Raw genomic sequence first — 136606 nt, 5'->3', positions numbered from 1 at the left:
CTTCTGCATTAGTGCTAGGAATACCCACCATACCTATTTAAAAGAAAACACTCAAAAGATAGTTTTTATATGACAGCATAATTAAATGATGCATCCTCTAATTCTGATTAATGCTGTAAGAGGTACTTCATGATGAGAGTCCAGGCCAGGCAAAATGGATTGTTTAAAACCCATTTGAGCATAAGCTTTAGTTTAGGATTCTGAAGGCTGTAGCCAACCTTAGTTGGGACAAGAGGTGTTCCTGCTTGGACACCTTGCATTGTTCCCTGAAAAGGCAGCTTTTATGTGTAATGCCATAGATGATGAAAGGTGAAAACAATGCTATACATCATATTCACAAGGAAAAGTATAATCTTTCTTTTGCTGCAACACTAGCTATCACCTATTCACTTCCACAGCATCAAAATATGCAAAAAGATCAATTTGCTGTGTTGAACATCTTTGTCTCGTGCTTTGGAGGCTGTTTTTGTACCTGAAAACTGATGAACAAAGTACAAAGCATTTCCTTTATGCAGCAGTTATTTCTGAAGCTCTCTGCCAGACTTGTGAAGCCTACTGAGAAAAGACATCTGATGAGAGTGCCAGCATCTCAGGTTCACTCCATGGATCTGGGTGCAGTCAGTTCTCAATCCTTCCAGGTTATTACTTAGCATCCAACAGTCATTTTAAAATGTTATTTTAAACTTGACACCAGATAGGTTTTAGCAAAACCAAATGCTGCTCTGTAATTAGGCTGCAGGCCCAGTCTGTAGCAGACAGGAGAGGTGATGGTTTCTTAGTTGAAAGATCTGGCAGTGTAGCAAACCTCACTTTACAGGAACAGTGTTTGCTTGGCACTATAGGTAACTCTGTTTTGCTGAAAAATAGATTCCTTGATGTACATTCAGAAAGCACATTTGGTAGACTGGTTCAGCATTTCCTTCAATTTGCCACAAAGAGATTTACAACAAAGCTGTTCCCTGTTGCAAGACTGTAAGCAGAGGCAAAAAGTTTTTATTTTCATTCCTTCTCTCATCCATGGATACCCCACATATTTTACGTTCCTCTGTGTAGCAGCCTTTTCCTACTCTGGATGAACCTAGCATGCTCTTATTTCCTTCTGTCATCAGCACTGTGGCCCAGAATAAGCTTTTCCTTTGGCAAAGCAGTCTCTTTCTTTTAGGACAAACAGTCTGCAATCAGTTTCTGACTGGTTTCTTAGTAGGAAGCTGAAGAACTGCAAAAATGGAAGATTAGATAAGCACAAGCTTAGCAACCTTCATAGCCTGCAGATAGTCCAGAGGAGCAGGGACTGAAATATAAAAATTGTCTTTAAAAATGGCATTGCTAACCATTATGTGTGAGGTTGGCTTTTCTGTTTTCTTTATTTTAAGAGGAAATATTTAATGAAAAATTGAATGGTTTAGTGACTTTCTGGAAGAGTTGGTCACATGAACTAATTTTATTAAGTAATTTATTTCTTCTAGGTGTTAAAAAATCCAATTGTAAAGAAGTCTTTTGTGTTTATGTATGGATCCTGTTAGACCTTGGTCGATTTGGAGATGTGGATAAGCAAGTACTGTATCCTGTACAATGGAACTGAAGCTTTCTTTTTCAAGTTTACCATTTTAAGTGAATTTGATCAAATAAACAAAAAGTAGCTTTGAACATCTACCAGATTTTTAGCTCTCTCCTTGATTACTGCTTCCCCTACTTGAGCCATATTTCCTGTCTCGAATCTCGAAGACATGTATTGGATGTGTTAGCTGTGGAAACCCAAAGAAAGTCTTTTGAGATTGCAAATTTGGTTTTTTACAACCCTTTTTTTTTTTTTTTTTTTTACCTTTTCAGCATACAGAGTAGAATTTGGTCCATATGCTTTACAGTGTACTTGAGCAACATTCATGTAGAAGTAGACATTCAGATTGGAGTAGGATTGTTTTGAGACTGAGTAGTCAAACGTTTAGTAACTTCTTGACAGTCTTGTTAGACTTTATCACCATAGTCCTGCTTTTTACAGCAAGTGCTTCCTGAAACAGTGTAAGAGCAGTGACACAAATCAAAGTGTCCCCCAGTGCATTGCATTTACTGTGACATTGCATTGCAGTGAAACATCTCTCCAGATAAAGCCTAGTTTGAACCTTCCCTAGTGCAGCAAAGAGAAAAAGAAATCCCTTATTATCTCAACATTTGTGCCAATTTTCCTCACTTAGCTTTGAATTTTAGGAACACTTCTAAAAACAAATCTCAGTAAACAGTTCAAACTGGAAGTGTCAGCTCTTGGGGAAACCAGGAAACACTACATGGCTGATACCGACCCAGAACAGAAATCTAATGAAACATTTGCTACTGCACTTTAGGACTAACTGCTGCTGCTAGGAGAGAAGTTAGGGGTAGTTTAGAGAAAAAAAATGGGGGTTTGAGTGATGTAAAAAGGGAAGATGGAAGTAATCTGAAAACCTTAGCCCAAACTGACAAATCAATTCAGACAGCTTCATCTAGTCTCTTGCAAACTCGGGTCATCGTTTTTTTTTCTGCAAGTTTCCTGGTAAATTTGAACTGGATGTTGTTGTTTACTCCTCCTGTTTTCCTGGAAGTAAACATAACCTATGAAACCCAGGACAGGAATATTGCACCAGAGCAATCAGAACATTTAACACAGAAAATATTTAATACATGAAAGAGCTGTTTTATCTACTAGTAAAGAAGATTATTACAGCAGTCTGATTATGAGTAATTGTTTGAGTTGCAATTAAGATCTTCAGATTAATTTCCTGAATACCAGCAATTACTCACTATACAAGCTGAGCCATAAGCTGTTTGATGGTGTTTGTTCAAAGGCCTTCACTCTCCTTCAGATTCCTGCAATTAATCTATCTGTAACTTTCCCTTCTTCCATTTACTTCCATTGTTTCAAGCGTCAAGTAAAGATTTTCTTTATCAGGATTAGGTGTACTCTTCCTCCGAATATTTGCAGCTGGACATAATTTGGGCTGAGTCTGCTACTGTGGTTGCATTATGCTGTGTCAAATCCTAAATGTCAGAGTATGTGCTTTTTGCTGTATTTTAATTGTTGGTAGCATTCTGTGACCAGTTTAGACAGGGGGAGCAGAGATGAAGAGGGTATGGAATGGAAGTTTGCAGTGGTAGAGGATGCACTGGTCACTGTGTGAGGATCACATCTCCTGGAGAAGGCCACAAAGCTGCAAGGATCACAGAGTTCAGGGTGTGAATCTGGGGAGAGTACTGCAGCTACCAACATGTGCAAATCCTTCGGGAAGGGGGAGTTGAAGGCCGAGGAATTCAAGGTGTTAACTCTGCGTGGTGAGCAGTGCACAAGAAGTCAGCACTGGTCCTTGACTATTTTGCAAGTAAAAATTTATATCCTTGTTTCATCAGCTACGATGCTTGTTTGAGCAGTGCCAAGTCCCTCCAGGGAGGGCGGAGCTGTGAGTGCCTGTAAATTGTGGAAGGATCAGAACAGCCTTTTCTGTAGTGACCTAGCTGTTTTGTTGACTCAGCTTTTAGAAGATTCAAGTTTTATAAATTTTTATCCTGAGGAATGTGGATTAAGTTGTAGATGTCAAAAGTTCAATATAAATGTGATTTTTGTGGTGCTTTTGTTTGGAATAGCTCTAGTTTAGAAAAGTCCTTTATTGCAGAATTTCTGCAGTGGTAAAGCTGTTCCTACAAAACAGTTTACAGTAGCTGTCAGCATCAGATGTTTTCTAGGCACTACATTTGCCACCTAGCAACCACAGTAGGGTAATTGTGCTGCAAGTCATCCATGTGTGCAGCCCTGTCAGATAAAGAGACTCTGCTGCAGGATTACCCACCAGTCATTAGTCATTAATGACAAGATATCTTTCTTACAGTACAGAGTGCTCTGGAGATTCCCCAGGGTGAATGCACAGGGCTTCAAAACAGCTCTGCATTTTTCTATAAAAGAAAACCTATATAGTATTCTTTATGGTGACGTCTCCAGTCAGCAGTTATTCCCTGCAAGGCAACGTTTGTAGGAAATATTTCAATTTTTTTCTTCCACCGCATTTCAGAATTCCAAAACTGGAAGTGCATATTCTTTGAAGCTTATATTAATTGCTGTAAGAAATCAGAATCACTGTGCTATGTGGAAAAACATATAATCCTTTAAATAGAATGACATAGTCTTTTTTTCCCTGTCTGTTCTCTAGATGCTCTTATACCCTCTCCGAATACCTGCTCTCCATTTTAGAGACCTCTTTGTTTTTTGTCATATCTATTGGACTTTCCTGTGAAGCTTCTCTGCAATTACTCATTACTGCAGCTACACTAATGATGGATATTCTGGACAGCCCAGACTGTCCAGAGTTAGACACTGTGGCTGTTCTCATTTTGGCAGCTGGCCGTGGCGCTGGCTGAGTGCTGGCAAGGACAACGTGCTGTACTGGGGCTTGTGGGATGTTGCAAATTGAGTAACAGGACTTAGAGAGAATGCTGCTGCTGGGAGAGCAGTTACTTATGAACACAGGGCAATTCCCTTAATTCTCTAGTCTTCTGAAGAGTCAAGGACCATGATAAGAATATTAGCAAGAAAAACAGAGCAGGCAACCTGAAAGACAAGAAGAATGCTTTAAAAGCTGAAGGAGAATACAGAGCACTGGGAGGCAGTGTCAGTATCACCCCACAAACTTGTGGGCCTTATCCCAAACCTTGCTCCATTCCATTTTACTTGTTGAAGCACTGTATGGAAAGACTGTAGCTTCTGGTGGGATATAGCATATCGGACATGGAGGCGTTCTGGGAATAGCCTTCCAGATTTACGTATACACTTTTTTTAACAGAAAAAATCAAGAAAACACGTAGGTATTCAAACATGAAAGGTATTAATAGGGTGAAATTTAGATCAGCTCACAGTTATAACTGGAGAAGTGTGTGGCTTCTCTTGGAGCTTATTATCAGATATCTGGATAGGGATGTGACTAGTGTGATTATTTGTATCTCATATTTCTATTTTATAAAGTAATAGTTACTTCTGTTTGCTGGAGTGTCAGTGCCAGTACCAGAGTTCCTTTTCTTTACTTTAGTTCCCCTCTCTGCAGACCTGTCTGTTCCTGGCAGAAACACTTCTGTTCCAGTGTAGGCTGGTTGTGTTCCCTCAAATAAGCTGACTTCTTTCCTTGCGTACAATTTTGTGTGTGGCAGAAGGGTGATAAAAGTAGAATCTTTTTGCCTGCCCTGTTTTAAAATAAAACAGGGATTTTTAGAAGATTAACTGCAAGACTGTGAAAGCTTTCCACGTGTTCTGGTAGAATCCCCTTTCCTATTGTATTAGATTACTATTGGCCATGTAAGCAGTTTTAGAGGTATGAATTTTTTCTTCTACTTTCCTCCAGACCTGTCCTTCCACTGAAGCAAAACCAAAACTACATTTGTATTCTGATTACATAATACATAGCCTAATAAAAATAAACACCACCACCTGTCACTGCACAGCAGCAGCCAGTGACAGAAACGGTGGCCCGCACTCATATGTTAGCTAATTTACTGTACAGAAAAGGAAAATCCATGAGTGGAAGTCATGAGAGGGTATTCCAGTGAAAACCACATTTAAAACTAGCTAGTATAAACCTCTTTTTTCTTTCTGTCTTTTCTTCCCTCCTCCTTTTTCCCTTTCCTTAACCAAAACCTTTGCTCTGACTTTGTCAGGCTAAGGTAATGGTGGTCATGCAAACAGGAGAAGAATTCAAAGCTTGTTTGACTGAGTAGCAGTGGGGTTTTTTTAATCAGTTTTGCACTGTCTAGGTCATGGCTTGTGGCCCAGTAACTTTATACTCGTTTATCAAATATTTCAGTTTGCTTTTTTTTTGATGAAAATTAAACGTTTTTGGAGGAGGAAGCTTGCTCCTACTCTGTTGCACTCTTTTCAGGGCAGATTAAACAGACTTGTGTTCTAAATGGGTTTGTTTCCCCTCTTTAATTTCCAAGTAAGTTCTAAACAGACTTTGTCATGCCAATGCACCTAAGGCATTTTCACTCTTTGTAGATACATTTGCCCTTCCTCTCAGTTTTTGCTTCACCTCTCCCTTCCAATATGCAGAGAAGTGCCTATTAAAAAAAGGGAAAGGGCTGTAATTAGGACACCAAATTACTAGATACACTTAACAGCAGAATTAGAGATCAAGAACTTGGCACCTTAAATCCAACTTGGCTCAGGTTTCTTGGTTGTTGCTGAATCAGCTTAGGGCACAGCTTTAAAATTCAATCAGCAACCTTATTATTATAAATGGGAAAATTTGTTAGGCTTTTCAATTGGTGTTCCCTCACAAAGACCCATCTCTTCTGGAAAATACCTTAAACAACACCCACATTTTCTGCTGTTGATGTTCTGTTCTTTATGAACAGTTCTTTTGTGAGCTAAAGGAGTCACATGAACTGTACCAATGGTGAGAGAGAAGATAAATTAATGGAAAGCAATTGGCTCCATTGGAAATGAATGCCTTGATTCCTATGGCATGATGGGTCTGAATGCTTGCACAGTCAGGAAAGCAAACATCAACCTAGGCAGGAAAAAAGTTAAAAACCAAGATTAGTATTTTGTGGAGGGGTGGGAAGCGCAACTTACTATTTTCTTTTCACCACAGTTGTTTAAATAAAATGGAAACACAAAGAAACTGTAAAATTTGTATGTTTCTAAAATGTGCAATAGGATTCAAAGTGAGTGGTGTCGGGTTACTGTTATGGGGAATGAACTTGTGTGCTGCTGTGCCTCACAGATATGGTAGACTGCTGACATCAAATGAAGAAACTGTAAAAATATAGCACTTATGTGCTGGATGAAAAATGATTAATTTATGACTCTGCAGCTTTGAACGTCCTGACTCTCTTTGAACTGTCAGTTTTCAAAATGCTTTCCAGAGTGCTTCTTTTATTTATCCTCTCTGCACTGAGCACAGTGTGGAAGTGCTTTCCTTTTTCCCTGAAACTTGCATCTGATTGGAGGTGTGAAGAGCAAAGAGAAGTAAAACTGTTCTAAAGTGTCTGTACCAGCCCAGGAAATGCCACAAGGCCACTTCAGACACTTCAGCAACCTCTTCATCCTGATAAGCCAAAGAAGAAAAGCCAACTCAGGGGCTTTAAATTCAAACTTTTCAATCTGTCTTTCTCTTCATGTAAATAATTGTTTCTTGTCACTTCAACCTAGTAGTCTGGATTTGCCTGCATTGCCAGTTCAAATTAAGTGCATAGTTCTTAAGCTCCTTATTTCAAAATAAGGTGATGCTTCTTCTTTTCCCCCCTTCGCTCTTGGAACCAGTCTTAAAGGTGTAGAACTTAATATCCAGCATAAACAGAACAGACAAGTGGGGATAGAAGCATCACAAAGTCACCCAGGACATCTAGATAGTGGAACATTGCAGAGACACTATCTTCCATATGGTGACAAGCAAAATTATTTCTTCTCATCATTTGATATCTACATAACAAAAGGATAGATTTCAGAAAATTTGTAGTGTTTGGACTTGGTTTAGATTGAATGCCTTTTCAGATGGAAGCAGCAGAACAGGCATTCTAGGGTATCCTCTGTGACATGATGTAGCAGACTGTTGGGTTTAAACCTTTGCCAGATCGAAGTTTGAAGCCTCGTTGCCCTCCAGGCAGTGGGATGCAGTGTTGGCTCTCCCTGGAGAACCTTCTCCTCTTGCACTTTGTCCTGAGCTCTGTGCACTCTGCACTGCATGCATGGCAAGGGCTGGGAACCAAGCACGTCACCAGTGCAGTGCTGGATGTCTCACACTGCTCCTAACCCACTGAAAGTCCTTTCTCTTCTACCTTGGGGAATAAGGATCTCGGGGATCCTTATTGCTTGGGGATGTTGGGCAGACTGCTTAATGGTTGGGAAAGAAAACACTATTGAAAATGTAAAGAACAGCATTTAATTTGCTAGATTATCCCTTTCCACTTATTTTTTGTCTTTTCCATCCTATTTGGTATTATTATCTTCTTTATTCCCCTTTTCCATGTCTTGTTTTTCCTCTATACAACCAGTACTGTTTCAATGCCATCTTAAAGGCTTCTGCTTTTCTTACTCACCTGTGAACTAATGTAGAATTGAGTTAAAACAAAATTTGTGCTATATTCATAAGTAATGCTAAGAAAAGGAGACTGTACTTTGTGAGTCTGAAGTATATTTTTATAGGTAGTTGAGTTATAAAACCTCTAAAATAGGAGGCTATTGGAATAGAAATGCTGAGATAAATGTTACTGGGATGATCTGAACTTACAGTTTGCTGAAAATAATGAGGTGTTTAAGTATTGCCACAGTAACACAATACTGGTATTTTTATTTTAAATGGTAGAAGTTGAGTAACTGGATTTACTTGATTTTCTCTCGCTTGTTCTGCACTCAGTTCTGTTCAGTCCCTAACCCTGCACTGCCTGCAATGACCCATGGCTGCCCTGCTTACCTAAATAGGCACTAGGAAAAGACTACATAGCATTGAATTCCGCACACAAACTGCAGCTTGTTAAATCAAAAGAAGCAGTTCAATTATCTATGAAATTAAGAAAATCATGCAAGAAAAAAATGCATTCTCTAAAAGTGTCCATTAACTTACTCGTGCATATTTCTGCAGCTAGTGCTGTTTGAGGTTGACATTGCAGCCCTAACCATTGATTTCTGCATTTTGGCACTAATCACACTGATACCACTTTTTAACCCAAAGTTGTACACAGGCTGATTGTGGAGCTTCATAATTCCAAATTATAATTCTATTTCAATAGGCTGCTTATTTTGAGGAAATACTAAGATCCTCATCTTTTACTCTTCCTAGCTGCACTGGTAACTACATAGAGTAGTGGATGTAAAATAACCAGGTTAAAAATAATGGCTGTCTCATGATGTTTCCAGAAACCTTGAGGGTGTCTCTTCTGTGTTGGATCAACAGTGAGCAGTGAGGCAGACAGTCTGATGTGCCTGTGATTGGAGTGCAGTGTCTGATTCTGTGCGTGCAAGGAACTGCTCCAACAGGCATTCAGTTCATGTCAAAGACATTCAGAACAGCAGGAGGATTTTCATACTCAGGGCACCCTTTTTGAAAAAGGGCCTGAAATATTGCTGCTGGCAGAATGGGAGATGCACTGACAATTCCTAAGCAAGGATTAGCATTCCCTTTCCTGTGTCTGTGAGTCAGCTTTAGCTGACTTGACCTTTTATTCTTTAGTATTTGCTTTTGCATTTTCATTGATGTTGTGCCCTCAGTGGGAAGAGACAGTGATTAAATTCTTCCCAAGGCTCTGAAGTGGGATTTGGCAATTGAAGGATGCTAATTCAGGGAATGGCTGTGAAATTCAACCAGCCAAGGGGCAATGCAGATACATTGTGGCAGCACTGTATGGTACCCTAGAATATCTCCACAATAAACAGAGCTGGTTTTTTCAGTCCTTTACTGGTGATGCAGACATCCTGGTGGTTTTGGTGGCTGTCAGATCTCACAGAAAAATTAAGTATACCAAAACTCACTATGGTAATCTAAACTGCTAAACTGCAAGATTTTCAAATGTCTAGGCTGACAATCAGTGGAAGGATTGTTCAACGAGAGGCATTTCCATCCTTTATATGTTTTAATAAATTGTCAAGACTGAAACCCTTTTTCCTTTTCTTAAAAAAATGTGCTAGATGCTAAGGGAAATATCTACTTGCTAGCACAGGATGTAAAGCTAACCATTTTTAAAAGAGAAAACCAAAGCTCTTTTTTGTTAAATTCAGTAGAAGTGACTCTGCTTATTAGCCAGGACAATGACATATGTTCTTCCTCTTTTTGCCAGTGTGAGCTTTGGAACCTCACCACTGTTTCTAGTGTGGGTTAAAGATCCTATCACTCATAGAAATGATTTCTAGTGCAGTCCACTCTGGGAGCTTTCCACCAGCAGCAGTGTGCCAGGGTTCCAGCCTAAGGAGAGCTTTGGGAGGTAAAATCTTTGTGGGTTTGTGTTTTGTGATGGAAATCTGAATAATGTGACAGGACTTTATACAGATGGGCAAGAATGGGGAATTTCAACTCCTACTTCTTCAATGCAAGGTAGCAGTTGAAAAATGGAATGTGTGTCCAAAAGAAAATAGTTGGGATAAAGCTTTAAATAAAATAAATAATAAAAGTGTAGTGTTAATTATTTTTTGCTTTTCTCGTTATTTCTACTAATTCCTGCTCTCTCTTTGCCCAAACCTTTCTGATAGGCCAGCCTTCCACATCTTCCTGGTTTAATCTCTAATATCCCTCTAGTAACCTATTCATGAGAAGAATTCTTAAAACTCTCATTTCCCTGCCACATAAAACATCTGCAGTTGCCACCTTCTAAACATTTTGTTGTATTCAGGCATAAAGACAAGAAAGATTTTCTTGGAAATCACTGGCTGATCTATATGATAGAGACATTTATATACTTAGTGTGGTATGACCTGACTTTAGCTACCATCTTGCACTGCCCAGGTGTAAATGGTCACCCAGATCCTAGCAATGTCAACTGTTTAGTCTTGAAGAATAATAAAATAAAAAATACTGTCATAAACCACTTGAGAAGGGAGATATATTTATAAAAAATAATTGCCATCTCCCTAAATCTACAAGGGGAATCATTTCCTTGTGACACTGCACGTAATGACATTTTCAGAGTGATTGTTCAGAGCACAAAGTGGGAGGAGTTTTCATGCAGCTACAGTCAGTGTCATACAGACAGTTTATTTTGAACTCGTGTAAAGAAAAATGCTGCAGGATTGGCTTCAAATTAAGATCAAATGAACACAGTGAATTAGTGCCTTCTAGCCAGGGGCCTCAGCATCTGCACAACTGGCTGCCCACACAGCATCCTGTTACTGTGAAGGATGAGATTCCCGCATTTAGGAGGATATTGAAGGGAAGTAAATTATAATTAGAGAAGAAGTACTGCATCACAGTGGGCAGTAATTCCCATACTTGTCAATTAATGTCAGCAAAGAACATATAGACCAATTAGACAAAGAGACTAAATTATATCCCTGAGGCTGGTCTCACCAGACACAGCTGAGACAATCCTTGTGCAATGCAGGGTTTGTAATACTTGTGCACTTGTTTAGTGTATGGATAGCCCCTGGGACTGTCAATATTCAGTCACCTTCCTTGGGATACCTTACCTCTGGTATTCCAGTACAATTAATTCAGCTTCTCTTCACTTGTGTAAATGGTAGAAATCAAGGTATCTGGCACAGTAGGTTATAAATGTGCAAATGGGAAGCTTCTAACAGGCAACAGAACTGCAGAGAAGGAAGATGGGGCTGTAGTCTATAGTTTGGCATGAGCTGAGGAAATAGACAATAAGCGATTAGAAAGACAAATTTCAGTCTAGAGAATATAAAAGAGTGTAATAAATCAAACAGAGGAGGTGGTTCCTTCACTCAGTAACAGACATACAGTGGCAGTCATTCAGTGCTGTGCTGTAGCTTGCGAGGTCTCTGGTCCAACCCAGCTCTGAGAGCAGGGCAAATGTCAAGATTAGAGCAGATTGCTCAAGGCCTTGTCCAGTCAAGTTTTGAGTATCTTCCAGGCTGGAGATTGCACAGCCTCACTTTCAATATGTTCCAGTGTTTCCCCCTCACTGTGAAGAATTCTTTTTAACGACTTAACAGAAATTTTCCTTGCTGCAACTTGTGCCTGTTAATTCTTGTACATCTGGTTTTATCAGCCACTCTCGCAGTTGCATGAAATGTTTTACTTTGGTAGCATGTCAGAATTCCGTAAGTAGCTCTGTGCAAGCAAGCAGCCTATCACCAGTTAATATATCCACTGCAAACCCTTAATTTTTATTAATCTTACTTACCATGATCTTTTAAAAGAATGCAAAACAGCAGGGAATAATGGACTCGATAGGTTTCCAGAAGTCTGCTAATTAATTTCAAAGAGTGAGTATTGCAGTTATTATTTTGACAGCTGTTTCCTTGTTTTGTCCTAGACTAACCATTTGATTGCTGATTTTTAGAGATTCTGAAGTTGAAAGTGTGCTGACAACCTTAAGGGAGGAAGTGAGAGTTGTGCTTTCTTTTTCTGTGAGAGGAAATTAGTCAAGGTTGACACACTGGCAGTTCAATGTGACACGTGTTCTGGCTAAATATTGCTGCTTATTACTGCTTCTCCTTTGCATGCCTCTGTAAAAGACCCCAGCAAGTATACAAACACTAATGCTCTCAATGTCAATGACCCTGCAGTTATGAGTAAGCATTTAACTGATCTGACTCCCTCTTTGGAAGTGAAATACATATTTATGTTCAAAATTTGCAGGTTTGAACCAGAGTTCAAACTATCAGCTGTCTCTCAACTCAGGTGGCAAGGCAGAAGGAGAAGGTGGCAAGGCAGAAGGAGAAGCTGGTTTGAGATTCTCAAAAGCAGGTCTTGTTTAATATTAATTTCTTCTTTAAGAAGAAGAAAATAATATTAGTATTTCTTTAATGAATAATAATTTATCAGTAATTAATAGCAGGGTTATTCTGTCCTGCTAAATAGTGTTATTTGCCATGTTTCTGGTGGCTTCAGAAGGTCACACATGAATCTTAAATGCTGCAAAAACTCACAGCTGCTCCCAGCTTCTTGAAAGCAGGAGGCAAGAGGATGATGAGAAAAGAGAGATCAGCTCAGTAGGCAGTGATACGGGTGCAACAGCAGCAACTATATAGACTGGCTGCTTTTTAAAACCACAGGGTAGAATTTATGGTAAATGTTTGACAATATTCCATTGGAGAATTTTTTAAGAATCCTTTCTGTTCATGGTAAACATAAGGAAGGAAACAGCAGGCTGCACAGGTGAACACTGGAGCTTGCTGAACAGCTCAGCATGAACAAACAGCAGATCAGCTCTAGGAGTACATAAATTGAGAGCACGACCTGAAAATAAGGTGGGGGTAGATCAGGAAAGGTTCTGGAGAATGAAGGTAGGAGAATCAAAAAGGGATCTTTCAAGCAGTTCTTGACAGAATCATTTAAAAATTATTGTTGAAGGAAGTCAGTAGCATAAAGAGACTGAAATGGCAGTTTTAGTTATACCCCTAATATATTAGGGGAAAAACAAAAGTAGAGGAAAATTCAGTAAATAAAGTAAATCCCAAATATATTAAGACCACTGTGCATTGGAAATTTTTATAGTGCTGTTATAAGGGACCAGGAAAAGAAAGTGGGAGAAATGAAAACATTTGGAGCAAGGTGATTCCAGTGTCATGGGTTTATCAAGAGGAGCTGAACAGTGAGATAACTGCACATCAGTATAGCTTAGAGAAACTCTGGAAGCTCCTGTAGCAATAAAATAACTGCTAGAAGCAATTTAAAATTAAATTGATTGCACAGAAAAAACAAATCAATGCACAGAAGTCAGTCCAGAAGAAGGACTGAGTTGTGAGGCTAAAAAAATCTACACATTCCTCTAGACCTCATTAATCAATTTCCTTCTTTATGAGTTATACACATAAAACATTATGCAGTTTCCTCTGTGGTTGTTGCAGTGCTTGCTGAAGGGAATAAAGGCAGCATCTGGACTTGAATATCCAAGCACTCGTGGTGTAGAAGGGAGTATTGAGGAAAACTTGTTTACCAGCATTTCATCTCCCTTTCCATTACCTTTTTTTCCTCCAGGAGGAAAGTCAGTGTAAGTTTGACCTTTCTCCTCAGTGGCTGGTTACAGCCAGTCCACCACAGGAGTTGCAGTGCCTTCATCATTTCCTGCTGAACAATACCTGGGGATCAGATTACCATGTATCCAAAGCAATCTGATTAACATGTATGAAAACTAACAATTTTGGATGATAAAGAAATAGAGGCCAATACAACAGCATTCACTGCCAACAACTATAATATTATCTTTGAAGCCAGAAGAATTTCCTCTGGAATTTAAATTAATTAATGACATTTCTTTCTGCTGAGCCAACTGGATTCACTTTGTCATGATCAAAGCTCTCTGGGTAAAAAGAGAATGAAAAATGAAGAGAAGCAAACAAACACTTTTTCTTTCCAGAAATCTGATCTATGTATCTAATTTGTTTAATGTAGTCTTCAAAAATGTTTATAGGCTTTTCTCATTCCCATCTGTAGACTTTTTACAGTGAAGGGTTTTTCTGTCCTTGTTAAAACAACAGCAAATTTATTTTAAAAAAATAGGAAAGTCTTCAGGAGGGGCACATTTATCCTAGGGAAAGCAGCTGCTTTGCCATCTGTACATCATCATCAGAAAGGCAGAAATTTATTGTACGAGCATATGAGCATCAAAGTCTTGTCTAGAAAAATATACTATGTCAGAATATCTGAGTGTTATTTCTGGTCTGAGTCTTCTAAGAGTGTAGGATTTCTCTGGATACTTCTTCTACCCTGAGGGAGGGTAATGAGAGGCTCTTCTCTTAAATAATGCTGTTCACTGGCTTGATTAGGGTTTTGCTTTCTTTAATTTGGATTATAGCGGATGCTGTGGAAACTGCATGCTAGGATCAGACAGGGTGAAGTTATGAAGACTTCATGTCCAAGTGGATGGTTATGCAGGATTCTGGCTGCTGGTGCCAGTGAACTTGGGAAGGTGTTTGTGCAAAGACACTGCCAGGATCCCCCAAACACACAGCGAGAACACAAAAACATATGGCATTAGCTCTACATTCCATGTGCTCCACTAAGAAATTCCCAGCTTAAACTGCTTAAGTCAGTCCCTATGTGCAGCAGGAGTCAGGTTTTGAGAAGTCCAGGGGCAATGATTTTTCAAAGTGACCGATGATTTGGGTACTTCTGTTTCCAGAACTGAATGTGATGTACCTCAAAGGAACTCATCTTTCAGCATGGCATCCCGAGTCCCTGGTCACAAGCATTTGGGGATTATGGTATTGTTTCATCACCAATTCCTTGCTGAAAAGCTGCCAATGAGCAGGGAGCATCTTGGATACATCCACGAACTCTGCTTGTGGCAAGAGAGAGGGAGCCGCAGGCAGGGGCACAGTGGAAGCATGTGTGGCCCTCAAAGGTGTTGCTGTTACACCTGTATTCACAGGTGTAATTATTACACCTTAGGATGCTTTCCCAAGGACGTGTGTTGTGAGTTCCCTTGGGTCCATTGGGATCAGCCATCCCAGCTGAGTCCCCTCCCAAGTTCTTGTGCACCTGCAGCTTCCTCGCCGGTGAGGAGGTACAAGAATAGAAAAGATTGTTGCTCCTGGTGTAATGTTGGAGAACAGTGTGATCCTTCCTTGGGGCCTGAAATAAAAGTGAAAGTAGGTCACTTCTCTTCATTTGGATAGGTACTCGTTGGCACATTATCCAATTAAATTATTCTCTTTTTAAATATTTCCAGAAATTGTGACCTAAATGGGTTTCTTTCATAGACAGATGGTTAAAAAAAAGACCCTTCCTTTTGATGTATCCAAGAAATGTTTTAACTTGACTCTCCTACAAGTGTGGCAAATGGCAAAGGAAACCCCCTTCCCTTCTGCTGGAGGCATTGCTCTTGGCTCTTGTCTAACACTGAGGAAGAACTGGTGTTCTCATTTTGCTCCTAACACAATCTCTGTGTGACCATCCATGAATTCAGCTGAAATCAGGTGATCCATCAGTGTTGCCCTCTCCTGGAGTTATCATGAGGTATTAGTAAACCAGCCTGTTTATTTGCATTGAAATTAGAAATGTGCAAAACGCTCTGTTAAAATAGATGTAATATTTCTTTTTAAAGTTTCAGATTAAAAGTACAAAGTATAGGCTTGCTGCTTTTGTCTTGTCAATCTACCAACACTGAGAGAGGCATGAATTGTGAAAGGTGTATTCCTACTGCTTTACAGTAATTTCAGTGAACATATATCTGATGTTTCTTGTGTGTATTAAGAATATCTTGAAACTCAAATACTGATTTCATAGATATCATGAGGAAACATGCTTTTATGACCCCGTAATTACCACTATGACCACATAAAATGTGAATAATCTAAATTGTAAGCTTCAGAATACTCTTACTCCTTAATGACCAGCAGATCTGAATAAATGTATTATATTGATCAGCTCTTTATTTTAATCCTACCTACAGGAATTAAAAGCCAGGGTGAATACAGGAAAAATGTCATTCAAATAGATGTGAAGATAATAGTTCAATCCTGAGTGCAGTAGATTAATATTTGTAAAATATTCTGCCTTATAATGCATAATTTCATTTGTTTTTAAGCCAATTTAATTTCAGTTTTTCAGACTATTTGGTGCAAGAAGGGAACTGGATTGGACTTGAATCCAATAAATATCGAGCTGTGTTGTTCTAATGTGCTTTCTGGTTGTATTCCATGTACCGTACACACAGATGGTAGGTCAAGCTATATTGGCTCTACCAATGTAGATACTGTGTTCAATAGACCTTCATGCACTCAGGCAATGGAGATGTTTTTAATTAAAGCATATAATGATTCAAATCAAAGCTAAATGAAAATAAAATGCAAATTTCAAACACAGTTCTATAGTTCTGTTAGTTCTCTTTTCAAGAATGTATTTTAATTCCATCTTTTACAGGGTCATGACTTTGCCTTTTTGCACAATATATTTCAAATATTTACTCTTTTTCCCTTTCCTCTCTTGTCTATATAATGTTTAATTCCAAATGTACTGAGAAGTCCAGATCAAAAAGAACTCGTATGAGATCCAAAATTCTGTAATTCACAGAAAAAGAACTACTTGGTTCCTAATGCTTAGATCTACCTCTGCTGTCATATTATACTTCACTTGTAAAGATTTATTTTGCCTGGACCAGTTCCAAACTAAACCTTAATGCTGCAGTCTCAACAGATGCTGATATTTTCAAATAAAAATGATTCATCTGTGTTTTTAGAGCGCATCTATCTCTAGGTTTAAGATCTAAGTATATGAATTTGAAAGGAAGACTGTCTTGTGATGACAGGTTTTACAAATACTGCACTGGATCTGACAATTTATTGGCAGAGTACAGCTCTTGGTCCTTCAGGTCAGGTCAGAACTGTAAATACAATCTGCGTTAATATGATGAAAGAGCAGGTTTGAAGTGTTATTAATAAGTTTGTGACTGAAGACAGTCATCACTGCCCTTAAACTTGATAGAGGGGAGGGAAGGGCAGCAGAAAGGAGGGGAAGGAACAACATGGAGTCTTCTGCTGATATTGTCAGGAAAAAGCCTGATTTTCCATAAGATTCCTGGAAAATTTGGATTTGTCCAGTGTAAAAGAATTAGCTTTCCTGTGAAGGGCATTACTTTCCAGATTAATCTTAAAATGTGTAGTCCCAAAAGAAATTGCAAAAAAATACAGCTGTGGAAGAAAAAGAGATTTAATTTTTTAAATTTATCTACAGAACATTTTTAAGCTGCTGTATGTCACTTTCGCCTTTCAAGGACTAGGATAATAAAGCTACTTTTATTCTCTTCCCTCTCCTCATCCACTGCCTAGAATATCCCAGCCAGCAGAATGGATTAGCATTTTCTGCTCCATGGAACTTGGTAAGAAAGCGTTCGGTCTGCAGAAGGTGCCGAGAACTTCCCTGGCCCTGCTTTACAAGAATCAGAAGTTTAGGACCAGAGGATTAGGCAGTAGAATCAATAGATCTGTTCTATTTTTGCCGTGCTACAAAGGAGTCTAGAGTCTTTTAAACCAAGGTGAAAGTTTGCCGTATATTTTTGGTACTATCACTGTGTAGTTTGCTTTCTGTGGAAAGTAACATCAGTCCTGCTCTTTGCTTTCAGTCAGTGCCTAAAGGGACAATATCTTCATCTGCTCCCTTCTATTTATGGCATGGCTGAGGGTAGCCCTTTAAACCACTTGCCAAATTGTTTCTAAAGGTCACAAAAGACCTGCTCAGCTTGTTGAAGTTTCATTTATGAGTTTCTAATTTTTTGAGACATGGAAAGAAAATTAAAAATTGAGTCCACTGTATTATATCTTCAGCAAAAAATAGCTTTTTTTAGGTAGATTTTCAACCTTTTTTTCCCAGTAAAAAGATTTTTAAACTATCTTTTCATTTAAATGAGGCCTTCATTTTTAAATTGTGTGCACAGATCCATCATCATACTTATTGCTTTTAAAAAGTTAACTTCTCAGGATGTGCCACCTGTAATGGTGCTTCTGGTGCAAACACTGCCCCAGTGGACTTTGGAATTTGCCAAGGTATATCCAGGATGGACTTCTGCTTGAGTGCCTGTGGCATTCAAACTGTGAAGTGTTTGGAAGCTGTTTTGGGACATGGTATAATCCATGTCTGGAGTACAGATAAATGCATATTGAGTTTGGAGAGCCTCATCTCCAATCTGACTGTCCAAGATCAGGGTGAAGCCATCTTGAAATTCAGATTTCACACAAAACTTTTATAAATGATGACTAGATATCAGAAGTGCTGGTGCATTATTATGCAACTTGTTTGACATTTTAAATATTCTTGCATCCAAACCATCATAGCCAGGTTATTGTGCATAAAGTACAAATATGAACCATTGTGAAATAGATGTGTTGATATAAATTTACTCCTCATGTAATATGAAGAACCACAGCTCATTTTATGCAAGAGAGAAAAGTAATTGGTATTTCTTTATGGCTCCCAAGTGGCAGCTAAGTTCAGCTGATGTAAGCAGATAGTGGCTGTCTCACAGATGGGCAAAGGATATGAAAGTATGCTTCCCCTTTTGAGGAGGATAACCCTCACACTCACAGCTGGAAATAACTTAATAGCACAATTTAAGACTCTAACATAAATAAACCAGGCTTGTTCAGAAATTTGTATGCAAGACAGCAGTAAATAAGCTGAGCTAGCAGTCCTGTAGAAATATTTGCATTCTCACTGGTTTCTAAGCATCGGTCATCTACAGTAATGTGTTTGTAATAAACCACTGTTGAAGGCTGAATTGGAAAAATAAAGATTATTTCACTGCTGACACAGGACTAGTTGTATATCCAAACCTGAACATCTACTTTCTGTAAGGGCATCAGTATCACTGCTTTAGTAAGAAAGTATTTTGAGCAAACCCTTGGCAGCATTCCATGGCTGATTTCTGCTTTTGTCATACATTTTCAAGCACAAGATGTAAGAAATACTTCAGAATTCAAAAGTACCCTTATCAGAAGAGAGCTGTGTTTGTTCTATTCATTACACAGTTCTTGTGTACAGGGAAAAGTCTGCTGCAGTTTTGCAATGATTTGAGAAAACTATTCCCAGCATAGTGACTTTCTTGCACAGAACTAATGTTTGTTTATTTACTTTTATGGTTTTGTATATATTCAAAATTTCTGCAATTTTGAAATAGCTCCAAGCTATTTCTCCAATTTTTCAATCACAATCTCTACATTTAGGCACTAATGCTTAATTGAGCATCTTGTGGTGGTGTTTCAGCGATTTAAATGATTGCACACAGATTGTCAGCATACTGCAATTGCTTTGAAATTCACTTCCCATAAATGCTTTTGCAGCTAAATAGAGTTCTTGGTCTTGCATCTGTATTCAAAGGGCATCAAGTCTCCCTATATATATAGCCTGTGAGATTGAACTTCAGCTGAATAGTCACAGAATTATTTAAAAATAATTATTTGAGCAATCCATTGTATGATGGAGCACAAAATAGGATCAGATCAAGAACTGAATGTGCAGTTCCCCAGTGTCCTGAAAGCCCTTACTAACAGCAGTTAGAAACTCCGGCAGCAGCAAATTGCAAATGTGATTAACCTTAAATGGAAACAATTTTATTAAACTAAAGATCTGATTAGCAACTGAACTGCACAATGCAGTTGTCCAGCAGGGGTTACAATACTACCACAGCCTACAACTGAATGCTGATATGAGTTAATTTGTGTCTTTGCATAAATGCTGTGGTAAAGAATTTTTTTTAAACCAGAAATGTCCATCCTTAAAATAATTGTTAGCGGATCTATTGTTGCTAGTCAATGGGCTGTGTTGGAAATTACTTACAGAACATTAGGAAAAAAGGAAGATGTCAACTCATTCCCACTGATGGGTATGTCTTGTTTTCTAGGGTATGTATAGTAATAGGTATTGCTGCCTCCCTTCCACTCTCTGTAGTGATATTTCAAAATCTGCACAGTTTATTTCCAGTATCTTTTCTTCCACATTGCCCAGCAGAATTAGGAAACAGTCCCTGTTTGAAAGCTGTAAGAAATTCTGAGGTCAAGTGCAATACTGTTCCATAAATTCCTTACCTGTTTGTTTTTTAGCTGTTATTACATTCAGAACTACCCAGCCAAGGTGTGACGAATGGAGACAGAATATCTTAGCCAATGTCTAATGCAGTCATTGCTTTTATTTGTTCACTTTACATATTGGCCTTTTCCAGAGAGCTCACGACACACCTGGAATCAAGCCCTTACGTAAGAATCCCCACTGATCTAAACCCACCATGCTCAGTTTTATGGAAGCAGGGAACAAAGGCACAGCTCATGGACAGGGGAAGACCACAGTCCATGGATATAAATCAGTAAATGAGAACTCCTTCATTTGTAATTTCTAGGGATGTTATTCCTCAAGTCTTCTTCCTATAGCCATATTCTATACAGTTGAAGAAGAGCTCTGCAAAGAAAAGATTTTACCATAAATTGACACATCCTCACTTTTCCTATAGCATTTGGCCAGTTTTCTGTGGAGTTCAGGTAGCACAACATAGCAGTCTTTATGAATGTATGTGTGTGGGTGGAAGCAAAGTCCTGTTTAGCATTTCATGTAGGAAGTGAAATGTTTCTGCAGTCCATCAGCAAAATAAAATCTATGTGTCTTTTGATACTTCCAGGCTTGTTATCACAGTGCAGTGATATAGACTTTGACATACACTGAGCTTTTCTTGTAGGGAATCCAGTTTTTGTTTTGTGTTTGGGTGAGAGTAGTTCATTCCTTCCAGAGGAATGAATGGACCATTGTGTGTGTGGTGAGAGGATGTCCAGTCCTCACTTGTGAGGCTTCTGGCATTGTAACAGCCTCTTTTGTGGGGGGAACAATGTTCCTCTTCCACTGCTTTCCCAATTCCCTGGCCAGTGCTGCAGCCCATGCAGTCCTGCCACTGCTGCCCTGTGTCTGTTGCCTCTCCACTCCCCAGCATTTTCTATGGGAAAGGAATCTTGTTCCTCATTCAGAAAGCTGGGAATGCAGCTCATTAGAATCTTGGCAGCATGAATGATGCTTGTCATTTAACATCAGATCTCATTATGGCTCAACAGAAGATAAAATTTGTCAGATAGGGAGCAAAACCAGTACATTATGGATTTAGTAGTCTCTTCCCCCCCCCGCCCCCCTCCATTTTAATATGCTTTTTGGATATGAGGTAGAAGAGTTTAAATCTCTCACTGAAGTGTTTTTGAAAGTGATCTCATTTCTTCAAGATCTCCAACATTACTGTGCTGCCCTCTTTCTGCCAGAGAATCCAAAGGTGCTTAAGGAAATTAAGCGCTACACATATGATGCAAGAGTTGCTGAATGGCAACTCCCTTAACAGCGAAAATGAATTACATTTATACATTTTCCTTCAATTCCCAGTGTCTCCAGAACATCACATAAAGGATGCCACACTTCCTGCCAATTCTGGGGTGAAATTCTTTGAGCCTTAAGGAATGTGAACAATCCTGTCAATATCCTGTGCACATTCTGGAAAAAGGCACATTTTGCTCACTTCCCAATTTATAATCCTGTCTAGTATGTTACTGTTGAATTCCTTTAATTTTGAATTATTCCATGTTACAGTTTTAGGCCTGTTTTACACCTCTCTGTGATGTCATCCCTACCCACGTACTCCCACTCCTTTAGTCAGACCTGCTGCTGTACTTATTTTATGCCATCTTTTCTAAAAGCATAAATTCTCTGTACATATAACTATATATATACTGCAGTTAGAGTTGAGGAAAATGCATTGTTGGCTTCTGTGTTGTGCTTTTTCTTCTAATGAAAGCTAAGAAGACTGCAGTTGTGTAAGGTATTGTTAGTGGCAGAAGACTCTTCTGGTACAAACATTCATTCCCTCCCTCAATCACACAGATCTCTGGGACAGTCTGGCCCTCATTCCCCACCAATTCCTGCCTCTGGTGGGGGGCAGGCAGCTGCTGCCTTGCATGAGTCCTGCCAGGGTAAGGACTCGAGGGAGGGAAACAGAGACAGGTCTTTTTGGCACTCCTTTAGTCTTGAAAGCCTTGCATGGAAATCTGCAGTAATACCATCAGCACTAGGAGAGTCATTTACATTGATGCAATCAGGCACATTCTTTCTCTTCATTCCCAAAATGAAGGAATGAGGAGAGAAAAGAATGCTGACACGATCTGCTATGAGCATTGCAAAGGCACTGGGACAAGGAAGAAGGTACTCACTACCCCTTTTAGCCTCTGTTGTAGCCAGTTCTCTGAGTTTGAAACTAATACAAAGAAATAAAATCAGAATCAAGTAAAAACAAAAACCACAGTGAAAACTAGCAAGTTGAGGTTGTATTATTGAGAGGGGAAGAGAGAGAGAGTGGAGCTTTATCCCCACTGTTCAAGTTGTAGATATGGCTATGTCATCCATATATAGATTTTAATTTCCTGTTAATTGTGTCCATTTCTGTGATACCTTCTATTTTAACAGGTATTCTTCTGCAGTTATGCTGTAAAGTCTCTGTACTCATGTCATCCATACTTAAAAGGGCAAAGTTCCACTTTCACAGTAAACTGAAATACTGAATGTCGGTGAGGCAAGTGACACAGCTTCACTAGATGTGTTTAAGCTAGTGCTGTCAGAAAAATTGGAAGATCTGTTAATGAAAAACATCCAGTTATGATTTTAGTTACTACAAGGAATAAGCTGTTTACATTTGTTCAGCTTGTAATGTTTGAGCATTTAGAGTATCAGGTAAAGTGTATTGACATCTGTAGCTTAGAATAAATAGAATTTTGAAATTACTCAAATCATAATGAAATTATTTTAAGTCTGAAGCAGCTTTTAATGTTTAACCATGAGTAGTTGCAGTAGCTGAGCTGCAGTGAGACAATCTGTAGAAATTAAATTAGTATCCTTGAAGTGATTTCCACTAATTTAACTAGATTGGATATGATTAATTCTGTTTTAATTTAGACTGCAGTGTAGACTCTGTAGCTCTCCTTTGTGTGAGAGGCCTCACTGAACTGAAAGTACACCAGAATGCAATCTCACCTGGCCCAGCACAATGAACACAACTTGTTTTTAAATTCTTGTCATAGGATGAGGAGGTGCTAAAGAAGTGCCGAGTCACAACACAAGACCCGTGGTTAAGTCATCTCTCAGTCTGGCAGGAATGGAACTGGCAGTGGCATCAGCCTTCCTTTGTTTCTTTGCAGACACGCTCCGGGTTTTCCCCGAAGCACACCGTGCTCTCAGCTTTGGGCTGGGTGTGCTCTCTTCAGTGCACTTTGCACCTGTGTTTTGTTGGAGCACAGACTTCAAGTGCTTTCCAAACCTGCCAGTCTTTGATGCAGTAAGTTGCGATTGCGAACAATGGAACTGCTGTAGAAAATGTGGCTTCCCTCCTTTATTAAACAAAACACAGAAGCAGAGAGTTCAGGAAAGGAAATCATAAATTACAAAGGCAAGCACTTTTTAAAGGATGCTGTCCCCGGGCACCTATTTTATGCAGTTTGGGTGACTGTATTAACAGTTCAGATGCCTTAGATGCATGAAATTAGGTGGGAGGAATAGGGGCCTGAACCAGGTTCAGCCAATTACCTGCTTTGCTATGGCTTCTGCAGCTAATAGTGCATAAAAATAACTGTAGCAAAGATAGAGGCTCCAACAAATAAGCCAATGTTTAAGGTTTATGTCAAATAAAGAGTCACTACCATTTTCCCTGCGTGCTGGATAATGGCCTGAGGTGCAAGTGTTGGTGCAGTGAGAGCCCTGCAGCAAGTTCTGTGCTGTCAGCAGTGATTGCTGTGGAAGGGGAATGAACAGTGAGTTCTGACTGAACAGGTACTTGAACTGTCTGAGAAGGGGAAGCAGAGCCCTGCCATTACCAGGGGTTCTGTTAGTAGACAAGTAAGTGCTAGTGCTTTATACAAGTGCTGGTACTTAGAGCAGAACTCCATCTATACAGTGGTGGTGGTGGTTGTGTGAATGGGGACTGGCACCAGAAAAGCTGTAACCTTTTAATGAAAAGCCTAAGTAATTTCTCTAATCTAAAAAGTACACCCAGCCAGTAATGCAGCCTGGTGATTTCATCATATGCCATGCTGCCTAGCTGTTTTGGGCAGAATCAAAAATGTTTGCAGGCCATAACTAAGATATGGGTTTATACAAATAACCTGATCATTTAAAAAAAAATATATATATATTCTGTAAGACTTAAATTGATTTTGTTTGTCTATGGTCCAGGCTTTAGTGCTATCATCTCTTTTTGTTAGGGCATCACTAATTAGCCATGCTAATAATTCCCTGTGGTTACCAAGCATTTAGTAGAGTGGATAGGTTATTAGAAGAGGTTATATTTTAGCTGTTTAGGTTTGGGTACTGGGTTTGGAAGTGTAGCTCTTCTTCTGCTTTCAAATGTTTAATTGGGCTATTTCATGGAGTATTAGTGTTCTCTAACTCCTGTGTTCAGAAAAAGCATATGAAAACCTTCATTTTATGACTAAACATCTGGAAAGGGTCTGCATACAACCTGCATACAACCAGCCTAGTTGTATGAAACGGATATTTCTGTAGATATCCGTAGTGTTAGATATCTCTGTAGTGTTCTGGTTTTCCTGTTTGAAAGTGTCAGCTGACTGCTATGGGTATGAAAAGAGACAACTCTTCAGGGCTTTGAGGTTCTTTTAAAAAATTTTGTCAAGTTTTCCTAATACTAAGCAAACCTAATAGCAGATGTTGCCTTTCTAGTCTTAATATATATCCAGTAAACATTTTTGTCACTACTGATGGCAGCAGAGATTCCTCATTCCTCATGGTATGCTGCTTTTGGTGAGGTAGGGACAAAGGACAGGATCTGATGGCTCTGCTGTAGGGTTGACTCATCCACACTCCTTGAGATCCTGGAGATTTCTGCCCTGGGATTTGCTAGCACAGCCCATTAAATCCAATCTTGTCTGGTGTGGGCGGAAAGCAACGCAGGGTCTGAAATTTAACATACCTGCTATAAGGTATATTTGCCATTTGCCAATGGTAAAGATATTTGCCAATTTTTATATCTATATTTTTTTAAAATTTAAAAGAGATTGTGGCTCTCTAGAATTTTTAAGTTTAAAGAGGCTTTTAATACGTTAAGCCTAGTTTTCTCTTTATGGAAGAGTTTAACTGTTATGTAAAACATTGCCAAGCTATTATGCCCTACATACAAACTACCCAGTTCTCTCCTTACATGTAAGCTCAGCAAAGCTCCGTACGTGGTGGTGCTGCTGGCTGCAAGGCATTATCTAGGCATGTTTGATGGGCAATTACACGCCCTAGAAAGAAAATTAATAAAGATACCTGCTTTCAACTCCTACATTTTCTACCTAGTTCCTTCTGTGAATTAAAAGCCTGTATTTTGATATATGCAATCCTAACACTTAAAATTACACAGTCCATTTTTCTGTCATGAGCACATCTTCAGTAACCCAAGCAATTCATGGGAGGGTGGGAGCATTGGTATTATCTCCTCTTTTCCAGATGAGCTGGAGCAGAGTAAATAGGCTGCATACAGCTCTGAAAAAACAGCTTGTTTCAAAGGGATCCTTTCAGCTGCAAGCCATTATGTCATCCCCTCTGAAGAGCTGCCCAGGCCTGCAGCTCTGGGAGAGCCCCCAGTGCTTGTCCAGGGGCTGGCTGGACAGACTCCAGTATTTGGCTATGGCTTGGGATGCTGGGTGAGTGTCATATTCACATTGGTGCTGGAGGTGAGAGGCAGAGTTGTTAGTGATGCTGGCAAGGTGGCTATGAAAAGAGGTATTTCTCTGGCATCCTTTAAGAATCCAAGGTGGTTTTGTGCAGCCGATCTTTGTGGCAGTACAACCAAAGTTTCATAGAATGCTGTGTTCTCATGACTCAGAATACATCTCCTGCAGTCATTTGTTCAAGGCCTTGCCACTGGAGTGGAAAGCTCGCTTGTATTAAGATCTGTGACGAAATGTTACTTCCATTACTTTTGATACGTGGGCTGCATCCACTTTGTTCCGTGGCATGGTTTGGGTAAACATCCATCTGTGTGTGTGAAACACAAATCCTTTCCTAAATTGCAAAATCTGCAGAAGCAAACTTTTAAGTATTTTTGACTCCTACATTTCTTAACCCTTTCTTGTAACTGAGTAAAACTTGCTTTTTTTTTCACGAACATCTTTTTTCATCTTTATTTTAACTGGTGATTTCTCTTTCATCTACTACTGTTATTTGGTACATCCATAATAATTTTAAGGTTCAAAACATTGGCATTGTTTTTTTTCTTTTGGACAAAATGTTTAGTTTATGACAATGTGGTTTTTTATAATGAAGCTTCTCCAAATTGCTGTGTCTGTGGTGTCCAGATTGCCCTACAGATTTCTAAAGGGAAAGAAACAGGAAGATATTTGTATGTGGTTTCAGGAGAATCTAGATAAAAGATTAATAAACTGAGATTGAATGCCCTTGGTAAACAGCTGCACACTACCATGCTTAAACCCACTTGTGAGTATGTTACATTCCCCTTCAAACTATTTATTTTATCTACTGGAGGTTAATCACTGAATTAATGTTCAGTTATATGCTAATCAAGAGAAAAGCAAGGCTATAAATTAGCACTGAATTAGATGTGGTCAGGCAGCATTCTGAATTACACAGAAGCATCTGAGGAGCTCCAACCACTTTGAAGGGCAATATTCTGTATTGCTGGCAATCTTGAATGCCTTTGTGTGTTTACTTTAATATTTATTATTTCATGGTCTTAAAGCAGGTCTTGATCTTTGGTGTATTTAGTGTCACTTTGAGAGATTGGGGAGCTGTCAGAGTAATTACTGTGCAGGAGCTGCACAGTAATTTTCTGCAAATAGGTTCTTTAACTCACAACCTGTGAAAATCCTGTTGACAGCAGGGATCCTTGAAAGTATAAATTCCTTTCAGACCATGCATTTAATGGTTTGAAGAAACAGCAGTACCTTGTGTAGCTCCAGGCAGGCCCTGTGTAATGGAAACAGCAAGCTGCTGCTGTGAGATGAAGCAGAACAAGGCTACAGGGCCAGAAGTCCCTCCTGTGGCTCCCACGGCTCTCCCTCAGCCAGCCAGGGTTGTGTCCTGGGGAATGGAGGCCAGGGAAGAGCTGCTGTGCTTCCAGAGGTGGGATGGCATGGAAGCACTAGGTGAAAGAGAAAGATGACTGGAGGAGCTGATGAAAGGTCTTATCAGGAGTAGGAATAATATCTCATGGATAGTGGAAGCACTGGAGTGGAATTAGGTTCACTTTGATTGCCATACTCTAATTATTAATAGTTGTTATACGCTTGTGTCTGATTAGTAAGGGAGCTAAAGGGAAAGAGGGTGATGGTAGTTCTGCCATCCTGATGCAGATAGACAGAAGGAAAACATAACTGAGTTCACATACAGGGAATAGCTTGAATCATCTGGAATTAATCTATTTATAAAAGTTTAGAAAGATTAAAAAGGAGCATGGGTGATATGGAAGAGAACAATGTTTTGCAGCAAGGCAGTTGGTCTGGGTAGCTATAAATTGCTCTTGCTGCTGTGGAAAAACATAGATCCCATTCAACTTGGAAAGGATGGAGAAATTGATTTTAAGAGTAATGTGTGTAGTAAAGAAATAATTGCAGGAATCCAGTGAAATACTGTCTGTCCTAATGAATCTTTGCTGTCTATAGATAGTATTTTGTTTGTCTTTCTTTTGGAAGTTACATTTCAAATGCAGAAATTACTACAAGTTGCTGTTATATATATATATATATATATTTGTGGTTTGGTTTTTTTTTTTTTTTTTTTTTTGTTTGTTTGTTTGTTTGTTTGTTTGGTTTTTTTTTTTTTTTTTTTGTGAGCCTGAAAAACCTGGGCCTTGCGTAAAGGAATCTCACTTTCCACATAAGCAGAAGCATCAGTTCTAAGAAAACTCTTTGCTAGAGAGTGGAGCTGTATTTAAAACAGGGCAAGAAGTTGTGTGGCTGTCAGAGTCCAGGGCATTCCTTTGGCTGCCCTGCAAGGTCAGAGACCTGGGCAGAGAAGTCTGAGATCTGGACAGGGGGGTTTGAGACTCTGGCACAGATCCAGGAAGACACTGGCTTTGATCCCAGTCCGTGGGAAAGGCTTCCAACACTGAGAGATGAATTACAGGCCATAAGAGTGTGAAAGATAGTAGTTTAGCTTATAGCAGGGTGAAAAATCACAGTTTTAGTTTTTTTTAGTATAGAAGTAGATGGGAGCAAGATGGAGGATTTGGGGTGTTGTCTCTTGCTTCTTCTTTCTTCTTCACTCACTCCATTTTCTGTGTGTGGTGACGGTGGCACAAAGTAATTTAAGGAGATTGGGTCAGAGTAGAGATGACCTGTTTAGTATAGGTGGAAGGTATTGGCAAATAACTATAAATAAAGAGCACGTAATAATTAGTATAAAAGATAACGACCTCCCAGTGGGAGGGACAGTAGCCTGATGCCCGAGCAGCTGCACAGACCTTGGCTGGGCACAGAAAGAATTGTAAGATAAGAAATAATAAACAAAGCGTGCAACCTTGAGAAATCAGAACCTGAAGACTCCGTCTCTTTCTTGCGTCCTACTTAGGGCTTTTCAGAAGGCAAAGGACTCTAAAACCACCGTAATCTCAAGAGAATAACACTCGAGAACTGAGGTCCCTGGGTGGGCACCAAAAGGGGCACAGCAAGCCTTCTGCACACAGCGAACACCGCAAGCCCTCAGAAGATAAAAAGCCAGATGGTCAGCCCCAGAGAAGATAAGAGGAACACTTCTGACCAGAGCAGCTAATCTCAAATTCGTCCCAGACCGACAGATCTCCAAGGGCCCTGGAATCCGTCATCCTGAAACCTGCTGGTCAGCGGTCAGGACACCTCCGAGGCGAATTCGACAACAGCTGCACCCAAGCCTTTTGGTAAGAACAGTTGGATCTAGGTCATGGGGGGAGCCATTTCCCAGGAACAATTTAATATCCTATCTGCCCTACGGGGTGTGGTTTCTGCACATCCTGCAACCCTCTCCGAAAAGGAGATTCAAGCATTATTACTCTGGGTCCGTTGTAATTATCCTTATTGTGAGGCCCATGTCCTATTTGAGCCAGGATTTTGGCAGGAAGCAAATAGGGAGTTGTATCATAGTTACGAAGAGGGACAAGACAGTTTTAAAGCTCTTGCCCGCAGCCAGAGTCATGTTGGAAGCCATTTCGCGTACTGGCAAGGGATATCCCCACTCCGCGTACTCGCAGAGTAATGGGGAGAGAGAAAACAGCGTTTTATCTGTTGGCCACCAGCCAGCAGGAGGGGAGAGCCAACAGCTTTCCCTGGGCAGTGTTTTATCTGCTAGCCACCAGCCAGCGGGGAAAGAGAGACAGCAACTCTCTCCGAGTTTGATAACTCTTCCCGAAGGGGGAGGAGAGACCCTCCAATTCTCACCGGGTTTGCTACAAGCGGGTTCGCCACAAGCCCCAGAAGCCAAACAAACACCAGTCCCAGGAAAGTTAAAACTTATAATCCATCCCAAGAGGAGATGGATATGCTTCATTTTGAAGCAAGTTCCGCGGACCCAGTACATTTGCCCCAGGAGGGGGGGAGGCAGGTTTGAGACAGAGCCCACCTCGGAGCCCCTTCACCCCCCCACAATCACCGCGAAACAGTGTTCCACCGCTCCTTCCCCTTCCCGCTCAGGAACAGATCGGTAGGGATGGAGAGGGAGTGCGTCGGGAGAACAAGTCCCGATCGGGTCGGCAGCGGAGAGCGGGACCGCGGCACGCACCATCCCGGCCAACCCCGCCGGGGCGTGGAGCGCGGCCGAGGGCCGTGGGGAAGCGCACCGGGTCGGGACGGGGCGGGTCGCGGCGGAGAACAGTTCGCGGGTTGGCGGGATCGAGGCGTTGGGGGAGGCAAAGCCCGTGCCCGCAGCTCAAGTTACGGGAAGTGGCACAGACCAAGCTATAGCTGCGTCGCCTCGCGGGCGAGGTGCCAGGACGGGCGGCGCCAAGCAGGGCACTGCAAACCCCAGACACACTCGCGGCGGGTGCCGGCGCCGTCGCGGAAAGGGCTGGGATGGAGCCCAAGCCGCGGCCTCGCCCTGGGCGGGGCAAACCCTCACGGCGAGCGAGATAAGGCGGCTCCTGGGCGTGAGCGGGGCGGGGACCCTTGGCCAGGCGCCGCCAGGCCGGGACAGGCAGAGGCGGGGCAGGCAGGGACGGGGCGTGGCCGAAGCAGAGAGTTTCCCCAAGGTGCCGCCTCCACACGACCAACGTCACTGAGCCCGAGCCCGCCCACCAGCGGCGTTCTGGTGACGGCACAGCCTGCTCGCATGGATTCGGAATCAGCTGCTGCATTTTTACCCTTGGGCGCACGTCCGAAATCTCACACGATTCTGCAGATGTACCCAGGAACTGAAGACCTTTTGCAAGCCCGGCGTCTGTTGTCAGCGGTGCTGGAACAAGAACCAGACCCGCAGTGGCCACTTGCCGGGATGTCATCGCCGCCGAGTGGCGGGGTGCCGAATTACAGCAATCACCGCGAATGCTGCACACAGCAGGTGAAGCGGCAGCGCCACTCCGTGACGGAAACCTTACATTGCACCGCTTTTTTCCAGTCTCATACACAAGGCAGACTTAGCCTTCAAAACAGCAATTCCAGCAAAAACAATTAGAGCCTTTGTCGACCTTAGAGGACCATAGAGCAGCTCAGGCAAAACAACAAGCGGAACAACAAGAAGTATCCATTACTGAGAAGTATCCATTACTGAGAAGCATCTATTACTGATGATGACATGATTCATATCACTGCTTCACAAGGCATTCCTATGCGGACAACAACAACCACTGGTCTGCCAAGTCATGCACAATCACATCTGCTGTCCAAGGATTTGATGAGATGGTTTCTTCTACAATTTCAAGGAATAACTTTGGAATCCTGCCAAGACTTATCAGCCCATCTCCCTCAACTTCTCCTTTCAAGAAAAGCTAGCCAGGCTTCTTTTGAACCCACTGCACATACTCCTTCATTTGTTCTACGACTACCTGCTGGGTCTGCGTTTTCCTTTGAATGTGCTCAGGAATCACATACTGCACAAGAGTCCCAGGTCCCCATTCCTCATCCAGGAGAAGGGCAAACACCAAAAAATAGTCTCCGAGAAGGAAGGGATCATATCTTAGCAAAGTGTGGAGAAGCCACAAATACAGGCAGATCCTAAAATGGGAGAAGCAACATCAGAGCCTCAAGTACAGCAATTGACTCCAATATCTAAGGAGTCACAGGTATCTCGTGCACAGATAACCAGTGCAACAGATTGGACTGAAATAAAAAAAAAGAAGCATTGAAAGAAAAAAAATAAATTGTGAGATGAAGCAGAACAAGGCTACAGGGCCAGAAGTCCCTCCTGTGGCTCCCACGGCTCTCCCTCAGCCAGCCAGGGTTGTGTCCTGGGGAATGGAGGCCAGGGAAGAGCTGCTGTGCTTCCAGAGGTGGGATGGCATGGAAGCACTAGGTGAAAGAGAAAGATGACTGGAGGAGCTGATGAAAGGTCTTATCAGGAGTAGGAATAATATCTCATGGATAGTGAAAGCACTGGAGTGGAATTAGGTTCACTTTGATTGCCATACTCTATTAAAGCATGAACAAACTTGGAGAGGCAGCTGGATCGTGGATGGATGGTGTGTTCACTTTGTTTGACCCTTCACCATTGTGGAAGGGATCTTTAAGAACAATTATATACATTTTATTAGGGCTTGTAATTTTTCTCATGATTGCGCCGTGTTTGCTTCGATGCATACGGCAAGCCATGGACAGGGTTGCAAAAGAGGTGTTTTTGGTGCAAACAGGAAGGGGAGATGTCAGAGTCCAGGGCGTTCCTTTGGTCGCCCTGGAAGGTCAGAGATCTGGGCAGAGAAGTCTGAGACCTGGACAGGGGGGTCTGAGACCCTGGCACAGAGCCCAGGAAGACACTGGCTTTGATCCCAGTCCTTGGGAAAGGCTTCCAACACTGAGAGATGTATTACAGGCCACAAGTTTTACACAGTTTTAGGTTTTTTAGTATAGAAGTAGATGGGAGCAAGATGGAGGATTTGGGACATTGTCTCTTGCTTCTTCTTTCTTCTTCACTAACAGGAATTAATCTCATTTTGTCAGTGGCAGCTGTGTGCAGTGCAATTCGAATTACTTTGTTACAGGGCAGTTCAGTAAAGGAAGCAGGAAACTAAACTTGGGTACTCAGACTACCAATGTTTGACCCATCAGCTGTCCCCTCACCCAACCTTCTCATTCTCAAGGACCTAGGGGGGTTCCCCAAGCCTGTAAGCCGACCTGGTAGATACTTAGGAGCACTTCCTAGCTGGAGTAAAGCACAGGAGTGCAAAGTAGGAGGTGGAGGAGTTATGGTTGTATGCAGTTGTATTTCTTCACTCTCACAAAGTCTGCTTTACCTTGTGTAAAATGAAATTTGGTCTCAAGTTTCCCTAGTCTCTTTAGTTTAAAGGTTAAAAAGAAAATGCCCCTAGTGCATAACTGCTTCTCTCACTGCACTTCTGAGCACTTTCACAAGTTCTGTAGAACTGTTAACCTTAAAATAAATTTCTTCTAAGTGTCATTTCCACCTCACACTCACTACCAGCCAGTTCACAGCTCAGAGCACTTCCTGTGCACTGGTCCATTGTAACTTCTGAGTGTCTCTGTGCTGAACTGAGAGATGCCCTTGTTGGCATTACTTGAAACCCTCTCCTTTCACTCTCAACAGTCTGAGCACCCAGGTGATTTCTGCTCAAAACTTCAGCTGTGGCAGGTGGAGGAAGCAGCACTGACACAGAACAACCCTTGCCCTGCAGCACACAGGAGATTCTCTGCTCTTTTTCTGTGGCATGAGCAAGAGCAAACAGAAAGAGGATGTCAGTATTAGAAAGGGACCTTGTTTTGTGGGAACAGTGTTGTACTTATTGCACCTGTTGTACTTGCAGCACTTCTAATTCCATGAATTTTAGTCACTTCATGTACACATTGCTGAAAATATTTCCTGAGTGACGCCTCAAACCCCCTGTTGGCCTCTGAGGCATCCAGTACAGTTGTCCATATAGCAGGAATTTTTCTCTCCCTTGGAAGTTTGCCTGTAGGACACAGACCAAACACCTTTCAGTTTTCTGGAGAGGCAGCAAGGGGCAGCTTCCTTCACACTGCTTGAAAGCAGATGGGTACGAAAGCCTGCCCAGTTGTGTTGGTTTAGGCTAATTCCAGTTTGCAATGACAACAAGGCCAGTCTGAAGGGGGGAAAAATGAATATTGAAGGATTTTATTTTTAATCTGAACAGACCTGTGAAGCTTCTGAGAATCTGATGCTTTTCAGTTACCAGGTATGTAGAGATAAATTCTTCTAGACTGTTATTAATTTTATCATCCTGTGAAGTACTCTTGCCTTCACTCTGAGTCTTTCAGGTTTGGTCAGTCCTTTAAACCCTCAGCCCTTTCCACTCTTGCCTGCTTCTCCTAGGCAGTAGGCTTGTAAGAAATAGATTTTCAGTAAGGTTGCAGTATTTCTCCCTGCAATGCCTTTGGCTCTTGTCTTTGACTTGGTTCCAACCTGAAATCTCAAAGAGAAAAACTGGTTCCCCTGAATGACATTTTCTATTTTCCGTATGAACTGAAGTCTGCTTCTCTCCGGGGCAAGCAGATTTTTGGATTATATAAGCAAACTAAAACAATAATTACAGAAAATTACAGGTTTTCTTCTGTGCTTGCCTAGAAGGATAAAGAAATTAAGAAGGATAATTACCATGAAGGGGTTTTGCCCCACAGAAGTTACAAAGCACGTTTCTGTGTCAGTCCCTTCTGGATACAGTGCCTGCCATCTTGTGGACAAGCCACTATGTCTGAATCCTTGAGACAAATATTTGAAGACCATAATATTTTGTGTGTGTGATAAAATTGATTAATTATTTGTAACTCAATGCAAACAATCTTTCTTCGTGAAGACTTATTTTTCAATTGAAGTTACTTGAGTTTGTTTGGTTCCCTTACTTTTGAGGATGCTTTATTTCCTCTGCTCTACTTGCTACCAGCTGCAAAACTATCAAATGTAAAATTCTCTGCAGTTTTCTGTTTAATTAAGTTTGAATCAATTATCTAAAATGTTAATCTGAGAACCAATCAGAAGTAATTCTGAGAAATCTGTCAATTGCTACATGCCAACAATGAGAAAATAATTTTAGAAATTCCCTTTCTTCAAATCTGAAAGCAAAAATACACTTCTTATTATGGACATAAACAACTTGGACAAATATTTTTATTTGAAATTAAAAATATTCTTTATTGATCTATACTAGCTTGATTCTTTCTTGGTAGAATGCAAATGCAACTCTTTAGTGAGTGAAAAATCCTTTCCAAAAGCAATAAGGATTCATTTTATGGGGAAGGCTCTCATGCCCCCAGTATTTGTGAAAATATTATGATTGCTCAATGAGATAATTTTCCTTTTGTAAAAATCCTTTAGGGACAGCCTACTGCTTGTTTTTCTAAAATTTATGTTAAATGTTCCCAAAAACAAGTATGTAAAATTTTAAAAAATTGGTTACAAAGATGATGGTTTTGCTGTTACATTGAAAGTACAGTTCTAACAAGAAACAGGTTCAACTCTTGGTGTGACTTAAAATGTAATTTGGACTCAATTTTTTGTTTAAAATAAAAAAAGGATCGTAATTTAAATTTGATTTAATTAATAAAAGTGGACTAATTGTCACTACTGGTATCTGATTAAAGAAACATTAAGGTTCATTGTGCTGTGTCTGCCCTACAGGTGAGCAGAGCCATTCCTGGCTTTAGTGCAGATGTTCTTGCTTGCTCCTGCAGGAATACCCTGCAGGAATACTGGAGAGGTGGCAATTACCAAGCTCTCCCACCCCTAGGTGTGACAGAATTAGTGCCACGGAGGAGCCAGCTCCTTGTAATGGATTTGTGAGGCAACTCTGGAGTGCTGAAAGCTATCGAGGAAGTGGCAAAGTGGCTGGGTCAGATATACAAATGAGGGTAACGTAAGCTGCTCGGAGAACAATCATCTGGGACTTACTAAACAATCATCTGGGACTAAACCCAAGTGTTGCAAGTGTTTGAAGGTTCTAAAATAGCTGGCTCTAATGACGATTAATGAGGTTGTGCACAGTGTGATAATCATAAGGAACTGTGCTTACCAGTGCTGGACAGTTATTTATGAGCTGGACTAAACCGAGGCATAAATTTGCAGAGAAGCAGTTTATTTTTAGTTACTGTTAGATTCTGTTGTGATTGTGTCACAGAACACATGATTTTGCTGCAGGGCAAATTCAGAAGGAGCTGTGCATACAATCAAGACTTGCAGAATCTCTGCACCCAACAGATCAGCCAGCTCTCCACAGCCTACGTGAGGCTTTCTAGTTCACTTATCTTTATTACTCGTCTTTGTAAGCGTATTCAGTTTACTGATTGCTTCGTTTATCATAAAGGATCAGTCTGAAAGACAAAGGATTTATTTCAAGTGAGGAGTGTCCTAAACATTTGGCATCCAGTGTAACAAGCCACTCGAGGCTGCACGAAAATTTGGAGAAGCGTTTTCTTACTGTGTAGCAATGGCTGATGAGATTGCATTTCACCATGATTAGTCATTTGTTCGGTAAATGGCTGTTAATGCTCACATTGCTGTTGCTATTTTAGCTCTGTAGCTATGATACTTTGCCCAGATGATAAGCTTCCTGGTTTGCTGCTTCCTACACACAACCAGTTTCAAGTGACACAATATGACATATAATGTCTGAGTTTGTGAAACGGGAACTGACCCCTTCCGAACTGAGACTTGAGACATTCACTGAAGTAGCTTCAATGAAAGCAGTCCTGCCAGAGGTGAGGAACTGAAATGCTAAACATAATGTCAAAGCTATCCTCAAATCACATAACCTAAGTAAAAAACCGTAGAAATTATAAACCTATACATCATTCAATATCAATAACTCATAAAGTGAGAGGAGAGTAAGAAAATAAATGATTATTAGAGTCTAGCTTTGTACATAATCTGTGAGTGATGCTAGAAACAGACTTTAAGAGAAGTGGACATTTGAGGCCTGAAGGAAAGCCTTATTGGATATCTATGAATTTTTAGTAATATGGTCTCAATCTTTATACATAATTCTGTATTTCTTGCCTGTATCCCAACTAGATCATAATAATTCTGGTGTCCAGATGACAGCTGTGTGAATATTGTATCAGAATTATGCACAAGAGAATAGTGATCATTCCTTACTCACTTTAGATCCACCGAGTTGGATCAAAGCACTTCATGAAAACATGTCTGGCTGCTGCTTCAAGCAAAATAGCAGGAAGCTTCACTTTAAGATTTAGATCAATGATTTCAGTGGTCAGAACACAAGAGCTGGCAAGGCTGATTTATGCCAAGGTTATACCACAGCTTGGCCAAAGAGCAGGTCAGGCATTATTCTGGAGGAAGGGATTTTTGCACCACTTCATTCAGCAATGACATCAGAGCAGTGGAAATCATGCTTCAGTTCTGTCTACAGGAAAAGTAAGCAGGGAACTTTATTTTTAAAATCACATCCTTCCTGTACCGTGTCAAGGGAGTAGGAAGATGAATTTGAAAGGTAAATGGTTGGAGAATCATAATTTTTCCTCTCTGTTTTGTTATGGCATTAACAGATAATCCATCAAATAATGGATGACTTAATCAGGACAGACCTGCTGTTTTTAAGGGTGAAGCTTTTCTATCATAACCATTTCTTTTGGTTGTTCATACTAGGAGAACCATTACTGGCAGTGAATGGTTATTCTCCATGTAATTCTTTACATGAAGTGCCAAGTGTTCTGAGAAAAAGAAATCTATCATTACCTCTTTTGACACCACACTTCTGTCTCACTCTCTAGGGGAGATAATATGATTTACATACTTAAATATTTTGCTGTATTCTATGTTGCAGTCTGGAAGCTGTTATTAGTTGGTTTGGACTTGATCTTGAAGGTCTCTTCCAACCTAGATATTCTGTGATCCTGTGATTCTGTGATGATCAAATAACACTATGGGAGTTGGTAATTAAGAAGGAAGCAATGCTAGAAGGACAGCAAAGTACTAATATTTAGATTTGGATTAATTTCACAATGTTGTCAATCCAGTGCATTCCTGGGGGATCATTTGGAGTTTTAGACTTGTTGTACTGCTTCTGTTTAATGTGGTAAATCCATTAATATTCGAATCTTTCGTAAGCATATTACCCCACATACGACCAACATTTGTAGATGAAACGAATCGGTCAGGAAAGCTCAGCTTCAAGCCTGGCTCACCAGAGAGCACTGTGCAGATGTGTCTGAGTGGCTGGTCTGAAGGGTATTTATCTTCAGGACGGAGTTTCTGAAAGGGAGGGTGTAGACATAGTTGTGGTCTACCTATTCTCTATCTCTCTCTTTTTTTTTTTTTTTTTTTTTTTTTTTTTTTTTTTTTTTTTTTTTTTTTTTTTTTTTTCCCTCTTTTCTCCTTCTCTTCCCTCTATCACAGAATTTATTTGGGGATAGTCAAACTTGAAATTATTAACTCCCAAATGAACACTGCAAAGCCTCTATCACAGCTTTTTAGATTATTTTTAAGCCAAGTGCAGAAACCAGCATTCAAGGTAACCCACCTCCTAGCACCTTTGATCCCAGGCTCTGCTCTCACTCACACAAGCAAACTCCACCACAATTTCCCATGAATTTGGCGCCTCTAATGTGAGGTTGTTTGACAACAGGACATGTTGGGAGAGTTGGTTATATTGAACAGAGCTCACCCAAGCAGAAACAGTACAGCAGGGTTACCCAGGCCTGTCTCTGCAAGCTGTTAATGATGGAGTAGTTAGCTCTGAAGTATTTTCTGACCTGGAGTTTTGCAGTAATAATACAGGAGAGGAAGTATATTATGGTTGTACTTAGTTTTAATCGTTGCCGAAGGTTTTATGTGCACTCATTCAGAAGCAGCCTAGAGGATAAACTCTGTTGTCTGCATAGTGAAATCAGAAAGTGCTGAAGTTACCAGTGAGTGGGTCTGGAAGCTGATGAAACCCTTAAACTCTGAGTTCAGCAAAGCCCCTGAGCTCAAGTGGTTCCTTTAGCTATTGCTCCTCTGCCCAGCAGGGTTGGAGATGACCATGTGGAAGCTGAAATTAATTTATCCTGCACCAGTCTCACCAGTGCTTTGAGGACACCTCAGCAATGTAAATCTGCATTTTGCACTGAAGTGTGGGATCTTCTTGTCATCTTTGAGGCTTCTCGTGTGAACTTCAACACTTGTATCATTGTACTGTTGAAATTGTGTTGGAGTTTTGTTTTTGTTTGCTCAGCAACTTGAATCAGCCATTGCAGCAGCAAAGGAGAAAAAACAAACATTCTTTCAGATTGTTTGGCTTAATGTATCTACCTTGCTTCTCTTTAAATCTGTCTTTGTACATGGATTATTTGTACATTGATTGTTGGTCTGAAACTGCATTCTGGTACAACTCCATAAGTATCTAGTATTGCTGAAGTGATCAAAAGTCATGGAAATTCTTATCTAGCGTCAAGAAATCAGTATAGGCGAAATGACATACACACATTTAAAAAAATTATTAGTATGTGTGCAAGTCCTGTGATTTCCAGACAGGAGAAATTTAAAGTGAGATTAAGGTTTACTTATTTTACACGTTATTGAGAACATGTTACAGTATGTAAAATACGGCTAACAGGCTCTTAAATGTACATCAGCTTTTGAACTTCATTTAGCTTCTTTTACAGAAGTCTACTGCTGGAAAAGCAAGGGCTAGTAAATCCAGCATGCAATTATTTTTGGGGCTAAACTGACATCTGCTGGTGTTCTGCAATAGCATGTGTGCAATCAGTGTGATGACAAAATATCCACTGTATTCTGTGTACATTTCCAGGGCTGTCAGCAGCCCTGGTGATGGCTCAGTAAAGCAGAGAGAAGCTGAACAGTGAGTAGAGCAGGTGGGGCTGCTGATCACACCGTGCCACGGGACTGGGGATGGAGCAGAGCTCTTCTGTTACATCCTCTGCATTTGTATGCCAGGCTTCTGAAACTGCCAGGGACCCTTTTGTCTTACGATTTTTTAAAAACTAGTTATGTTTATAATCTCCAGGTACGCAGTTCACGGGGAAGGGGAGGGACATAGGATGCTGTATCAGTTTATAGCCCCATTTCCTCATGCACATCCTGAGCTGCCACTGGCTGTGTCCCCACCCAGTCAGCTGGCGTGCTGCAGGAAGGGGACTTCTGCAGGTGCCAACGCGCAGGTGGCAGCTTCGGGGAAGCTGGGTGGCTTTCCTGGGGGCCAGCCCAGGTAGGTTGTTGGGCTGCAGCTCTGTTCCATTAGAGCAGGAAATTTGGCACAGAATAATCCCACTTGTGTTGGAGATCAGAGGGGCTGAATGCAGCTGGCCTTAATTTCCTTTTTTTATCAATTTGGCACTGTAGTCTGGTTGTGTTTAATGAGAACATCCACAATCTCAGATGCACAAATAGTGCTACTTATTGAAGCAACAGGAATACAGATTAGGAATTGCGACTGATAAATGGTGTTACTGCATTAGCACCAGCCAATGGGTAATTAAGCTAAGTCAGCTTTGAGCTAAATTAAAAATCCACTTTTTCATTACACTTGACAGATAATTAAGCTTAGTTTCACCCAGGTATGGTCTGACACAGAGACACAAAACTTACTAAAGGGGCATCTCTCCTTTGGGGAGGAGAGAGGAGCAAAACCATCCACTTGTCTATGAAATGGGCTCATATTCTCATCCCCTGCATGGAGGAGTCCAAATATCAATTTTATATTTTCAGATAAATGGAGGTGAGGCTGTAGTCAAATATAATTGGTTACCTCTTGCTTCCATCTTAGTGAGGAGGAAGGCACTTTCTCAGTTGTATGTTGGTGCAGGTTTCATATGTAAATGAGAGATAAATGAGGGTTTTGATTATCTTTGGTCAGTTAGGATTAATGGTTGAATCAAAGGCAGAACAGAAACATGATACTTCAGTATTGCTTCCTCCTCCACTCAGCTGAGGCAGCAGTAAAGGTCATCCCACCTTTGTTTGATCATCTTTACTCCTGTATCAACATTTTACAGTTGCACATCCTCATCAAAGAATCATGGAACAGTGTGGGTTGGAAGGGACCTTTAAATATCATTTAGTCCAAGGCCCCTGCAATGAGCAGAGACACTTTCAGTAGACCAGGTTGCTCAGAGCCCTGTCCAACCCAGCCGTGAATGTTTCCAGGGGCATCCACCACCTCTCGGGGCAAACTGTGACAGTGGTTTACCACCCACATTGTAAAAGCCTCCTTTTTTATATCTAATCTAGATTGAACCCTTCTTCAGTTTAAAACTATCATATCTCTTCCTGCTGCAACAGGCCCTGCTAAAGTTTGTCCCAAATTTTCTTGTAGGCCCCCTTGAAGTACTAAAGGAACAGTAAGGCCACTCTGGAGCCTTCTCTTCTCCAGGCTGAACAACTCCAGCTCTCCCAGCCTGTCTCCATAACAGAGGTGCTGCAGCCCTCGATGGTCACCTCTGGACTCGCTTCAGCAGCTCCATGCCCTTGTTAGGTTGTGGGCCACAGCAGCCCTGCACGTGGAGTTTCATGAGAGTAGAGCAGAGAGACAGAATCCCCTTCCTCAGCCTGCTGGCCAAGCATCTCCTCACAGGACCAGATTTCTACTTCTACTAAGGCCTGCAGTGTGTGGATTAGGGGCTTGGGGCCCTGTCTCCATACCAGTGTGGGAGCACACACTCTGCTTTAGTGAGACACTGGACTGGGAGTCCTACACTTTACCCCAGACACCACGCAGTGCTTAAGCCTCTCTCAAGTCAGGTGTAATATAAGCAAGCACCTCAACTCGTGTCCTCACTGAACCAGCCTCATCAATTCTCCACAACAAACCTGCCATTTTTTCCACAAGAAATTTGTGAATTTTTCACTGAGAATCAGGAATAAAACTCCTTAACACCAATGTAGTATTAAGAAGCATTGTAGTATTAAGGGCATTACTTTTTATGGTGCCAGATGGACAGGACAACTCTGCCTAAGGTGCACACTTGGCTCAGGATGGTACAAGTATTTATTAGCAAGGATATACATATTCCTCAGAAAAGTGTTACAATTTGTTACTTTAGGTGGCCACAGAGCCCATTGACTGGATTGACCGAATTGTTCCACTGACCACTACACAACGTTCCATTAATTGTGACTTCTGTGTAATTTTCCACATGCTTACAGGCACTGTGGTGACCAGGTTAGCCACGGACTGGCTAAAGCTGATGCTTCTTTTGCCCAGTGGATTGGAAAGGCAGAATTAGCAAATGGTGAGCAGGGTGAGAATGAGGATGGATAGTGAGAGAAAATACAGTCACGTACCAGTACTAGGGCAAAAAGGAGAAATGTTATTGGGGTCCCCAAGGAGGAGCACAAGCTGGCCTAGGCTCGATGCAAAACACAACAGTGAGAGAACATGGCAGCTGGAGTAAGGCTTTCAATTGAAGGTCATGCCTTATTTCACCCTGGGAGCTGTGTTCAGTCATGGCTTTTCTCCTGTGGCTCCTAAGCTGCTCATAGCCACCTGGGGAAGGGGATTTAGTTAGTAAGAGAACAATTATTCCATTTTAGTTAATCCAGGGCACCAAAGCCCAAATTGCTCATGTTCTGCTCCTGAGAAAAATAATATATAATGCGATTTCTTGATAATGGTGTAAATTTATTCACCTCTAAGGCTAGCTTTTATTTCAGTGCTGATGAGTCACACTCCACACGCCTCTCCCTGTTCCCCCCAAACTGGGGGACTGGAGTATTCATGCCCTCAATACTCTCAACATCTGATGACATCCCCAAGCACCCATACTTGCAGGTGATTCAGTAAATTACTGTGACTGCAGAGCTTCATGTTGGGTTTTTCATCACTTTGGGTAAGACCTCCTTTTATCCTATAACACCTGACTCCTTCTCCAGGATGGGCTTGAATTGAAGCTTTACGTGTGTTCTTTAGGGCAAGGTTCAAGAAAATATTTAAATACAAAAATAGACTTGAACAGAGTTTAGATCCTTTCATCCAGAAGGCCTTATGAACTGTCCCTGCTGATAACCCACAGGGTTTATCAAGTCCCTTCAGTCTAAGGTAGATTCACACAAACCAGCGTGTGAAGCAGTCCCTTTTGAAGCCCGTTTAGGGATCTGGTCAGAATTTACTTTTGTGTTATCTTGGAGCTGGATAGAGGAAGGAGTGACATACTCTTGTGTTTTCCAAAGACTGAATCCAATTCAGTTGCTTGTAAAGGCACTACCTAAAATCACCGAATCTTGAACTTGAAAGTTTTGTTGATCATTTTATGTGTTCTTTTATGCTGAACAGCAGGTCTGAAATACCTGCTCTGGTAACATATGGGGTATTGTAGAATTAGAGAAGTGACTTCCCTGCAGTGTTACAGAACACGGTGCTTGGCTGCGCTGCTGACGGGAAAGTAGATTACTGGTTTCATCTGAGCGAGCTCTTGGCGAAAGCCGCGGAGTTCCCGATCGCCGTGACTGACTGCGAAATGCCTACGAAATACAGGAGTGCCCGTAGTTTCACAGGCTTTTCCCTCTTCCCTTCCCGCCCCGCCGCGCCGCTGCCGGGAACCGCTGGCTGCGGGGGAGCGGCCGAGGCGGCTCCCGGGGCAGGGCCGGGCCGCGGCCAGCGCAGCGCCCGCCCGAGCAACCCCCGCGGCGCCCGCTCGCGGCTCTAGGGGGAAGGGGAGGAGGAAACGCGGGTGGGGACGGGACGGGACGAGCCCTGTGACGGCGGCTGCACCCGGCCGAGCGGAGAGGAGCGGAGAGGCGAGGAGGGCTGGCGGGCACGGCTCGGCACGGTAAGGGCTGTGCCGCTCCGCCCGGAGCCCGGCGGTGCCGCGGGCAGGGCGGAGCGGGCGGGGGGGGCTTTGCTCCCGGGCCCCAGCGCTGCCCCCCCGGGCCGCTCCCAGCGCTCCGGCCCGGCTGCGGGGCGGGGGAGAGAAGCCGCGGCTCGGGGGCCGGTCCCGCCCCGCAGGAGCCCCCGGGGCGCCGGGAGCAGGTTGGGGATTCACGGGCCAGCGGTGTCCCGAGCGGCCCGGTCCCGGTCCCGTCCGGGAGAGGCCGTGGGCGACGGCTCCTGCACTCGGCGTGGCGGGCGGGGGCCGAGCGAAGCCGGAGTTTCGCTTCCCCAAGTGCGGCTGGCGGAAGGTGGCCCTTCCCTCGGGGAATGCTCTCGGGAGCCGCCCGGCACAGCTCCTCCCGGACCGGCCCTGCCCTGTCCCAAGGCGGGGGTCACTCACAGGAGGCCACTCACTGGATTATTCCGAAACTATTGATTACCTGGGAGAAGTAACACACTAACCTCTGAAATCTCTCCTGCCAGCAGTGCGGTACTATTTCTACTTTGCCAGCATAGCATTCAGTGTGACCTCAATGCCGTTGGTTCTTCCTGAAATAATATGTCAAAGTCTTTCTCGTTGTGATTACTGAATTTTATTCTCTCACAAATGCCTGAGAAATTTAAACAACTTTGAGATAATATTTCTCAGCAGTTTGGTAAACTAGGAGGTTGTTGTCCAGAGTTCAGATGAAGTTGGTGGTCCAAGAAAGCGCTGTTAGGACTTTGCACTGCAAAAATCCGAGTGCTCTGATAAACCTGTATATCCTGCTGGGCTGTTAAAAAAATAACCTTTCAGCTTGTATTTTATTCTCAGTGTTGTTGACCAGTAGCTGTCTTAGGCTCTGATGTGTAGGGAGCCCTCTAAACCACCCGCGGTGTTGGAGGGCAACTTGGGATTTCTAGTGAAGAGGACTGTGTAGGAATTGTTTAATTTAAGGATTGTGTCAAATTTTAGCAAGAGATTAAGAGAAGGGCACCAACAGATTTGTTTGGCCAGACTAGGTTAGGATAGCTGTAACTGTAAGCAGTTCTTTACTGGATGGGTTTTTGGTTGGTTGGTCTTTGACATACCAAGCAGAGAGGTGGGCTATTGGCTTCTTTCTCCCTTGTCCCCAGCCTAATTGTCAAGACCTGAAGTGTGAAACACACTTGCACATTTGCACTGGCTGAATGAAGTGATGGTTCAAATATATCTTCAAAATTGACATTTACTGCAGAAGGGACATTAGAAAAATCAAAATGAAAAGCTGAAGCTGTGGTTACATCTACAGTGCTCAGTATTTTGAAGAGGCTTTTTTGTGGTCCCGCTGTCATCTTGATGTTTCTTAGGAATTTTTGTTTGATAGATAACTTGGAGGGATTCATACATGTTTTTAGGTTTTTACTTTTCACTGTAGTACTTTGTTGGTGTTATTTGTGCTACAGATTTGAAACTTTAGAAAAAAGTGGTCCCACAGTTTGCTGTGAGGACCTGAGACCTGTTCATGTTTGTCTTCAGAAAAAGAAAAAGTGAAAGTGCAGAAAAAGCACAGTGATCACGTATAAATTGAAATGGTCATTCAAAAACACTTAGTGGTAAGAAATGAACGTGCAACGTAATTTAAAAATAAGTAAATACCAAGACTAGAAGTGTTCATGCTAGAAGTTATGATCATTTTGAAATCTGAGAAAGGGTGTTCTTCAGTTTCTTTGAACTGGCTTGTCAGTGAAGCAGAGCTGAGCAGCAGAAGTAGCTGTGTGTTTAGCCCCACTTGACAACTGAGCACCACACAGCTGCTCACTCACTGAACCCCTGAAGAAATTGGAAGGGAAGGGAAACTCATGGTTTGAGATAAGAACTGTTTCATAATCAAAATAAAATAATAATAATAATAAAAAATTAATAGTTGTAATGAAAAGGAAAGTAACAGAGAGAAGTACAATCCAGCAAGTGAAGCAAATGAGAACAATTGCTCACCAACAACCAAGTGATGCCCAGCCAGTCCCTGAGCAGTATTTCCCTCCCAACAACCTTCTTCCTGGTTTTATTGCTGAGTGTGATTGCTTTATGGTCTGGAATCTCCTTTGGTCAGCTAGGGTCAGCTGTTCTGGCAGTGTCTTCTCATGGCTTCTTGTCCAGCCAAAACCAGCACACTGAGTGGGGGCAGTAGATCATGATTCAACTCTGCAGTTTAGTCACAAGGAGAAAACTTCTCTTTTCTAAAGAAAACATAAGATCAATTTTTTTTTAAAGTATAGCTGTGAAATACTTGTTATGACAAAAACTTACTGAGTTTCAACATCTTCGGCTGCTGTCTTGTTCCCTCTTCATTCTGCCAAAGCTGTGGTGTGAGTGTGAGAAAGGTGGGAAGGAATCTTTTTGTCCCAGGCTCACCACAATTATTGCTGCAGCACCTGTAGCCACGTCTGTTCTTCTGTACCAGCTCCTGAGTTTGTCCTGGCCACAGGGCTACTACAAAACCCACACTTGAGTGAGTACACAATTCCCTTTCTAATACACCTTTCCACATGTCTGCTAAGTCTGCTGGGAACACTGTGGGACTCCTGAAATATATAAACATTGGTGTTGCCGGTGTATCTCAGGCCTCCAGTGCAGCAAATTAGTCCTGTGTAACCTGGAAGAGTGAACCTGTGACAAGTTCTTTATGGAAGTGTTTATAGACTTCACTGAAATCCTGATGAAGGCTGTGTTGTGTGAGGAAGATAAGCAGCAGTATTCCAGGGACTTTTCCATGCTCTGGAGAGTAGAAAGGCTTGTGTTGTTGTTGGAAACTTGTGTACTGGGTCTCACATGAGCTTTGTGTGGATGGAGTGGCACCAGCCCTAAACAGATACTTACACCTGAAATTCTTTGTCTTTGCATGTTGTCTTTTTTCTTTGTCATGTTGTACCTGCAAATCGCATCAGTGCAATTTCCCTTCTTTTATTCATAGTAGTGCTATGGGTAATTGGAGCTCCTATATAACTTTCATAGCACCATAGGATTAATATTCCAAATACAGGTCGTCTTTCCCAGATAGTACTGAGTGAAAAGACTTGCGTGTGTACTGAGGGATCCTATGTACGACAGCAGAATGGAGCGTGGCTCTTGGAGAGCTGTCTGATGGTCCTTAGGAGCAAGGGGAAAAGGCAGGTGCTTGGTCAGCATTGATGCCGTGAGACCTTGTTCCACGAAGAAAATGGTGGGCAGACTATGGGAAGTGGGTAGGTGGGGAGGAGGAGAGGAAGTCTGCATTGAAACCACAGTCCTTTCTTGGCAGTGGTTAGCATTTCTATCCTCTGCAACAAAATAACAATTGGTGGAGGAAAAATTGCACTGCAAACCTATTAAAATGTTGCTAACAAGCAAAAATGACAAACTTAGACATATTTGATAGTTGTAAAAGCTTTCAGTTTGGTTGGACGTGCTTAATTATTTGGATTTCTTTTCCCTTCAGTATAAATACTTCTTATTTCAAATTACAGCAGAGGTAAATAGTATTTTTTAAATATTTAAGCTTCACCACAAACCAAGCTCATGTTGCTTAGCAGTTACCGTGTGGCCTATCATACTGTTCAGTTTTTCAGGTGAACAAGAGGGATTAGAAATAGTGTTCTTGGAGAATTAGGAGACTGCTAGATAGTTCAGTATACTAATAAAGATGCTCCACCTCCCTGCTTTAGTATTTTTATTTTATAAAGGAAGAATTGATGTTGGGACAAAGTGTAAAAAATTCCCAGTGAAAAGGAAGTGGGAAGTAGGCAACAACAACAACAGTGAAATCAAGATTAACATTTAATACTATCAGAAACAAATACCATCCAATTTGTTTTATGATGACAAAATTTCCTTTTAATCTAGTTATCTTCTTGCTGTTGAGTTGAGACTAATTATTGTTCAATTGCACTTAATAAATAATGCCTTATGATTTTCTCTATGTTTTAGATATGATGTCTGCTCCAAGTGGCAACGCTGTCCCATCTGCACCACCTTCTTATGAGGAAACCGTGGGAATCAATATGAACTATCCTCACCCCTATCCTGTCCCTGGCCCTGGCCAGAAGCCAGATGGGAAGGGAATGAACCCTCCCCCACACATGGGACAACCTCCACCAGTAAATAACCCCGGTAAGCCTCCAAAACTCTTCTGAACCTCATGTTAAGGTGGTAAGTGGCTGGGTAATAGGTCAGAAGATGAAATACCGTGGTTCACAGGTGTTCACCACCTGCCAAAAAATACTTTTGAAGAGAATAAGGTGAATCAATTTTTGTGAATCCCTCAGTGTGCACTGATATCAATAACATCCTTTGGCTTTCTGCAGTTTTTAGTGCAGCTTTATTTTTAAGACTGTGTATTTCTACATTAGGAAATGCCGTGGTGATTTCTCTTGTTGTGTATTTCATTGCTCTGAGCCCTGAATATTTCAGTTATACCTGGTTTAGAGGAGGTTGACTACTACTCTTTTTCCTGTTCCTGATGGAGTGAACAGCTGTTTCTCTGCTCAGTTACTGTTCAGACGGTGTATGTGCAGCAGCCAGTAGTGTTCTGTGACCGCCCAGTTCAGATGTGCTGCCCTTCCTGTAACCAGATGATGGTGACACGTCTCTCCTACGACGCAGGAGCTTTGACCTGGCTGTCATGTGGTGGCCTCTGCTTGCTGGGGTAGGTCAACTCTGATTTGCACTTCTACCTTGACTTTTTTTAGCTCTAACGTACAACTTCGCTTTCTCTGTGTGGGATCTGAGCCTTTGTGGTTAGCCTATATCTGCATCTGTATCCTACAGGACCTTAAAGCAGTTCTGGAGCATTATGGTAATGGACTCTGTAGCCACGTGTGTTCTTCCTAAAGCTTATGGCACCAGTTTTACTGACTGCTTTTGGACAAAATACATTTTACCTTCTCGTGTGTATAAAAAGTGGTAAAGCAGTGTTTTTCTCTTTTTTTGCCTTTGCAGGTGTGTAGCAGGCTGCTGCTTAATTCCTTTCTGCATTGATGCCCTAAAGGATGTGGATCACACCTGCCCAAAGTGTAGTGCTCTTGTTGGTTCTTACAAACGTTTATAGGCAGTGTTCAAACATTGGTTGCTGACTTTGTTTAGCACCTCTACAAGCCCTCGTTGAAGCTTCATGGAGACTTCCTGTTTTTTTCTGTGCATCCTGTCACTGGAAACCAATAAAAAGTAATGTTTATTGCTAGTTGGTTTGAATATGCATTTGCTTGAGAGGAGTCCCACTTAGGTCTGTAAGAAGCATACCTAATCTGTATGGGCCACTCAGTCCAGCACCAGTGGAGGGCAATGGAGTGTTTCCCTTTTTGCTTTATACAGAACAGGTTGGTGATGTTCTTCAGTTCATCTTGTCTCAGGCATGTTGCATTGTTTGCATTGAGACCGTGAAATCTCAGCACAGAACAAGAGGAGGATGTGTATGGAGAGCTGTTTAGGCTCATGCTTTGACAGCAGCACTGTTTACAAACTTGCAGGGAATTGCCTCAGAGACAGGTGCTCCTCTTTGGAAAAAAAGAAATCATTTGTTGTCGTCTTTTCACGAGGACTACAATTAATTTTAAAACTTTTGTAGTTGGAAGAGAACCAAACCTAAAGGCTTCTTCCTTCTTGGTGAAAGCTTTTCCACTTGGAAAACTCAGGCTGTTGTGCAAATGAACTATGACTGATTTTAGTATCTGAATTTTCTTTCCAGTTTCAAGTCTAGTCATGTTTCTGAAGTAAAGATAATTTATATAGAAGGTATTTGTTCAGTAGTTTTTGTTAGGCTGCAGGCTTTCTTACTGCTGATAGAAAGTCTGTGAAGTGTTTTCTTCACCCCAGTGGAAATGCCCAGAGAGCCTTGGTTAGAAGATTGGAAAACTTCTTGTACATTTACTTAAGTCAGCTGATCGATCATAAACAAACCTCAGCCTTATCTTAAGTCTTGAACTGCACCTGAAACACATAAATAAAACACCTGGACTTTTAGTTGTTGATCTGCTTGTTAATTATTGTTTCTTTTTTAAGAAGGTAAAATGTTTGTTAAGGAGTTTTTCTGATTTTTCTAAATTAAATGAAAGATGAGTTCTGCTTTTAGAAACTTAAGCTGGATATGCTTATTTAAGAGGATAATCACAAAAAATTAAGGAGTGAGGCTCTGAAGGTTAAAATAATTTCTGTGTCATAAGCAACTTGATTAAACAACATTTTGATGCATATCACTGAATCACAAAATCAAGTGGGTTGGAAAAGGCCTTTGAGATCATGTCCAACCTGTATCCTTACCAACAGACTGTGGTGCTGAATACCACAACCAATCTTTTCTTAAATACCTCCAGGGACAGTGACTCCACCGTCTCCCTGGGCAGCCCATTCCAATGTCTGAGCACCCTTTCTGTAAAAATCTTCTTCCTAATGTCCAAGCTAAATGATAGCTGTCCAGAAAAGGCAGGCAGATATTTAAAAAAGGCTGTGTTGGTAACAGTGTATTAATATCTGTAAAAGTGAAAATCAAATAAAACAAATAAAAAATACTGCATGTAGTGTTCTTGCCAAACATGTATTCTGTAAATATTCGGTATAAGTTAGTTTTTCAAAAGTCTTTCAGTACTTTAGGTTTGAAGTCCAGTAACTTTGTGGATCACGTATGATCTCTAGGCCTTGTCTTAATTAGGTTTTGTAAACTACTGCTGCTTGTGAGTCAGTGTGCAAGTGATTTAAGAGCTTCCCTGTGTATTTGGAAAAGGTTTCTGGTCTTCATGTGCCCTACATCACCAGCTACTAACTGGAAAGAAGATGATGGAGATAAAAAGCTGCTAGTTTTGTAGCTTTCCATCTTGATGATGTGGTACCAACAAGTGATTTTGTCTGCTGGGGCACCACCACAGTGCTCTCCATCTTCTTGAAGGGCTTGGGTGATGCTGCATTGAATTTTCTGTACTGGTGACACAAGCAAGTCCTGTGCCTTACTGGGAAGCAGAGTTCCCCCACTGGGTGTCACAGAAAATGTGCTGCTTTTCAGTTTATTGTCAGAGCAAGACAGAAAGAAGCAATGAAGCTCACAGTGTTTCCAAACTTGGGATTTGCTTGCGTGGTGGGGAGGGTTTTTAATTCTTTTAGTGCCCCGTCAGTCTGGCCTGGATAATCCTGCCATATATTCATTTGGTAAGTCTTCCACTTGTTATTCCCTTAGCTCCCCTTTTCTCTCCAAAGTGATGGTTGGAAAATCTGAGGTGGTGGCGCCAGAATGCAAAACACCAAATAAAAATGTTTGGTTTGATTTATGTGCACAGTCCGTTGATTCTCTTTAAGTTCCTTGTATGGATTGAGAATAGGACACAATGTTGGCAGCTCTTCCTTCTAATTCAGAATTCTGCAAAGCTTTCTGCTGCCCCTTCTATAGTTGTGTTCCCTTAAACGCAAAGCCTGTGTTTGTTCTCTTGTGTATGGAATGATCTATGGACTGTACCTGCTTTGTTGAACCTACCTTGGACAAACAAATGCAGGATATAATTTGCTTTGTGTGAAAGCACTTTGTGTTTGATTATGTTGAAATTACTGTTTGTTTTTAAAATTGACTCTATTTAAAATAAAAACTTTGTCTTTCCTATCTAGTGCTTCTAATTGGAAAATTATAATATTTGGAATGTTTCCAAACACATGGATGGCTGAAATGTTACGTGCAGAAAAATAATTACAGGGAGAAATTTTTCAGAGTCTCACCTGGGCCAAGTCTCTGATAAATGGCATTGTCTGCTTTGAAGACCAACTGTCCCACATAGAGCCATGCTGAAATTTATTTTTTTCCTACAACCCAGGTTCTAGAAATATTTTTTCTATTAAAACTGTTGAGTAAAACTTTCATTTGCAATGCAACTAAATAAACATATATAAATGTGGCTCCATGTTCACATACCAGGAATATATATCAAATATCACTGTATTCAGTAGGAACGAATCCCTATTAATCATGAGATAATACCCTACTTTCTTTCAATGTCTAAATTTTGTGTTGGTTTGTTTTTTTGAGGTGCAGAAAGTGCAGGAAGGCAAGGTTAGTACCTCAAAAAAATCTGTTTTAATGCATTGATATTATTTTTATTAAGCAGCTTTAGGGTTATTTTGGTAGAAAGTGAATGTTGTATGAATAGTCTTTCCTTGGTGAGTAAGATGCAGAAGGAGCAATGCTGACTTTATGGACTCAAGCTGTTTTCACACAGGAAGAAGCACAGGCCATCTGAAATCCTCCAGCCTCACATTACAGATTCAAGTAGAACCTTCCCTGCACACACCGTCATGAGCTTTCCAAGATGACTTTGCTTTCTGTTTCACTTTGACAGTGTTATTTCCATTAGGCTTCTATTTTTATTAGACAGAACTTGAATATGTTCAAATTCTGATGAGGCTTGAACTGAAAGGAAATAAAACTTGTTTTGTCATGCAAAGAGGATCCAAAATCAAAGTTGTTAAAACGAGTAAAAGGCAGCTGATAGCCCTACAAGATGGAGTTGTTAAGCAAATTCAGAGTGGTTTCAAGAAGCTGCTATTTATTGCAGTGATTGTGAAAGCACTTGTGGCAGTCTAGACAAAATGGTTTTTTTAAAGAAATTATTTGTCTACTTAAACCTAGTTAATTATTATTTGTAACTGAGCAGCAGGAGGTCAGTAATGGAGTTAACAGTAATGTCATCCTCAGAGTAAAAACTAAGAAATGAAAGTCCTGTGACATAGGTGTAAAGTTTTTATAGTTCCAGTGATTGCATTTTATAGCAAAGTAACCTTTGTGTTCCTATTTGCCTCATAAGATCTGCAATGTGATATGAATTTATTTTCTTGAGGATTACTTTTAATGTATTTTTTGTGACATGAATACTCTCATGTATGATATGCTGGGTGTGAATCCAGTATCTTAACTTAGTACTTTTTCAAACCAGGACACTAAAAGGTGTGTGTAAAATCTGATTTCAAAGGAAGTGTTTCTTATAACTATTAAAATGGATATTTGTTGGTTGTGGTGTTTTGGTTTTTTTAAAGAACTTGAAAATTTAGTGTTTAAATGGGTAGTTTTGTGGTCTGGAGGTGCTGAAAGTAGCTGCATCCAAGTTGAGAATAAATCAAGAGTGAGTAGGCAGCTTTTTGAAAGTCCTTTTGTGATTGGCTGTTTTGCTTCACACTACAGCTTTGACTTTATAACAAAAAGTTACCCCCAAAAAGCAGCTTCAGTGAGCTCCAGAGGATTATTGCAATTAACAGGGTGTATGACAGACTGCTCTAGGAGTTCAAACTGAATGTGACAGCAAGGGCTTCACAAACACATTAACGAGGAAGAAAAGAAGACAAACCCAAAGCAATTTCCATTTCTTGCTCCCCTCATGGTGCTAGTCTGAGTGCTCTGTGTCTTGGTAACTAGTACAAAAGTTACCTCAGGCATATGCCTCGTAAAATGCTTTTATTGTTCATGAAGTAGGGCTGAAGATTTTTTTTTTCACTCTGGAATAAGAGAATTGTAGAATTGCTAAGGTTGGAAAAGACCTCTGAGATCACTGAGTCCAGCCATCAACCTGCCAGCTCCACCTTTCAGCCTTGTCCCTAAGCACCACACGGACATATTTTCTGAATGCTTCCAGGGATGTAGATTCCAGCACTTCCCTGCACAGCCCGTTCCAATGCCTGACCACTCTTTCAGGCAGCTGAGAGGGAAGGTCCCTCCTGAGACTCCATTTCTCCACCTGAGGCCCCCCAGCTCCTTCAGCTGTTGCTCATCAGTCTTGATGAGGAGTTCCACCGCGCATCTCCGGTCACCTGCAGCAGCTCAATGACCTGCTTGTTGCGAGGGCCCAGAACTGGACACGGGACTGGAGGTGCGGCCCCATCGCCCCGTTTCCCCGCAGCCACCGCTGACCCTTTCGCTCTGCCCTCCGGCTGTGCTGCGGGTTCCCGGGCTGCTCCTCGGCGCTCGTCGGCCGAGTTTGGGAACTGTCTGCCGGGGAGCGGCTGGGTGTCACAGCCCTGGGGCGGACAGGTGGCCCCTCCATCCCTTAATTTCGGCTGGGAAAACACTCTGGAAAGCGTTGGTGCCTCGCAGCACTTTCGCAGCGTTTTCTCCAGGGGTGGGGGGTGTTCGGGCCGCTGTCCCCGGAGCGCTACCCCGGCTGGAGCCCGGTGCCGTGAGGGGCGCTCCGGGAGATGCCCGGTGCCGTGAGGGGCGCTCCGGGAGGTGCCCGGTGCCGTGAGGGGCGCTCCGGGAGGTGCCCGGTGCCGTGAGGGGGACTCGGGACATGCCCGGTGCCGTGAGGGGCGCTCCGGGAGGTGCCCGGTGCTGTGAGGGCCCCCTGGCCGCGGGCTCCGGGCAGTGCCCGGTGCTGTGAGGGGCGCTCCGGGAGGTGCCTGGTGCCGTGAGGGGCGCTCCGGGAGGTGCCCGGTGCCGTGAGGGGCGCTCCGGGAGGTGCCCGGTGCCGTGAGGGGCGCTCCGGGAGGTGCCCGGTGCCGTGAGGGACGCTCCGGGAGGTGCCCGGTGCCGTGAGGGGCGCTCCGGGAGGTGCCCGGTGCTGTGAGGGGGACTCGGGACATGCCCGGTGCCGTGAGGGGCGCTCCGGGAGGTGCCCGGTGCTGTGAGGGCCCCCTGGCCGCGGGCTCCGGGCAGTGCCCGGTGCTGTGAGGGCTCCGTGGGCTCGATTCGGGTCCGTGACCAGGCGGAGCTCCCGGGCACGATGGGGCTGCGAGCGCAGGGAGGCGAAGGTGCGGCGAACACACAGGTGGGTCTGGGACCCTGGCCAAGGGCGCTTCCTCCTGCCTTCGGCTGTTTAGGGTTAAACGTCAATGTTACGATAATATTAATTTATTTGTGGGGCCTATACAAAGCAGACTTTGCCAGTTTGTAACAGCTCAGGCTTTCTTGGCAATAATGGTGAACAGTTCTCAGGTGTCCATGGACAGGCTTAGCCTGTTGTGTGACATGGTACTTTTTATTAAATTCATTTTCCAAACCTAAGTACAGTATCCATTCAAATGGATGAATATTTTTCTGAGACTTACTGTCAGAGTGGGTCTCTTGTGTGTCGTTAAACCAGTGTGTTTGCAACACATGTGCCAGATTTTCTTCCATTTTTTAAGATTATCTAGGACAGCAATGTGCTGGAATTTTCAGGAGATCCTTTTTCTGCCTGTTTTGGGGATGGTGTCTTGTTTTTTTAGAAAAAGCTCGACTGGTGTGAGGTAGGAAAAAATGTTTAAAAGATGTTGAGTTTTGGGCTCCATCCTGCACTTGCCAACTACTACATGAGGGATGTCACATGAGCAAAGTGCACAGGACATTTATGTGATATTTTATCTTAAAGGTTTGACTTCAGTGTGCATTTAAGACCAAGTTGCTATTCAGGCATTTAATTCCATATTTAGATGTTTCAATAAAAACTGCCCCAAATCTGTGCTCTGCTGAAAACAGCTGTTTGAAATGTTTTTATAAAAAAAAAGCCCTAGAGTTTTGTTAGTGAATTTCTTTGTTCTTGGGCCTGTGAAATTGTCAAGATCCAAGTAAGCTCAGATTTATAATTTCTTGAGCATGCTCACAGTACTACCATAAGATATTTTTCTTCATTTTTTATTAATATAGATTCTTCCCTAAGAAATGGTAAGTTACAATGCTAAAACTTGAGATTAAAATGCAAATTAAATTCTTTTAGAAAGCCTGAGTTACACTCTACACTTGGACCAGTGTCATGATAAAGCAGAAATTCTCTCTGATTTCAGTATTGGTGTTCCTACTGACTTTGATGCATATTTTATGCTTTAAAGGTTATTTTTTAAATAGCTATGCAAAATATGTTGAAAAATCTTGTTATATAAACAGTTATATAAACATATCAGATTGATATGAAAACTGGGCAATAATAGTTATTCAAGAAAATAATTGTCACAATATAGCAATTTTCTGGTAAATTAATCATGTTCTTATTTTCCTGCCCAGCTATTAATTTTCCTGCTTCTGTCCATATTGCTGATAGTAGAGCAAGAGCTAAATAACTGCTTACATGGAGTGCATACTATGCCCAGATGAGCTGTATTCTTAAATCAAAAATTAGAATGAATACCAGACTAAGTAGCTTAGCAGGGTAAAAATGGCAAACTCAGTAAGTAATTTTCCACAAAGAAATCTCTGAAGCAGTTTCAAAATGAGAATATTCTGAAAAATCACTGTGAAAGCAGAAGGCTTTCTCAGTTACTGCTTTGGGTTGGTTCTAGGAAATTTGAGCTGCTGAATGAAATACGTCAGTTTGGGTTTTGGGGTTGTGGTGTTTTTTTTTTGGTTTTTTTTTTTTTTTTTTTTTTTTTTTTTTTTTTTTTTTTTTTTTTTTAATTCAGTTTCAAGCCTAGACTGACTCTGAGTTTGACATTTGGTTGGTCAGGGATTTTGATAGAAGGGCCCAGGCTACATCATGGAGTATTTTATTAACTCCTTAGACTGGAATTGCTCTCTCACCTTCTTTGATGTTTGCAAAGCACACTTGAGAAGTTGCTTCCCCGTTAACATTTTTAAGGGTTTAGTGAGCAAATGTTGTGTGATGGAGGAAGTAAGTGCAGGAAAGAGGCCTAAACCTAGAGGGGGAGAGTAGTACCAGTGACTGGGATTGTTATATACATTTCTACTTGTGACTCTTGTTTGAAGTCAAACAGTGGCTCAGCCTGGACCAGAGGGCTTGCAGCGGCAGGGAACAAACGTTTTCCTGCCCACACGGCTTCCCTCGGGAGGCGCTGGCACAGAGGCACAGCTGGGCTGTGGCCACGGCTCCGTGCTGGGAGTGGCCGTCGGTTCTGTTACGTGTGCAGACTGAACGGGGGCTGAGCGCAGGGGAAGTGTGGGAAGAGCCCAGCGCCTGGAAGAGGTGTCTGCCTGGAAGGCCTATGTCTGATGAGTTGTACAAACCAGATTGGCACCAGAAGGGATGGTTCGGTGCTTTTGTGTGTTATTCACCAACAATTTCACCCATTTGGGATTTGGGACTTTGTTTGGTGTGATGAGCTGCCTCGTATGAACTCATTTGCTCCCAATGGAAGCACCTTCCCTTTAGTCCCAAAGCTTTGGCTTTCATTCGGAATGCTCTTTGGTTGATTAATCATCAAGGAGTGATTGCTAGGGTAACTTTTACATTTGTTTATTCAGTTTAAACTCACTGCATGGGATTGTTCTGAGCATTTGCTCTGCTGCCATACACCTAATTTATTTTCCTTGCAGTTTTCTGGGATTTCTAATAGATTAACTCCTCTTTCTCTTCTTTTGCGAAAAGGCTGAAATGCTGTTGGGGATGGGGTCAATGGTTATGTGTGTGTCTGTCTCTTCTCTCTGCTACAACCTCCCCCTCCCCTCTGCAGGCTCCCCTGCCAGAGCCCCTCCTCTGGCTGGAAGAGGGGAGTTGAAATAGTGAGCTCCTGCTTTGTGAAGGAAATTTTCTTTCAGTGCCTTGCTCAGAGGTGCCTTTGAGAGCGGAGCTGATGTGTTTTTGTTAACTTCTGGTCTGAGGAGGTGATTTTGATGGCCACAGGGTTCCCTGCCATCATTTTACTCTGTGCTGTTGTGGCTGGAGCTTCAAGGAGTAAGTAGAAGAAATTGTTCCTCTGTTAAGATTAATTTCTCTCAATGCAGAATACTTCCGCTAAGAAATGTTCTCACTGGCAAAACTTCAGAGAATTATATTGCAGCTTGTAGGTTTGTAGTAATTCTTGCAGCAGCTTTGGATTTTTGGTGTCATGTAGCAGTTTGCTTTACTGAGCTCTTTGGGTGGTACTGGGCAGGTGGGAGAGCACCCTCCTTGGAGAGGATGCGTTAAATAGTGCATCTTCCTCAGCATTCTGGGGAAAGCAACAGAAGTAGTGAGATTGTGTCAGTCTGTATACTTGACAGAAGAACTCATGGATTTATTTATTTGTTTTGAGAACCATGCTTTCAGTAATTTCACTGAAATTCAGAAGCAGCAGATCCGTGCTGAGCTGCACACAAATTTGCAGTGCTTTTCTGTTCTGTTACCTGTCATTGCAGGATCCTCAGAGGGGTTAAGTTATGGAGCTTCCTGTTTTGCAGAATGCACAGGTGAGTAAAACAACATTGTATTCAGGATTTTTATATGATAAGGAGAGAGGGATTTGAAAACTGCCACAGGGATGTAGTGTTCTGAGAAGAATGATACGTATGTCTGAGTGATCAGCATTCATGGAAGTAGCAGAGAAGTTCCACTAAGGTTTACTGGGCCCACACCTGCCTGAGGTTTGCATTCTGTGAACTCTGAAACACTCCTAAGCATTAGAGCTGAGCAAAGGACTAAACCAATGTGGGACTAAGCCTAGCCATGGCCATGAAGAGCAGATCTATTTCATCTTGCTGTGGTGAAGGTCCTGCTTTGCTGCTCTCTGAAAGCTGTTGAAAGAGCATCGTGCTGTAAATGCAGTTCGTTCTTTTTCTGCCCTTGGAAATTAACTTCTTGCCTTGAGGGAAATTGTGAGGTTATATGCCTGGGAGAGGGGAAGTCTTTTCACACTCCCTACAGGAGGGTGAAACATGCAGGGTGCTTTCAGAAACCCAATTTTTTCACTTGAAAGTCCAGGTGGGAAGGGAACCATCTGAATATCCATCCCTTTGCTTATTTCAGTGGCTGAAAGATTAAAAGATAGACAAAAATAGAGAGAAGGGGAAGATTAATAGGCTAAAAAACCACACACCCTTTTTTGTTTGTTTATTTCCTAGGACACAGTGCATCATACTTCCCCAAAAGAGCTAGATACAGCTACAGGTATTCAGCAGTCACCAACACATTCCCACAGGGAAATATTTACAAAAGCAGTGGCATCTCTCTGGAGAGCACAGTGATCATTGAAGTATTGGGGAATTGCCAGATGGTTTTGAAAGTAAGTATTGTCATAATTGAGTGATTGGATGAGCTTATGTAGAATCTTATTTTTCTTTGGGATTATTACTACATTTCAAACATTTGTTTTTTCGTGTAATTGAAAGCCAGTTCTGTTCTGGATCTCATAATTAGAGTTGCAATATTGCTTTGATGCACCACTACTTGAAATTAGGTATTTGCCAGTTTTAAAAGGCAGATTAAGCAAATAGTTGTTTTCTAAGTGGCACAACAGTTTCACTGTTTCGTTGTATGAAGTGCAGAACTGGAGATAAAGCCAGTTCTTGAAAGGAACTTAGTTTACTTAAAAGCACTTTCATATCTGTAGCAGTAATTTTAAAATAGCAAACATTTTAAAGAGAACTTGAAAAACTTAGATGATGTGCTGGATTGGTGCCATTCTGAGCCCAGTGTAAAATTCAGTCTTGTAACGCTCCATTCATCACAACAGGAGATCTGAAAGTGATGAGAGCAACAGGGCAGTTTCAAATCGCAGAGCTTCTCCTGGGGTGAGCCCTGTGATAGGCCCGGTGGAGAACTGCAGTGCGTTAGAACTACAGGGGCAGCAGGGAAAATCAACTTTCAGCTGCCTGGGTTAACAGAGGTTATCAGAGGGGACGATTCATTGGTTTCGCTGGGGGGTTGACATGTGTCTGCTAAATACACACGTACATGAGGCCAACAAAGAAGAGGATAGTTATCCCTGTCCTAGCACATGGATAAAAATTAACTGGTTAGTGGTTTGATAGTGAAAGGGGTATAACAGTGCCGTATAAAATGTGTTCAATAGTGAGTGAAAGTTCATCAGAGAAGAACTTTCTGGAAACTGCCTCAGATATGCCACTGAAGATGTGGCTAATGCAGTTCTGTCGCAACACTGAGCCTTTGTTCATAGTCTGTGATGTTCTGTGTGGATAACCTGATGTGAAAAATCCACAAGTTACTCTTGACAATGAATTATATTGCCTACAATCTTTGCTCCTAGGTGCAAGATGTACAGATTAAGAAAAGTTTTGCATCCAGAGAGGAATCTCTGAAGGAAATGGACAGTCTAAGGTAGAAAACCTTCTAATCTGGTCTGGTTTGGGGTTTTTTTGAAGCTACACAGCTTAGCAGCAGCATGATTGGACATTGTTCATTCTGCTTCATATTCTGTTTAGTTATAGGGTGGGGGTTTTTTTGATTTTTTTTTTTTTATTTTAGGGGGGGTTGTTGGTTTTTTTTTGGGGGGGTTGGGGTTTTTTTGTTTTGTTTATTTATTTGTTTGTTTTTAATGAAGTTTCAGATGTGAACACCATAAGCAAAAATGAGAGAATGAGAGGCATTTGGTCCAAACAGGTTTTTCTTCAATGTAACTTTCATCCCTTTGTATGTAAAACCATCTGGGCAAATTATTAATTATTCTGAGTACAAATCAGCAGGCCTCCAGCAGCACATGTGGATCACAGCTCTCAGAGCTGCAGATGTTACTTTTACAAACTCTTTGAGTTTTACAGTACATTTCAAAAGTTCTTGGTTTAGAAGATTCTCATAAGGCAAAATGTTGTGGTTTCTTTCGTCCAGGGCATTTATATTTCACTTATTTGTCTGATGGGATTTTCTTCCTTTTCTGTCTTTGGGTTTAGTAGCTCCTTCATAACATATGTCAGTGTGTTTCTTACTGACTTGCCAAGGTAGAGTCTCCTGTGTAGATGGCTGTACAAAAAGATCTCAAACTGTGGAAGTCTGGCATTTTCCCAGAGAGCTGATGCTTCTTGTGTCATCAAAAAAAAGAGCACTTCTGTTGTCTGATTGAGCTCAGCTTGTAATCTTCCTCTTTGTCCTGCCACTTGGATTCTCAGCCTTTAAACAACACTGAGAGCTGAGGTAATTGACTCAATTCAAAGGGTCAAAAAGAGCAAGCTTGGAGTAAATGCATTGCTTTTTGTATTCATCAGGAAGAACTTTGTGTTCTCTCTATGGGCAGTGGTATCAGAGTTCAAATGAGTGTACAGGCACATCTTCTGTGAAGTTATTTGCAAGATTTTCGTAGCAGTAAGAGCAGTTGTGTATTGTTCTTTGCAGAGAAGCAAAAAAGGAGAGGTAGCAAAGAAAGCATTCAGTGAAGCTTGGCTATTCAAAATAATTATTCAGACAAGTGAGCCTTATTAGCATTTGCCTCAGCCTATTGTGAATATACAGTAGTCTAGCTTGTCCTCTGAACATGCATGTAATTTCCACAGATAGTAGCAAAAACAGGCTCAGTTGCCTAGGAGTTCAGAAACCCTTATCCTGTATGCCCAGTCTCTTCTGGAAGGACTTGATCCAGATGTTGATCTGTTAAAGTTTTATCTCTTTGTGACCCGATTGATTAGCTGAATCGTTAGCACCCCAGTTAAGGTGCAGATGAACTGTCTAGCTCCCTGCATGAGAGCTGACCACTGGGCTGCTGTAGAATTCTTCCTTTGGATGGTTAGGTTTTCTCCATTTAGAGGGAAAATATATGATCAAAGTCTGTTATATTAGGAGTGAAAATCAGCGTTAAAAAATGGTCCCTTGGAAAGGTAGAAAACACTGCAGTCTCAATCTGGGATAGCAAAAGCCATTAGGAAGTGTACTAACAGCAGAGATTGGGGAATAATTTTGGGATAGAGCCCAAGTAGGCACACCTAGCAGAGCAGGAAGATACAGGTTCATTAGGAAGCAATTGTTCTTGTGTGCATCACAGCTGAAGAGGCATGGTGCAGTTACTTTGCAGTTCACACATGCCTACCAAAGCTAAAGGCACCCTGAATCATAAAATGGAATTTCTCTCTTAATTAAACAAGAATCATTTCCATTAAGTACATTTACTTGTAAATAATTTCCCAGGACTGCTTTTATTAAGTGTTACAGTTATGTTGAGGATGCTGTGATTATCTTGAGAAGATTTGTTTTTAGGGCTTCACAGGGCTTTTTCAAGGGCTCCTTGGGTTAGGCTGAATTTATGAAGAATAGAGGCTTACTGTAAAGAATGGAGACACAGAGTGAGACAGATCCATTGCTGAAGAACGGCTCTGTTGAGGAAAATCTCAGTCTAATGTTATAAATTGACTTGCACTCTTTGAAGCAAGAAATGATAAACTCTTTTATCACAGGAAAATACTAGAACAGCATCCTCTTCATTTTTCTTTCCATGATGGGAAAGTTCTGAAGCTCTGTCCTGTGAGGGGTGAACAGACCTGGGCACTGAACATCAAGCGAGGCATTCTCAGTGTCCTGCAGACAGCACAAGAATTCCCTGCTGGTGCCATTGTGGAGGAGGTGAGACTGTCAGTCATGCTCTGAGGTGATTCTTAGCTCTTGTACACGTTAAGTCTACTCCACTTGTAAATAAATAAAGGGTTTTGTCACCTGGTTCAGCAGACAGTGGCAGTCATCTGATTGTTTCTTGTAGTGAATGTTCTAAAATTGTCTATAATTTGCATTCTTGTTGAACCTTGGAATCCAGTATTTGGCTACCTGAGTTCTAGTGCCAGGGCTTTACCTGTTCTATGAAGAAAATACAATATTCATAATTAATGATCAATTTTTGTTACTTTTTCATAAATTTCAGAAGGTTTTAAAATCAATATTCTCAGAGCTCTTTGCAATTATTTCAATACTTAAGCTCATTTTCTGCTGTGTAGCACTGAAACAATAGTCCAGCATACCCTGCTGTCACCTGAGTGTGTGCATGGATGCAGTTGACACACCTCAAGGGCTGCAGTTCTCTTGTGAAGAGCTGTCTCTAGGCTGATCTTCAGCATGATGAGCACTGCCTCATTCTCAGGCTGCTGCTGTGTGTCAGTGCTTAAAGAGATGTTCTGCAGTAGGGCTTGGCACACCCATGCCCAACTGAAGTTACTCTGCCTAGTGTAATGCCCTTCTGAATTAATGCTTCCCTGCATGCACACAAAATCTTATATGAAAAAGCATATGTCTGTAAATGATCTGATTCAGAACAACACAGTAAAATTGAACAAACCAACAGAGCCTGGCTACTATAAACTTGACTAACATCTTTAAAATTATTTGCCTTTTCATGGCTTTTTGTGGTGTTCTGCAAGGGCGAATTTAGATCTCTGTTGTTATTACCAAAAAAGTAATTATTAAAACTAATTGCAATAACCTACGCTACCTCCTTGTATTTTATGTGTGCATATGTGATTCCACAGTGTATGTTTGTTACTAGGTGGATGTCCTGGGAATATGCCCAACCAGGTACCGGCGAAAGGGTCCCATTCTTGTAAAGACAAAGGACTTAAACCTCTGCTCCCATCGCTCTTCTGGTTTGACTTCTGTGCAGTCTGTTGTTCTTCCTCATGTGTCAGTAAGTTTTGGGGAATGACATTGACTCCTGCGTTTGACTTATTTGAAGAGAGTGTCTTGAGTTCTTAGCAAAGAAATGCTGAATATTATTCTCCCTGTAATGTCTGTTACTCACAGAATTTTTTTTAATGCAAGTTTGCATTGTAGTTGATAAATGTTATAGTATAAATGGAAGAGGTTGTTAGGCACCTGGATTGAACTCTCATTAAAATATATTATAGAGGCAAACTGAAAATAGACCATGGAAGAGAGGAATAGAGAGATGTGAGTAAGAAAAAATGCATTAGAAGAAGAAAGTTATTATTTGTTGAAAACTTTGGAAAGATAGAAACTTTTCTAAATGCCAGACTTGCAGCTTTCCACTGTTGACAGAAAATACAGTCAATGTTTGTATATTGTTCTATTTTTATCAGGTGAATATTTCCTGTTTCTTGTATTGTAGTAGCTATTCATGATTTACCATCCTTTTGCTTTTTTCTCCTTTGCTGACCAAAAATATCTGATTAACTTTGAGGCTTTGTGAACTAAAATGAGTTTACACCATTTGATGCTGACAGTTAATAGAGGGGGTTTTTTCAGTGATGAAAAGCTAGGCTAAAATAAGGAGTGCATTAACCTCCACAGGCTGGGCACTGTCAGAGGTGTAGGCAAGAGACTTCCCACTGTCCCAGAACTGGAATCCTCTGTGAAGGTGGGAGAGGAAGGATTGGGCGGGCTGACACAGGTCATCAAGAATCTTCCTGAAGTATCTGTTCTTCTCAGCCTGAACAGCAGATCCTGTCCTCCCAGCTGGAATGTGTCCAGAGCATTAAGGACGGGGTCCTGGAGGAGGCCAGATGTACCGAGTCCGACCGCACAACGCTGTTCCCTCAGCAGGGCAGCGGGGCAGAGACACAGACACAGTCTGCACTCAAACTCCTGCAAGTGGAAACAGAGACACTCTACAATAAAGGTAACTATGGTTCTGCTAAAGTAAAGTAAATTTATTACCTAGAAAAATATTGTGACTTTGTCTTGTCTGTAAGAACTCTTTGCATCCATGATTTTCACCTTTAATGTATTAAACTGCTTTAAAGTGGGTGTTTTTACAGGCTGGGCTGAGCTGTCCCTTCTTTGAGGGCTTGGGCCTACTGTAACAAAACTGTGTGGTTCTCCAAAGCTGGGTGGGTTTCCAAAAGTGACCATCTGTAGCTGTAAAACTCCTCTTTATCTGCTTTCCGTACCTAGTGCCCTTGTCTGCTGAGCATCAGCCTTCCCAGGTCTGTGGGCAATTCCTAGTTTTTATATGAATGGAACCTAAATAATTGCGTGTCCTAATGGAACTAAGGACATGCCATGTCTGAGAACTGTTTTACTTTTCACTCCTTTCTCTGTGTGTTTTTCTTTAGGAAAATTATTTTACTGAAGTCAACAGGTGACGTGCCTGAGGAATGATTTCAAAGTTGAACTTCAAATGCTGAGGAACATGGTTTTTGTTTTCTAAATAGTTGTTCGGTTCTTTTTTAAAAGGAACCCCCAGATTTCTAGGTCACTTTGTTTATAATTATACTCACATAAGATGATAGGATTCTTCCTCAGGAAGAGGTTCAGAGCCAAGCTTGGCACCTAGATCTCCTGTTGACTTTTGGGTGACTGAAGTGTGGGACTAGTGATTAGATGATATTGGAAAAGGTGATGAATGTAAAGTAGCGGGGCCATACTAAGAGATGAATGGATGGAAAATAGGGGATTTTTTTCATTTGTATCATTGTCTTGTTTCTCTGACTCTTTCTTTTAGGTCACATTTGTCTTTATTCTGTTGTGTTCTTAAATTCAAGCTGACTGCAGGCATTCATATTCATCCCTTAGCTGTACTGAGCCTAGAGAGACTCTTGCAGGGAGAAATAAAGGCTCAGAGAGAAACTTTCCCCTTGCATATAGGATTAATAATAGCAAATGGCCAGCAATCGCCAGAGATGTGATTTTTCCTTTATGTTCCTTTTTCCAGGGGACTCTGAGGATCTGTATGTGACCAACATCCTCTATGAAAGGGAGGTAACTAAGAGGGAAGTCACTGGGGCAGAAGTGAATGAACTGGTGTGGAAGCTTTGCTTAGCACACAGTGCAAGTTATGAGGTAAGCTCTACACACAGCCTCTGCTTCCTTGGGAGGCTCTTTGTCGGCTCCTACACAAATAAGAGGTGACCAGGAGAGCAGCAGTTTTGAAATACTGAAGCCTTCCATTGTTTTGGACATTTTTAAATGTGGAATTAGAGAAAGAGAAAATGCTTTGAAATGTAATTTTCTTACATAAACAGTAAATCACACTGAGGAGTTAAAACATCCTGTAGCCCCCTGAATATTCAGCAAAAACAATTTTGAAGTATATTCTAAATTAATCTGAAAGAAAATGTCCCAAATTTTTGTTTCTCTGTGAAAAAACAGAAACATAAAAAGTATTGGTTTGGGTTATCACTGGCAATTATGATACCTTATTGTAAGCTTTAGTGTGTAATACTACCCCTGGTAGTGCTGTTTGCTCCGTGTTTATTGGAGTTCTGCCATCCTTATATTGCCTCATGCCCTCAAAACAGTTTGCACATGCAGCCCTGGCCTCTGGGTCTTGGCTGGTGGGTTCCTTGTGCTTCTGGTGAACTTTTCTAACAACTATCATGTTTCCTGGGGGTGCTGCAGAGGGAATCCCTGCCCCCTAGACCATTTTCATTGGTGAATGCTGCTAAGGTAGGGTGGAATCTTCTGGTCACGTGGAACAAGCAGTGGCTTAAATATTTTTTATGGTGACCATCATTCTAGATGAGGGTCTGCCTGTCTCCTTAGCTCACTTGGGTCTTGTATTTTTTGTTGCCACTGGAAGCAGCTGAATTAGTCAGTAATTGTCACTGTGTTTGAAATTAAGATCCCTATCTCTGAAATTCAGAGATTATCATTATTATAACCTGTTAGGTTATAAAGAACACCTGTTATGTACAATACAGAAGGATCAACAGATGATGGTGCTTAATGACTGTTCACCTGAGATCAACTGAGGGCAAACAGAGGACACCTCATATCCCATTATCCTTCAAATGGAGTGGTTCTTGCTAGTAGTGAAGTTCCTGCAGAGAAAAATAAAGGAAAAATTGTAAATGGGAAAACAGAAGAAAACACTCTTTAAGTCATTTTTGTTTAGGATATTACTAGAAAGCAAGGATGGTCTAATGGGAAAGGTACTAAACAGGGCATTGGTCCCTCCATGAATTTGTCACTGATGAGTTTAGTCAGCTCATTTCTGATATATTCCCAGTTCTCCAAGGTTCTTGTTTTGTTAGATTGTTTCTATTTTGGAGCAAGGTTATTTCCTGTGCAGAGGGGCTGAGATTTTTCCTGTAAATGCACATAGGTAGAAGTGATATTAACAGAAAGCTTCAGAGCCAGCATGGAAGGCACTCACCTTCCTTTGTTTAGATTAAGTCCCATGTCAAAGAACAGAAGCTCTTCCTGTCCTTCCCCTGGGCTAGACACAGATACTGAGGGATGGAGGAGAGGCTTTATGGGGACTGGAGAAAAGTGCAGTGCTGGATTGCAGCTCTGCAGTGATAGCCTGGGCGTGTTCATCTTCCTCTTAGTACTACCTGTGATTCATGAGCACACGTGGGTGTTGATGTTTTGTGTGTGACTTCAGGGGAAGGCACAGGGTGGAGCAGGATAAGTCGCAGCTGCTGAAGCAAGCACCTTCAGCTGTGATAAATTCCAGCCCCAGACCTTATTCCCAACCTGTTAAATGGTGATCACAGTCTGACCTGCTACCACAGCCTGACAAAAGCCTGGGCACAGGGTTGAGGAGAAAGCAGCAGGTGCCCTTTGTGGGTGTTGCAATATTTGGGATAGATTTCTGTCTCGGGGTTATAATCAGGTCTGCCATCTCTTTTAGCTGCATGCTATGGGATTGGGGCTAAGGAGGGCTAAGAGAGCCATGTAGAAATGGTTGGTGGTAATATAGAATAAAATCAGCCTGTTGGGGATGGATAATACTTAATTCCATGTGGTTGTCAGTGTTACAGCAGTATGAAATGGCATTTAGACACAGACTAGAGGGTCACATACTGCCTGGAAAATGTTGAAGAAAGAAATTACTGCAGCAGACCTGAGTAACTTTCTCTCAATCCTACCTTCCATGGAACACTCTTAATTCAGTGTCTTTGAAAGAATGGTAGATAATTTTCCCAGTAACAGTGGGATATCACTTCTGCCTACAAAGAGGCCTACTGGCTTCATGTGTGGGAAATTTGTTTTTTAAATCACTAAGATTAGCACAAGTGGCTACTGTCTGTGCCACTGCCTAAAGGAGAGGTGAATAATTCATCATGTGCCCGTCCCAGCACAGGGTTTGATTGGTTGTCAACCATTTTCACTGTTTCAGGGTGTTCTTTCTGTGTGACAAGACATTTCAAAGAGAATCTTTATCATCCTGCATTTCAACCAATAAAATGTCCTTTGGGCCAAGAAAGGAGTTATGGGAATGCCCACAGTGTTGCTTGGGAGACAGCTGCACAGTTATGCATGTAGAGCTTGTTTGTCCCTTTATTGTTTGACTCTGAATGAGGTGAGATTATGCATTTCTTTCAGGACACAAAACCAAGAATAAATGGAAGGGAAAATCTCCAACTCTGGGGAAAACAGTGAAGGGATGAGAAAATGGAGGTGGAGATGGTGTCATTTCCAAGGAAGCAAAGTTGTTGTTTAATTTTTTAATGCTATTATGAGACAAGATTGAATTTCAATGTGGATGTAGATTAGCTAATGGACCATTAAGTGAACAAGCTGCCTACTGACAAAGAATGGAAAAAAGGATGGGGAGAAGGGACCTCTCTTGAGAGAGGCTGGAGAGAAGCCTGTCACACCGCTTCTGCTGATGCTGCATTTCCAGTGACTGGCTGGGTTTTGGTGCCTGATCAGTAGCTCTGGTGAATGTGGCTGTGTATGCACGGAGCAAGGTGGGTGAGAGTTTGTCAGATTTGCTTTGCCTTGCTCCTGGACCCCAGTCTGACACAGATAGTTTACTTTCAGGGCATGATTTTTTTTTTTTTTCCTTGTAAGGCATTCTAATTGCTTGCTTTTAATTAGTGGTGGTTTTGTTTGTTTGTTTATTTGTTTTTTAATATGGCAGGTCTGCAGGTAGAAGGAAAACCAAGCTTCTATGTAGAATAAAAGCCAGGCTTTCTTATGTTTCTTTCAGAGGTGGGAATGGGAGTCAGATTTGAACATAGTTTGTTATTTTGATAATACAAATAGAGGAATTTGCAATGACAGCTCAATTTCAGTGCAGTCAACCTTAAAAAATAAAAACAGCCCACCTAGTCAGACAGTTCATTCTAAAGCTTTATTATTAGAAAGTATAAATATCTGCTTCTGTGCAAAATTTTGCACAGAGTTATTAGATAAGAGCTTGTCTAGTCAGCAGGTGTGAAGCAGAATGAAGTCAGTTTACAGTCTAAAATTGTATCACCTGAAAGTACATCAGTCTGGGAGTTTTATTTGACCTGTGCTGCAGCTCCAGCTGATGGGCCACCTGGGCTGAGCAGCAGCTGCACACACAGATCCTTGTGATGAGATCTGTGAGGGTCCCCAGTCCCCCAGTGCATTTACCTGTGGAGAAATGCACATAAGTCTTAAGCTTTAGAAATACTTCTAAAAAATTACATAAAACACAGTTCTCTGAATATTTTATAGACCACAAAATGTAATCTATTTCACTAGCTCCATAGTTTCCAGGCTTGTAATTTCTTTTAAAAGTTGACCTTAGTGGTAATGATGGGATAGAATGGAATAGAAGGGAATGAATGTGGATCTATCTGAATTTTAGGTATGAAATTATAAGTGGTAACAGAATTAATACGTAGGAGGGGCTTCACATATGAGAACAAATTTAATTTGATGAAATTATATATTATTTCTAAAAAGAATATAAATCCCCACAGAATAAAAACATAAACTATATCTATATTGGATCTGACAAATTACTCCATCAACAAAACAGTAAAAAATTACTCAGACTTCTTACTGAAAGACAGCTTCTTGTTACAGTTACTTGTGAAAGTGGTTGGCAGTCTTAAATTAAAATTGAATGCTGGCACTGGTTTATTCAATGTTTTCACTGGTTTTGGGAGTAACTTCAGGAAGGAAGGTCAGGAAGTCAAAGTAGGTCTGTCCCCAAACCTTTGGAAATGTGACATAGTAGAATTAGACTTTGTTTGTATGATTTTTACATGAGGAAAAATGTTTTCTTTGGAACCTGAAATTTAGTCCTATGTCTATGCCTTTCACATCTGAGGTGAATAAAGCATTGAGCTGAACCTGACATGGACCATGTTTAAAACTTACACATTATAAAGTTCAGTTAACATGAACATACAAGATACTGCATTGAACATTCTGCTAATTTTTCAAGTAATGAGACCTATCTTCTTTTTTGAACTTTGGATCAGGTCTCAGAGGAATACATCCATGTGCTGTTTAGCCTTTAAAATGCCAGGTAAAATAGCTGCTGTATGATGTAACAATTCCTCTTAGAGAGAACAGCTCTTCTGCCTCTTGTTTCCAGCCAGTCCTGTGCTGCCTGCAGAGAGAGGTAAGGGCAGTTCTGCCTGGGCTTTTCCCCAGTAAGATGGAATAATTTCTCACAGCCCAAGGGTTCTCAAGTGAGACTTCTAAGTGTTGCCCAAACCTCAGTTAAATGATCTTTCACATTAACCTAAGATTTATATACAGTTAGCTTGACCATTGTTTCATTTGTATCAAAGCTAAGTCAGCAGTTCTGGTCATAAATCAGGATCTTGCTGTACAAACTCAGAGAAGATTATGACTTTCTCTTCTGGATTGTAACCACACTGTTGCATTTTGATTTATTTGATTCATTTGTATGCCAGTGGTGTGCTTGGTGGTCACTGAGAACTGTTGTCTGAGGGACTGACTGATATCCAAAGCAAAAGCCCTTCTCCATATATGTTTGGAGAGAAAAGCAAATGAGGACGGAATGTAGGGAGACAGGAAGGAAAGGAGGGTTCACTGCCAGGTTTCATTGTAAATCAATGGCTATGCCAGCATAACCTCTTGTGCGCTGTTCTCTGGAGCTGCTTTCTGCACAGCAGAAACATTACTGTGCTTGTGCACTTACAGACTGCAGATCTTTTCATGACTCTCGTGTTTGAACTTCGACATCTTTCTCTTGAGGCCTTAAGAACGCTATGGCAAAGATCATCATTTAAGTGCAGAGACAATTGGTAAGTCTCCTCTAGTAATCGCATTCAAAAATATACAGGAAAGAAATGTTTTTCAAATATTTTAAATGTTTGAAATCTATGCCCAAATGTTGGATTTAAATTTGGAGAAATTTAAAGGGATGATTTGTATTGCAGATCTTGTTTCTGTAATGGAATGGTATTCTCTCTTCGCTGAATGTAAAAAATAGATTTACCTATTCCCACAGTCAGAATTCCTGTTTCCAAAGCAATGTGAACAGGAAACCTGAGTCATGGCTTGGATGGAAATGAGTTCTGCAGTTTTAAGCTTATGTTGCCATCAGCTTATGTTGTTATGAAAAATCTTACCTGGAACTGTACCTTCAATGTCTGTAGTAGTCGTGGGGCAGAGGAGACATCCCAGGTGTGAGGCTGGGAAGTGTGGATGTGGTGGAGCTGCATCTTTCAGTAGCAGCTGGATCTCAGGATGATTTATACCAATTGTCGAACTGTGGCTTTAAAGATCAAGGCCCTGCTCTTCTGCAGTCAGGAATAGTTCTGATCCAATGGTTTGAGACTATCAGAAATACTAATCCAGTATTATTAAAATCAGTAATTTTTTTTCCCTTCACTAAATTAAAAATAATGAAACAAATCTTTTATTTGGTTTCAGTACAAAATGTCATCAGCCTGTTTGAAATTAATCTAATGCCAGGGTTTATGTTTGCAACAATATCTTTACTTAATGCAAAAGGGGAAAATTTTGTTTTGGGTTAGGTTTAATCTCATCCTTTGATAACTGGTCATGCTAATATTCTTTAGTATTAAACAGTAATTAAACTACTCTGCTCTTTTATATTACCTATAGGTTAATTTTACTTAGGATATGGTTATAAAGTTTAGGAGTGAAAAAGAATCCCATGCAGACTACTCTCTAATGCTTTTACTCCATCTAGTTTAACTGCTTTCTAGTTAATGCAAAAGTGTCCTTCCATCAGTATAGGAGGCAGGTACAGAATATTTACAGAGGGACTCTTAAGAGCTGAAATGAGTATTATCTGTCATGCTGGTGTAAGCTTTCCCCTTAGATATGGTCTAAAAAAGCACAGGAAGTAAATGCTAGTCAATTCAGTTTTAATATTTTAATTTGTTACTGGTGTTACAGGTGAAATGAAAAAACTCCTTAATAAAAAATCAGTGCTTTAAGGTACCTCAGTCTTTGGAAGTCAAACCTGGGATATGATGTGGCTTAATTGTCAGAGAAAGCAACTGAATATTTTCTTGAAAATCTGCTTAGATGCTGTTCTTGAAATACCAATGCACTTCCATCACATCCTGGCTGGAACATATTTCTATAAGGCCACTAAACCAAAAGATAATATTGATTTCTGTGGAATCTGGCATTTGCTAGGCCACTAGCAATTCTTTATTTACTTTGAAAGAAACCTAGTCCCAGTGTACTTGTTCTGTGATTCTTGAGTATTTTGATAATTTTAGATTTCCTGTACTTTTTTCCTTGTGTTACAGGCAACCATTAATAGATGCTCTCCCATCTTGTGCCACGGAGGCATGTGTTGTCCTAATGAAAGACCTCATAGCTTCTGGAGAAGTTGAGGAAGACAAAGTAGACTATTTCTTCTGGTCATTTGCATTCATTCCTAATCCCACTTCGGGCATGATTGAATCTCTTGCTGTGAGTGGATGTTGTTTTTTTTCTTTTTAAATTTGTAATGGATCTAGGTGGCTCAATTTTTGTGTTTTACAGTAACAGTCTTTTTCACAGATTTATATAAAGCTCTGTCCAGGTAACTTTTGAGATTGAGTTTTAGTATGTAAATATTTTGATACATTTGTAATCTGTGTTATGTTACAGTAGTTGTTCTCATTACTCTTCTGAAACACCTCATTCTTTTTGTGGTTGTTTACAGCCTTTGCTGAAGTCACCTAGAGCAAGCCAGAGCTGCTTCTTGGGAGTAACTGCTCTCATACATAGGTTTTGTTCAGCTCACAGCTCCTGTGATACTGTACCTGCTGTGCAGATTGTGATGAGGACTCTTGGGAAATTTTTGGGAGAAAACTGTACTGTGCAAGATTCAGAACATCTCAGCAAGGTATTGGTTTTACAGAGGCACATGATATAGTGCTTTACTTTTCTGTTCCCTTTATGATCTAGAACTTGTTTGATGAAAATGGTATTCACTGGATTTCCAGACAGCCATGAATACAAGCTTTGTAAATGAATAGTCCTTGCTAGAATGAGCTGATAAAATTTTGTAATCCAACAAGTAGAAACTATCAGTATGGGTGTTATGTGTGGAAATAAGGAAAAGCCTTGGGTTTCCTGATGAAACAAACTTCATACCATTGGGCAGTATGAAGAACACCTATCTGTTGACAAATTATTATTTTACTTTAGTTATTGTATCCAGAACTCCATGTTGAATCACTGAAGTGTCTAAATATCTGTGATCAAAAGGGACAAAATATCAAAGTACTTGAAAAACTTTTCCAGTACATAAAATTTGTGACTTCTGCTCTTCTGTTGCAATGCAGGCTTTTAAAAATGTTTTTGTATTCCTCCAGGTCTAAGGCAGGTTCTACTTACGAGTGTTAGAATGGAACAGTGGTCCATATGCGTCTTGTCCTCCCAGTAAAGCCAGGGTATAGGTGGTACAACAGGGGCTGCAGCAAACTCCCCAAATCACTAGTAATCATTTTAAACAGAGTTTTGCACAGAAAATGTTAGTGCCATGAAATTCAGTGTACAGCTGCCAGCACTTGGGGAGCTTTCTGTCCTACCTCACTTTACATTTACAGCTGCAGCTGGTGTTGAAAGCCATCGGAAATGCGGGGCTGGCAGCGGCTCCGCTGGCTCCTGCTCTGAGCTGGTGCGCTGCCCTGAGGAGCCAGCCCACCGAAATCCGCCTCGCTGCTGTCCAGGCCTTCCGGCGCATTCCCTGCTCTGCCAGGGTGAGTGATTGACTGCTGCACGTGACTGCTGGCTTCCTGGACCTGCCAGAGATTTGGGACTACTTGGAATAGTTACAAAACACACAAACAGATAAAGGACAAGTGTAGAAATGTTTCAGCAGAGCCCCTCTGCTGCTGGAGGAGAGGGTAGACCATCCAGATGAGCAAACCTATAAATAAGCTTTGCTGCAGCTGAGGTAGCATACCCAGTGACTGAGGAGTGTTTGGGACTTCTTAATTAGGCACTTCAGTTGGGTGCCTTATGTCTGTCGGGGTTATGACTGAAAACCCACAGGACTTGATTTTTCCCATAGTCTGCTTCACTGTTTTTCTCTCTGAAGCATAAAGTATTAATGTGAGAATTGTTGTGATTTGCAATACACTGCCATAGTTAGAACACTTTGTTAAGTGCTTTAATGGAAGAAAGTTCAAAACTTGTTTATCTCTAGTAGCTTGATGCTTAGAAGAATGGCAAAGCCAGGAGTGCTGGCCTGGGCAAAGCTGACAGTCCTGCTCCAGAAGAACAAGAAGCTCCACGTGGGCTTGCTCTTGGAGTATCACCTTTCTATGGCTTTTTAAAATTTAATCTCAGCATGGATTGGTGTGATTCACTTCTGCAGTTATGAAGCTCGGTGTTGCTCATTAGACATGTTCAAAGTATCAAGTTGTCATATACCCCATCATCTAGCAAATGAACTCCTGAACTGGCTGCACTGGGACTGTTAAATGCTAATAAAAACATTAGTATTGTCAGTCCAGTCAACAGTTTCTTAATTCCTGGCAGTTCACAATAAAAGCTCTTGGTTGATACTGGGGAAATATTGAACAGAATAAAATTGTTGCTGGCCTGCTCTTTTTTTGAGACCAAAAGTAATGATCTCTGCCTGTGAACACGACCATTGTTGTCTGTGTATTGGCGTGGCACGTGAGAGATACAACAGACAGGTCTCCCCTGTGGTGGAATAAAACCATCCTTAACAGTGCTGGCAAGAGAGACTCTGTGTTGCAGAATCCTGTATAGATTTGTCTGTATAGGATTCAAGGTCATACTGGCAGTTTGCTCAGGAAATTTGTGGATAAGGTCGTATAGACAATATGTACATACATTTGTATACATGTTACACAAAGTGACTTTGTCAGGTATAAGGCAGTAGTTATAAATATAGCTATGGCTCTTTGAGAACAAAAAACCCACCAGGACTGAACATGCACATGAGGTATTCCAGGGGAGTGAATTGTAATTGTCTTTATCTTTTCGCGGTTTTCTCTTAGAATGCTATATTAGTTCAGTTGTATCAAGCAACCAGTGAAGATGTGGAAATAAGAATTGCTGCTTATTATCTAGCAATGAAATGTCCACATGAAGAGTTATTTAAACAAGTACAAAAGACTTTGCTGAAAGAAACATCCAGCCAAGGTCAGCCAAGCATCTACTGAAGTCTTACACATTCCTAATTGATACTTCAATGTGACATTTACTTTGCAGGTGTAATGGTACCAATCTATGTCAATTTTTATTTAATCTCAATGCTTTATAGATTGTTTCTAAATGATTGTTTGTATGATTGTGACATTTTATATTGAAATTGTGCTGCTGTTAGTTTAGTAATAGTCAGTAAGGACTGACTTTTCATAGAATTAGTTTCTTCTGCTGGCAGCATTTCGTTCACTGAAGGCTCCTGGGAAGGATGTATGGAAGAGCTTTGATGGTCACTGCAATAGAAATACAAATGGATGATGGCAAATCTCATTTTGTTGAGAAAGAAGCAAATAGGAGAAAAAAACGTTGCAATATTCTAAAATGGTTTCACCATGTTCAGTGAATGATACCTCTAGACTAATCCCTTGCATTTATATCTGTCAAGAAGAAGCAAACATGAGAAAGGTTTCTGTAAGATTGTTTGCAGGGAAATGAAAACAGGCTCTGTCTGCACTGTCTGGATCCTGGCCAGCTCTGCCTTGGAGCTGGTATCCATTTTCCCAGGATGTTCTGTCCAGACCAGTGTATCCTGCAGTGATTGTGAGTTCAGGCTCAGTATAGTGTTCACCGGCTGATGCAGCTTGTTGTTTGGAGGGCACTCATTCCTCTCTGTTCAGAGTTTAGACAGAGAGAAATTATATCCACCTCCAAAATCCTGTCAAGGTGTACCCTCAGTGACTCCTCCCGGTGACTCCATGCAGAACATTTAATTTGTCAGATTTATGAAGAAGCTCTAAAAGTCCATCCAAAATGTTGTATGTTTCAAACAATTTAATGCAGTACTCATGAGTATTCCTAATTATTTCCTTTGTTGATGTGACAGCTAAATAATTTATATAATAAACTTTTGAATAACAAGTGCTTTTGAAGGCATAGGGCACATGTTAGTTTTTAGTTCCACATTCAGAAAATGAAATTTGGAAAAAAGAAGTTGTATGGTGAAGAATGCAGTTACATCAGTATTCAGTGTCTGTGCATTGAACTAACACTGGAGTCTAATATCTTTTATCTTCAGGAGACAAAAAAGCCTCTGTTTAGGAGCCACACTCCAGAACATATGGGAAATATTTGCCCCCCCACAGCATATACATGGCCAAACTGGGACTCCACAGTGTCATGCAGGAATACTAATTCTGAATCACAATAGTTTAGTTGTATGTGCTTTTTTTTTTTTTTTTTTTTTTTTTTTTTTTTTTTTTTTTTTTTTTAATTTAAAGTGCTGTTACAGTAGATGCATCAGGCTGATTTTAATCATGCTGATAATGAATGAATTCTGTTGTGGTCAGGGGAATGGCTTAGAATTAATGGTGATATAAAAAATAAAAATATTTTCTGTATCTGTTTTTAAGACTCTTGTAATTTTTCTCTGATTTCCAATTTAGTGGGCTCCTTTGTTTGGAGTCATCTCTCTCAGCTCCTGGAGACAGATGATCCATTGAAGGAACACCTTCGAGATTCTATTCCTGATGAAATCCTTATCAGAGATTTTGACTGGGAGATATGGAAATACTCCTCATACTCTGATGTCACCTTTCACTCAGGTATGTGGAGTTTTAGAGCTTAATACTTTATAGCATATGGGTTATTAACATCCCACGTAGCTTTTCTGACCCCTCACACATTGTAAAATACAGAGAACTTGGATTTTTATGATCAAATACTACCCAAATATGCAAATGTAAACTTGATTCTGCTTTGACCCTAATTGGAGCACATAAAATGTATTTCCAGCAAACCAGAAACTGCACACCTTTGCCTCTTGTGAGAGGGGAGACTAAGAACCAATGAACATTTAAGATTATTTTTGTGAACATCAACTTTTAATTCCTTCCTTAGTTAACTTCCTTTGCAGCAACAGGGGACTGTGGGATGTTTTTTCTTCTCCTGGTTAATGTGCTGTCCTTGGTATAATGAAAGAGTCAAACTAGGTTCTTCCTGTTTTACTATCTGTTCATTTGTTTTAAGTGAAAATGCTAGATGATGTTTTTTCAGAGTTGCATTTTGATTTTCTGTCCATTTCCTCCAGTGCATTTATGTAGCTTATGTATTATAAATACTTTCCTTTTGATGTTAGTGGGATAAAACCCAGTAATATCCAGTAAATATGGAATTCCAGTAAACAGAAGTTACTTACAGTAACTTCTTTGCTGTATTAAAAAGATAAATAGTTTCACCTATTGACAATGTTGCATTCACCATCTTCTTATTGGTGGGCTAACAGTTTTCCAAAGAATTATGAATTTTGAAAAATATGTGAGAACAGCTGATCTCCAGCTGACAGACATCTATTTTCCATTGCAGGTGGTGCAGGTGCAAATATGGAAGCATCAGTGGTCTTTTCTCCTACATCTTTTCTACCACGATCAGTCATGATGAATTTGACTGTTCACTTTATGGGACAGGCTATAAATCTCCTGGAGGCAAGTTGACAGATTTTTTAATTGTGGGGTTTTTTTTATCCCCCTCCTCAAGTGACACTTGGTATATTGAAGTACAAAGCATTTTCTGTTTTCCTGTTGCAGTTCCTTTAGTAAAATGTGCTTTTCACTGCTGTAGCACTGTTCCTCAGAGTGGTGAGTCTTCTGTGTAATGGGCTTAGTCAAAATAAAAGCACTGTCACTCTGCTAGTGCCATGCACTGGGAAATGACTTCTGCTTGGCTCTTGTTGATTCAAAGGAAACATTAAAATCAGTGCTACCTGAGACACTGCTCTAGCTCCTGTTTAGGATAGTAAGATTGCTTTTCTTGATGTACCGTGGAAAATGGGTACACCATTCCTGTAATACAGAGATAGACTCATTTGTACTTAGCTGAAGTCACTCTTCTAGTGCCATTGAGCATCCAGTGCTTGGGACATTTCAATGGCCTGACTGTGGCCTCATCATCTTTACCTGCTGTGCCAGATAACAGTGTGTACATGAAAGAAAGTATTTAATATAGCCTTCAGACCTCAGGTTTAAGCTTGCAAGGGAACAATTATTTTTCTTTCCAGTGCCCCATACCCTGGATTTATGTGTGTTAGTAATTTTGTTCTAAGCAAACTTCCAAACAGAACCTTATTTCACAGCATGAAAAGGTTGTATTAGTGTTTTCCTGCCCAAATACTGTTTTTAACTTGCCAAAATAGCAGTATCCCCTTCTGGCACAGCATGGTGTTAATGAACTGTAGTACCTGAATGAAAAAAGGATTTTTATTCTGGACTGAGCTTTGTCTAATTTTTATGGGAAGATTTAATACTGAAATACCCAGTATTGAAAGTTGAAGGACGTAGAATGCTAAACTATGTTGACTACTGTGATCTTGCTTGGCAAATCTTTTGTTACATCTGGTGGTATATTTGATTTTCTGCTTTAGAAGTGGCCATGGCCTGTATGTGTCACTTTTAGGCTTTTCACTGCAGCATGCTTTTCACTAGGTTGGTGTACGATTGGAGAATGCTGAAACTCTCATCGAGAAGGGTTTTGGGCCAAAATCTTCTACTTTCAGTGACTATTTTTTTGGAAACACTAATGAAGGAAACCAAAAGTCAGAAACCCCGGTGGAAACAGCAGAGAAGGTCAAGCAGAGTAACCCGCCTTTGAAGCGATACAGCCCCACTGATCATCTTGTGAGCAAGTCTGGCAAGCCAAAGCTGAGAAAAACAAATCAGAACTGTCTTGGTAGAAAATACAGTGAGATGAACGAGTTAGTCAAAAAGGTAACTGAATCTGTAGATCTTGGGAAAATTAATGACATTTCCCAGTCAAACACAGGGCCCCATCTCACACTGGCCAAATGCTCTGGATTGCCGTTACTTCTTTGCATAAAGCACATGTAACTTGTTCTGCTCACTTGCAGGGACTTTTAAGAGCTGCAGAAAATACAGAGCAGCAAAGAGCCAGATCTTTAAGCTTTTTTCAGATTGTTTTATTGTCTCAAAACAATGACACTCAGCCATGGGGTTTTCTTGTCTGTGTTTTGGGCTTCCTCTCATTATTTTGAGCTCTGGTCCCTTTATGCCAATGTCCTTTTGTCTATCGATTGCTGTGCCACTGTAAACAGCTGCTTGATGCTGAGTTCCTGAGTCCTGTTGTTTGCAGTCTGATTTCCCAGTTTGATGTCAGATGTTACATTGATGCTTTGTAAATTTACTCTTTTTTGGAGAGCTATGTTTTATGTACACAGCAGAATAGCTCTGAGAATTGACTTCAGTTGTTGATGTATTAGCTGTAAAACTCAGGGAGTGTGATTCATTTAGTTTGTCTTAGATCATCTCTCTCTTCTTGGACTCATCTTCTTAGGGTTTCTTACAGAATAAGCTCATGATCATGTTATGTTGCTGTGATATGATAGAATTGTAAGGACAGAAAATGTAACATTTTTACTTCCTAGCAGTTTATTTAGCAATCAGGGCATCCCTAATGTTGTTTTGAGATTGTATTTTTCAAAGCTTCAGCTGTTTGTGGGTATGTATTGCAATACTCCTTCTTTGCCTGTCATCTTAGGACTGGACATGACCAGTGTTCATAGTGACAGCCAATTTGTGTGCTATGGAGCTGAAGTGTAGCTGGAAAGAACAGCTACTAATCCACTCATTATGTGGTCTCCAAAGTACTTGCAAAAGTGTGCCTTAGTTTTCTTTGCTAACAGCATAGTCTGCATTGAGGAATTGTTTATTGTGAGTTTGGAAGGAAATTATAACACCATTCCCTCTCATTTCTTTTTTTATCATGCAGTTCACTGAGAGAACAGTAAGAAAGGAGGCACCGAAATGTGAGCTAAGCATGAAAATCTTTGGAAATGAACTTAGCTTTTTAGATTGTGAAGATTTAAGAAAACAAATGAAACATTATTCCTTAAATCTGGCTGAGTTGGCCGTCAAACTTCTGAAGGTAAAAGGAATCTTTTTTCTATTTGAAATTAATATCTTGAGAGGCTGCTTTCTGACAGATATGTAAAAGATACAAAATATTACTTGTTGTTTCTCTAAAATTGAACCCTAAAAGACACCAGTGTATATTTGGTTTAAACAGCGTTCAGTACATTAAGCAAAGACTTGTTCTGCTGTCTAATGGTTCTTACCTCTTGCTTCTCTCATTCAAATCCATCCATGCTTAAATGCAAATTCTTTTTTTTAACTGGAATATGGCTGGTGTCTGACTTATGCCATGGCCATAGGCAGGCTTTGGGCTGCTTTCTTCTTTATGTCCTAGATCAGCTCAGGTAAAAACACTTTTACAGTAGACCAATGCAGTCAATTTTATATCTGGAAAAAATATTGAATGGTAACTCTATTAAGCAAAATAAAATTCTGGGTTGTGTTTGTGTTTTGTTCACCACAGGGGCAGGAGGTCCAGTTTAATAAAAGGATGAGTTTGGCCACTGAAGAACTGCAGTTTCCAGCAATTTCAGGCTTTCCTCTTCAACTGGCAGTCAATGCCTCAGCAGCAATCAACATAAAAATCAAAGGGAATGCAGATTTCAAGCAACAGTCCAATTTCTTTCTACATGGATATATCAAGCCAAGGTGTTAACTGCAAATGTGTCCCTTTCACATGTCCCTGATGTAAAGTAGCAATTCCTGATGTGAAAGTTTTGTGTGAATGCCTATTAATTATTTAGGAGATTCCTGAAGAACAAAAGCAGTCAACAGCCCTCTGTTGCTGAATGGTCGCCATGGTGTGAAGGCAGCAGTGCTTTCCTGTCCTGCCTGTCTGATTTTGAACTCTTGCTGTGTTATTCCAGTATTGGTTTAAGCTGACTATTCCTCTCTATCTCTAAATCAAACCCCTGAATTCTTGCATGCAGGTTATTTTTGAATGCTTTACCTGTGACAAGTGGATTTTTCTCAGGATCAAACGTGCTGCTACAGGTTTTGGATATACATACCAGTGGAGGATTTTAACCCTGTGTTTCTTTACCTGGCTGTTTCAGCTTTTGTACATACTGAAAATGTTACTGAACTTCACTAAGTTCTGTACAGACAGAGAGAAATTTGCCCTGTGATACTCAGTTCTAATTGCTTTCCCTTTGTTAATATTTCATGCTGCAATCTGCATTTAAGTCCCCTCCTTAGGAGATACAATAAAACTACAATTCCTGTTAGAAAGTGTGTCGGTGTGCATGCAGTCTTTTCAGTTATTTCCTGAAACAGAATAGTTCATGATTTTAATCATAGAATATGTTGTGTTACAGCATCAAATGCTGTGTCTTTATTGAGGTTTAATTTAAGTGCTATAAAAAGAAACTGCATTTCATAGAAGGAAATATGCATGAATCTTTCAACAGTGCATTTGTCCAGCTTTCTGTCCGAATGGGAATTGTGGGGACTCTGGGACAAGCTGGCCTAAAGTGGTTAACAGGAATGAGGACATCTACTAGTCTTGATGGGGGAATCCAGGTGAAGAAAGGGAAGGAGCTCAAAGTTTTCTTGAACACTCCAGAAGAATCTATGGAGATAATTAATTTCAGGTAAGATTAAGCAAGGGCATCTTCAAAAACAGCAACTGTTAACTTTCTTGACTATAACTGAGACTTTTGTTTAAATATTGCTGTAACTTTAGCATAATTGATTTTAAGTTATTGTTCAAAATCTTGGTTGTAGCTCTAAACTCTACTTAAGAATGGTGGATGAGACAGAAGATATAGATGTCTTCCAAGACCATGCAGAAACCAGATCTTGCACAAGGGAGGAAGGTGAGTCCAGCTATTATGTTTGTCTTAGAAAGGCATTCTGAAATATCTGTTACAGGTCATTTTATTCAGTACAGTTTCTTTTTTCACATATTATTTCTAGAAAGTCTACAGCTCAATGTTCATTTTCATGTTTTCATTGTTGCTGTTCTAACTGGATGTTCAACTGTTGTCTTCCACCAGTGTCTGAGATTATTGGCTGGCAGCTGTGTTCTGAAATGTCCTATCCTGACCCAGCCAGTGGTTTGGTTTTCCCCCTCCCTGGACCTTTGAGAGTGGCTGTGACATTAACTAAGCAGGACAGAGGCTTGCAGCAGTACGTGGTGGAAGCTGCCTACAACTACATAGCTCAGGTACCACGCTGGACTCTGGCTTTAGTTTCAGTTTGCTATTCTGGTGGCAGAGTGGTGTATCTCAGTACTGCATATTCAACCCTCTGGATTCCAAACTCTGTGGTATTACTCATTCCATTCCCAATATAGTGGGAAGATCTACTGAGCACAAATTACTGATGTTGATAGGAGGTACGAACTCTTTTTATCTACAAAACGGCACATGCAAACAATCTTGTGTCAGTGTGAGAGATGTGTTGTAAATGGTGTGCCAATGAATAATGTGGTTATCCCTTCTTTCTTTCAGGAGAATTCATGGATCCCAAGTGAAGCTGTCTTTCACTTCTTCATTGGGACTCCAGAGTCAGACTTGAAAAGAGATGTTGGTGTTGACCTAAGTTTTAGTATCCCACAGAAGAAATTCAGAATCCAATTTATACAACCTATGAAGAAAATTGAGATTGATGGTAAGTTTTTCAACTAAGAGCCTGATCATTAGCTAGGAGAACTTCATTGCAATTAACTGAGAAGTATCAGTATATTTCACTCACTAATCCAATGCTGAAACTACTTTACTATGTGATAACAGTTCAGTTTACTCCTTGAGGTAGCATCCATTCCCAATGGGGTCTGCATCTTGGTGAAGACTGTATTTTGCACAGTCAGAAGTTCGGTACCTGGTTCATAAAGTCGTGTTAGAGAAGAAGGCTGTTACCGGGATTGATGAAATGAAGGTTAAAGAACATCTTTTACATATGCTGAACTTGTCCTACTGTTTCAATTTCCTGTTTTCTGCTAGTTATGAGATGAAGTTATGTGTTGCTAAATCAATGAAGTACTGACTGTGATATTTCCATGCATTATAATAAAAAATAACATTTTAAACACAGTGTAACATAGAACACAGATTCTACAAACCCATTAAGAAAGTATAAATTAATGGTGATAATATAGACAACATATTTCATGGGGCATGCTGGTCAAGGGATGTTTTATGTTGACATATTCTACCATATCATAGAAAATTCCAGTTGTTGTTGTTGTTGTTTGTGTTTATTTTTGTTGTTGTTGTTTGGTTTTGTTTTTTTTTTAATCCTGGTTATTTCCAAATGGAGTGCAAGGAAGCTTTACCAACACTGTGCAAAGCTTTGTGTGCACAGCATTCTGAGCTCCTGAAATATCTGCAAAACACAACGCAACTTACAAGTTTTAGCACAGGCATAAAGGAAGTACATAAGTCAGTTCCAGAACTAAGCTGATTTTGTTGGAGACAGCTTCATTGCCTCTTCTCAATTATTCTCCTCAGAATATCCTTTCAAAATTACTAGTTCATTCTGAAGACACTTTGCAAAATGCCTTTGCAAATTCAGATCCTAACTTATTTCCTTTGAGCTGATATTTATTATGTTTTTAATCTCTCTATTGTTTATATCAAGAATAGCTATCATTTCAAGTACAGTCTTATGAAGCATCACTGATCAATAAAGAAAAAGTAAAGAGTTTTCTTTCTCTACAAGGGAGGATTGAGTTTTCTAAAAATTCCCAAATTGGACTCCTGGAGCTGATAGTGGATGACAGAGATGTGTATTACATTAAGGTATGTTTGCATTTCATGAGCTCTCATTCTAGGATGAATATTTACATTAAAGCACAGAAAAGAAAAGCAGTGAAAATACATGTATTGTAAATAGTTTTGTGAGCAGTCCATCAGAGAAATTACCAGTTCTCCTTATTATATATTTTTGAGATAGATTCAGTGCTAAATTTCAAACTAAATCTCTGTGAGACTGCCAATATTTTCAGTAACCCTCTCTCATTTCTGGTCTTGTATTGCAACATTCATTGTGATTTCACTCCTAAAACCAGCAGAAGCTGAAGGAAGTAGCACCTTGCACCAGTGTGACCTCTGTGTAACTGGAAAAACAAATCCATCCTTCCTCCCCATTATTTATCAATGGCAGGTTTGAGGCTCTGTGGGGTGTGGAAGGTTTGTTGTTGTATATATAGAAAAACATGTCTTTTCTTCCTCATCTCATTTCTGAAACACCCAAGTCTATACTGTTGTTTCTTAAAACTTATGTTGTTGAGTGGCTTGGGGTTTGGTTTTTGTTTGTTCTAGGGAATGGCAGATTTGCAGATGCTGAGTGGAGAGCAGAGATACATGACCCAGCTGGAGGTAAAACTGATAAAGCAAAGCAGTCCTATCATTCTGTCAGGAAACATCACTAAACAGCTTGGCAAGAAGATAGCTTTTTCACTATCTCTGAATAATTTGTTGAAGGATGCTGCATTTCTTTCAGGTTAGAGGACAGTAAGTATTTGCCATATATATACATCTTCTGGAGCCATTATTTGCTAGGGTTGCCTGGCTTTGGACACCTATTCCTAAAATTCCTTTCAAATCCATAGAGACTGATTTTTAAAATTACTATCCTGCATAAATTAATACAAATATATGTATTTCAGAATAAAAGAAATTTTCAAATAAAAGTCTGTTTTGAATTACTGTTGGAAAGGGTGGAGCAAATAACATACAAGGAATTACTTAACAAAAAAGATGCCAAAAACCACAGCTGTTTTTCACTTTCGTTAGTACAAAACAGTGCAGAGACATATTTGTAGCTAAATGTCTCTTAAGACCTGCTGCTCTAAAAATATTGAAGATTTTTTTCTCACAAATAAGCTAAGAGAAAAATACAAGAGAAAGTATCAGAGTGCCTTAATATTGGTATAACATCAATACATTAAAATAATACAGTGAAATAAACCAGTAATTTATGTCTAAGGCTCTCATTTTTGACTGAAATGTCACAAGGTTACACAGCACTTTCAAACAGAACTAACTTTTAAGGAACGCAGAAGGGCAGGTTGTTTTTTGGGAGATGATCTTTTGGTGAAGTTTCCATCCTTAGCTTTCACATGGATTGTCAGTGACTGCATCCAAGCCAGTTCTGGTCTGATTTCAAACTCCTAGCACCAGAGAACTTGGTTGCATCAGCTGTGCTGCTGCAAAGCCACAGCCTTGCTGACTTTGTGTAGAGAACATCCACATGTTCACACATTAGGGCTTAGTTAATTAAAAGATCTGTCTGTCTGAATTTATTTCCTTTGAGAAGCAGCTTTGGCTGGAGGCATTTCAATAAGCTTGAAGCAAGTCCTGAGAAGTGTGGTCTGCAGGCTGTCTGTGGAGATAAAGACATTGAACATCCAGCTCTGTGTCTTTTTGTCTGTTCGCTGTGCAGGGAGTCCATCATGGTGGAGAGACTCAATGCCCTCTTGGTTTTCCCCGCTGTAGCATTCCTTTGACTAGCTGAAGGAACTTCAACTTCTACCACTGCATAATCATTTCTCTTCTTTCTGTAGCACTTCTGGAGAAAAAGGTTGATGATAAGCTGAGACAATACTCATTGGAAGGGGACACTCACCTTCCGGGTGTTCTTGGAGTTCACGCTGTCGCTCTCCTCCAGCAGCGTGAGGGATTGTGGTCTCACGGTCTGCAGATAAAATATGGACTCCTAGGTACACTGACAAACAGGGAAAGTAAAAGTATTCTGTATTACTCATTTTTCCTACAAGATTTGCCTCTGTGTTTAGAACACAATAGAAAGATTTCAGTTAATTTTTAAACTGTGATCTGAAAGTTAGAACAAGTTTCTCTTTTCAGTTGGATAAATTTACTCTTTGAGTTTGCATATGAAAAAAATTTTTAAAAATAGGCTTTTCACAAGCATACCCATAATTTTATTAAAAATCGCTTTTTCAGTGAGAATTGCTCCAAATTGTTTTGTGTTTTCAGATGTTTGCATGCTTGCACTCAGTAACATGAGGGGTGGTTTCTGGGAAGCAGCTGGCTGTTCTGCCCTGGCTGCAATATAGGAATTGCGTTAATTTTGTGGGACAAAGCAGGTGAACATCAGTGCAGTTATATCAAAGTATGGAATCCTTGTAGTAGCTAATTGTGATAAGTGTTATAGGGGGATCGTTTATGCTAACTCTGCACCTTCAGAGAGTATGTAGCAATATGACCAATAAAGTTTTCTTAAACCTACACTGGCATGACCCCATAATTTTGCTAAAAATGGCATGCTGATCACAGTATTTTATAAACAACAATCAAAACATACCTGAACACTTAAACAGTACCTTAAGATGACTGGCTGTAGCTATGTAATTGTGAAGTTCCATACTTGGAGCATAGTTACACTTTAATTTAAACCCACCTGGACAACTATTCCACCTGAAGTGGTCAGCAAATACTTTCTTGGAGAAGTACTGGATTTTTTATTTTCAAAAGTAATCCTACTCATTAGTTGCTATTTCAGATTCATTATTTTAATTTTTTTTCTCAGTGTCCAGAGGGGCTGGAAGTTCATTAATTTTTTTTTTGAGATGAAATGTCATGTAATGTCATGATGTTGGGAACTAGATGGTAATAGAAAAATCATCAAATATTGTGTGTTACCATGAAAGCTGCAAAGCGTGATCATGATTTGTTTGTAGTGTGTTTACTTCAACAAGGTAAAATTCTGTTTAAGTAAGGAAGTTTGTGCTTTCCTTTGGATTTGTAGGATAATTCAACAAGTATCTAGCTGTAAAAATAGACAAATCTCGCTTTGATATTCTGAAAAACAAAAGTCTTGAAGCCAGTGCCAGATTTATACTATTAACATTTTGAAAGATTAATTCTGATTTACTTGGATAGGTAACTTTGTGATTTAACTTGAGCAGGAGAGGCAAGAACCCCTTGCCACGAGTGTGGTACGCAGCAGAAGGTTCAAGTGGAGACGGGTGCACGGGGCTTGTACAGACTGGAGCTGGGCCATGAGTTTCACTGTGTGCAGGCTCCCACCTACAGCCACCAGGTGGGTGCTGAGCCGGGCACCCTGTGTGCTGGGCACCCCTGTGTCACCTCTGCTCAGGGCTCTCAGCATGAGAGAGGTCACAGCAAAAAGGCAACACCCTCTTCTTTAGGTTCACTTGAAACATGAAGTGAGTGCATCTTGGATTTCCTCCCAGATGGAAGTGAATTACGGGAAGCACTGGGATGAAATAAACAACAAGAAGAAACTGCTCATCAGCCAAGTCTTTAAGAACAGTTCCAGTTCATCTGTAGTCAGCTATTTCATGGAGGTAATAGTGATGGTTGAAAGTAAGACCTTCACTTCAAATATTTAACAGACAGACTAAGAATAATTTTTTTTTCATTTTTTTTTTTAATATGGTATGTACTAATACTATAAGGCAACTACCCAGACCTAATAAATTTGAGCTAGGTGAGATCTTAGCCCAGAGATGCTGAGATCTGACATTTGCTGGAAGATAAATTTTGCAAATACTGGAAAACTTAGGGTGTAATTTGGTCTGAGGTTTTTGCATTGTTAACTCATAGACAGTAATTGTAGAGATTTATGAAAGCTGCCTTGCTGACACAATGTGAAAGGGTACAAGTTATAATAACTCAGACTATTACAGCATTTTTCTTTTTGAATCTCCTATAGTTGTAACAAATGTGTATTAAAGAAACCTCAGTCTATAATTGGTGAGCATGCATGAAGATTCATAGAGTGAATGGCAAGCATGCAAAGGTAGAAGCTGTGACCTTCCTGCTTCTGTACGTGTAACTTACACAGCCCTGAAAATGGGATCTTGTTTTTATTTAAATTTGCTTCATTCTTTTCCAGTTTACCATGCAAATCCTGGAAAAACAGGTGAATTATAGAACCCAGCTGCAGCACTTGCACACCTCTCAGGTGTATTTGCAGAGCAGCACCAACTTCGAGGTGCAGTATAATGACCATGTACCATTTGTGGCTGGGCTGCAGTGGAAGGATACATCCAGAAATGGCCTGAAGAAGTGGGAAGGTGAAGTACCACAAACCATTTCCAGTCTGTGATTAGAAAAGCAGGCATTGGAAGCTGCTGCCAGGTTTTTCTGACCAGCTTTGCATGACTGCAACAGAATGATAAAGATGTTTCTTGGAAGAGAGACCCTGGAGGTTGTCCAGCTCAGCTTCCTGCTCCAGTCAGGACAGTTTCTAGCAGCAGATCACATCTGTTGTGGCTTTGTCTAGCTGAATTTTCAAAATCTCCAACCTATTACAACCTGTCTGGCTGACCTTTTCCAGCAGTTCCATTTATACTAGTGAAGGACATTGATTTCATTATATACAGCCCAGAGATTTTAGCAATTGGAAGAGAAAAGGTTGATAGTAGCATTTTAGCTTCATTCTGGAACCCCTTATCAGCCTTGATGTGGAGTTAGAATCCAGGTAGTTTGAAATCCAATGTTTCTGTCAGCTTTAATATATGTCTCTTGCAGGTGGGTTCAACATGGACACCCCATGGCTCTATCTGTACACAGCTCACAAACTGCACCAGCCTCAACATTCTGCTTATTTACTGACATCCGAGCTGACAGCTGGAAAAGCTCTCTCCATTAAAGACCTTGTACTGGAACTATTCTATAATGATCAAGGCAATGAGAAGGAAGGAAAAGTTCACATTTACACACCAGCTACCACTTACCTGCAGGTTGGTGACATGGTGCTTCACACAGTGCATGGCTTTGGGGACAGGGCTCTGTGCTATCACTGTGCCCCGACTCTATGGTTTCTAAGCTTCCTCCTAATTTATTTTAGGCTGTGCTATGCAGTAGAGTTTTAAAACTGATTTCATCATAGTTGCTGTGCATTAAGCAATGTGCTAGACTTCTGTCACTATGCAATTTGACTTATGTTTATGATTAAGATGTTGCTTTATCATCTTTTCCTCCTTAGGTCAATACTGCTTCAGATATAGCTATGGAGGAATGTGAGAAAAAATCTTGAATGAAAAAAAAAGGTGTTCATCAACTATTTAGCTTTTGGTCTCTCCCTAGTTTGGAGGAGATAAAATAAACTTTGAACTCTGTATGCACACATTTCTAATAGTTCTTGTAAATGATCATTCTGCCACCTCTGTGCTGTGCTGTGCTGCTGCACAGTGGAATGATGTCTGTCCTGGCTCAGCCAGACTAATGTCTCTGTTTTTCAGGCATCCACAGTTAATAGTCTTGGGAGGAACGTTCTGCATAGCCATAGTGAAATAATCTCTTTGTGGAATCAGCTTGTGAAGAATGAGATTCATTTTGAGAATAATGAACGAGCCAAACTTCTCTGCTTTAAGATAAAGAGTACAAAACAGGAATTTAACTTCACAGCCAGCTACCAGAATCTGCCAACGGTGAGAAAGAAAAACAAAAGCAATTTTTTTGATTCAGCACTCTCTTCCTGAAAGATGTTATTGCTAGAGTTGAAACTTAAACCCTTCCAGTACTGCATTTCTGTCTGTTTTGACAGGCTGCAGTGTAAATCCAGGTTCAAAAAGAAAACAAAAACTTGTGTAGCATAGTTTGGAGTACTTCTCCCCTATTAGGGAGCCCAGGCAGTCAGTCATGGGGGGAGGAGAGGGTGAAGAGAGACAGTGTGACTAGAAAGAGAGCTGGAGGTGTGATTACTGACAACAACTGCAGATGTATGAGAGGTGTGGAAGATTCTGCTGTCTTAGAGAATCAAAATCTCTTGCCTGCTAGTGAGCATGGTAACAACCCAGGTTTATGTGCTGTTTTAATCTCTACGTCCCTTCCAGTCTGAAAATAATTTTGCTTTGCTTGATGTCTGTGGCACAGGAAGGGTAATCAGCAGTTTCTCCTGGAAAGAGGTACTTTGAGCAGTTACTTTGGTCCATTCACACTTTGCAGGAAATCTTAAAAAGTGTTTTTCTAAACATAGCTTTAAAAATATTTTTTCCATACTTTGAAAGTCCAGTTCAGTTTTTTATGTACCACAGCTTGCTTATGTTGCAAATAGGTGAAACTCAAGTGATATGTGAAGGGGCATTTCTCTTCTGCTGGAGTCAGTTTTCAACTGATGGCACTTTTAATCCTCTGAGAGATTAATGGAGATCTGGACTTAAACTGCAGCAGAAATGGCTTGGTCTGTGAAGTGACAGCCTTGCTGCAGCCTATTGTACACCATGGTTTCAATACTGAGGTTCCTGAACATGAATGCAGTAAATCTGATACAACTGTTCTTTCCTGTTCTGGTCTCATGATCTGAGTGCAGCCTAAGAAGACAAACTTTTCTGTGAAGATTGTATGGAGAGATTATAAAAGTCTGCCTGTCATACTGCAGTGTGAAGGTCAAATAAAAGAGCTGAGGAAGGAGAAGATGCTCTATCAAAAACGTGCTACCCTCCATTTCAGGTGTATTCTTATTTCAATCGTTTAAGAATCCTTTGGCCTAAATTTAATGTGCATCCTGATGCTCTTAGGAAATGTTCTGGGCTTTACCAAGTGAGAGTGCCACATGCACAAAGTCTGTTCTTTGTCCCATGTGGCTCCCTGAACTTGTTCAAGCACAGCAGCTTCATGGGCTGGTTATTTGCATCCATTAGCTTTTGGCCTCTGTTGAAATGACAGTGAACAAAGCTGTCAACAGACCATGTGTGCTGTGATGTGTTTGCTAGCAACTCAGCCAGGCATAGAGCCTCCTTTCCTGAAAACAGCAGGATTTATGGTGTGTGTAAACTTGGATGTGGTGAGAAGTTCCAAAATCCAGATCTGATCCTCTGTGCCATCCATGTGCCTTTTTCCTAGTCCTTAGTCATTATATAGCCATTCTAAAGCCAGAGGTATCCTCTTAAAACTTGTAACAAACGGTCTTGTTTAGATCTTGAAATCTGTTTCCATTTTCTGATGAGAATGAGTGCACTGCTCCTACATATTGGCTGTCCCTGAAATTTCTCTCTTCATTATCCGTTACTAAAGCCCAGCCTGAAGGCCTTGGTAAAAATGTGTGCTCAGATTAGAGACATCTGGATCACCTCTGGGGAAATCTCAGCTTTCTTATGCCACAGCAGCATCAGCAGGAGTGCACAGGCTGCCTTAGGAGCCACTGTGCAGCTCAGAGGTAACTAAAACACTGGGAGGTCTCTTTTCAGTAAAAAAAATGCATAAATGAAGAGCTGAACCAGATATTCTAACATGTACAAAGGTGGTCCAGTGTCTGCTTATAAAGGTTCATGCATGCTTCCAAGAGGTCTGACGAAGCAAATGTACAGAAAGACTTAATAAAGTCCATAAAACACTGAAGTAGTAAACTACTCCTAGAGCTGTGTAGAGTGGAACATTTGTTGCATGGAATTCTTGGCATGTAGATGTTTCTGTTTCTACAGAAAGCATAAAAGGTGGATAGGTGAGATTTTCAAACCTGCCAGGAACTTTTGGGCACTGTCCCTCTTTGAAGTGAAGTCTTGGCCATGCAGGTTCAGAAGGTGTATGCTGGTTATGCATGTCAGAATCTTAGAGCAGCACCTTCTCCCATGCCCTTCCTGGCATTTGCCAAATTCAGATGGAAACTCTATCAAAAATTCAGGTTTGTGTGTGGAGTTTATGTGAAGTTGTAATTATGCTCTGTAGTTTCTTACATGTCTGGTCCTATGTGTTTTACTTCTGTACTTGACACCCTGGTGGTAACTGATAATTTTGGAGTTCGGCTTGAACTCTGCATGATTTCTTTTTGTAGTTGTCTATTAAGATCTTTTACACTGTGTTTATTTCTTGGGATTTTTCCAGGCATCCTTTTAAAGTGCCCTTTCTGCAGAGCTTCCTTCTGCAGGAGACATTTACCGTTGACAAAAAGCAAAAGCACTATTTCATGGAAACAAAAGTTTTGATAAATGGAGTGGAGGAAACAGTTCAGACTCTTATACTCGGTTACCAACCTGAAAACCCCTATGTGAGTTATCCAAGAACTTCCTTTAGTCTGATATATCCAAATGACCTGCAAACTAGTGGTTTACTGCATATTACTTATGTTCCTTGCATTTTCTCTCAAACTTCTTTTTAGATTTGTGCTGGCTTAACTCATCCTTATAACTACAGTATGTTTCCCAAAGATGTTGAAATGTGCATTTTAACTCTAAGTCATCAAGATGTGAGTAAATTTTCCCTTAGATTCAGTTAGGAGATATTCATTACCTGTTTATTTACACTTTATTGTCTTTTCCGACCTCACTCACTACAGGTCTTTAGTTCCTTGCCATGTAGCTGCTGCAACCAAAATGTTCCGAGGGTGATTATGTTCTTGGTACCTCCTTAATTTTGAATAATAATGATATTGTGTAGTAATCTATTATAAGAATACTTCATATGTTATTTTTAGAATATTATTACACATGAGGGTTATTAATAAAACAAGTGCTGGGATAGAATGGATTCAGGGTTCTCACCCTCATCTAGCTGTATCTATTCATCTTTCTTTCCAAATGTAGCTATTTCCTCATTTTCTTGTTTCTCATTCTGAGCTGAAACATAATAGCTTGCAACTCTCATTTTTTGTGATGTGTAAGGATGACTTCTCTGAGCTTTCATTATTCACAGGGTTAACACTCTGTGCACTTTGCTTACTCCCATTCTCAACACACAGGTGAAGCATGAGCTTGAGGCTGTCTTAAAGGTGAATAAGGAAGATGTTCTCAGTTTTCTAGGGAGGTATCAGGACAAATCCAGTGAGGCAGATTTTCGACATTTTTTACACATGGATGTGACACACTCATTCCAGGTATCGGTGATTTTAATTTTTGGTATTTAATTTTTTTATGTCTTGGTGACTGTTTTACTGTCTTGTCTTTAGAATGACAATGGTTTGATGCTGGTAAATGTCCTAATCCCCTCGAGTCCTGGCCCTGACAAATAACTGTAGGTATCTCAGCAGGTTCAGTTATGTATCAATAATTTGTGTCAATAATACCTTGTAAGGCACACATTGACCTTTTTTCATGCTTTTTTTACTGCTTTCAATATATTTTTCAGTATCTTGGGATAAAATTGGTAAAATTTGATACCCATATTTGCTTATATGCATCACCCACTTCATGCTAGAAGTTCAGACATTAAATCACAGGAGGCAATTGGGGAGAATGCAATGTTCTGTTCTGACACTTTACTTTGTCCAATAGCTTGAGTTTCCACAAGCAATGGGCCTAAGTGGGGAGCTGTTTTCCAGGCAGACTAAACTGGAACACTTTGACTGTGGTGTGAGTGTAAAAGTCATCATCAACAAGAACGTGTCTTCACAGGTCAGCAATTACAGTCTTGTTGCTTGAATTTGAAGCTTTTGCAGTTCATACACTCAATGACTAAAGTGGAGAGGTGTGAATTGTTAGGGAAATGGTTAACTTTTGATGGTTAGAGTTTGTTCTGGCTAGATAGCTAATAGGGATTGGAACAGCTGGCTTGTGTTTTGGCTAAAATTCAGAAAACTCTTTAAGTCGAGTTAAATTGCACTTAAAATTCAGTGTAGCTCTTGTGGCAGAGTTGGGATAAAGACAGGGAGATCACTTACCCATTACCTTCACAGACAAAACAGACTCAACTTGGGCAATATTAATTTAATTTATTGCCAGATAAAATTAGAGTTAGATGATGACAAACAAAGTTGAGAACTAAAAACTCCTTTCCCCCTTTGCTGCTCTCTCTGCTTTTGTCCAGTCCCAACCTGTTGTCTGCAGTCTCATTGCTCAAACTGGTGTTTCAGTACTGTGTATTATAATGTGAGATCCTTGAAGTCCTGCTCTCCTTTTTCTCTGTGTGCAGGCCCAGGCAGCCCTGAAGAGTTATGGTGGAAATAATGTCAATGGCTCCCTTCACCTTCATTCCAATGGAAGGGAAATGCTGATGCTGGAGGTCGATGTGAACAATGAAAACAGGAGGAAAGTCAGAATTGTTGAGCTGAGGGCTTTTCTCCATCAGACAGTCCTGACAAATCCAGAATCAGTACAGTTCCAGCTCATGGGCAAAATATTTCCATCAAGGTAGAGAATCAGAACGTTGATGAATTCAGGAACTGAAAAGTGTTCTGGGATACAATTTAAATGTAACTACTTTCCTGTGGCTACAGCAAGGCCACTGAGTAAATGCCAGTTCATGTGTCGCCCCTATTATTGAAATACTTCTGCTCCTTATGTTTCCTAAGTTGGTGTAAGTTTTGTTAATGTGTTCCAGTTGCTTTCCAAGGACTTTGTATAGAGAACTTTGAGTGAACGTATTGCACAAGCTATGCCAGTGGAAAAGGGTGCTTCCCAGTGTTTATTGTAAGGTTTTCTAAATATTGGAGAAAGCTCAGAGGTGAGAAATAGAAATTTGGCCCTCCCAAGTTTCAGGTGATTTTTCAAATTTCACAAATACAAAAGTATGCAGTGAAGAATTTAGTGTTTCTCCAGAGGCCCCAGTGTTTACCAATTGGGTGGGATAAGGAGAATGAGGAAATAAGAACTAAAGAAATCAGAAGTCACTACAATTTAGATGAAGCACATTAGATTTACTAGTAACACTGAAAAGAAGATAAAATATTCCAAGAAGGGTATTTCATATGGTTCTGCAGTTTGCTTGCAGTTCTGAGCTTCCAATAGTGAATTAATTTGTTTAAATACCAGGGTGAGCCATAAGAGAGCAATTTATTGCAGTTCACAGAAAAAAAAAGAGCACTTAAAATTTTTGGAATGACAATTTGTTTAGGATTTGTTTTACAGGGAGAATACAAACAAAAATAAACTGTTGAATGTTTCTGGAGAACAACTAAAAGGATGCAGTCTGTACAGACTTCAGTTGCTCACTGATGGAATGAATCTTACTTCCCTAAACCATGTAGTTTTGTTCTTTCCATGGAGTGGATTTTCCCTGAGGTTTTACTTTTCATCAGTCTTTCAACAGGGTTCCAATTTCTAGGAGGGATGTCTAACACTATGAAAACTGGAGTGATTGCCTCACTTTTAGGTATTTTATGTAGTACACTTGAGTCTAGAAGGTCAGATAATTCAGTGGATAGTTTGTTGAAGGCGATGTGAAAATTGTGCCTCAATCCTGTATTTACAACGCTGAAAATGGAGCTTTTTGTTGCTCCAGCATGTTTCCCTAAAATGCTGTGCCATGTTTCTCCAATGCTGTTCAATTCAGGGCCAAGATGTAAAGAAATATTGTTGGTTCATTTACCAAACTCAAATGATGGTGGCACTTAGAATTATTTTTAAGCTGAATTCTCAAACGCTGCTTTTAAGCCATCACCAAATAGACATTTCATATTGTGACAGAGAAGGCTTTGTTTCCAATTCAAAGTCTCTCTGACTCTTTCATTAGAAACCATAACAAAAGCATTGAAGAAATTTAAAGAAAAATTAGCGTGCCAATCTGTGAAGCTTTACTGAGGAATTTATAAACATCTGGTGAATAATGTGGGCTGACTGCAAGACATCTGATTGCCTGATTCACAACACAGGAACGAGTGCCCAGAAAGTCTGTGGAGTCTCCATACTTGGAGATACTCCAAACCTGACCACACACACTTCTGAGCACCCTGCTCTCATTGATCCTGCTTTGACTGAGGAGGGCTGTCTTGACAATCCTGAACAACTATAATAATATCTTACTAGCAATTTTTATGTCTGTCTTTTTAGACTTCTGTTTTCTTCTGACTTGAAGCTTAATGAAAATCGGCTTCACATGGATTTCATGGGAGCCAGGGAGCAGAAAGTTGGTTTTGTTTTGTCCCTAAATGGAAGAGTCCAACACACTTTTACTGGATTAAAGGCCATACCTCATCTCCTTTCTCTGGATGGATTACTGAAGTGCAAAAACAACATTCATGATGGTACTCTGTTCCTTTGTGTTTTGTTCTAACCTGCAGCTATCTAAGGAAGCTTCTTAATTTTACTCTAATCCTTCCTGAGCTGCATAACATATTCAGCTCTGGCACCCTGAACAGAAGAGCAGTGTGTACCTCTTGGGGTGAATCCAGAGCAGACCACAGAGATGATCAGAGGCCTGGAGCCTCTCTGCTCTGGAGCCAGGCTGGGAGAGCTGGGGTTGTCAGCCTGGAGAAGAGAAGGCTCCAGGGAGACCTTAGAGCCTCCTCTAGTACATTAAGGGGCTCCAAGAGAGCTGGAGAGACACTTTGGGCAAGGGCCTGGAGTAACAGGACAAGGGAGAATGGCTTCAAACTGACAGAAGTCAGGGTTAGATTGGATATTAGGAAGAAATTCTTCTTTATGAGGGTGATCAGACAATGGAAAAAGTTGCCCTGAGAAGCTGTGGCTGCCCCATCCATGGAAGTGTTCAAGGCCAAGCTGGACAGTGCTTTGAACAACTTGGGACAGTGGAAGGTGTCCAGGGGTTGGAACAAGATGGAACCATTTGTGATTCTGTATAATGCAGAGCAGAGTATTTAGCGTGCAAAATGAACCATGGGTCATTGGGTTGAGAGTACTTTTCAGTGTACTAACATAGTTTGGGATTTTTCATGTTTTCATGGATTAAAGGAAGTAGTGGGTGGCCTCTTTCCTCTTCTGAAATGTGGGGGCTGACTGGAGACTCCTATTCCTTTGAATGGCTCCATGGGTGGAGTAGGTCACTGCAGAGCTCTGGAGGGATTGTTTAGCCTGCAATTATACAAGCACTAGGTCACAATCCATCTGTAAATTTTCCTTCAGAGGAAGTGAAGGATAGTGCATGGCCTAAGGGCACAAGCAGCTTGGTGAATAAAAAGAAACAGCTGCCAGAAATACTATTATATGATTTGTTTTAAACACAGACACTCACTAGTAGAGAAACCCTCAACACTGAACTGATTTGCTCTCTAGATTAGGCAAAATTATCTAGTATAATAAATAGAAATTGTTCTATTTCCTCCTGGCATTAAGGTAGTAGTTAATTACATTACATTAAACTAAACTAAATTCTAAAGCTGTCCCAAGAATCTCTCTCTGCAGTAATAATTTCTGCCTGTTACAGGTAACATCAATGTGATGGTCAACAAGAGACTGTATGGACTGCACATCAGGAACAGGAATGTGTTTGGGAATGCCACTGTGCACAATATCACTGTTGCCATCATTCAGAATGGCAGTCAGGCAATCCCAGGGGAGGCAAGACTGACAGGACACCTGGAACTGAGTAACGAGAAGAAAAGGGGGTTAGCTAGCTTCCAGGTGGATGAGAAGGCTCTTTCTGTAGATTTTTTCAATATCATGGATCATGGGCACAGCAAAGTCAGTGGCACTTTCACACATAATGTCGACTTTTTAAAAAATGCAGGTAGGAAGAAAATCTGACTTGATGGTGTGGTCTAACAAGGTGAATTTAACTGAATGACTGCTGACCAGTGGAAACAGATGAGTTGTGTGTGCTTGCACCAGAACAAAACGTGATCTAGTCTTAGCAGCATTCTTTTTAATGTTGTTGAGAACATATAGTAAAATGGACACAGAAATAGTTCAAAGAGTTTTGAAATACTTAAGAGAAAATTATTTCTCTCTTGTACATCCATGTTCTTGCACAGCATCTTAGCTGACCAGTTCCTCAAAGTATAGTTTTATTCCAAGTGTTGTTTCCCAAGCAAAGCTATGGGTTTTCATGAACTGGAGTTATTAGTAATTTTGCATGGGTTCCTTTGGACAGAATAAATTTTCTGAATCTCTCTGACAGCTGACTACTGGAGTTGGACACAATACCAGTTGGTAAATATCTTGTATTAAAACAGGAAAATTCTTTATTTCCAAAGTGCATGCCACACTTCAATTTAGCAGTCCCTTTTCAATACTGTTTTCACCTCGTAGGTAATGTCCTTCTAAAAATAGCAGTAAAGTGATTACACTTTATATACAAGTGTGTTTTTTCTTATGAAAAACTACAGAAGGCTCCTTTTGATCTGTAATCCATCTCTCTGTAGTCTGTAATGACCACCCAGAAGTGCTGTGTTGATTTTACTTCCTTTCCTGTCGATAGGGTTGCCTTTGGATGGCATTCTTACTGCCATGTGTGAGCGTGGCTCAGGAAATCACACCATTGCCATAGCCCTGCAGAGTGGCAGTGACAGGATTGCTGCTGTGTTTGAGGGGCACAGACTGGCCACAGAGCCTCCAACATCCCAGCTCTCTGTGAGCTTAAAGCACAACATCTCAAAGATAAAGAAACAGGGCATCCCTTTTGTTTTAGAAGCTGCTGGCTATTATGAGGTAAGAAGAGTTCTGCCTGTGAAAGTTTAATTTCTGGAGGGACAATTTGTGTATATATAATAACTCTAGGCTTTTCCTGTGCACTGTATATATTTATTTTAGAAGCTGCACTGATTTTGAGATGTACTAAATTACTGAGTGCAAGAAAGGAGTTGTCTGGCTCCTTGTCATATTGTGGACCTGTCACCTGAGCTCTTGGAGCTGAATCTAGACTAAATGAGATGCCTCATGCAGTTCTCATTTAAGTGAAATGCTTTGCTGCATATGAACAGATGTCTTGTCCGTTTTTATCTTTCCCCTATGAATGGGAAGTGGACCAGCAGGCCTAAGGCTTGCATCTGGTACTGGATTTAACTGGTCCTGGTGCCATCCTTTGGATGGCTTTTCCTCTGGAAATTCCTACCCACAGAAGCATAATGGACCATGATTCCATGGTGCTGCTTGGCCACTGTTCTCTCTGTCTGCATTTCTGCTATAGATCTGTGACTGTTACGGCTCTTTTGCATTGCAGATTATCCTTCCATAAAGGAAGGGTTCAAATACTTTGCTATCTCAGACATCCACTGAAAGGCTCAAGTCACTCACATGCTTATATTTGGGTGACTTCAACCACTGTGGTAGGGTGAGAGACAGAGGTGTGCAGAGGAAGAATTCTAAACAGTTCCTTTGCCTTGCTTTTTAGTAGTTCCACAAACAAAAAATTGTTTGTGCCTGAGGGCTCAAATCCTTCAGGGTACTGAAAGTTCTCAATATGTTTTAGAGCCTGAAGGAATAATTGATACACTGCATTTACAAGGTCTGGCATAACACTACAATCTCTATTTGAAATGAGGATGCCTTATGAATTTGTACTTTTATTTTCCCAGTGCTGCTGCCCTGACACAGGCTGTGATGTTTAAGTGCAGCAAAACATACTCTGCCCTTCCCAGTTGTTGCTGGGATGTTGTTGTTTGTTTCCTTCCATGATTTGGTTTCTTTTGTGCACAGAATTTCTCCAGAAAGATTGCTGCAGGGATAACAACCACAGTGGAGACAGAGCAGTTCAAGATTGAAATAGAGAAGAAAACCACTGGCACTGCTATGGAAATTTCTCTTTCACTTCACCATGATGTAGGAGAACTGATGGACATTGTTCCACACGTACTAGAGGTTTGCAGAAATCCTGCCATATATTGTAATGTATTTAGTGTACTAAACACTAAACTGTTTCTCTTTTTGAAATGGAACTCTAACCTTTTATCTGAAATCTATGTTTTGGTGTCTTCATCCATTTGATCCTTAAAGCAGCCCTGTATCTCGCTTCTTTGAATTTTAGTCCCCCCTGCTTTTCTTCATACTCTGAATGTGCTTTGTTGACATCAACAGGTTGCTTGCAGTGGAGAATCTGCTAACAAACAACTTTCTGGTGTTTGCAATGGTGCAATTTCATTTCATCATTTTGAGGTACTGGCTTCATTTATAAACTTTGCTCTCAACTACAGTGTCTTAACTACCATGAAGGGAATCTAAGTACTGAAAGTGTCAGACACACAGAAATGGATTTGAGCTTCCTGGAAGTTTTGTATGCACTTACAAATAGTTTCACTCCATTAATGATTGGCTTGGGTTTTCTTCCTGTTATTTCTATTATGGAACTCCAAAATAAAGATTTGAGTCCATCTCTCCATTTGTTTCAGCATTTATAATGATGTAGGATGAATACAAAATGGTGTAGGGAACAGTTCTCTTCTAGTAATATGAGTTTTAAAAACAGTATGTGACTTGACAGAAAGCAAACTTGATGACAGTTTTCTGTAATTTTTCAGACTCCAGCAAGAGTTTCACTGAATGGGTCAATATCGACCAACAACTTCACTGTCATCCTCTTTGGACATGTTTATTTTCATGACATATTTGCCTGGCTGCAACTCTATGCCACCACTAACACCCATCCTCGTTTAGAAATCAACTTCCAGCATTCTTTGCCTTCACTTCATTCCCTGGGAATTGCCAGAGAGAACCAACTGAAGGTGTCAGCCATGAGAAGTGACAAGTACAAGGGCATCATTGGTATTGTCCTTGGGCCTTGCACTTTGGAAGCTGATGGAGAAGTGAGCCTGGAAAGCAATGAGACAGGATGGGTACTTGCTTTTAGAAACAAGTGTGTCAGTTTAGAGGTAAGCCCAGATTGTTTTGTGTAAGCCCTTCCAGTCTGTGTATTTCAGATTGCTGAGTCACAGAAAAGTGTCTCCTGACACACTTATGGATAGGCCAAATTTGGTCGTTAAAGTTGTTCTGGCAGAGCAGTGAGTCAGAGCACTTGCAGGGACAAATAGATTTGATGATAATTTGGAATAATACAATGGTAGATGTTACTGCTGTTGCCATAAAAATGTTGCTTAATAACAGTTTATTAATTAAAATAAGCTTTTGTCCTAAAATCTAGTGAAAAGCATGTCCTTTTAGTTCGGAATTGTGGAGGTTAAGATATTTTCTTCTACATTAGTTATGAAAAGGTTATGGTAGGATTTATTCTTCTTTCTTCCCTCCCTCCCCCCCGCCCCCACTTATTTTTTTCAGTTTTTTCACCGAGAAATTTCTGATTTCTCTATGAAACAAGCTACGGTCCCTTCCAAAAGCAGATTGTTTCAGAAAGAAGGAATGCTTTCTCAAGAATTAGGAACAAGTGAGGAAGACAGTTGCTTTACTTTATGTGTTTTAAACCATGTAATCTTTTCTGTTGCAGAGGATGGGATTGCCTCAAGCTGCAGTCTTGGGAGGCTCATTTCGACAGAACGTCTGCAACATGGGCTTGTTAATGAACCTGCAGTGTGATGGCAGAGCAGTGGATGTGCAGATGGACACCTCCTGCCAGCAAGGATATACACTCCAAGGGATGCTCAGGCACTCACTTCCCTGGCTCAGCCAGCTTGGGCTGCCTTTTGAAAACTCTGTCCTGTTCTCTGCAGCCACAGACTCCACCACAGAGGGCATTTTCCTGCTGCAGGCTGGGAGATGCAGACTGAGGGCTAGAGGGGATCTCCGTGTGCAGAGTAAAGCTGACTGGACGCTGGAAACAGAAACAGACTGTCAGCTTCTGCAGGTAGCCCCGGGAAGCTTTTAAAGAGAGTTTTGGGATCAAAAGAAGGCCTTGTGGGTTTTAGCTGAAATGCCAGCGCTGAAGTGTTGGGAAGGCTCTCTAAGGGCACGCCTGGCTCACAGCGTTCGGGAAAGGCCAAGCGTCTCACACACCCCGTCCCCAGGAGCGCTCCGGGGACGGAGCTCGGTTCAGCCGTTGCTGACTGTTCCCTCCGCAGGCCGACACTGCCCTCTAAGGCCCAACAGCAGTGTCAGCCGGAACTCCGTCAGAAATACATTCCCTGCTCCGGGAGGATCATATCAAAATAGAATTTCCGTGGTTTTTCCAGTTAGCCTCACTGACTACATTAGAAAGAATGACTATTGTAAAATCAGTTTGTTTGTTTTTTTTTTTTTTTCCCTATATGGTCATAGGCATTTATATTTTGCTTTCAAATCCTCAAATCGAGTAACTTCCTCAACTACGAAGCGACAACATAAAAATGACAGGGAAGCTGCAGTGAAGAGGGAATGAAAACCCTTTGAAGTATTAGAAATAGTAGCATTTTCAGTGTTTTTAGAAATCCTTTGACAGAATGGGAGGAAACCTTTTATTTGAGATGTTGCACAAGACAAGCTGGACGTTTAATTATTAAAAAACCCACACCTTCTACAACCAGATGCAAGAATGTCTGTTAGGCATATGATTTTTTGTACACTGATTTGTTTGAAAACTGATGTTGGCGTGGTCTTGATGAAGCATAGAATGTTTAGTGAACTTTGCCAATCTGAAGGAATGGGTATTTTGTATTTATGTAAATGTAAAACTTTGTAAAGATGCAGAAAAAATCTTCCATCAGGTCCTATTCAGGAAGAATCACCTTCTTTCTTGTTCAGAGGGAGGAACATGGCAGCATGGAGATTGTAGGTTTTTGGTCTCTGATATTGTATCATATAATACACACTTGTCTTAAAGTGTTTGTATATTCCAGTGGAATTTTTGTTTAAATCTTGGCAGGATCTCAGTTTCCCAACTCAGTCACGGCTCACGGGATCCATTCAGAAAGACAAGTGCCAGGCAGAGCTGCTCTCTGTCCTGGAGACAGAAGGGAAAAGTGCCCATCTTGAAGTGAGAGCAGAGTGCAAGCCAAAAATGGCTCTGGAAATTCACTTCAGGCACGACCTCCCCCAGCTGAAGGAAATCCCAGGGGAAAATGAGCTGTCCATCACTGCACGGAAACACTTCAAATATCTTATTGGAGTTGGAATGAAACTGGGTACCTGTGAGCTTCAAATGAGTGGGGACTTTGACCCTGAAAAGAACCTTCAGTGGAAAATGTTTATAGAAAACAAATGCCAAACAATTCAGGTATGGAAAAGAATTTTCTCCTTTAATGTTGAATTTATCCATCTAAACTAGGATCTTTATACCTGCTAAAGTCAAAAGACAATAATCTAAGTATTACAAAGAGGTAGCAAAGAAATAAGAAAAGCATTCTCTTTTAATGTTGCATCTTACTTCTGGAGCCAGTCATTCACTGTATCTTCATATGGCATATGCTAAATTTTTTGTTAATCAGTACCTGCAGGTAATGTACTTGCTTGTGCTAGCTCTGATGTGTTTTCTAAAACATGGCTGAGAATTCTGCAGGGTTTTTCTATTCAGAAATAATGATTATTCAAAGTTGGCTTTGACTTTATCAGCAGTTAGAGTTTCCCAGCAGTTTGAGAAACAAACTCTGAAATAGTTTAAAAATATATGAAATAAATAATCTTCAGGTGAGAAAATTCAGTGTATGGAAAGTTTGAGACATGTTATCACATTATGATCTGTGGCTTCAATAAGGAGGTCAGAGTAAATCTGAAGATACAAAGATGAGATTCACCTGCCCTTTTCCAAAAAGAGAACTGCCATAATAAACTTACGTATACTGTCTGATTTCACTGAATTTATGGATGCTTTGGGCCACTGGGACAATGCCAAGCATAGAATATTAATTAACTTCTCTTTTAGGCAGGAAGAGCTGTCACATTGTCCAGTGTTCTATTTATGCTGACTCATTTATCAAAAATAATCAGGCATATTCAAATTAAAGACAACATTTTTAAAATGTATTAAAAAGCTTTCAAGGTTTCTGAAACATCCTGTGCCTATGCTGCCTGATATACTTGATTTTACAGCTAGGTGATTAAAGTTACTGTTAGGAATTAAGTTTCAGAGGTATAATGTATTTGTGGTTAAGTGCAAAAGTGGTGATTTTGAAAAGCTTTTTCTTTCTTTTACAGGATTTTGGAGCACCAATGAAAATTGATGGCTCAGGCTACCTTTTGATGGATAAAATGAACCTAGATTCACAGACACTGATCACTGTTGATGAAAATAAATTCCGAGGACTCCTTATACTAAAAGTCACTCGTGTGAGTAGCCTGCAGGCTGTTGGAGTGTGTGAACAAAGTACTGAGTAATGTACTTTAATCTATGTTATCTGGAACAAATAGTCAAGCTTTAGTAATAAATGCTAGAATAGAAATGAAATAATAAAATCTTTGAAAACCTGGCACCTTCAATGTGCAGTAACTGATGTATAGGATAATAGGATATAGGTTTTGGCACTTTCAGAATGCTCTTTATGTGTAAATTTTTGTTGTTTGTATTGTACCGTTGGATGTTCCTTACATCACTGCAATTTACCCTGCAAAATAATAGGCAGTGATTAATTGAGACACTGCTGTTTGTTTATTTAGTGAGACAGCAACACAGGGAGGGCTGCGAATCTCTTGCTTTTCTGTTGACAATTATAAGTTTGGATTCTATTCTCTTCAGAGGAGGAGAGCAGAGAATACACACAAGTATCTCTTGGCTTATGGTGTTTCACTTTCCTGCCATAACTGGTAATTTCTGCATGTTTCTGTGCCATAGAGAAACAACATAGCTAGTGGGAGTTTAATTCATGTTAAAGCAGGACAGACAGATTTCTGGTTTGAGCTCTGTATTGCAGCAATCTTTGGGTTCTACATGTGCTTTGCTCTCTATGCTGTGAAATATTGACAGGAAAGGCAAGAGTTGGATGCGGTGCTAACCCATAACATCCAAGGAGCTGCTGACATTGGCATTCCCATGAGGATGTTAGTTGATGTGATATCAGAAAAAACCAGTGACTCCTATAAAGGATTTATTAATTTCTGTGTGAACAACAAGCAAGTAAGTGATTCCTCCATATCAGTAATATGTGAAATAGAGGTTGAAGTGATCTAACTGATTCAGTAAATATTGTTTCTGCAAACAATCCAAATGCAATATTTCACAGGGGCTAGGTTAGTTCTAAAGGCCTTAATTAAATGAAGGCCGTATCTTTCAGCCACTCCTTCTGTGCAGTTGCTTCTTACAACAAATTTAAAATCAATAATGATCCATGACTCCCATTTGTAAATTAGATCAAACCTTCCTTATCAGGAATCTTCATTTGGTGCAGCATATTCCCTTTTACAGTACAAAGTTGTGACTTCTAAAAAAGTTAGACAATTCTTCATAGCAAAGTTTTCATAATTCTCATAATTTTATTCTAACATGCAATTAATCCAATAATTACAGCTATTCAGAGAATTCTCCATATCAGAGATGTGCCACAGTTAACTTTTGTCATATTTACTTGAACTGAGCAGATTACAGAAGAACTGAACTTTGTCCAGAAGTTGGATGTTGTGTCTCTTAACTACAAACTTACTCATAACATAGAGACATTGAAGACTTTGCAAATAAAGGACAGGACTGAATTGCAGGTAGGTTATCAGGCTGGAGCAATGCCACGAGGAGAGCAGCGCTGGGGAAGTGAGATGGCGAAGAGCAGTGGGTGTAGATGGGACTTTACACATTTGCTCTTTTGGTGGAGTCCAGCTGCTCCCTTTGCCCTTGAGGGGAGTCCAGAAGCTCAGTTTGTTCTCATGGAAGAGCAGCTTAGAGCAGGACTTGGCACAGGCCTGGGGCTGGAGGTTGGCCCTCAGTGTGGAGTGAGAGGAGAACACTGCATTTGTGTGTCTGGCAGAGCTGCAGTGTCCCCTGGACACACAGGGCAGGGGGGAGCACTGCTGGGATTTCACTGGATCCTTTCCAAATGGTATTTTCCTTCCAAACTCTGACTACCTGATATTTTTTTTTTATCTGAGAAACACAAGACTTATTAACCATGTAACTGAATAGCATTAAAGCATGACCATACTTGAGAATACATGTTAAATGGTTGAATTCTAAAATAAAAGGTACATTTGTTACTATATTGTATTATAAAATGATACAAGAAGCATCTTTGACATGTTTTTGAGATGATACTGTCTCAACCAAAGAAAGAACCCTGACCAGCAGGAGCTTTAACTTTTACAATTCTGTCTTTTCACAATTTAGTTTTGTTGCACACAGGCTATCTTGAACCTCAAAGTCACCAGGAGCTTTAGTTTGAAAGTGCTTTATGGTGCTCACCTAACAGTTCTTGAAGGACAAATGCAGGAGTTTGAAACAAGTACCAACATAACAGGGAATTTCCATCACTCTTTGCCGTGGCTGCTACAAGCCAGAGTCCCATCATCTTTACAGGTAGTTTTGGTGTTTTATTGTCTTGTTTGGGTTTTTTAGTTGTTGGGGGTGGGGGGGTGGGGTGGGGGGGTGTGTTTGTTTGTTTGTTTTTGTTTTATTATAATTATTGTCCTGTAATAAAGATGTAATTCAAGCTCATGGATTGAATGATAATTTCCATTTTGTAAGGTACAGGAAACTGAGATTTTCTGGTATTTAAAAATTGTGGATGCCTAAAACCTGAACTACTGAAATAGAAAGTTTCTCCTTGACTGCTTTCTGAATGAGACTCTTCTATTCTGATCAGTGTTAGCAGAGTGGGTACTGTTGATGTTGTAACTCTACAGGAGAGCTTGGGCATATTGTATCAGGGACTGGAGTATTGCTCCTATGCTCTTTAATGGGAATTTTATACTGAAAGATGTATTTCTTTGAGTTCTATTTTCAGGGAACTATTGGAGTACCTACCATCTGGTAAATATTGTCAGTAGGTATAGATTAAGTATCCTTTAAAAGAAGGGAGTTGTGTTGGTGGGGTAAAAAAGAACCTCATGAGAATTTGACATACATCTGAGGCTGACCTGGCTTGACATTCATTCAGTTGAATGAGCTTCATACCTGAAAGTCAAAGATGATAAATGAAAGGCCAGGAGACATTTTGTTAGATAAATTTTGACATAAATATAGACTAGAGAGAAATTCTATTTTCTCCTGTCTTTAAATAGTATTTAAATATTGTTTTGAGAACTTATATCTACGTGTCATTTTTTAGATAGATGCAGTATTTCAAGGGAGAAACACTACTCAAGAGAGATATGTGCACATTGCAGCTGGAGAAACATCAATCACATACACAATAAACTCCTATTCTGTTGGCCACCGAGTGGATGTCTTCTGCCAGAGTGTGCACAGCAGTGAGGAACTCCAGGCTTCTGGCTACCCTAAGGCAATCAACTTGATTTTCAGTTTACAGAAATCAGGTGAGTACCTGCCATTCCTGGCAAGGGTTTTATTCTGTAATAGCTCTTTAAGGATGTTTCAGCTGTTCCTTCAACAACTACAAACTGACTAAGATTTGCAGGTAGTACCTAAAGAGAGGCTTTATCTTGTTTGTAAGTAAAATTGTGGTTCTGAAACCGCAGCGGTGATTAGTGGTGATTAGTTGACAAAGCCAATCTACCTTCAAAGCTTACCCTGGCATAAATCCTATCTGCAGATCTCTCTTACACTGTGATCAGGTGCCTAAAGTGCCCCCAGGGAAATATATTCCTGTTGAAGGAAACCCAACAACTGTGAGAGCACCAAAGGGTAGGAATTCCTGAGGTTAGCAGGCACTGAATCAATACTAATGTGAGTGGCACAATCTCCTTTCACCCTTTCAGAAAAAAGCAGCAGGACAAGAGGTCACTCCCAGGACAGCCACAGTCAGCATGTGATTTCCATCACAAGACTAACCTTTTCTCTGGGTTTTGTCTTATCATAAAGAATTTGGGGGTTTCACATCTCTTATTTTTTTATCTTTTACCAGTCTCATATTTTCCTTTTCAGAAATGAAAAGCTGGTAGGGAAGTGGGGAAAGGTCTTTGGGCACTGTTGAGCTGCTGTAGCTGGAACCAGAGGAGTCACTGGAGGTCAGAACAGCTCAGAGCTCTTCCCTGGAAGAGGCTGCTGCAGGCCAGGGATGCAGTTGGCTGTATGGATTAGTCATCTCTAGCTGCACAAACACATTCCTGACAGGAACTAACTTGCCACTTCACACTGGATGTGGGTACACAAGCTGTTACCACAAGACTTTTTAAGGACAAAGTTCAAGGACAGCCAGAACTCTGCCCTCCTCCAATCACAGGCCAAAGTTCTTGTAATCCTGAGTGATGACTTTGTCTTGATGAATGCATTAACCGAAAAGCTGGCTGGATTGATTTTTATGCAGGCAGTACTGAAAATGCTCAGAAATTAGCTGTTCAAATTAGCACTCTTTTGTCCCTTCTATATAGAAAAAAAAGCCAAGACTGTCTGTGAAATCCAATATGATGAGAAAGATATAACTGTGACTGTGGATGTTGGCAGAGACTTCGAACTCTTTGGTATATTTGTGTTTATGGCAGAGGTGAAGCATTCAATATCACTTCTCCATCACCTGGGACTTCCCTTCTTTTTTAAGGTAATGCACCACAGAACTTTTGCTGTGCTCTGATGAAAGCTTGAGTTACATTTGCATTAATCCAGAGCACTTCCAGTGGCCTCAACGAAGTTACTCCAGGTTTATACACAAGTGCAGCTGAGAGCTGACTTGGCCCCGTTTATCTGAATCCTCATTTAACTGAAGTACAGATCAAGTGGTCTGTTTCCAAGGAACCTGGTCAGGTACCTGAAATCCCCAGTTTCAGGGTTAATCATTTCAGGAAGGCACATATTTACTGTCCCTTTGCAGCTGATAGGGCTCACAAAAGTAGAAAGAACTTTCGGTAGAAAACAGCTGTCTCATACCTAGAGAACTCCTTGGCTTGGTTAAACCACTTGTAGCACAAATACCTAAAATGCTTCAGTGTTGAATAAACAGGAGTAGATTTATATTCCAAACTACTTGATAGGATCAACAAAGGCTGTACCTGTTTATCCCTTGGGAGAAAGAAGCATTAGTTGAATTGTCCTCTTCCTTTTTGAAGTGTAGTATACAAAAAACCACTTCTAAGTGATCACCACCTTCTCTTCAAATAACAGGACATGTAGCAAGGATGCAAGAGTAAAGGTCAGCTTCTCTGAACATAAACATTAGATCAATATTAAACCTGCATATTAAGTATCAGTGTTTCAAGGGAATATTTCCTGCCCACCTTGCATTGAAAGGTATAGGATATTTCAATGCTTCTTCCCCATTAATATTTAGTGAAATGTCTTTTATCCTCTAAATGTTTGAATGACAAGAAAGAAAAGCAGAGGTGGTAATTCTTGAGGTGCCTTATTCATGTAAAAGCTATGAGTATAACCAGGGGCTTCAGAAATTACTGTTCCTAGAGACTCTGGCAAATACCAGTGTTGATATTGAAGTGTGGGAAATGGCCCTCCTCTTTCCCAGAGAGATTCTTTAGCATTTTCAGGATAAGGCTGCAGATGATGCAGCAGCTGTGGGAGGAAGAAAATGTTCTGGAGTAAAAAAAAAAATGGGGAGACTCATCTGTTTCTTAAGGAAAAAAAAAAAGGACAATTTATTTCTATTATATGAAAAAGAGAGTGTGGGAGACATAAACAAGAACCAGTAGCTTTAGACTTAAACCAGATAAGGGTAGATTGAAAGTAACACTAATGTTTGTCAATAATGCAAATGAGTAGCTATGGAAACACATACAAAAAAAAAGGAAAACCTCACTTGAGGCTCTTGGTTTACATCTAGGAAGCATCCAGAAGGCCTGTCTGGAAGATAAACTTCTGTCAAGATGATGGTTTTAAGTGAGTCAAGAGATTGTGCTCAGTTGAGGTGAAATGACGGGTAGAAATTATGGCATGTGATTTGTTTATTTTCCCCCTCCACAGATGACAATTCAAGAAGTCATGACTGAAAATGAAACTGAAGGTGCTCTGAGGCTGACCTATGAACAAAACAAAAACTTCTCCTTTTCCATCAGTAGAAAAAAAGACCAGCAAGGGTAAAAGGGTCATTCTGAGCACTATAAAAAATGTCATTAGGCCACTGTGATTCCACAGAAAACAGTTACTGTTTTAATCACCAAATCACTGGTGAAATGGATAACAAAACTTGGATGAAGTGAGAGTCACACCAAACACACTCTAAGCCTCAGAGAGTTTCTGAAGGGCTGCAGACAGATTCCTCCCCTCAGAGCTTGGGACCTGTCTCTCTGCCCACATAGAATCCAGACAGTGAAAGAGTCCATACAACTCTAGGCCTGAACCAGATGAGTACTTAAAATATAGCTTAACTTGACATAAGTATTTAAATCTTATTAAATTGTTTTGGCACAGTTGAAACTTGTAAAATTATGGTGACTTGGTTTTCTTAGTTGGTATCAGTATGGCTGTGTCTGCCCAAAACTATAGGCTCTTATGTGTGTTTAGAGGTGTGATATTTTCAAGCCTTGGGGTATTTCAGCTATTTAAGTTTCAAAAGACCTTTGCACTGAAAAGTCTGTAAGTTCTGTTTAAATCTCTAATCATTGTAAATTCTAAGTTTGTAAACCATGACAGTGCTCGCAAAATCAGATTCCAAAACACCTTTCTCATTTTTAAAAAGCTGATGCATTTGCTATGGCAAAGTGATTTCTGGTCCAGTGGACTACATTCTGTCCTTGGGATGCATCCACAGATTTTTTAGTGAGCTCAGAGGTGGTCATTTTGTGTGAATGCATCAAAAACGGGGAGCTGGGTAAGTGTCCAGTGGCAGGTTCTGCCATTTTAACTCTAAAAGCTGTGGCAGACTTGGAGCTAACTCAGATGAACTTGTGCTGCCAGCAAGAGTGGACTTCCTGAAATATTGTTGAACAAGAGTACATTTCTTCCCTTTAGTGAGGAGTTGAATATAAAAGCACTCCAGACTCATCCCTTCTTTCTGCAGTACTTCCCCTGTGCAGCAGAACTGTCTTCTGAGGTAACTATCTGCAACTAATCCATTGCATACATCACTCGTAGATCTGTCTAATATGTTAGGAGTCAAGCTGCTTCATTTCTAGTACTAGTATCTCTAACTTTTTTGTTAGTGTTGAGAATGTTCCTGTTTTTAAAGATGTTAACAGTCCCAGTCTTCTCTTTTCCTTTTTTTTTTTTTAATTTAATGGGAACTTGAAAAGGTAAATTATGATATGAGTGAAGCAAAAGGCAAACTCTTCCTCAGGATGGAAAAAAGAGATTTCAACGTTTCAGCAAAGCTAACTTTGACTGGAAGCAGCTACACTAATGCCATTGAAGTGGCACAGACCATGGCCCAGGTTGGTACCATCACTGATGGCAAAGGCAGGCTGTGACAGGAGGGCACTCAGGGGTGGCTGACGAGCAGTGAAGGCCAAATGCAGCTCCTGCTGTGTGAGGTGTTTTGCCCTTGAGTTCTCCAGCAGCTCAAGCAAATTTGACTGGGGATTAGTTTATATTTGTTTGCTCCTATAGATGGAGCACTCATATAGGATTTATAGGGAATAAGAAAAAGAATGAGTTACAAACTGAACCAATTTTTATAATGCAAGTACCACACATTTCTTTCTCTAAATAAGAAAAGGTGTCACAAATACCTGTTGTTGTTTGTGCTATCTGCTGGGTTTACTCAGTAATACTGAGACTCTTGATGTTGTAAGGATTATTCTGTGAGATAAAAGAAAATCAGACTGTATAATAATCAATGAGTGTTGTAAAGGGAATACTCAGTTGTTTATGTACGTGCCATTATTTGCAAAGATGACTTTCTCTAGAAATGAAGACAAGTAGAAATGAATAATTGCTCGTATGAGAGCAGTGGGCTTAGAGTATCCTTGTACTAGACCTTCAAAAACATATTCCTACAGACCCCACAGGACTTTGGGGTACCAAAATTACACTTAGGTTTTAACTTCTCAGAGAATTTGGGGTTTAATGTTTGCCCTCTTTTATTTTTAGTTAAAAACTTTTCCAAGGCAACTTGTGTTTGTGACAATTTACCAAAAAAGCAACAGAACTCATCTGCTGAGGCACATTGCCCTGTGGGATGGCAAAGAGATAAAGCTAACAGGCACTTACACTGGACTCTTCCCAAAGCTGCATGGAGGTCATGGCATTCAGGGTAGGTTTCTCAAGTCTTTTACAAGTGTTCAAAGCAGACTATAAAATAAAATAAACTACAGAAATCTGGATTCAAAATGCATGTCCAAAGGCTTTCAACCCTGGTTTCAGTTTAGGGTTTCTAAGGTCTTATTTGCTTTAAATTCGTTATAGGTCTGGCTGTTAGAAATGTCCACTTCAGAATACTCTTTCTGCTTTGTGGCTACGGAACATAAAACTCAAGCACTGGGTGCAGAAGGGAGCACCGGTCACCTTGAGGTGTTAAACCCTTGTGTTGAGGCTTTGTGATCTGTAAATAGGGAAGAGAGCTGCACTTACCTGTTGGAGTGTTGTAGGCTGTTCCTCTTCCAGTGTAAGGCCATCTCATTTCACACTTCCCTGGCTGCTGTTGCTGAGGTTGCTCTGGGTGTAGCTGTCAATCCCTTGGTTATTGCGGGTAACTGCTGCTGTGCTGGTAAATAGAGACAGGGTTCCTGCTTTCACTTGCATTTCCTCACGTTGGGCACACATCAGCACACTGAAATCCTTGTGGCTGCTGGGTAGGGGCGTGTGTGTGAGCAGGGACCGCGTTTCCCTGGGAGCCAAGGGATGGCTGGCTGCCTGTGGGAAAATGTCCTGGGAACAGTCATGATTCCTGGTGGGAAATCTTGTTTGTTTTCCTTATAGTGGAACTTCTCCATCCTCTCTCCATCCCTTTTCCACGGCACGCCTGGGTCAACTTATATGTGAAACATTCAGCACGCAGTCACCGGGACGATCTTACTGTCGTTTGGAACGAGAAGGACAAGGTACAGTGGCCCAGAGCAAATGAAAGTCAGGAGAATGACAGGAATATCAAGAGGGTGGGGTTTTTTTTGTTTGTTGGTTTGTTTTTTTAATTAAAAAAGGCACTAACCAAGCTAGGGAACTTGACTACAAGGCAAACTATCCCCCTTCTTGGATGTATAAAAAGTTCTGACTGTGAAAGATGAGCAGCTGATACTCTTGTAGGAAGTATTTTTAGGCCATAGTGGTTTTTTGTTTGCAGTAACCCCACATCTTGCTGCTCAGCCAAAGGCAACGAAATGCATAAGCTTCAAAGCACTGGGTAAAGGCCTCAGAGTAGGTGGGAGCAATAGCATAAATGTCATGCTTAAAGCAGCTTATGGACAAATAAATAAAACCTAACACGAGTGAGTGAGTGTGAGCATTAGTTGAGATTGAAAAGGATGAAGAACTCGTTGCATGGGGATAATACTGGATTTACCCACACAGAAGTGGACACACACCTTGCTTAGCATTTTCAGCTTTACTGATTCAGTCAAAGCTCTTTTGTATTTCATCCTTTCAGTCTCTTCCTTATTAGCAAGACTGACAAACGTGGAACAGTTGAAACCAGTCTGTGTTTTCATAAAGCATGTTTTTTAAAAATATAAAGAGTGAAAAAGACAGAACTAGGAGAACATAGGGTAGGTTGATTTCCAGATGTGGTTAAGTGGGGACGCTTTCCTGACCTGCTACTAACTGTGCTGCCTTTAATGTGCATCTGAAATGCAGCACTTTGGCTGAGTATTACATTATTTTCTGAATAAGAAAAAGATCGAAGACAATGTATAAAATATGCTACCAAACATAAACATAAATGTGCCTGCAAAGAGCACAGAATATTTTTATTTCTTTAAAAAGTGTTAAAATCCCAAAATTTACTTTAGCAGTTTTATACAATGTATTTTTACTACTGCTTAAATTACCACAACTATTTAAATGCCACCACTACCTAAATTATCACAAAAATACTTTGCTCTAAGCAATATGACAGAATTTAGTTCCTAATGAAGTAAATGCTTTTTCTTGCGGTTTAACTTTGCAAGCTGTGTCTAATGACCCTGTGGCAGTGCAGCCTAAAGATGAGACCAAAATTAAACCTCAACAAACTTAAACATTGCTCATAATTTTAGTAAAATATAGAGAGCTGTGCTGTGCAGGGAATTCAAGCAGCAAAGATTGCCCTAATTCGAACATTCGTTTGGAAACTGACTTTATTGTGCACATAATTCATCTGAGGACAAAGTTATAGGGAAATCTTACTGGGTGCATGTTTGAGGTCAGTATGTGAGAGGTGTTTTATTTCACAAGTTCCTTTTCCATCTGTTAACATGGATCAGATATCAGTGTCATCTTCTCTGAAGTTTGGAAGACACCGGACAAGCTACAGAGGCACTGTTGCTCACCCATTTAATTGCACTCTGAAGCGACTGGAGGTGCATTCCCTGTCAGAAAGGAGGGGCAGAAAGTACAACCAGCAGGTGAGATCATGAGACTGGGCTGCAAAACACACAGCTGTGATGCTGCATTTACTGTGAGTCTAAATCATCCCTGAGAATGGCAGAACCAGAAATCATCCTGAAAGATGTAAAGAGCACTGAGTGCTATTATCCCCTCTGGTGTCCAAGCCACCAGAACTGTTTCCTAGCCAACAGCCTTGCATTTTCAGCACTGACCCATTTTGGATGGGAGGAACTCAGAAGTGCCCAGGAACCAGCCAGGCAATGAAAATGAGGCAATTTTTGTCCATAAAGCAATGGACAAACTCCTAGTCTGCATACACAAGAAAAACAAACAAACAAAAAACCACAATAAAACCAAACCAGAAACCCTTTGATACCCCTGTGAAGAAAATGTAAATTTTTGAATTGTATAGGAAATTGCAACACAAATGTGAAAATGTGTAAGGCTGGAAAGGCTTTAAACTATAGTTGTGAAATGCACTTGCAAAGCATATATAGGGAAAAGGAGGAGGGGGAACTCCACAAATCATCCTTCAAGATCAAACACTACAGTGTAATTTCTGTCTGAGATGCACTGTGTGGGTCAGGACATGCAGCTGAGGATGAAGACTTTCAGCACTGAGCTGTGCCAGCTGTGCAGTGTTTGTTCATCTGAAGCCCTTTGGTGCTCAGGGGGTTTGCACAATGCTCAGTATGGTTCCAGAATTGTATTCAGAGGAGTAAATTCTTTTATAGGGTCACTATTGCAGTTGTGCCATTAATTGCTCTGCATGACACACCCCAGGCAGCTTCTAGAGAGGATAACAAAAGCTTTCCATGACCTTGGAGAAGTGCAGCTTCCCTGTGTTTGTCTCAGGCCCAGAGCTTCCAGAGCACGGAGTTCCACAGAGTTTGAACGTGGATCTGTGGCAGCTTTCACTGTGCCCTGTTTCCCCCACTGCACGGGGATCATTCTGCTGGTTCTAGTCTTGCTGCTGGACAAATCCTTCTCTGCTTTCAGCTGCAGGTCTCAGGGAATGCTGGGCAGCCTGCTCACCTCGGGCTGGGCCTGGAGGATAAATCCAAGATGGACAGCACTGCCTGGAGTGGCTGTGTGACACTCTCTGCAGGCCAGGTATGAGTTTTACATCCCTTGGAAGGGATGAGTGTAGCCAAATTCCTGTGTTTGATCCTCACAGATTTTTTTTTTTCCTGTACTTGTTATCATATGAAAGCCTTGAAGTCAACCTTTTTTTGTGCCCCAGAGGAAGAAAAATAAACCCTGTGAAAAATTCTGTTTCATGTTTCCAGACATGGTTGTACTTGGGCTGCAGCTTTCCCTCAGAGGGTTTCTTGGGAGAGACTGAGGCAGTGTTCCATGGGTATTGACCATGCAGGGGTTCTCACAGGGAACCCACTGCCTGAGGATACACTGAACACTTTAAAAAATTACTTATGCATGTCAATTTTTTCTACTTTTCCAGCTTCAGAGAATATTAAGCATGGAACACCTGCAAGCATGTGGATCTCTAGAGCAAAGACCAACATTGTTTAATGAATACCTAGATCTGAACTGGGATGACAAAAAATTCAAACACAATTTCACGTACGAGGTAAGAGAAGGCAGTTGTATCTGTTGACTCACCATTTTTATGGAAACTGTTCTCAGTAGATGAGAAATTATTTTGGATTTAGAGGCAATATTGAGTGGATTTTAAGAAAGCTTCTATAGAGCACCATTTTTTGTGAATTATTACTATTTCATTTCACCTTTCACATTTTTCTCTACACAGGAAGAAAGCTAAACAGAGTATAGTTAAGAAAGAAAGGGCTCTTACAAACTAGAGGCCTCACCTGTGCCCTAAATTTGCAAAACTTGTAGGATGGGGACCAGTAACAGGGCTGAAAAGCCAAACCATTGTCAAGTAGAAATGATGTTTTGGAAATGTTACATTAAAACCCTGAAGCTACTGGAATAACAAAAGCCAGCCTGGGGGTGGGATGAGTGGGCTCCAAGGAGTGTCGAAGATCCTGCTGTCATCTTTTAACTTTGTTTTCTTGGCTCATTGCAGAGAAATCAGCTCTTGTATCCTGATAAGTTTCAGTTAGAAGCTGTTCTGGAAAATATTTTCCTGACCCCATGTACCAAACAGAAGATTCTGGGTAAAATAGAAACAAACTACTGCTCTTGCCTGGATTACTATACAAGCTTTGAGTTCTGTGACCTTCCAAATGTAAGTCTGACATAAACACATTGAACCTACTTCAGTTTAAATGTAATTACTTGTTTGGAGACTTAGTTTTCCTCAGCTGCAGCTCTTCAGAAGACTTACTATACTTCTGTAATTTAAATAAACAGTGTCATTTGATGGACTGAGGCTGAAAGGTTCTGTTTGCCACTATAGTATATTCTATAGGTTCTTTCATGGTTGGAAACATTCTCACTTCTTCCATGTTCTTTCTTTCCTATTCCTCTTTCAGATGTATCTTAATTTCATTTGGTATCTGGAGAATACCAAAACAGGCTCATATGTGATCAAAAAGGAAACTAGAGAGGAGTAAAAGTGCTTTCCTTCCCCTGTGGGTAAAAGTTTGTGGGTTTTTAGGATTGCTCTGCTGGTAGTGATGGACTTTTGAACCGTAACGTAACCTTATTTTTCTATGACACACAAAAACTGAAGGCCCACCCATGATCTTCCTTAGGTGCATGCTGGTCCTCAGAGCTGCTTGTAGACACTCACAAACACAGAACTTGAAACCTGCAATAAATGTCTCTCTGCAGTTCCAAAAAATTGGACATTTAACAAAATATAGTTCTCTGCAGCTGTTCCTCTGGTCTTAGGGTGTTGTCACTGAACATGCTTTGTAAGACCACAGAAACTGAAGATGTAATGAAGACAGTGCCAGGAGGAGCAGAAGAATGTGCTGGTTTCTGAAACTGCAAGTTTTGTTTGTGGTGTAATTTCATGAGAATGCTGCCAACTGTACAACTTCTTTTTTGTGTGTGTATTTAGGTTGTTTTATCTGGAAAGCACCAGCTCAACAAAGATGACATCATTTTGCAGTCAGAGGGCAGATTCCACCTTGCTGAGCACGGGAGAGATGAGGGATTGATTGGAATATCCATAAAGAATCAGAGCACTGCTGATGTGAAGAACTATTCTCTAGAAATTGAAGTGAGTTTCTATTTTCTTTTACTGGCACTGAGGTTTGTTTTCAAAGGCCTGCTGCCATCTATCTCCCAAGCGAATCAGGTGCAGGCAGTGGCTGTAAAACAGCAGGAAACACAGAACACTCCCGGTTCCTTTAGTGTCATGTCTAAAGGAGCAGTTGGGCAGCGTCCATGCGGTGTGACCGACAGAGCAGGGAAGCACCAGCATTAGCCCTCTGTAGAGCTGTCACAAATAAAGCATGCACATTTCTAGTGGAGTGTATCAATTTTAAGAGGCTGTGTACTGTTATAACTCCCCTTCAGCATGACTGATCTGTTGTGTGAGGTATGGAGTTTTCACCATGTCAGAAGAAAGAGGGAAACAAAATACAATGCTTGCACAAAGCATCATTTGCCAGAAAAAAGAACTGGCAACACCCCCCCCCCCCCCCCCAAAAAAAAAAACAACCAAAAAACCAAAACAACAACAACAAAAACCACACCCCCCCCAAAAAAAACAAACAAACAAAAAACAAACAAACAAACAAAAACCACAAAAAACCCCAAAACAACCAAACAAGGCACAGAACAGCTCATATGATGCTCATTCTGAGATAAATCTTCCTTTTTCTCTTCCCTTCCCCCCTGTTTTGCATTTGCTTTTAATTTCCTGAGAAATTAATATGGTGGAGAGGCAGATGGAGACAACATAGTGAGGCAAAAAACTAACGGGGCCAGCACCATCTAAACTCTTCTTTAGCAGGAATCTTCTCAGGCACTAACTGAGACAACAGATCTTCCCTTAATGAAATTGTGATGATTATTTAATCAGTAACAAGTACTAAATTATTTTCCCATTCCTCTCTGTTTAGAGAGGACAGAGATGAAATGAGTATCAGCTGCTCTGCCTGAACTTGCTTCATTCTATGTTTTGGAAAAAATAGCACAAATGAGCAGCCTCACAGAGAACTGACTGGGACATTGTTTCTTTCACTGCTTCCATTAAAATTTTGTCCACAAGCTTCATGCTATCCAATCATTCAGCTCCTGGGCCAATCGCTCTGATGTTTGTGCCTCTCTTAGTATGACTCCTGCATAGTGCACAAACACTGGGAAATATTTCCCTCACCACTTACCCTTTTGTGGGAAGCACTGATATTTGAGCAGCATCTCTGAACGCTCATTAATTCTGTGTGGTGGCTTTGAATAAATGTTTTTTTCTTTATGGCTGCAGTTAAGAGCCTTTGAAGATATTTGGCTGGGCCTGACAGGAACTGCTGCTTCCTCATCTGTCCAGAGCCAGATCCTGGTGGAAGGGATTATTGCTCAGAAAGAAAAAGTAAAAGTAGCTGCTTCAAAAGGAAAGGAATGTTTTCAGTACTACATGGGGCATCTGCAAGGTGCGTACCTCACTGACCATGCTCTCAACCACAGGATTTAGTTTTAGGTTATCCTGCCAAGAGCAGGGAGCTGGACTTGATGATCCTTATGGATCCTTTCCAACTGGAGCTATTCTGTGACTCCCACTGTCATTGCTGTGAAGAGAAAGGAAGAAAGGCCGTGTCTCTAGCACTGAGCTAGCTCAGTTCATTCAAGCTATTGTCTTTCAGATAAATAAAAGCTTAAAATTTGTTACAAATATCAGTTTGGGAGACATTTCTATATGATTACAATAGATGGTAACAAAAGATTCCTCTTGATTTAACAATCTTAAAGTTTTCTGCCTTGTTTAAGTTAATCATTGCATTCCAAATTCAATAAAGGAAATGAGAGAGGCATCTCCAGAGGCTGTAGCACATGCTGGAGCAGCTGTATGAGCTGGGATGTGAGCAATCACTGCCTGCAGGGGATTGTCTCATAGCAGTCAGCTCTGACTGGAGAGGAGAAAAAGGCTGTTGGTTCAAGTTATGCCTAAATTCTAGATGAGCAAAGTGAGGTGAAATGAGCTGCAAGAAGTGGGTTCGTCCACATTTCAGCTACGTTAGAGTTGGGTGCAAACCAAATAGATTTGGTGGTATCCCAGTTGTCTCAAACTCTTGTTGCTGACAATCCCAGCCCTTGTTACACTTAGGAATTTGCCATTCCAGTAACTGCTACGATGTTTTTGAGATTAGGACCATCAGTTTGTGAATCACTGAAGTCAGAAATTTGTAGAAATTACTCAACTCAGCTCTCTCAACCCAGATTCTGCGTGCACTTTGCCCACCATTTGCTTATGCTCTTCACTGCTTCTGTAGAAGCCACTTGTGTATGTAGTGGGTGGAACTGACAGGCTTTCATTTAAGGGCTGAGCAGTTTTGAAACGTCTGCAACAAGGCACAGTGAGGACTAAAGTAGAAAAATGGCCTGTAAATCAGTGTGACCGAGAGATTTAGATTTACCTTAATGCAGTGCTTCCTTTGCAGTAGCAAATCTTTATTTGTAATTCATTGACAAGCCTCACAGAAGAGAGAGATCAAACCCTGACACTGATCTAATTGTCTCCTGTTTATCTCTTCAGGTTTTTGGTTTTTTTCCCTCCACACCTAACACAGTCAGACTCTGACTGATCACCGAAGTAATTAAAAGCTGGCTTTGAAACAATGTCTGTCAGTGTTGTTCCCGTAAATGAAGCACTGTCTTTTCATTCCTTAAGGGGATTTGGAAGAAGGAATAGAAGTCAGCGCTTGTTCTGATGGACAACAGATGGCTGCCATTAACACCTATCTCAGCATCAATGGTAAAAGGCAGGAAAACGTGGGACAAGTGACTCTAGCAGCCGCTAATGGAAGCTTGAGTTTCCTGGCACATGGATGTGGGGATCCTTTTCTTAAAGTTGAGGTGAGACCCTTGAGTGGCTGTTACTTGCAGAGGGATTTTCCCAGAATATTTGATTTTTTCATTTTGATGGAGCACCTTCCATGTGGGCTTCAGGTGTGAATTTTGGTGAATAACTAGGCAAAATTATGCAATGTTTTAATTATTTTCACGTTGATGTGAGACGTTACCACGGTGAGAATGGAATTCAGCCATGCCTAGAGCTAGAAAATACAGGACCCTCTTCTAAAGAGTGGATCTTCTGAGGAAGGTAAGTAAAAATGAGAGCAGCAGTAACTGCTCAGCATGTTGGTTACAAAATGAATTATTAGAATCCTGAACGTGCTTTCACTTTTAGTAGGGATTCACATACTCTCTGTTCGGGGAAGGTGTTTTGCTTTTAATCGTTTGACTTTTCTGTTCCCTTGTCTATCCATTGAATAATGCAGAAGTGGTTTCCCCTAAAAAATGTGAGGCGCTCTGGGTGTTGGCCGGCATTTAAACAAGTACAAACTTTGAATGACTTGGCTCCAGCACAAGCAATTTTAAGTAATGAATTCAAGGTTTTACCAATCTTCTCACAGAGCACGCTTAATGAAATTGGGAGCCTTTTGAAAGCCACACTGATAGAGAAAATAAAGAAGTTTGATGGATACCTTTGGAGATTCAAGAGATCAGTAAGTATCTGTACATGATCTGTGAAAATACCATGAAGTGTTCATGCAGTGTTAATTAAACGTCATTTTATTGCCTGCAGCTGTTTTGTTTTGCTCAAACATTTCAGTGATTACTCCTGTGCTGACCTGCAACTCATACAGAGACAAAAAGCATGTTTAATGGTGGAGATGCTGTATCTCTGCGCCAACACTGTGGAGTCAGAATTGCCTCCCAATGAAGTCAAAGCTTGGCTTGAGATGACTGTGTGTTTTGAAATCGCTTCTTTTTTGGAACCACTGTAGGTGCAGCATGTTGGTTTCCTGTCTGAAGCAGCTGGCTGGGCTTCAATGGCCTCGCAAAGGGCAGCAGGATTCCTGCACAGTGGGGGTACAGCTGTCGCCCAGGTGTGGAAGCAAAGTGCAATCGGGCACATGCTGAGAAGCAGGATCCCACTTTATCTGGAGAAAATTCAAGATGTGGTCCGGCAAATGCAGAACGAATTACAAAGTAAGCAAAAGGGCAAACCAAACTTCACTAAACTCTAAAACGTACTGAACAGCACCAAGGTTTCTATTTTGATCTAGCAAGAATTGCTGACCTTAGCTCTTAGTGTACAGAGTATTGGGAGCCTTGATGCAATAAGCTCTAAGAAGGCTCTCAGTGAGCACCTTTCTAATGAAATCAGTGGTGAGGCTTTTTCTTGGTCACAGGAGGCTGGGTTCAATCAGATGAGAAAGGAGTCCTTAATTCCTAAGCTGCAGTATCCTCCTAACAGTTCCCTGGCAAGCCTTTCCTCCCTAAGGGCTGTTCATATCCATCCTTGAGTTTTTAATGCTTGTACTAATCGGATTTCACTTGATCTGGTTTTCTCCAAGCTTATCCAGTAGCCACTAATTCACTGTTCAGCTGGACTGTGGCCCTTACTGAAACCTTTGAGAAATGTGGTCAGCTGGAATCAGCTGCAAGAACCTTCAGTTCTCACAAGGGTAAAAATCCACTTTGGGCCACTCAGTTCTAGGCTCTCCACACTCCAGGTTGAATTTGGTTGATACACCATGCTTGAAATCAGCTGTGACCAAACTGTCCTGCTGCTCAGCAGGAGCAGTCTGTGCAGTACGGTGCTGATGGGGACACATTGTAGAGCATCCCTTACATTCCTTTTGGACAGCAGCAAGGTATTTATAAGGAGGTCAGGGTCAGAGCTAAATGGCTCTCTCAGTTCACAGCTGTGCAGTGTGCTGGACTGCCATGGAAACACAGCTGCCTCCTCCACTTTTCTGTGCTCCTCCTTCACTTATGCCGGAAGCTGGGTGGAAACAAACAAGCAAACAGCCATCTTGTACCAAACCAGCTAAGGTTTGTCTCATTAATATGTTTGTTTCAGAGCCATTAGCAACTTTGAAGGATGCCTACTATGATGTAACCTTGAAGCCACTGGATGAAGTCTGGAAGGAGAAGACAGAAGAGCACATGAAGAAAATCCAGACTTTCTTACCCAAGATTGTAAAAGATGTGTGGCTAATGGAACCAATCCAGGTGGCATTAAAGGTTGTGAAAGGAGGCTTGGATATGGTTGGTATAACTCGGTTCTCCATTTCTAATGGTTGGAAAGACAAGGCCTACAAATTTAAGTCTCAGCTTTGAACTATGGATACACAAAAATAGTTAACTGTTTTTGTTTATGGAAATAGTGCCCTTATCTTTCCATGTAATAAGCTCGTACACAGCCAATTTACTGTTCTAGCAATACTTGTCCTGCTTTGACAGAGTACTTTTCCAGCTAGAGGAGAGGTGGTTTTACTAGTTCTGGTTGAAAACACAGAAGTAGTAATCTGTCATTCATGTAGTTTTTACTTTTCTTGCATAGAGGAGAAGAATTGTGATTCCAATAAACAGTGTACAAATAAATCTGGCCTCTTCTAGTTAAAATAAAAATCATAAAAGATGTAGTGTGAGCCTAATGTATATTATTAGATAGCAGTCCTTTCCAAGCTACTGAAGCACATTTCTTTAGTGAAGCATTACTACACTTTAAGTCATGTTATGTAGGAAGAATGTATTTCTGTCTATTATTTGTTGGTGTTGTGACTTGAGTCTGTCCTCTGGATATTAACCTCAACATGACAAGATGCTGTAAGGCAGGACACAAATGCAAGAGACAGTAAAGTGGTATTTTGTATTTCTTGATTTAAAACTCATTTGCCAAGTACTGATGCTGCCCTGAAGCCATATTGAAATTATTTTTGTGACCCGTGACTCTCCAACAGGCCACACAGCAGGTGCTCAGGTGGGCAGAGGCAGCGTTCTCCAGAGCTGTGAGCAAGATCCGGAAGCCCTTGCTGAACCTGTACAGTTTTTCACCCAGGTAACTGGTAACTGGTGTTTTTGCAGGATCCCTGCTCTGGGTGGTCTAAAAGGATATGTGCATAGTTATTCTTCCTGTCAGTGTGCAGGTGAGGGTTCTGACAGCCACCCAGCTGCTCTTTGCTTTGGTCACATCACATCCATTTGATGTTTATTTCTGTTGGCTGCCAGGCCTGCTGTGTTTGAAAGGAGCTACTGGGCAGCAAACAGGGTATAAGCAACTGCTAACTGGCCTGAGATGGCCTGGGGCAGTGCAGCTCTTGGTCAGAGTAGGATTGTGTTTTGCTGTTCTAATCAGACACTACAGTTCTTATGAATATTTCACTTCAACATTTCTAATACTAAAGAGCATTTCATCAGTTCAGCAGATAAGGCGTGTTCTGTTTGTATTCTACAGGAACTGTTCCGTGGCAGGGAAGCTGCCAGTGCTGCCTAAAGCAGGCCTGTCCCTGCAGCTAGCAAATGTTACCACTTACCTCATTGGAGAAAAACTAATGAGGCCTCTGCAAGACCTCTACAATCTCAACATACTTGCAGAGTTCTATAGATTCAAACGGAGGATGATGGAGAGCCCCTTTGAATGTAAGCCCTTTCAAAGTACTGCTTTGTTCTATACCTGGATCTATTTCCACTTAGCTCTTTATTTTAAAAATCATATTTGGAATAGGAGTTTACATAGAGATGGTCACTAATTAATAATTTTCCTATTAACTTACATATAATCTTTCTTGTAAGATAGTGATGGTATGTATAAGACCAACACTCTGGGCAAAGCTGACGTGCAGTAGCGCTGCTCTGCTTAACATTCATGCAAGTTTTGCACCTCTTTAACTTCCTACTCTTGAGCCTAGAAACAGCAGGTGGTATTTATCCGCCTTATCCATATACTCCTGTGAGTTGATCCTGTGGTTCGGTGCCAGTCACACCTACTGGCTCTGTGCCCTGGCACAGAGGCTTGGAGACTGGTGATTTCACCTCTGCCGCCTCCAGGATGAGCAAACACAGCCCTACCAAAACTTCAGCGACAGTAAAAGTATTGCTAAATGCTAAAGGAATGCACTAACAGTCCCAACTGTCCCTTAGAGAGAACGGCTTTCCCAGAAAACCCTTAATGGTTTCCTCCCAGTACAGAGACACGACAGAGGCTGTGAAGGTAGGTCCTAGTGACCCAGTATGCTGAGTCATGAATCAGTAGTTTCCTGGACTGCAGCTGTTTGATGCTCTGGTTTGGAAGGGTCATTTTAGGAGACAATTTTTGAGAATTAATATTTTTGTGTTTTCTGCATAAGAATGCATGATGTGTGTGTATGTGTGTGTTTATAAATATGACTATCAAGTAGTACAATGACAAATCAAGATGAGCTTTGAATCCCAGTTCAAGTTTATCAAAGTTTTATGGCACTCAGGTAAATCTGTAACAACAACAAAAAAATCATTAAATTGTTCTCTGAGAAAAGTTTTTTTGCAGAGCAACTACAGTGTAACTAATTAAAATGTAAGTGTAGTAATGTCAGTGTAATAGTAAATTGAGAAATTATTTTAAGAGTATGCCAGCAAGAAGCTGTGTGTTGCAGTATGCGCAGCATTTACTGCTCTGTGGAAAACTCACTGATGTTTCTTCTGAAATACCATTCTCCAGATCATGCTATGTTAGTGGGGACCAAGCATCTTGTGACTTTTGATGGAAAAATGTACGATTTGGCATCAAAGTGCAGTGTACTTCTTGCCAAGGACTTTACTCACAGTGCTTTCACTGTAATACTAAATGAGGAAACTAGGAACTCCAGATCGCTGTATGTGGAGATGAACCAGACAGCGATCACTATCTACCCACGACTAAAGGTAGGAAGACCAAGTCAAACATCTTTTATTTTCGGCAAAAATTTTCTTCAACTGACAAGAAAGTTTTTAAAACACTAATGCTGAAAACATAGAACAGAAGCACTCTGAGGCAATGGCTTTAAAGTAACAGCTTCTTAAAAAGAAAATACCTTCCCAAAACAAAACCAGTTTAACTAAGTCAAGGGCTACCGCTTTGCTCTCTGTATGAGACAGAAACTTCAACTTTCTTCTGACATGGTCCAGGAGAATGGGCACTGAGAGGGAGGCTTTGTGCTTTCTGCTCTTTCAGAAGTTTAACACAACCCTGTTTTTACTCCCTTAATTCTGAGCCAAGTTGGCCTCATCACACCTGCAAATCCACTGTGCTTGCCTGTGACTGAACTTTCACTATGACAGATTTGAAACTGCATTTTCATTTTAAAACAGATATCCAAGATGTACAACTTCTCCTTTATGGAAGAGAACTGCCAAGTCCTGGATCAATCCTTTGAAAACAGTACCATGAATTCAAGGCAAGGAGCCAACAAAATAGAAGTATCTGATCAGCAAGGAGTTTCTATCTCTTGTGACTTTCAGTATGACCTCTGCACTGTCACTCTGGCTGGGTGGCACCATGGTGAGTATCAGTCATACTCTGACAACAGCTGTTGTCAGCTGTTAGTCATTTTTGCTGTCTCTCTGAATTAGCTCTATTATTGGTACTACCAGCATCTGTGCTTTCACTTCTTTTTCTCCTCTTCATTTACAGACACCCTGGAAATGGCTCTAGGCATTCCCAGTAATTGCCAAAGAGAGCACAGAATGAATGCACCATTTCCAGGGAGAAGAGCAAGTTATGGGTTACTGCTGGTTCAATGCAATGAAACAAAAATCAGAGGCAGCGGTGCTGCAGTCAGCCCAGCCTCAAACCCTGGCTGAGAATCTGCTCTAGAGCAGGCTTTGCTTGTCAGATCTGCAAGACAACGGTAGAGGGAGGCCCAAAACCTCTCAGGGTTTTTGGTATACATGAATGCATTAATGTACCGTCCATATACCCCACACCCCTCAAAGATTAGCAGAGAATGGATCTGATGCCTTGAAGTGCTCAGAAGCCCATGACCAGCTGAGACATGTCAATGCAGGCTGGGCAGCTTCCTCTCTTCCACAACAGAGCCCAGCTCTGCTGGACACAACAATCAGAGCCCAGAGACAGCTGCTCTAATTGTCCTGCACCTACTCCTGACAACTCCTGTTTTACTCCATTTCAATTTCCTCCCAGGTGTTTCAGCTGGGCTTTTTGGAACCAATGATAATGAAGCTGGAAACGAATGGATGGTGCCTAATGGTTCCTTCACTGAGAACGTGAAAGAGTTCACACAGAGCTGGCAGGTAATGAGCTGAGGGGCTCCTGAGCACAGAGGGCACTCTCTGACACACTGGGTTGGCTTAGGTGAACTAAAGCTCCATAGTGAAAACAGCAGCACACTGCACTGGTTTTGCTGTGTCTAACCAGGGAAAAGGTTGCACATATTTGCTAAAAAATTGAGTATTTTTGGCCTAGGTGATAAGGTAAAACATAGAGGTGGCTGCTGCTGATTTTAGAAGACTGATATTGGAGCCGAGTATCTTTGATGTTTTCCTGCAGGGACAGGTGGTACTAGGTCTGGGCCAATTCTGTTTATTCATCACTCAGGCCACAGTTTGAAGTTTTCTTTAGAGCTGTTAGTTCTAGCTGGGTATGTTGAGCCTCTTAATTTTCTTTGTGCTTCATGCTTTACATCTTATCAATTAACAAAACTTGAGAAACAAGTAACTAGTAAATTTGTTCTCCATCCCCAGACCACTAAGTATTCAGACCCTTTTGGAACTCCTATAACTATCATAAACAAATGTGATAACAATTTTATACCTGTAACATTATAGCTCTGATTAATTCATGTACTCTGTCATCAGCTGAAAATAATCTAAATACACAAATGTGCAGTTGTAGAGAACCATCTGTGAATGCAACCAACCAAGAAAAGTAGCTTTAAAATGCTCTCAAGCCACGTTGACAGGATCCTTTAAATCCCTTCCAAATCTAACTTTAAGAATCTATTACCAAAAAGAAAAGGAACCAGTATCTTACTGCCACAAAGATTTTGTGACTCTTCCATTTATCCTGTCTCACAGATGTCTGAGTTCTGGGAACAGAAATCTCAGTTTCAGCTTTATGTCAGTACTTTACTGTAAAAGAGAATTGCTTCAACTATTTTGTACTTCTTGCTGTTGCTGAGATACAGTTAATGAGCTTGCAGCCTATGTTTATGTTAATAATGGGGCAGGATCACAATGTGACTGACCATAGGCACAATTTTCTTAATTGCTACAAATATTAACGTCTAATATAGTCACAAAAATGCAAAACTCCCTAGAGACAGCAAACCACAGAATCAATTAAAAGCAATACATCAGAAACTCAGTACCATACAGAGGCAGGGCAATCCTGAGTGCCCTTCTTTAGGGGCAGCATGGCTGCACTTGCACTATTGACTGGGAGGGCTCACACTGAACTGTGACCTCTGACTGCAGCTCCCAGGAGCTTTATCACAGCCTTCGTCACGCACTGACCTTGCAAAGGACGTCAGCAGAGCTCCACCATCACCAGGCCCGGGCTGCACAACAGGAGGGGTCTGAGTGTGTGACTCCTGCGGGATGAGGGCTAGCACTGAGCAAACTGCCAATTAATTTTCCTTAGTAACTAACATAACTACAATTTACACTTGCTTAAAGAACTATCTGGTGGTGGGGTTTGTTGGGTTTTTTTAAAGCCACCTTTACCTATGAATAACGGTATGAAGTTTTCAGGGTTTTTTTCCTCCACCGGAAAGTAAAAGCACAACTTTGACCTGTCAGATCTATATAAAAGAGAACTAGCTAACTACCTGCTATGTCAGCAACTACACACCAAAATCCTTCAGTGAATAACAGAATCAACAGCAAAAGGAAACAAGGTCTAATCTGCAAGGTGCCTCTCAATATTAATGAACAATAAACATTAGAGCAGGGTACTGAGCTGCCCATATCGTCCTTCAAACCAGCTCACACTGGAAATCTGAAGAACTCACCCAACCCTGATGTATGCAAAAAAACTCCCAAAATACACCAAGTTCAGTAATTCTGTTTTCCCAGGTGAATAAGTGCAGTCTCCTACCAAAGAAAGAGAAGCCATGTCCGATTACAGCTAAGCAAAACATCTGTAAAGTGTTCTTTGAAGAACCACATTCACTTCTCAGGAACTGCTTCAAAGTTGTAAGTAGAACTTAAGCCAGAATCACTATCTTAATTATGCATCATACTTCCAAGGAGGACACATAACCATTGCAAGGATATAGAAGTTTACTTGCAGAGAACTTTAGAAGCAATCCAGACAGAAAAAAAGCGTTTTTATCACCATAAATATAAATTGAGATTTTTGACATCCACAGAATAGTGGTATGACTCCACTGTTCTTTAGGATACAGGTCTAGAATTTGGAAACAGAACTAACCTCCTCACTGTTAGGAAGGAAATACAAGTTTATGAATGGTCCTTACCAGGCAGGGGGGAGGGGACACAACCCAAACCTCAGGGTTTACCCGCAGGTCCCTCTGCTCCCCTAAGCCCTCCCTTTGTGCCCAGGTGGAGCCCGAGCCATTCTACACCATGTGTACCCAGGACACCTGTGACTCCCCGCCCTTGGGGGCTGCCTGCAGATTAGCAGCAGCTTTTGTTCATTTGTGCAACCGGAATTTTGTCCCTGTGGAAATCCCTCCACAGTGGTAAGTTTCATTTTTTTTTACCACCCCAAATACTCTGACTGCATTGCTCCAGTACTTGCATGTCTGTAATTCAAGAACATGTGAGAAAATAAAAGTAATGAATCTGACTGTGGCTCTGAGCAAAACTATTCCCAGAAATGCTCTTCTTGCCTCTTGGCTACCTCCCCTTCCTGCTGTTCACTCACCAGCACACTCTCTGCTGCTTTTATTTTGTCCTAATCCGCTGTGTGACAGAGGCAGAAGGATTCCTGCAGCATACCATGTGATGTCCCCAGCAGTTTCTCCTCTTGGATACTATTTCTGGTTTCACCGTCTTTTGGTCTGAATAATGCATTTGGATTCATATTAACAAAAAACATATACAGACATAAAATACTCAAGAGACTTAATTTTGTATTTTTCAGTCTCTAACAATGAAATTTTTCTATCTTTTCAACCTCGAATATGCAGATTATCAATACATGTCTTTTAATGCAGCTGTCATCCAGATTGCACTGTTAAGTGGATTCCTGGAATAGAGCTAAGGAAGATGAAAAGCCTAGAGCAGTAGGACTTGCCTGAAATTTTTAGTTACAATCCTTGCCCACTTCTGCAGTTATTGTGCCAATTTGTGTACTCCAAAAGTGACTGGAGCCACATGTGCTTCTAACTGGAGTTCCATTATTGACACTCTTGCCCAAGTAGTAACTCCCTGTATTTGTACAAGACTGCAATGGAAACATTTACACCAAATAAATGGCAGAATCATGCACAAGAGACAATTGTACTTTTGCCTGAAACAAAGCACTTGGGTTTACTCCTTTTATGCTCCATGCTTTCCTAAGGTTTAGTAATGAAAAGAGGGTGGGTTTTTTAATATATGAAATGAAACATTATTTATTTGCTTTTGTAAACTCACTACTATCTCAAAGGAGTGATTTGGTGACTACAAACCCACTTGTAGTATGCCTTTAAAAATTTACAATTATTAGCTGATTTTTTACCCATTAAGGAAGGGAGTAGTATTTGTAGACGGGTTTGTTGGCCATAAAATAAAATAAAAACCTAGAAAAAGAACATTCACTGTGTCCCTAAGTGCATCACACCATGCTCCCACATGCTGAAACAAGGCCATGTGTCAGCATCTGCCTGAGCTGTTCAGTTCAGTTCACTCAGCTCCGAAGCAGTGCATGGTCAGGACATTTCTGGGGAGCATCTTGTAGGCAGTGAGTGGTCTTTAGCTCCAGTAGTTATATAAACTCTTCAACATATAAATATGAAATAAAGAGACAGATTTTGTTAAATCTGAGTCAACAGAATATTCAGTTGAAAATAATGTTTTAGAATAGCGTGGTAGCTGAGTTATTGAAGTCAGCTAGTGCTGCTAGTTTACATTATCCCATTTCTGAGGAAAATGATTGGAATGAAGGTGGACCACAAGCTCAGTTAATGAGAACATGCTATTAAAGAAGCAAAATACATTGGGGATGTACACATGAATCAACATATTTAAAACAAAAAATACTTCTCTATTTAGCTTATTTTATGTATCCAATTTTGGACACCGTGTTTTACTTAAATTGTGAACCAGTTGAGAACAGTCCTGGGGAAAAAATGGAAGGGTTGAAGAAACACGAGTTAAGTCTCTAAATATGCAAACACCCTGAAGAGAAGGAAGCTGAACAGACCAAACTAAGGGAGAATTAGGTTTGACACAGTCAAAGAGTCAGTAATGGTCGGGTTATGCACAGTAACTGACAACCAGCAATGGTGATGAGAGCAAAACAGAAAGTGGCTGTCAGCAGAAACTACCTCTGCACTATTTCTTAGAAATTCATGCTTGTCAAGGATCTTCCACTGAATAGCTGAACTACCCAGACCTCATAAACATTAGAAATAAAGCTGCCCTTTTCCTCCTTAATGTGAATTTATCAAACATGAGAGAACCTGACATATTTATTTCAGCTTAGTGATCTAAGATAAAACCATATCTAAAATGCAGGAGTACTTTCCCCACAATTTTTTGATGTCATAAATATATCTGATGATATTTTCCCTTCAGAGATTTTTTGTATGTCACTGTAATGAAAGGTTGCATTACATGTGACTTGTCCTTACCACTTACCTGCACTTCATCTCTTCATTTCAGCTCCAGCCAGTCCTGAATGGCAGATACCAGCCCTGAAGATGGAAGAACCCTTTCGGCACCCAAAACAGAACAGTTATTTTAGGTAGACAAGCTAGAGGCAAGAACAGGGAGAGAACAGTAGAAGGGTGAATGCATTAGTGTTAATTGTGAATATAATGAAGTATACATGTAAGTATAAAAGGAAAGCTTTCCACCCAGAACCCCTGAGGGCAAGAGGAAATATTTCAGTATATTGACAAGAAACTATAACAACCAAAAGAAATTGGACATGAAACTTATCAGTTACTCTCAAAGAGTTCTCCCATTTGGTGGCAAAGTTGCCTCTCCACCAGCCTTGAACCATAGCACAAATACACTGAAAAGCTGAGAAAAGCTCTCTTCCAGCTCAGATTAGTACAAGTGGACTACGTTGTGAAAGCAGTGTCATCAGCTTGGAGTCAGCAGAGATGCTGACTTCTTTTTTCTCCAGAAATGAAACTCCACTGCTCAGCGGTTCTGGAGAAAGTTATCTATCTTTTTCCAGGGAAGTGCTCCAACACACAAGAAGGCTAAGATAGAAATAAGATGGGTAAATAATGGAAAGCAGTTAATAATTTTCTCATTTTTATACTGGTTGATTTTTCCCTTATTAATGTAGACACTGTTAAATGAGAAACAGCCTTCTTGGCCTCTGTGCCCCAGTTTCACATTTTCCCTGTGTCTTTAGAAGCCCCTTGTCAGCAGTCAGTTGATGTCTTGGGAAAAGGTGACCAAGATCTGCCCTACCCATGAAGTGACGTTAGGGTGTAAGAGCTGCTGTTGTGTGCCTCGTGTTAAATCCCTTTCTCTGTTGTAGGTCACTTGATTTTAAAATTGCATTACCTTTCCCCACACAGCGCCTGGAATGCAGCTGTTCCTTTGTAAAAGGTAACATTGCAAAATCCATCCAATGTCTTTGCATAATATGCAAACATTGAAATAATGGTGTTCTGTTCTATGACATCATGCTAATAAACATCTGACTGCCTTATTTTTATGCTGGAGTACATTTTTATTGATTATTTGTAACAACCAAGTTGTACTGACCTAGAGAGTTGGAACTGGCTGGGTTTGACTGCCTGGCTCACAGACAAAGCAAGCAGCTGCCTCTTATCTAGTGTATGCTGCTTGCAGCTGCAGTCACTTTCTAAACACTTACTCTCTAGCTGGATACAAATTAGAAACATGATTCCTGCACTAGTCAGGAAAAAAATCCTACATTTTTTAGGATCCCCACACACATCAGATGCTAGAAATCAAGTCTTCCTCTGTAATAACTTTATACCTCCACCCTTGTAAAATGCCAAAATTGTACGAAATATTTCTGGGAGAATATTTATACTAGTTACTGATTAAAAAAACACTTAATTTTCTCCCCAGTCATTGAATGTCACTTCACTCCTCAGCTAACCACACCAAGCACTTCTGAAAAAAGTCCTATGGTGACAGTTTCAGGAACAAAGAAAAACATCAGCAAGTAGAGGAAAAGATTGAGAAGAGCTCAGTCAGCAATACAGAAATACAGGACTTTAACTAAATGCTAACTGCACACAGCAACACTGAGCTGGATGCAGACACCACGTCTCCTCTAAAAGCTGCTTATAACTTATCACTCGTAATAAAGAAGCCATTTAACTACCAATAAACATTTTAAACTGCAGCCATTTTGCTCTGCCCAGCTGTTTGGTGTCTCTGAGCTGCTCCCAGGTTCTCCATGCACACAATTCCTGTCGATACTCTTTAGAGAGTCAGGAACTCTGACACACCTCAAGCCCTGAAGCCCAGCAGGAGCCAGACCCAGCCCCGCTCCAACCCTAGAGCCACAGGTTAGCTGGAAACCCTGCTGGCCCCATGGGCTGGGCTGGGCACCTCTGGAAAAGAAACACCTTGGAAGGGTTTGACTGATGCATTTATCAGATGAATTCATCAGCTTCAGTATTTCAAAACCGGCTTTTTTCTCTGCACTAGCCCTGGCTTTATCAAGATCAAGCTTTTAGTAGATAACTACTGGCAATGCTGCACATTATTGAACACCTTGACTGAACTAATCCAAAGTGTCCATACCTCAGATGATGGTAACGCAGTATATAAACCATGCTGTCATATGGCAAATACATAATATCCATTGCAGATCTCATGGGTCTCCCCACCACACAGCACACAGGAATATCTGCCTCTGTTAACTCCTGCTGTGAGAGCACTTTGAACACACCTGCCCACACAGCTGTCCTTGCAGAGCAGACAGGAAGTGAGATTATAACTCAACTCCAACTAGTTCTTTACACAAGAGTCCCCATGATCTATAAAGTTCACAGAATTTCTACATATTACACCAAATTAACCCCAAAACAGATGTAACAAGAACTCAGCTTTGACCTCCTCAACAAAGGGCTAAAGAAGCCCCTTATCCTGTAACTCCTCAGTGACATAGTCTGATGTACAACAGCAACAAAAATCACAAACCCATGTTCTAACTGCAGAATTTGAGATGTAAGGTGAGGAAAAGTGAGAATTCCCTGTACCCAGTAGAGCCCCACAATGCTAAACTGCAGAAATCAGAAATAAGGCCCTTCAGGCCAGCCTTAAACAGCTACCAACAGCCATAAGCAGCATCAGCCTCTCATTAGGTGAAGTATAGCTGAGCTGGGAGCCAAAGCAATCTCCAGCAGTCTTTTGTTTAGAAGCACAACACTCACCCTGGTCTTTTGCTTTGAACTCATAGGAAAGTAATTTTTAATATGAACCAGTGACAAGCTGATAATGCTGTTCTCATGGATTATTTCTCAAAGGCTACAGCACTCCACAAGTGGATGTTTTCCAGAATTACAAACAATAAATAAACCCAGACCGCCAAAATTCTTTATCTCTGTATGTTTTGGCATTTCATCAGCAGGATCTCAGAGCACAGGACTTCCACTATCCAACTGCCTGTGATGTGGTCTGGTTTGGAATACCAAGCTCAAGACTGGAATTGTTCTCTGAAATCCAGTCCTTAGTCTGCAAAGATCCAAATCCTTAAAGGGTGCTAGCTAGTTTCCACATGCTTTGAAAACCTAATCCCATAATTAAAAAAATTAATTACCATCACTTGATTCTCATCTTAAATTGAGTAGCGTTCAGAGATTCTCTTCCCTCCCGATACGCATTCCTAATTAACATAACTCTATTGCTGGACAATACAGGCCCCAATCACAAAGCCACGGCACACAGCTAATGCAAAGCATTCGTCAGGACCCAAATTCTCTTTAGGCAAGATGGAAAATAAAGAGTAAAAACATTTCTACTTTTTATGGGTTTCTTGATGCAATTTCATAGTTTGTTTTTCTCAGAGAAGGAAAGAGAAGAACAGAATATAATTTAGAATTATTTGAACAGTTAAAAATAGCATACACTGGAAGAAAAAAAAAAAAAACCTTCAGAAAGATAAATGCACTTAGGGACAGAATGCTTGTTTCTGGAGGTAAAAAGTATTTACATCTTGCACCTGGAGAACCTATTCCAAGTAATCCTGCATCACATCTTTTCATTAACTGCACTTCACTGGAACAGAAGGGTCATTACCACTTCCTGTATTTCAGAAACTAGACAGGTATTTTAAGTACAAGACATTGCTAATGGTTACCAAGAGACACCTGTCTAACAAGTAGTTTACAGACATGATGATTACTGAAATTGAGAATACAGGTGAAAACGATTATTTCCAACCACAGCCTAAATGGGCTGGAACACATTTTGCCTTCATGCCCTGGTAACAAGAGTCCTGTGCAGCCCTCGCTGCCATGAACACCTGCTGCAGAACAACTGCTTCAACACGTGCTCCCCTACCACCAGCAACACACACAGAGACAAACATATAGCCTTTTTAATAGTGTGGACATCTTATTCAAAACATCAGATAGGCATTTCTCAAATACATTGGTACAAAAAGAGACTGGAAAACATGAACACTTTGATTATTATCAGATAAGCACTCGTCCCTACGCTTAAGTGAGCTCAACTTCTCACTTTGTTTTACTCCAGGAGTGGTTACACAGAATAGTCCAATGTTCCGCACCAAAAAGCAAAAGAAACCAAATTTCCAGTTCTTTTAGGCAGAACGTAAAAGCATTAGGGGATGACTCTGTGCAAATCCTCCACTTCAAGGTTCCACATACTCTTATGGACTGGGTTTTCAGAGAGATCTGTCATCTTTATTGCTCGAAGAATGGGCTCAGGACTGCAGGACCGCACCACACCCATCACCATTACATACTTCCCTAAAAAACAAGTAAGCATTAATTAATCTTTGTATTATCATTTAATCGGACCAAATTATCAAACCAAGTTACTTAAAGCCACCAGGTGAACAGGGTAAATTGAAGATGCCAGTACCTGCAAGAAAACTCAGGAATGAAGATTGCTTAGAACTAAACTTCAGAAAAAGGCTTAATTATCTGTACAGCCACTTTTATGGCACACTTAACTACATTTTCACATACGATAAGAGTCAAACAAACACAAGTTTGTCCTGCAGTGTAAATGGACTGAGGATACGTCAGAAGGCTGAATTTTTTAGCAATGGGCCTGTTTTGTACCACATTTGCAATTCTGCAGGCCAGCACTTCACCATTTGAACTGGCATTTCTAGTGAAGGGAAGAGAAGGAAAGAAAAGAAAAAAAAACCAGAAAAGACAAACAGGAGAAGAATCTCTCTCCTTCTTCAGGCCCTCCTGCGCGGGGCCCGGCACGGCGGCCGGGCCTGGCCTGGCGGAGGGGATGCTGCGAACCACGTTAGAGCGGGCACGGGCAGGGACAGCGCCCGCTGCCCTCGGGGGTCCCCCCGCCCCCGGTACCTGCGCTGAGGCACGGCCGGCCCTGCGGCACCTGCTCCACGCCCAGCACGGTGAAGGCACCGCTGCCGTCCTGCAGCCGGGCCGAGCCGCCGTCGGCGCCGCGCTGCACCTCCAGCACGGTGCCCTGCATCCACACGGCCCGCACGGACAGCGGCGCCCGGCCCTCCGCCGCCCTCCGCAGCTCCCAGCTCCCGCCCGCGCCCCGCTCCGCCCGCCGCAGCTGCGCCGCCAGCACCTTCACCGGCGGGCCCGGGGCCGCCCCCGCCATGCCGACGGGCGCCGGAGAGCGCGCAGCCGCTGAGGGCGGGCGGCGCTCGGCTCGGCCCGCCCCGCTCCGCCCCCGAGCGGCGGCAGCGCCGCAGCTGCGGGACGGCCCGAGCGCAATGCGAGATACCGGGCGGGACGTGCGCCTCGGGCGGGGCCCGGCTGTGAGGGTGCAGGGCGCGGGCAGTGCCCCCAGCCGCCTCAGCCACCCCGTCGGTGCAGAGCGCGGGCAGTGCCCCCGGCCGCCTCAGCCACCCCGTCGGTGCAGAGCGCGGGCAGTGCCCCCGGCACCGTGTGCCGTCCCCCGAGCCACCGCCCCTCACCTGGATCAGCCCAGGGCCTGCCTGGCCCTCATTTTACCTGGTTTCAGTCCAGGACCGGCCCGTTTCGGTGCCGAAGGCAGCGTGAGCCTCGGAGGTCTGGTTCGAGCTGGGGGCGCTGCTGGCGCCGGCCCAGCCGACCGCCGCTGTGCTCTGCCGCGGCCCCGCCGCTGGAGCCAGCCCGGCTCCCACCCTGCTTGGCGAGAAGGGGCCACGGTGTTTATTTGGGAGCTGATGAAGCTCCTCCGGTTTCGTGAGAAAACAGGAAAATGCACATGCTGATTTTCCCAGGGATGCTTTTCTGGGGAAATCCGGAGCATAATGCGCTGAAAGCATGGGCAGTTTTAAAACGGGAGACTTTAATTCCAAGGCTTTTAGGAATTTATGTACTGTCTGTTTATATTACAGACAGGCTAGTTCACTTTGATGCAGTCTGCTATTCTGAAATGTTACGGTCTCTTTTGAGCGGGTGGGTTTACATTCCATTTAGAAAATAAGCCAAGAAATAAGCTAATGAAGAAACAGGGGATTCAACAAAGATAAGAATGAGGAAAACCAAAGGGACGGCTTCTTTACTTTCACAAGTCCTATTACCTACAAAAGTGCAGAATGGGTAAAAATACACTGACTGCAATCATTCTTCTTTAGAAGAGCTTTTGTTCTCCATTACAATAAGCAGTTACTTTATTTTTAAAAAATCTGGTTTTGTCCTGAGTAGCAAAATACATCAAAAGACCTTTTTTTTCTACTCACCCATCATGTTGTGAATTATTTATTCAGTTTTTTTTTCAAAGATATTTTCTGTTTAGAGACATTCTGTAAATGGGACTGTATTCTTTTTATAGTGAAAGGAAGCAGTTAATTTTTTGTTACCACTTACAGTAAGAATAAAACATAATATTGGTAATAACAATAAAAACACTGACATCTAAGCACAATACAGAACCATGTAATCTGGCAATCAAATCATATGGCTTACAGGAATAGAAAGACATTAGATGGTTACTGTATATGAATGCAAGATTTGAACGAGGCTCACAGGAGAATATTTGTAATTTATGCCCTTAAGCTGCAGTCACTTGACAGCATCAATATTTAGTTTCACATAAAAAAAATTAATTGTGCCAAATATTGATAAAAGTATTGTATTCCTATTTTTTACTGCTTAATAGAAGGGTCTAATGCTTATTAAGCCATTAAATCTACAGATCAAGGCAAGACCCCTACAAGAGTGTAATCTTCAGGAGAGACTAAAAGGTCCCTTTTAAAAGATTTGCCTTCAAGAAACTGTTATAAGAAGGGCAAAAGCACTGTCAACCTGCATCAAGAAATGGATTTGTTTTCCTAAACCAGAAAATCCCTATCTTTTAGTAAAATGCAGAGTTATTCTGAATTATCTGCAAAGCTCTTCCCCAAGAGCTGGTGCAGCTCAGCACAGACACGTTCTGCAGCTGCAGGGAAAATGTCTGAGGCCTCAAGGGACTGTTCTGGAGGTGGCCCCACAGCGATCATCCTCTGATTTAAGGGTAGCAGAGGAAGCTCAGCACACAGTTGGAAAAGACACTGAGTTGGTGGCTGCCAGGCTCTAAATTACTCTGGATTAAACATGAGGAAATTTTTTGAGAGCACGCTTGATGAGAGAGTTTTGGTTTGCACGGATTAAAAAAGAAGGAATCAATCTTCTGCCCGCTACTACAATATGCACCTCACTTCAAAGCAATCTTCAAGGACATAATTCCTCAGACACACACATTAGATGGTCACAGTGTGGGTAAAAAAAAGGTCAAAGTACACGTAGACAACAAAGTCCAGATGGAAGCAGGAGTCAGGGCTCCCTCAGTTACAAGGGCTCCCTCAATTACTCTGGCAGTGTTTTGTTGGTATGGTGCCAGGAGAGCTTAGAAAAGAATTTGACCCCA

At 41.0% G+C, this 136606-nt stretch overlaps 3 protein-coding genes across 5 annotated transcripts; 2 read left to right on the top strand and 1 right to left on the bottom strand.

The window, feature by feature from the left end:
• Positions 1–25758: 25758 nt before the first annotated feature.
• On the top strand, positions 25759–50576 carry LITAF (lipopolysaccharide induced TNF factor). 3 transcript variants are annotated; one of them, XM_040079437.2, is made up of 5 exons: positions 25759–25774; positions 28659–28983; positions 46925–47107; positions 47486–47642; positions 47936–50576. In XM_040079437.2, the coding sequence occupies exons 3-5, from the start codon at positions 46927–46929 to the stop codon at positions 48042–48044; spliced, it is 447 nt and encodes a 148-aa protein (XP_039935371.1). In that variant the 5' UTR covers positions 25759–25774; positions 28659–28983; positions 46925–46926; the 3' UTR covers positions 48045–50576. The 3 variants fall into 3 exon arrangements, with proteins under 3 accessions (XP_039935371.1, XP_039935372.1, XP_039935373.1); XM_040079438.2 differs by lacking the exons at positions 25759–25774; positions 28659–28983 and adding an exon at positions 42803–42958; XM_040079439.2 differs by lacking the exons at positions 25759–25774; positions 28659–28983 and adding an exon at positions 45372–45470.
• A 6447-nt stretch (positions 50577–57023) lies between these two features.
• LOC120759796 (uncharacterized) lies at positions 57024–129314 on the top strand. The gene is made up of 69 exons (XM_058422631.1): positions 57024–57050; positions 57702–57862; positions 58847–58917; positions 60978–61143; positions 62054–62191; positions 62953–63142; positions 64178–64305; positions 69346–69449; positions 70935–71100; positions 71336–71518; positions 72225–72377; positions 73650–73794; positions 75240–75398; positions 76159–76277; positions 77274–77555; positions 78574–78729; positions 79180–79364; positions 80126–80308; positions 80442–80533; positions 80714–80883; positions 81170–81329; positions 82380–82459; positions 82982–83162; positions 84226–84381; positions 85591–85724; positions 85834–85992; positions 86544–86724; positions 87182–87393; positions 87967–88083; positions 89034–89104; positions 90476–90638; positions 90750–90836; positions 91329–91463; positions 91861–91980; positions 92498–92715; positions 94354–94547; positions 95687–95989; positions 96680–96909; positions 97897–98049; positions 98715–99065; positions 99635–99991; positions 100985–101335; positions 102253–102384; positions 103019–103168; positions 103630–103746; positions 104381–104554; positions 105306–105513; positions 106528–106640; positions 109333–109470; positions 110129–110291; positions 110957–111078; positions 112435–112575; positions 113558–113671; positions 114021–114149; positions 114609–114770; positions 115551–115712; positions 116922–117087; positions 118323–118507; positions 119068–119160; positions 119443–119647; positions 120525–120712; positions 121408–121505; positions 121902–122086; positions 123144–123346; positions 123773–123962; positions 124605–124714; positions 126497–126616; positions 126986–127125; positions 129254–129314. Exons 2-69 carry the CDS (start codon positions 57851–57853, stop codon positions 129267–129269), a joined length of 10839 nt encoding a protein of 3612 aa, XP_058278614.1. The 5' UTR covers positions 57024–57050; positions 57702–57850; the 3' UTR covers positions 129270–129314.
• A 3801-nt stretch (positions 129315–133115) lies between these two features.
• On the bottom strand, positions 133116–134371 carry RMI2 (RecQ mediated genome instability 2). Its single transcript, XM_040079519.1, has 2 exons — positions 134104–134371; positions 133116–133527 (listed from the first exon to the last, which is right to left on the bottom strand). The coding sequence occupies exons 1-2, from the start codon at positions 134369–134371 to the stop codon at positions 133379–133381; spliced, it is 417 nt and encodes a 138-aa protein (XP_039935453.1). The 3' UTR covers positions 133116–133378.
• Positions 134372–136606: the final 2235 nt, after the last annotated feature.

The sequence above is a fragment of the Hirundo rustica genome, chromosome 15, assembly GCF_015227805.2.
Source record: "Hirundo rustica isolate bHirRus1 chromosome 15, bHirRus1.pri.v3, whole genome shotgun sequence".
Lineage (NCBI taxonomy): Eukaryota > Metazoa > Chordata > Aves > Passeriformes > Hirundinidae > Hirundo > Hirundo rustica.
Note: the sequence above shows the minus strand (reverse complement) of the source record. Positions and strands in the feature narration are given on the sequence as shown.

Coding starts and splice junctions, on each gene's coding strand:
- LITAF (XM_040079437.2), top strand. CDS start 46,927: ATGATGTCTGCTCCAAGTGGCAACGCTGTCCCATCTGCACCACCTTCT. Junction 47,108..47,485: donor TCCACCAGTAAATAACCCCG/GTAAGCCTCCAA, acceptor TTCTCTGCTCAG/TTACTGTTCAGACGGTGTAT. Junction 47,643..47,935: donor GGTGGCCTCTGCTTGCTGGG/GTAGGTCAACTC, acceptor TTGCCTTTGCAG/GTGTGTAGCAGGCTGCTGCT.
- LOC120759796 (XM_058422631.1), top strand. Junction 71,101..71,335: donor GCATGATTGAATCTCTTGCT/GTGAGTGGATGT, acceptor GGTTGTTTACAG/CCTTTGCTGAAGTCACCTAG. Junction 105,514..106,527: donor TTTCAGTTTACAGAAATCAG/GTGAGTACCTGC, acceptor CCTTCTATATAG/AAAAAAAAGCCAAGACTGTC.
- RMI2 (XM_040079519.1), bottom strand. CDS start 134,371: ATGGCGGGGGCGGCCCCGGGCCCGCCGGTGAAGGTGCTGGCGGCGCAG. Junction 133,528..134,103: donor CCGGCCGTGCCTCAGCGCAG/GTACCGGGGGCG, acceptor CTTGTTTTTTAG/GGAAGTATGTAATGGTGATG.